The following is a 143,121-nucleotide window of genomic DNA, read 5'->3' on the forward strand; positions in this document are numbered from 1 at the left end:
CAATATCAGAATTTTTAAGATATCCATTTCCAAAGTAAGAACCATTTAAAACATTTTTGTTCCACTCTATTAAAATAATACAGAGGTGATCATTTCTAAAATTCATTTCACATACTCACAATATACTTACTATCTTTAATGTAATTTCCACCTTTTAATAGATATTTCTAGAAATTATAATCTTACGAAATGAAAAAATTCAGTTTTCTCCAAACAACAGTTCTGACTTACATTTGAAAAACCCTAACAACTGCTCCTGTCCGACATTTGAGAGCCACCTAAAAGATGTGAAGTGGCTATTCTTGAAAACAGGGAGAAACTGGATATTCCTTATACATATGTGAACCAAGATTTCCAAACATATCTATTCCGTGAAGCCCAATTTTCTAAGAATGTTTTTAAGAAATGAGCTTTTTCAAAACTCAAGTCAGGTTCAGGCACTGGTGTGCTTCCTATTGATAGGCTAAACTTCTTGCCTTTCTCTTCACAATCTTAATAGCTCTAAACACATTAATCTTATTTATTGCAAAGCAATGTCCCCACCATCTGCTCTTGCTAGTATTCCTCTCAAAGTGTATTTTATATATTCAGCCACCAGTAATTTGTGTTCTGAACATTTTATTAAAACACAAATACATGTATACTTTATAAGCCATGCAGTTATTTAGATGATAAAGTTTATCTGTATTAAACTTGATCAGCCATGCAGTTATTTAGATGATCAAGTTTAGTACAGATAAACTTGATCATCTAAATAACTATACATGGCTTATAAACAAAATAACTGCCTTATGAAAGGCAATTCTATACATATATTGAATTTCTGCTCTCACATTCACCTGGCAAAATTCCAACTGATATTTCAGTACTGAACATTTTTAACAAATAGTACTTTCAGACCATTCAAAGTATTTTTGTATTCTAGTTCCAGATGGAGTATTGGTTCAGGTGAGTATATGACTGAATATAATCGGGTGATCATTTCTTATTAAATTATAAGATGCATGTTAGTTTTGGTTTGGAAATCAGAAAAATAGTTTCCATCATTAAATGTCATGGGAAGTCCTGAAATTACTTCATAATTACATAACTATTTCTGTAAAATTTTGCTTGCATTAAGACTTTATTTACATATATAGATGAATTGAAAGTTTAAAAGCAAAAAATGATTTCCATGACAATTCTTTTCTGCTACTTAATATTTAGCTATGAATGAAAATGTTACCATTTACTTTGTATTACAAGTCAGCTTAGTGGTTTTTTTCCAAATTAAGATACTCACCCATACTGAATTACAGTACTTCAAAATTTCAAGTTTCAAGAGAGAAACTTTCAATGTTATCATAAAAAAGCTACTAAGCAAGACACTCCTTTTTCTCTCATCTTTTCCTAAATACTACCTCTTCTCCTTTCTATAGGACACGTACACTAGCATTATTAGGAAAAATATCATTATATCCTTTACATACCCTTGTCTCTCCTTCTCAAATATCAATTTGTTTTAGAGGTTTAATAAAATCAAAGTGAACAAAATGAAAAACTGTAATGTTCTATTCTTTCTATCAGGCCACTCTGGAAAATCTTCCCAAATCACATTTTAGTTTTGCCTTCATATACATTCCTATAACTCACCGGCAGTACCCCATAGGAACCCATTATCAGTTGGCCATTGGTACCAGTCTTCCAAATCTAATTCAAATGTTTAAGGTCTTTAAGTATATGGCCACGGTAAACATTCCCATTAATATTAATCTCCTTAGAACCTTTTTCACTTTGTCCTTACACAACAGTCATTCCTTCCCTTCCAAAGACAAATCTGTCACAAGTTTTAATATTTTGTTTTTTACGGCATGTTCAACAATCATAGGTTTTTTTTTATACTTTTTCAACTAAACCTAGACAATCTATGTTAAGTGTTGTCATAACCTAATTTTTTACTTACTAAAAACAAGAGGCAATTTTAAAAGTTAGTGTAATAGTTTCTAATTACCCTTGCAAACTTTCTAAACTAAACCTTTAAGAGATCAAATTACCAACATAAACACTCATAAAAAGAAATACACAGCAAACTACTCCAAATGTGACTGAGTATAGAAATGTGTATGATATCTTAGTGGACATCATAAAAAAGAAATTAAACATTTGGACCTTCTACAGCTGTCCCCCCAAATCCAAAGGAATAAAATTCCTCAGTAATTTACCTTACAAACAACATAATCCTTAACATATTATAGTAACACAATTTTAATTTGCTCATTGTAAGGCTACTTACAACAAAAGTGAAAGCAGTACAAGATCAAGTTTTAAAGTGATTTAATGCATTTATGCAGTGCTACGAAATCTTGCTCAGTTTTCTAATGTGCTTGACTGAATAAAATGTACATATTAGAAAAAAGAAAAAGAAAAAAAGAATAAATCTGCCATGGCCTGGGGTATAAAAATAATAATAAATTTTTAAAAAGAAAATTTACATATTGGGTCTATTAAATGCAAATATTTTCACAATTTTTATCCCTATACCTTACCCACTTGCAAGATGAAAACTTCAGGTCTCATTTCAGTCAGCTTTCTAACCTATACTAGGCACTTTTACTGTTTTGGACCACAAAGTAAAAAACTGCAAGTCTTAGAAAAGCTCTTTCCAGTTCCACCACTAAACTGATGAAGGTCATGGGTTGTCTATTCATGGAGACCCACAATGATACCCATTTACAGTTCTCATTATCCTCCAAAAAGAAGGAACTCTCTTTCAAATGTTTGCACTTGGCTTCCTCGTAGGAAGAGCTTAGTTTATGCACAAACATAAAATAGTTACACTGCTGATCTTGTCATTCAATTTTGCAATCCACTCTTTAGAAATTAATCTAAAAAATGTCACTTCGACTTTAAAAACTGTATTTATTCCAAAACTCAGTATTTAAAACTTTAGCTCCCATTTAAAACTTTAACTTTCCAATAGATAATGCTTATAAGATTCTTATCTAACGTAGAATAAAGAAATGAACTAGTCACAAGTTAAAATTGCAAACATTTTTCAAAGCAAAACAAAAAAATAATTAAGGGTTTCCAACTTTTTATAACCACTCACACTTTTCCTTTGTCGTAACACAACATGCCTTTGTACACTGTATTTGTACATTTATTTTTTGGTGGGTAAAGAATGTGGATTCAGAGCTTTGGTCTTAATTCCTAAATTCTGTTCATATCCATTTGATCACATATAACAATTTTGACTGCCAATTGTTTTAGTAAGAAAAAAGTTATTTAAAATTCTTAACAACCGATGGAAACTGTGTGATTTTATGAGTTACCAAAGAAAAGATTTAATACATAAACACAAAGATTAGCCATCTTTTTCCTAGACTGGACATGTAAACAGAAATTCACCACAGTTGTCTGTTAAGAGTTATTTATTAATTGCTCCACAATAGTTCTAAAGTTCATAACAAACCAAAGTACTGAAATAAGTCTGAACTGAAAGAACAACAAAATCAGAACAGTTTTCCAACTAAAGATCCTCTTTACCCTTTTAACAGTTAATATTGGAGTAAATTTTATATTCCCTATTTTCCAAATGTGACTGAGTACGGAATGTGTATGCTATTTTCCTTCAAAATCTATTCCTTTTCTTCTCCATTCTAAGATATCCCTTAATTCCCTTTACATTCAACCCCTGCCCATTATTCTTCTATTCTCTATAAACACGGGAAATACATTTTCCCCTCTGGAGTACAAGCTCCAAATCATTACATTTTTCTCCAGCTATCTATCTACACTTCCAAAGATACTAATTTCAACATATAACTTGCTTTACAAGGCTTATCATGCACAGTACATTTCAACCTAGCTAGTCACACACACAGGCTATAATGAAGTATAGTCTGTTATTAAGAACTCAATATTATTCCTCCTAGGTAAAAAGATGTAGGTTGGTTGTAGGTTTTTTCACTTTTGCCAAAAGCTACTCTGTGCAACTGAAGAACCACAGTAGTTGACTGTAATTGTTATAAACACAACTCTGTTAACAGAAAATACTGAACTACTGTCAAGTCTACTACCTATACGGTAGTTATTATCAGATGAGAAGTGCAAAGAATTATAAAATCTATTCAACTAATTACTTGACCAGCTTATCATAAACCTCTATGGCTTTTTGTAAACTGCCTTCCATAAATGCTAAGTAGTTAAACTGCAGATAAATCAATTCAGAAGCACCCCTAATATTTGATGATTTTCTTAGGTTTTAACTTCCTACTTATCTATACAATAAAATTTCAATATTTAGGATGTCTTCTAAATTCTTAACCTAGGGTCCATAACTAAGAATTTATTTGAAAGTTGGAGGAGGTCTTGTGAGCATGTAGACTGGCTTGCACATTTTCATTTGTTGATATATCTCTGCTAACGTACAGGGGGCGGGGGGCCATCAATTTATATCGGGTGCCCAGAGTCTGTGACCCAAAAAAAATGTTACGCTGGACTTGTATAAGTAAGCCAAAGATTCATAAAGAATTTAAATATAGTCTATTTAAATTAGTCACACTCAAATACAGTCAAGCATAAGATAACAGAATTCTAAGATGCTGTGTTCATCCTAATGTTCATTTTAAATGTTACCAAGGATATAAAAAAATAACGAGAATACAATATTTTCCCTCACTATCAGTAACTGTTTATCATTTCATGGAGGGTACAAGCAGATTGGTAAACCACCACAGATCCCTCTTCTTAAATACCAGGAGGGATCCCATAACAAAATATTCATGGAACATTACCATCATAACCTCACGCAACATGATGCATGGATCCTATCATAGCACTAACAAAGGAGTCTTGCATCACATTTTAAAAATGAAATCCTATCAGTATGTATCATAGAAAACACAAAGACCATAAAACTCAGAAAATGATAGTCTTCAGGTATGTTTTACCCTAAAAGTAGAAGTTCAGAAACTATTTTTGGTGAGGGAAGTTCTTCTGCTTAACAAGAGCCTATGAATTTGGAAGGTAAAAATTCCATGTGACCTCATGAAGCCATATTGCTCAAACTGTCACCCAGTTCAGGCTTAAATGCTACTAATGGCAAGTAATTACAAAATGCCAGATGACAGGAATGAATACAAACTTTTGCCTCTCTCATCTGATGAGCATAATACGGAAAACTAAAGTAGAAATATTTGTATCAGTTTGCAACTTTTTAAAAACATGCTAAAAATTATAGATGTTTTTCCACTGTTCCCATTTTTAAATTACCTCAAAAATACTGACCAGCAATTGCTAAATTATGGTAGTCCTTATTCTGAATTTCCAGTAGCACAACAGAAATCCAAAAGCATTGTTTCCTACTTCATACCTTAACTTCTTAAAAGTAAAAAAAAACCTTAATTTTAAAATGATCATATTCAGAGACAGACATTCCACAGAAGAAATAAAGGCAGGTGGATGGGTTAAAAAAAAAAATCAATCTGTTAGGGCTAATCTAGAATAGAGAATAAGTCACCTGTGCAAAGAAATCAAAAATTGGATTTCAATATAGAATCAGAGATTCTGCTTAGCACTCTTGTTCAAGAAAAAGACCAAATCTAGGAAATACACTTGGGCAAAACAAACAAAAACTGACATTTCCTAATCACAGACTCGCCAGTACAGATAATCTCTACAGAGAAATCCATGCTTATACTTAATATCTTTATGATTTCCTGTAATACTATCATATACTAAAAAGAAAACAAAGCCTCAAAGACCTATTCTACCCTTTAATATATTTATTCCCAATTCCTCAACACTGTAGCCACTAAATTTCAAAACACAAATGTCTTATGATCTACTTTTTCCCTTCATACTTATAAGTTTACTAATATATTACATATTTACTAATTTTCAGTTTCTGCATCTCCATTATTTATAGGTTTAGCTCTTTCCTTCTAATACTTATACTCTCAACATTTTAAAACATTGCTGATTTAATAATACCTTCATCCTAACTAAAATGCTCAAGACTGTTGTAATCTAAATCATACTGTCACTTTATTACAACTTTTTAAGTAAAAAGTTTTTTTTCCCAAAACTGGTGCCACAGGATATTACAACATTTTTGAGGCAAAAAAGGATGCACCTAAAACCAGAAGATATTGGAATCTGATTTAAAATAAAGCCTCAATAAATAATTTCTCTGGAGTAATATTAGGATGGCTAACCCAATTTCAAGAAAACATTGATTTATATAATATTAAATTTCTATTCTTCCATATTATGCACCTAAAACATATTCAACGTTCATAAAGTATTCAATGTTCATAAAATGTTGAATGTTTTCATAATGTCATAAAACTGAATATTTTATGAACATTGAATATGTTTTAGGTGCATAGCAATATGGAAGAACAAAAATTTAGTATTATATAAATTTGAATCCTTTTTTTTTTTTTTGAAACGGAGTCTTGCTCTGTCGCCCAGGCTGGAGTGCAGTGGCACAATCTTGGCTCACTGCAACCTCCCCACCTTCTGGGTTCAAGCAATTATCCTGCCTCAGCCTCCTGAGTAGCTGGGACTACAGGCACACGCCGCCCCACCCAGCTGATTTTTTGTATTTTAGTAGAGACGGGGTTTCACTGTGTTACCCAGACTGGTCTCGAGCTCCTGAGCTCAGGCAATCCACCCGCCTTGGCCTCCCGAAGTGCTAGGATTACAGGCGTGAGCCACCACTCCCGGCCTTGAGTCCATTTTCAACTAAAATAAACCTAGAAACACAAAATACCTAAGTTAAAAAAATACAATTAAAATACAAGCCTCTAAACTGCAGGTTATACCACGGATGTGAATATTTTAGAAAATGTTAATAGAAAATTCTGAAAAACGTTACTGGATATTAAGTAATATCTCCTTTCTTCAATCTTGTGATTAACAGGACTTTTATTGGTAGTAAACTAGAGCAAACAATCAGAATAATACATATGCAGTATTCAGTACACACAATAAAAGTTAAAGAAATTCAAAACCTGTATAAAACAAACTGGAGAAAAATCATACAGCTTAAGAGATACAGTGGTAAAGGTCCTCTCCATCCTTTGATTACAGCTTGTACTCTGTACTCAATAGAACTTACCGCACTTACTGAAATAAGAAATAAACACTTTTTAGTACTCAGCGTATTTAAGATTAAGTACATTTTCTAAGAATCTTGCAATGACAAGTTGGTGACCCTTTAGCTGCTAAAGCTAAAGGGAGGAAAGTGGGAAAAGGAAATTAACTAATACTTTGTAACCATTTTTAATATTTCTTATTTTCCAAACACTGCTTTTATAACAGAAGTGTTTTACACTTGCACAATATTAATTACTTTATTATACATGGAAGCCTGCGGTAGGCTGATTACACAATAAGACTGCAAACAACCAGTGGTACTTTTCTGACGTCAGAAGAGTACATAAGACTGAAACATCACCAAAAGTACATAAAAAACTCATCAGCATAAACATCAAAGTACATTAAAAAATATAATCAGGAAAAAAATACAATTGCTAAAAAGCAGTTTTAGAGTAGAGCCACTGCCAATCAGTAGCTTCAAATGGCAATTAGAGTTCATAGCAAGTTTTGATGACTTTACAAGACCCCTGTACAATACTAATGCACCCTTTCATTAAAATGTACATTAAAGGCCGCAATTTCACAAAGAGGTTCTGATGTTATTACTATAAGCAGACACATTCTTATCCCTCACAGGAGTTATGTCACCAGTTGGAATTACAACCTTATTAATATCTATCCAAGAACACGGGGTTTTATTACATATGGAAATCTGTATGGGTTTTTTTTTTTTTAAAGGTGGGTTTTGGGGATGTTTACCCTATTGTTTTTTATTTGGATGCCCTAAGGCATATAAAGCGCATAGTGAATTACCTACTGGAATGTAAATGGTTCTAAAATTAAAACTGTTAAAATAGAAAGAGGGAAAAGGAAGGCCCAAGAACTCTTAAAGAGAGGCTGAGAACAAGAACAAAAAAACCCAGAAGTGTAGGTAATACGTAACAGCGCAGACAGAACCGTTGTAGGCCATGTATAATAAATAATGCATGCCCCAAATTTCAGTTAATCATATAATTTCAACTTGAGTTCTAATACTGGAACCAGCCAACCACTTGGGCTTCAACACTGTACTAGATGTCAGTAGAATCGCTTGATGGAATTACAGCCTTGTTACAGTTGAGATCAAGAGAGGGTGCTTTTTTTTTTTCCTTCTTTTATTAAAGCTATCATTCCAGGCTTTGATCAAAGATCCAAGAATATTTGTTCTACCAGGCTGGAATGAATGTGGTTTGGAAGTTCAGAGTACATTTAAAAGCTGCAACAAAATATAGGTAGCCAACAATCTCAGAATTTTGGATCAGCCCAGATGGAGATAGCAATTTGAAATGTCTTCGATCCCTTACTTAAATGACGAAATGTCTATCAGCCCAGATAGAGCAATTTGAAATGTTTTCGATCCCTTACTTAAATGATGAAATGTATATCATACTATCTGTAAATTGGATATTCCATTACAGTGATAACGTACAGAATTCCCATGCGTTATTACACTTTCCTGAGAGTAAAGCAATTAGAATAACCTTAATCCTAGCAACAAAGTTTTTTTTGTAGGTTTTTTTTTTTTGGTTTTTTTTTGTCTTTTTTTTTGCGTTTAAAACATTTGGGCTATTCCCTGACGATCTATACATGTAAATTTGATTGCTAAACATTGTCACTTTGAATGTCAAACTATTTTTAATCTATTGATTTTGATTAAAAATCATAATACAAACAGAGCTAAAATCACGCTAACAAAATAAACTAAATATGAAAAGTTGCATTGAAAGGGCATCACATTATTCTTAATAGGATCGTGTAGAAACATTCCAATGGCAGTGTTCTCAAAATAAAACAAAATTACATTAGAAGACCTCCAGCCTGGCCACTTTTGGGACCTTACCTGTAACTCTGGCTGGTGGGTGTCTTTACTCTTGTACTACATGGCTCACTTACATCAGACATCATATTTGTATACCCTGAGAAATCTGACACTGAAGTCCTTACTCTATGGTCCACTTCTCCATTAGAGTTAGTGATAAAGGTCATTGGCACCCTGCTGCCCGACTTAAACTGAGAACCAAACGCTTGTGCAAAGTTCTCAATCTGATACGTTGTTCTAGGCTCTATGTCTTTCTGAGGATCTATCTGGCTAGCTAACTCCTGAGATGGAATCTGAAAGCCTGTTGAAGACTCTAAGTTTTTCTGTTCCTTCTGGCTAGTCAATTTCTGAGATGAGGACTGGAAGGCTGATGAAGTCTCTAAGTTCTTCTGAGAATCTATCAGATCATCCAGCTCCTGGGAAGGTGTCAACTGCTGATGTGTAGCATCCAAAGCAGACAAATAAAGACCTGGCTGAGATCCAAACAACATCCCAAAAGGAGGCTTTGGCAATGAAGATGGCAACACTGAGGTAACAGATTGGCCGAAACCACACTCCAAAGGAGACGTAGTGTATATTTGTTTTTCTGGAAACAAAGTGTGGTTGTGGAGAGGTGAAGACAAACTGACAAATTGGAAACCGTGTCCAAGAGTAAAACTTGCATTAGTGGATTTTTCAAAAGCCTGTTGGAGGTATTTGGAGTATTCTTGCAACATACTTGCTTTATCATTTGAAGGTGTTTGGGTGCCTGGGCTCAAATTTTCTTCTTGAACCAATTCTGAGTGTTCTCCTGAGGTGTGTAAATCCACTCGTGGTTCTGCAATATTGAAAGGATCCTCTTTCTGGCTTTCTGATTTGTTGGAGTATTGATCCAAAATACTTTGTAAAACCTCATCAGGAATTCCAGACTTGTCATGACAAGATTTAATTTCAGCATTTAGAGCTGAGGAGTCAATAAGTGACAATGGTGCCTCATTGTCCAAAACACTGACACCTGCAGACTGAATGACAGACTGTTGGGAGACCATGTGTCCTACGTTTATAGAAAAGGCACTGTTGCTGCTGGCAGTTGGTAAATATCTTCTTTTCTTTGAAAACTGCATGGCATCATCATAATTACTACTTATCTGACCTTGTTTGCCACTTGTACTTTGGAGAAGACCAATGGTCTCCACACTATTATTTGATACTATGCCAAGTGAGCCACTTGGTTTTCCAGACAAGGATTTCTGTCCTACTATGTCTGGTAATGGTGACACAAAGTTAAGGTAGTTTTTATCTGTATTCTTTCTGCTTCCTTTCTTAAAGATCAATTTTGGCACCCTCTTCTGCAGTTCATCTATTCCAGTGCCAATTATGCCTCCACTGGAAGACACGGTAGGCATTTCTACTGAGTAACTCTGCATGTTTATATTATTTGAAATTTGCGATTCATTTGTTTTACCGGTCTTCTGTTCCTTATTTTCAATAGCTATGCTTTTTGACTTTGTTTTTCTCCTTGAAGAACTTGTATTTCCCTGAGACAACACAGCCAGATTACCCATATTGGTATGGTTTGATGACCCAGGTTCTGCACTAGTGGCTCCTTTAACTATGACTTCACCACATGTGCGCCTGTGCTTCAACAATCTATCAGTCCTTGAAAAATACTGTTGGCAAGTGTCACACTTATATGGCTTTTCTCCACTATGTGTCCTCTTGTGTCTCTCCATATGGTACTTCTGAATAAACTTCATGCTGCACTGATCACATCCAAATGGCTTCTCTCTACTATGAATTTTCTCATGTCTCTGTAGTAGGTATTTCTGAATGAAACCCATACTACACTGGCTGCACTGGAAAGGTCTTTCTCCTGTATGAATGAGGACATGTCTCCGCAGGTGATAGGAGCTTCGGAAAGCAGCACTACAGTGATCACAGATATGAGGTTTCTGACTTGGGGAGAGGATGGCACCTTCTCCATCTCCAACCAAAGAAGGTTTGGAAGATGCACTTGGCTTCCTCTTGGCTTTGATTCCCTGAGATTCTGGCTTTGGCCTTTTTGCCTTTTTGACATTAGTGTCCTGCTTTGGCTCCTCAGTGCCATGGTGGTCATCAGTCCTGCTACTGCTGCTGAGTAATACGTCACGGTGGTGCTGGGCTGGTTGCTGCTGGACATGCTGGTGGAGAATACTGAGGTCCTGGATGACGCCGTGACTCCCCCCTTCACCGCCTCCTAGGCCTGGAGACCTCTCTTCAGCTCCAGCGAACAGCCCCCCATAGTGGTGGTGGTGATGGTGGTGGTGGGACTGCTGCTCCTCAGGATCCGCGGGTTTCTCCTGTTTGATGCTAACCAAAGACTGCAAGAACCCCCAGGAGGTCCTCTGCGAGGGGAAGGCCGCGGCTGACGCCGCCGGCTCCTTCTTGAAAGTCATGTCCGGGGCTGGCGGAGGGGGGGGCTCAGCGGCCGGGGCTGCGGAGGTAGAGGAGGATAACACGCATTGCGGGGGAGGGGCGGCCGACCCCGCCGGCCGGGTGAAGCTGGTGACCGGGGGAAGACGGTGGTTGAACATAACCATACCCTGGGGAAAGGTGGGTTCCATCTCTGCCCTCCTGCCGCTGCTGCCGCCGCCGCCGCCGCCGCCACTACCACCGCCGCCGGAGCCGCTACCACCGCTACTGCCGGTACCTCCGCCGCCACTCAGGAACCCACTGCCGATTTTCATACCCCGGAGGAGGCCTGGCTGAAGAAAGGAGGAGGAAGAGGGAAGAGGGAGGAAAGGAGGTGGAACCGGGCCCCGGGCCGGGACCACCGCAGCGCTAAGGACCCCGCCGCGCCGCCGCCCAGACCGCAACGCGCCCAGCACTAATTCCCAGCCCAGTCGCCTCCGGCACCGGCACGCATGGTCCTGCGACTCTTCCCCAGGCCTCGCCCTCTCCCTCCTGGACCCACCGGCAATACTTACGGGTCCCGCCGCCGCCGCAGCCGCCGTCGCCTCCAGTTAATAAAAATAACGCCGTCCTCTCCACAATGGAATTAAAAGCCTCCCGTGTACTGCGCAGCCGCGGCGCAGTGTCTGCTGGGAACTCCTCGACCCGGCCAGAGGGGAGGGCTAAGGAGCCAGGGCGCCTGCGCCGCAGCTTCCGCCCGGCCTGCCTGTCAATCACTGGGGCCGTTGGGCGGAGGCGGGGGAGCAAGGGCAGGGGAGGCGGGGATTTGGAGCCCTGCTAAAAAGGGGCTTTCGAGGCGAACAGGCGTGATTGGTGGGCTGCACTGAAGGAGATGAAAGTGGTTGAGGGTTTCTGGGGGAAAGACGCTCAGGAGGTGGAACCCAAGGGGCGGGAAGTTACGGGGGACTGTACTACAGCGTGGCGTGGGAGATGCAGAGAAAGGGGCTGGAAGAGAAGGTGAGGGAAACTGAGGATTCAATGTTAGGGCTTTCTTCACTCTAGGTTTTGCAATCCAGGTCTTGAAATAAAATTCAAACCTAGAAGTGGATCATTGAGGGCACTTTTGATTCTATCAAGAAGCATTCAACTCCAAATGCTCAACATTTATTAAAACAGGTGCTTATGTTATCCCTTTGAATTTGGAAGCACTAATAATGGGCGCATATCCTTTGCATTTATGGGAGGAGCCTGCTTTGAAACCGCAATTAGTGGTACCGTTGCAACAAAAAAAAAAAAAAGAAAAAGAAAAAAACTTGTCTTACTGCCAACCTTCCTGAAGGCTACTGGAAGAGGAAACCGAGCGTAATCCAGGTGCAGCAGTCCTGTAAAACACGCCCACACACATACTTCATTATCATTACATCTTATTTAAATGCCCCCGTACCTTAGCCTGGCTAATCAGTCTGTTTGCCACGTTATGAATGCCTGGCCCTTTATATTGTTTATGAAAAATTAACCACCAGGCCATTCTAAGAGCTCTGCTAGGATCAACTCTTTCCTCGCCAGTACAGAATACCGAGAAACTCATTGCAAATTTAGAAATTTTTCTTGTAAGGGAAAATTATGAAGTAAAATCTTAAAATCAAAGTTATATCAACAAAATCAAACAACAAATATTTATTCAGTGTCTAATGTACACAAGGCACTCGATTTCATGTTAAGCATGCAGAAATCTAAACCAGACACTTTCCTAGCAAAGGATATTTATAAATGAGAAATTTTAAATAAAAGAACTAGAACTATGACAACAGCTTATTTACATAGTATGTTTTCTTAATGAAGTTACATGTACATCACAATGTTTCTAGCTAAATAACTTCTCATAATTAAATAATAAATTCTCTGGGAAATTTCACAATCGAAACCATAGGGATTATTTACTAATACTTATGGACCTCTCTCAGCCTGCCCTAAAAATTTTACAGACAATATTTAATGAGAATTTTGAGATAAGAAGAAATTGCTTTTTTTCTAATCCCATGAAACAACATGTAAGTATTCCACCACTTAAACTGACACTTTAATACTGTCAAGTATAGTTGTGATATTGTGAAATATATATTTGGACTTTGAACCGTTTTGTGGCATACAACTGCTAAAAATCCTTGGAATCTGCAAAGTAATAAATGTCTTTTTGTATGCTAATGAAGCGACTGATGATGGCTGGCAACCCCTAGGTAGCTTCAGGATGGGGGCTGGTCACCGGAAAGACCAAGGCAGGATTAGAGTTTGGGACTTTCAGTCCCACCCCCCGACCTCCGGGGAGGAGAGAGGGATTGAAGGTTAAGTTGATCTTCAATGGCCAATGATTTAATCAATCATGCCTGTGTAATGAAGCCTTCATAAAAACCTAAAAAAGGACGGGGTTTGGAGAGCTTCCTGTAAGCGAACCCGTGAAGGTTCCAGGAGGATGGCGCACCCGGAAAGGGCGTGGAAGCTCCGCGCCCCTTCCCACAGACTTTCCCCCATCCATCTCTTCATCTGGTGTTCATCGATAGCCTTTGTAATGTCCTTAATAGTAAACCGGAAAACGTAAGTGTTTGCCTGGGTTCTATGAGCTGCTCTAGCAAATTAATCAAGCCCAAGGAAGGGGTCATGGGAACCCCGATTTACAGCTGGTCAGTCAGAAGCACAGGTAAAACTACCTGGGGCTTGTGATTGGCATCTGAAATGCGGCCGGCCAGTCTTGTAGGCCTGGGCTCTTAATCTGGGGGATCTGATGCTGTCTCCAGGTAGGTAGTGTCAGAATTGAATTGGAGGACACCCCAGTGGTGTCTGCTGCAGAATTGATTGCTTGCTCGGTGTGTGGGGAGAAACCCCTACACATTTGGTCGCAGAAATCTTCTGTGTTGATTGTTGAGTGAGAGTATAGGAGAGGCTGAGTTGTTTTTTTGTTTTTGTTTTTGTTTTTTTCTACAATAGCTAAGTGTTAAAGACTGAAAGTTCAAAAACTTAAGGCAGTCGTAAAATATTAGTCAACGCCTGTGAGAAATGAGGCTGTCCCTTTATTCAGGGTGTCAGTGTTTAATGGTAAGCTGGGATGCATATAAGCTAGTCCAAGCATGAAGGGCAGTAGGACACTCATATGAAAAGCCAACTTTGTTCCTCAGTTATCAAGATAAGAAACCTGTCATTTCTCTCATTCACTCTGTCAGCCTTGAGATACTCCAAGCAGACTTACCTCTGTGTTGTACACCCCATATATCAGGAAGATGAAGAGACCCTGTAAAATAAAATGGAGGGGAAAAGCTGTTAACGCTAATCATTTCAGCAGTAGAAATACCTGAAATAAACTTTCCTGGGAACAGACAAAAGAAGACACACTTCATCAAGGTCAATTTATTTTCCTATTTTTCAACATTAGAAGGTGTACCTTGAGCATTTATATGATAACATAGCAAGCACATCACTTATAATGGTTGTGCTATTCAATTCTTTAGAAGTACAAAATAAAAATACCATCCCAAGTACAAAGAATATTAATTAGAAAAATCAATATACCAGTTCTGAAAGATAGCTGGGTAATGAAAAAATTAAACTCAGGAAATGTTATTAAAGTAATCATAGAAATAACACTAAGCATCAGTATTTCCAAGCACTGTTTTAGACTGTAGCAACTAGAATATATTTGTTACAATCTTCAACAGGGTTAAAATTAAAAAAAAAAAATTATAAAGCAGCTAAAAGAATAAACTTAAGGTAATAAGTATGAATAGGTTTTGAAATAATACTTGAAATACCAGCTCGAGATAAAATTTCACATTACCATCTGTTGTGAACTGCATACATTTTTATTGTAATCTATATATGTAACAAATATTCCAAAGATGTTGATTAGTCTTTAGCTTTAGAAAATGCTTAATTAATTAGAAAATATAAATTCACTTTTAACTCTAAAATCTTAACTTTTAAAAGAAAATAAAACTATATGCTTTAAACTTAGAGAAAACAGACAGCAAAAAATTTTCACTTCAGTGAGGAAATAAAAATCTACATTGTAGTATTCTTGTTAGGTACTAACAAGCCAAATATTAAATAGGAGTCTGTACTAAATCTAGAAATGGTTCAAATAGTTAAGTAATATGATTCTTTCAAAAGTAAAATATTAAAGGAATATTTTAATATTTGTTTATCTCTGAATGCTTAGATTTTACAGATAATGGAAACAATCCCAGAACAAAGAGATTGTATAAAACTAGTGATTCTTGTTTTTATTTAGTTTCTTTTTAAATAGACTTTGTTTTTTACAGCAATTTTAGTTTTACAGAAAAATTGATAAGATAGTACTCAGGCTGGGCACGGTGGCTCTTGCCAGTATTCCCAGCACTTTTGGAGGCCGAGGCGGGCAGATCACCTGAGGTCAGGAGTTCAAGACCAGCCTGGCCAACATGGTGAAACCTCGTCGTTACTAAAAATAAAAAATTTGCCGGGCGTGGTAGCACATGCCTGTAATCCCAGCTACTAGGAAGGCTGAGGCAGGAGAATCACTTGAACCCGGGAGGCGGAGGTTGCAGTGAGCAGAGATTGCACCACCGCATACCAGTCTGGGCCACAAGAGTGAAACTCCGTCTCAAAAAAAAAACAACAAAGAAAGATAGTACTAACAGTTTGCATATATCCGATACATCCCCAGTTTCCTCTATTTTTAACATTTTACATTAGTATGGTATATTCATTATAACAAATCTAATTCAATACTACTACCTTTATAATTTCTGAAACTAAAACTGTTGCAATACATACATTTGTTTTAATAAGAATGATTAATGAAGAGTTATGAACAATAAACAATTTCCATTTTGATAATAAACTTTTAAAAATTCAACTATAGCTACACTTTTTTTTACTGTGTATACACGATGTCCCAAAGTTCAATACCAACACTCACTTTCCTCCTTCCAGTAGCCTTGGTCAAGATCCATTTAGTGCAGACTAAATTCAAGCCACTCAGTACTTGAGTTTAGTACTCATTTTATAGGCTACTTGTTTGCTCCAATTCTGGATAATTCTAAATAGTTAAGAAAAAAAAATCTTTTTTCTGATTTATGTAAAAACTCTAAGATAATTAAGAGTCCCTCTTCCCTCAATAATTGTTAATTTTTTATTCCTTATTTTGCTGCATAAATAAAAATTTAAGAGTAAGTCATTCAAATTTTAATTCTATTTATGAGATAGGAATATTTTGCTTTGTACAATAGATGAGTTCCTGAACAAATAAAATTTCCTGAACAAATAAAATTTCCTGAACATTGAACAACATGCATTATTATTTCCGTATAAGAAACCCAGCTGTTTATGTGAAATCTATATGATGCTTTGAAAATCAAAGAGCTAACCAGGTGCAGTTGTTCACACCTGTAATCCCAACTCTTTGGGAGGCTGAGGCAGGAGGACTGCTTGAGGCTGGGAGTTTGAGACAAGCCTTGGCAACATAGCAAGACCCTGTCTCTACCAAAAATTTAAAAGTTAGCCGGGCGTGGTGCTGCATGCTTGTAGTCTCAGCTACTCAGGAGGTGAGAGGATCACTTGAGCCCAGAAGTTGGAGGCTGCAGTGAGCTATGATCGCACCACTGCTCTCCAGTCCATCCTGGCAACAGAGTGAGATCCTATCTCTAAAAAATAAATAAATAAAAAGAAAATCAAAGAGCACTTTAATAATGGTATAATCACCCTTGTAATTTATCTGTCTTGTAAGTTTTATTTTTTCCCCACGTTTTGGTAAACTGAGAAAGTAGAGTATGCTTCATATTTTTATTTACTACACTACCACGTTACTTATTATACATTTTTAATTTTAATACATTTAACCTTAAATGTAAAATGATCACAACAAAAATATTCCTTTTGAAAATAGGATTTAGAATTTAAAAGGATTTTAGATACAGGCAGCTTCCATCTCAAAAGCTTTTTTCTCTTTTTGCCTGTCCTCAACAGATGTACACCTAACAGCATGGTAAGGAAGCCCCAGAAGGATGTTTCTAAAGACCATGAGGGAGTCTGAAACCTGAAATCATGCCAAGGACTCTCTGCTTCTCTTTCACTTGGGGTGTCTATCTGATGCTGCCACAACCAGTTGAAACGTATAACATTAACAATAAAAATTAGTTTTTTTGTAACTAATTTTATGCCCCATAATTGTATGCCCCACACATGATGTCTTTTTTCTCCATTAATTTTACCAGGTATTCACAGTCATGATCATTTAGATCTAATGCCACAGAACTTCATAAACCCTTTACTACTAGAAAAACATCCTATTTTCTCAAAGGGAAGAATCACAACAGAAACAGCTAAACATAAACATCTTAAGCCATACTATGAGCCACTTTTAAATTCCTGCAGAGAGGATACCTTTAAAAACAGCTGGAAGGAACCAACTGCCAAACTTCAACTGGCACTGTGATTTCTGGAACTCCTTATAGCAACATTCTGTCCTACTAAAGAGTCAATACTGAAAGTATGTCACATTTCTGAATTGAATGATCTCTCATGTCTGTTAGGTGGTTTCTACTATTCCATTTATAGAACAGTTCATCTGTAATGTATTAATATATGAAGTATTTTCTATAGAGGTACCTATTTCTCAATGCTTTAGTCACAGTAAAAATAACATTAATTGGGCAGGAAGCATCCAAAGTGTAGCTGGATTCCTGTAGCATGCGTGTACTTTATGGGCAGGGGCCAGGAGTTGGGAAAGAACACCAGGATATTACATCTGATACTGTACAGAAGTTAAAAATAGAAACTAAGGGAAAGAGAAAAAAACATTCTTGATGATTTCATTCTCATTTATCTATGAAACATTGAAAACTGAGGCGACTTTGTAAATATTTACACTGTTCTAGAAGTCTTGAGCATTATCTGCAAATAGATTCAGTGGTTGACATCAAGTCTGTTGTTATATTGATCTGTACTTTTACAGTACACTTCATGATTGTTACAGAATCAATCTTTTTTAAGTGGTAATATTTTCTTTCTTGGCAACAGAAAGAACAGGACAGGTGCCCCATACATAGCACATTGCCTCCTCAGGAATAAGAATAGTATTAACAGTGCTAATATCTGGATAGCTCTCTCAAGCACTTTCATTTACATAAACCCATTTGTTCTTCACTACAACATTGCAAAGGAGGCAGTGTGAGTATTATTAGCTTTATTCTTATATATGGGGATTTTGAGGCTTGCTCAAAGTGCCACAATGCTGACAAGTTGGCAGAGCCAAGGATTACTGTTTGACTCCTAATAAATGCTCTTTCACACACATTGTCTTAAATAGACACCTTCATAACTCTTTTTTTTTTTTGAGACGCAGTCTTGCTCTGCCGCCCAGGCTGGAGTGCAGTGGTGTGATCTTGGCTCACTGCAAGCTCCGCCTCCTGGGTTCATGCCATTCTCCTGACTCAGCCTCCCGAGTAGCTGGGACTACAGGCGCCCACCACCATGCCCGGCTAGTTTTTTGTATTTTTAGTAGAGACGGGGTTTCACAGTATTAGCCAGGGTGGTCTGCCCGCCTCGGCCTCCCAAAGTGCTGGGATTACAGGCGTGGGCCACCGCCCCCAGCCAACAACTTCATAACTCTTAAGTCACTAGCTTCAAGATAATGCAATTGGTGAGACTTTTCAAAGCTCAAGTTTATTAAAAGCATATTGCAGTTTGATTAGCTCATAGGGTTAGGGACTCAGTATTTAGTAATAGGGCTTCAAGTAACCCTGGTCCTCCACCTAGCAAGTACAACAAGAAATGCAGTTGGTAACAATGATTTTCAGTAGCTATGGGCCAGTTTCTGCCTCTTGTACTTTCCTTATAGATTCTCATTCAATGACGTATACTTTCTGGTTGCTGGGAAACTTACCTTTTGCCATCAAAAAAAGGCTGCTAGGTAACCGTATTGTCAAATATTCTTATTGTCATCATTTACTGAACTTTTTTGAATGTATGTTACTATGCTGTGTACTTTTATGTATTTACAAATCCTGTTCCAATCTTTCTTTTTTTGTTTGTTTGTTTTGTTTGTTTGATTTTGGTTTTGTTTTGAGACAGAGTCTCACTTGTCACCCAGGCTGGAGTACAGTGGCATGATCTCGGCTCACTGCAACCTCCGCCTCCCAGGTGCAAGCAATTCTCCTGCCTCAGCCTCCCGAGTAGCTGGGACTACAGGAGCCTGCCACCACACCCAGCTAATTTTTTGTATTTTTAATAGAGGGGGTTTCACTGTGTTAGCCAGGATGGTCTCAATCTCCTGACCTCGTGATCTGCCTGCCTCAGCCTCCCAAAGTGGTGGGATTACAGGCGTGAGCCAGTGCACATGGCCCCAATCTACTTTCTATAAACAATTCCCGCTTTGGGGATTACATCCTATAGAAACAAAAGCGTTAGTGTGAAGGATATGTATTTTTGAGGTTGCTTGTTGCTGCATTGTGCACAGTGGCAAAGAACTAGAAACAACTTGAATGCCCTTCAGCACGAGAACAACTGAATAAATTGTGGTATCTTTATCCCTTAGGATATTAGGCAACTAAAAGAATGAGTTGGAGCTATATTAGTCTGGAGGGATGTCCTTGCATAGTTAAACAAAAAAAGCAAGAGGAAAGATGCATTATGTTATATATTCTTACTTTTGTAAAACAAATAGCAAAACTCTCCCTTCTTCTGCCCAAATGTAACTATTAATAATTACACAGGAGAAAGATGTGCAAGGATGCACACCAAACTGTTGTCGTCGTCACTGGTTTCCTAATGGGAAGGATAAGAGGAAGAGGAGGTAAGTCAGAAACAAGTGAGACAGGCTGGGCGCGTTGGCTCATGTCTGTAATCTCAACACTTTGGGAGGCCAAGGCGGGTGGATCACCAGAGTTCAGGAGTTGGAGACCAGGCTGGCCAACATGGTGAAACCCCGTCTCTACTAAAAATACAAAAATTAGCCTGGCATGGTGGCGAGCACCTATAATTGCAGCTACTTGGGAGGCTGAGGCAGGAGAATCACTTGAACCTTGGAGGCGGAGGTTGCCATGAGCCAAGATCGCGCCACTGCACTCTAGCCTGGGCAACAAGAGCGAAACTCCATCTCAAAAAACAAAAAGAAAAGGAGAAACAAGTGAGACAGAGCAAACTAGAAAAACATGCTGATGTTGTCAAGAAAAGAGGTGGAATATAAAATTCTATGTATCATGTTACTGTAAATATAGAAAACAATCTGCACGCGAATAAGGATCGAAATGTAAGACAGACAAATGAAATATTGATTTGATTTGGAGGTAAGATTAGATTTTTTTCCTAGATTCTTATTTTAATATAAGGGCTATAATAAATTTGAACAAAAAAGTGGGTTTATTTAAAGTGTGTTTATTTTTTAAGTGGCCTCATTTTTATTTTTATTTATTTAGTTTTCAAGAGGCAGTGCCTCTCTATTTTGCCCAGACTAGAGTGGAGTAGCAATTCATAGGCAGGATCATAGCAACTGCAGCCTCGAATTCCTAGGCTCAAGTGATCTTCCTGCCTCAACCTCCCTAGTAGCTAGACTACAGGTGCCCAGCTAAAATGAATTTATTATATGTACTATAATGAAATTCCTGGTAGAATTATTTTCTCTTTTTCTGGGCTTCTGATTTTTTTCAAATTTTACTTCTAACTATCCTATCATATATATATAAAATGTATATATACATAAGTCATATATAAATATAAATATTTTATTTCTATTCTCATAGATAGATTTTCATATATATAATATATACAGATATATGTTTAGTACATACATATAACTATACCTATCTATGTATATCACTGGGTAGTTGAAAATAAAATCTGTTTTTGTTTAGTTTAGTTTAGTTTTGTTTTTGAGATGGAGTTTCGCTCTTGGTGCCCAGGCTGGAGTGCAATGGCCCAAGCTTGGCTCACTGCAACCTCTGCCTCCTGGGTTCAATTGATTCTCCTGCTTCAGCCTCCCAAGTAGCTGGGATTACAGGCATGCACCACTACACCCAGCTAATTTTTGTATTTTTAGTAGAGGGGTTTCACCTTGTTGGTCAGGCTGGTCTCGAACTCCTGACCTCAAGTGATCCACCCGCCTCAGCCTCCCAAAGTGCTGGGATTACAGGCATGAACCACTGCGCCTGGCCAAAATCTGGGTTTTTTTTTTTGTTTTTGTGTTTTGTTTTGAGACAGAGCCTCACTCTGTTGCCCAGGCTGGAGTGAAATGGCACGATCTCAGCTCACCTCAACCCCTGCCTCCTGAGTTCAAGCAAATCCCCTGCCTCAGCCTCCCCAGTAGCTGGAACTACAGGAATGTGCCACCACGCCCAGCTAATTTTTGTTTTTTTAGTAGAGACAGGGTTTCACCATGTTGGCCAGGACTGGCCTTGAACTTCTGGCTTCAAGTGATCCACTGGCCTGGGCCTCCCAAAGTGTTGGGATTATAGGCGTGAGCCACCATACCTGGCCAAAAATAAAATCTGAAAGAAGCCAGAAGCCCAGGAAAAGATAAAATAATTCCAACAGGAATTTCACTTCACTCCAGGTGGCCAACCCAAGAAAGAGAACGTGATGGGTTACTACATGGTTCCCACTGTCTGATAATAAGATCTATTTTTCACAAAAAATATTTCCTAAGAGCAATACTGAGTGACATAAAGGAGAATATCTTTCCTTTCTTTCTTTCTTTTCTTTTTTTTTTTTTTTTTGAGACAGGGTCTCGCTCTGTTGCCCAGACTGGAGTGCAGTGGTGCGATCATGGCTCACTGCAGCCTTGACCCGAGCTCAATCAGTCCTCCCACCTCAGCCTCCCTAGTAGCGGTACTACAGACATGCACCACCACGCCCAGCTAATTTTTGTATTTTTGTAGAGACGGGGTTTCACCGTGTTTCCCAGGCTGATCTGGAACTCCTAGACTCAAGTGATCCACCCACCTCAGACTCCCAGAGTGCTGGGTGTGAGCCACTGTGCCTGGCTAAGGAGAATATTTTAGATGACAGTTTTGCAGAAGAACCAAACAGGATCCAAAGGGGCAGTCGAGGGTAAAGGTTAAAAGCTAAGGATTTGGGGCCGGGCATGGTGACTCACGCCTGTAATCCCCGCACTTTGGGAGGCCGAGGCAGGTGGATCTCTTGAGGTCAGGAGTTCGAGACCATCCTGGGCAACATGGTGAAACCCCGTCTCTACTAAAAATATGAAAATTAGCCACGCTTGGTGGTGGACACCTGTAATCCCAGCTACTCAGGAGGCTGAGGCAGGAGAATCGCCTGAATCCAGGAGGTGGACGTTGCAGTGAGCCGAGATCAGGCCATTGCACTCCAGCCTGGTGACAGTGAGACTCCATCTCAAAAAAAAAAAAAAAAAAGGTTTGGAGTCAAACAAACTTGGATGTACTCCGGTACTCCGAGCTCTACCACACACTAACCCTGTGACTTTGGGCAGTTTTCTTAACTTCTCTGAGGCTAACTTTCCTTATTCAGTAATAATAGTAATTGTACAGGGTTGTCACGATAAAGTAGGTAACATTTAACATGATGCCTAGCACATAATGAAAATTCAATGTGTGCTAGAATTCAATGTGTGCTAGACAAAAGTCTATTTCTTCTATCTACATACAATGGAAACTGAGTAATTAGTAATAATTCTTACATTATCCATTTACATTTATTGAGTACTCACTAGGTATCAGGCACTGTGTGACTCCAAGTAGGGTTAAGATGTGGATCTTAACCATCAAGAAGTCTAGTAGAGAAGTTATTTTTAAAAATAGACCAAAAGAAGCTTATAAGTAGAAAACTCAGTTTCACCAAGGGAAGACAGTGAGTTTTCAAAGGGAAGCCAAAATTCATGAAGTGACTGCCTCTTTTTTGTGTGAAGCATTTTGATTTGATATTTTTCTAAAGATCTGATTTTGTTTTGTTGTGTTTGAGATGGAGTCTTGCTTCGCTCGGCTCACTGCAACCTCCGTCACCCGGGTTCAAGCAATTCTTCTGCCTCAGCCTCCTGAGTAGCTGAGATTACAGGCATCTGCCACCACGCCCTGCTAATTTTTGTATTTTTAATAGAGATGGGTTTTCACCATGTTGGCCAACCTGGTCTTGAACTCTTGACCTCAGGTGATCCACCCACCTCGGCCTCCCAAAGTGCTAGGATTACAGGCATGAGCCACCGTGTCTGGCCATAAAGATCTGATCCTTGAAGGAGTAGAAGGAATGATCAGGGAGACGGCTGGGAAAGGACATTTCTGAGATAATTTGAAAAAGAGAGTTTTGAGAGCACCAACCAGGCCAGAGTTACCTCCAAGGAGTTCAGAATTGCTGGAGCAACTAGTTTTCAAGTGAGACAGGCAAGGTGACGAAACTGGAAAGGAAGAAAGGACCAGATCATGAAAGGTTTTGCATATCATGTCAAGGAGTTCAGCTATTCTCTAGGAAGAGGGGATTATTAAAGAATTTTAATGGGAAAAGTGATGTAATGAGTTTTTTCTTTTTTTTTCTTTTTTTTATTTTATTATTATTATACTTTAAGTTTTAGGGTACATGTGCACAATGTGCAGGTTAGTTACATATGTACATATGTGCCATGCTGGTGTGCTGCACCCATTAACTCATCATTTAGCATTAGGTATATCTCCTAAAGCTATCCCTCCCCCCTCCTCCTACCCCACAACAGTCCCCAGAGTGTGATGTTCCCCTTCCTGTGTCCATGTGTTCTCATTGTTCAATTCCCACCTTTTTTTTTTTCTTTAAATAACTCTAGTAGCAATGAAGGAGGTGGATTAAAGTGGCACAGATCAGAAGTAGGGCAACCAGTTAGGAAGGTAGTCAGGGAAAGAGAAACAGAAATGGGGAAATGGTTGTGAGAATGCAGAGGTGTTTAGGGGACACAGTTGATTGGATGTGGATGCTGGACATGGAAAGAAAAGGAGAGAGCTGAGTTCCAGATAATTTCAGGTTTCTGGCTTCAGTGACGGTATGGGTGGTGGTATCATTTCCCAGTGTAGAGAATTAAATGGAATAAATGCGCATTTATTGGGGAAACTAAGAAATTTATTTTACATATGTTGAGTGTGGTCCGGTGAACAACTGGACACAGAGATTTGAGCCTTACAAAGGATAACTGGGATACAGCTGTGGATTTGGGATTCATCAGAGTACAGGTGGAAATTGAAGTCATCAACTAGCAAACATGTAAAGTATGTAAAGACAATGGCCTTGGACAGAGTTCTGGAAAATGTCAACGTTACAGAGATGAGCAGAAAGAGAGGAACCAGAGGAGTCAGAGATGTAAAGAGGATGTTTTCATGGAAGCCAGTAGAAGAGAGTTTCAGTTAGGGAGAAATGATTAGCAGCAAACATAGGTTACAGGCAAAGACTCTAAAACCAGACTGCCCAGGTTCTAACTCTAGCTCTACCATTTACTAGCTGTGTGAGCTTGGAAACATTACTCAACTCCTCTGTTCTTCAGTTCCATCATTTATAAAATGCATACAATAATTGTACCTGTCTCATAGAATTGTTATGGGAATTAAATGAGTTAATATGGCACAAAATAATTGCTGTATGACCATTGATCAATTGTCACGGTACAATCAAGTAAGAAAGGACCTGAATATGCAATTGGAATTAGTAATTCATTTCACTTGTATTTGAATACCTACTATATGTCAGGCACTCAGGATGCAGTCTTGAACAAACCATTGACCTTGCCCTTGATGGAGCTCACATTTTGGTGAACAGTGGTTGTTGAATGTGTACTATGTGCACTGCTTTAATCCCAACAAGCTTTACCTCACTCACGCCTCTCAGTTATCCTAGGTTGTAGGTAACCATCATTATCCCCATTTTACAGAAAAGAACAATGAGTAGCACAAAGGAGTTAAGCAAAGTCCCCAAACCAGGAAGTGGCAAAAGCAGGATTCAAACAGAGCTGAACTGGCTCTGAAGAGCACCTTCTTAACATCTAAACCAGTGTTTGCTGTTGACCTTAGCGACGGCAGTTTTAGAAGCATGGTGGAGCAATATCCAGGCTGCAGTAAACTGAGCATTGAATGGGAGCGAGTTAATTAAGATAGAAATTGAAAGCATTTCCTCAGAGAGCCAAACCAACAAAGTCCAAGCATGTGGATTTGTGGTGATCTTAGTTTGTTTGAGGGATAGCGTTAAGAAATAGTAAAGGATTCAATACTAAGCATGTTCTCGGGTCACGTCTTTCTCAAATATCTGTTTCCACTATTCTTTTGCAAGAGCTGGATGGCGCTGGTTCAATATTAAGATCTTTAGTAAATGCCTGAAGGTGTTTACTTGGTATTGTTTATTAAAATAAGGTAAGTATAATTTAAATGTAAGATGAATATGTGGCAGAATCTCATTTTCTTATAAAAATCAAAGAAAATAAATTGTATTCTCTTTTTTTTTTTTTTTTGAGACGGAGTCTCACTCTGTCACCCAGGTTGGAGTGCAGTGGCACCACCTCAGCTCACTGCAACCTCTGCCCCCAGGGTTCTAGCGATTCTCCTGCCTCAGCCTCCTGAGTTTCTGGGATTACAGGCGCCTGCCACTGCGCCCAGCCTTAAATTGTATTCTCAACCAAAGTTAAGATTATTAAAGGGTACAGATGACAGATCAGACTTCTTTTTTTTGGTGAATGGAAAAAATCTAAAGAGTACTCTTAACCTTTTCTTGGTCTGATACAGATTAGTAGGTGCCAGGTATCTGCATTTTTAACAAACATCCCCGTTGTTCTGATGCATACCAAAGTTTTTGGGCTTTGGTGTGTTTTTTTGAGACCAGGGCCCCCAATCATGGCTCATTGCAGCCTCAGCTTCCTGGGGTCATTCCTCCTGCCTCAGCCTCCTAGGTAGCCAGGACTATAGATGCACGCCACCATGCCCGGCTAATTTTTTGGTTTTGGGGTTTTTGGTTTTTGGTTTTTACAGACAGGGTCTTGCTATGTTGTCCAGGCTGCTCTTAAACTCCTGGCCTCAAGTAATCTTCCTACCTTGGCTTCCCAAAGTCCGGGGATTACAGGCATGAGCCATTGCACCTGGCCTCATACTAAAGTTTAAGAATTAATACTGGCTGGATGTGGTGGCTCACGCCTATAATCCCAGCACTTTGGGAGGCTGAGGTGGGCAGACCACCTGAGGTCAGGAGTTCGAGACCAACCTGGGCAACATGGTGACACCCCATCTCTGCCTGTAATCCCAGCACTTTGGGAGGCCAAGGTGGGCAGATCACAAGGTCAGGAGTTTGAGACCAGCCTGGCCAACATTGTGAAATTCCATCTCTACTAAAAATACAAAAATTAGCCGGGCGCAGTGGCGGGCACCTGTAATCTCAGCTACTCGGGAGGCTGAGGCAGGAGAATTGTTTGAAGCCAGGAGGCGGAGGTTACCGCGAACAAGATTGTGCCACTGCATTCCAGCTTGGGTGACAGAGCAAGACTCCGTCTCGAAAAAAAAAAAAAAAAATTAGCCAGGCATAATGGTGCACGTCTGTAATCTCAGCTACTCAGGAGGCATGAGAATCACTTGAACCTGGGAGGTAGAGGTTGCAGTGAGCTGAGATCACTTCACTGTACTCCAGACTAAGTGACAAAGTGAGACTCTGTCTCAAAAAAAAAAAAAAGAGGAATTAATTCTAAGCCAGGTGTGGTGGCACGTGCCTATAGGCCCAGCTACTTGGGAGGCCAAGGTTGGGGAATCCCTTGAGCCCGGGAATTGGAGGCCATTCTGAGCAACATAGCAAGACTTCATCTCTAAAAAAAAAAAGAATTAATTCCAGTTCCACTATGGCATTTGTTATGTAAAATAAATAAACCACTATTTTAAGGGCTACTCAACAAATAAAAACTGTAAATTTAGGGGGGTTGGAGTTTGCCTTGTTTGAGATGAAATATATTATAACCCTAATCAGTTTTCAGGTGTTGTAACTGAAGGGCTGTAGAGAGTAAATAAACTAGAAAAACTTTCAGAACAGAATTCTTTTTTTTTTTTTTAGCAGAGGTCTCTTTGTTGCCCAGGCTGAAGTGCAGTGGCTAGACTCAGGTGACATCATAGTGCCCTGCCGCCTGGAACTCACCCTGGGCACAAGCAGTCTTCCTGCCTCAGCCTCCCGAGTAGCTGGGACTACAGGTGCACGCAACTGCACCTGGCTCAGAACAGAATTTAAAGGGATTGGCAACAAAAAATTTCTTCTACAGCTTTTTTTTTTTTTAAGTTAAGGTGATTGACCAGATATGAAATAGGGCATACTAGATATAGAAGTACCATTTTACAGATCTATGCCACAAGGATTTCAAAATACTGCTTAAATATTATACGATTTAGGACCTTCTTGTTTGCAAATGACAGAAACTCAACTCAAACCAGATGAAGCATATAAAAGGAGAGGAGATTTATTGAAAGGATGGGTGGGGGGAGCTATCGGGATTGAAGAAATAATTTTTTTTTTTTTGAGATGGAGTTTCACTTTGTGGCCCAGGCTGGACTGCAGTGGCCCGATCTTGGCTCATTGCAACCTCCGCCCCCTAGATTCAAGCGATTCTCATGTCTCAGCCTCCCGAGTAGCTGGGATTATAGGCGCACGCAATCACGCCCGGCTACTTTTTCTATTTTTAATAGAGACGGGGTTTTGTTATATTGCCCAGGCTGGTTTTGAACTCCTGACCTCAAGTGATCCACCCACGTCGGCCTCCCAAAGTGCTGGGATTACAGGCGTGAGCCACGGCGCCTGACCAGAACTTAATAAATAATTGAAAAATTAAATCTTGAATGGCAAGAAGAGGACTGAATAAAGGATTCTCTATTTGTTTCTCTGCTCAGACCAATTTTCTCTGGTGGAGGATGTGCTGCTAGCAGTTTTGGGCTCTCAGTCTTACAGTTCCTCTACAGGAAAAGGAATACCTTTTCCGTCATAACTCCTGAATGAAATTCTGGCCCCATTTAGGTCACATGTCCATCAGTGGACCAATGACTGTGGTGTAGGGAGTGAGCTTTTGCAATTGGCTCAGACTGGTTTACAAGCCTACCCCTTAACCAATCAAGTGGCTAGAAAAGCAAGGTCCCTTAAGATGGCCACTTCCATTCAGATAGCTTAGCTAGAGCCAGAGGAAGACAAGGGGTAGGACAGGGAGAGTCACCTGAGGAATCATCAGCTACTCCAGTTAGTGTTTACTACAGACATGGTCGCTAGTCTTGGGACTTACAACTTAGCGGGAGAGCAAAACAAATAATTTGTGTATAAGAAAGGCATACTAATGTGGATTTATGGTATTCAGAAAATACAAAGTTAAATATTAGCCGGACATGGTGGCGCACGCCTGTAGTCCCAGCTACTTGGGAGGCCGGGGCAGGAGAATCACTTGAACCCGGGAGGTGGAGATTGCAGTGAGCCGAGATCACACCACTGCACTCCACTGCACTCCAGCCTGGGCGACAGAGCAAGACTACGTCTCAAAAAAAAAAAAAAAAAGAAAGAAAAAGCCCTGACTAAATAAAGTTAACCAAATTGTGGTATCTCAAAGTTATATCATGTTATGCAGACATTAAATAATTTTTATGAAAAGTTTCAATCGTGGAAAACTGATTAAGACACATGAGTGAAGAAAAACAGTATACAAAAAGGATTATCTCAGTTATGTAAAAAAATGCATTTAAAGAGAATGGAAGGAAATATACCTAAGTTTTAATGATAATTATTATTATTCAGTTGTAGGATTGTGGATAATTTTTTATTTTCTCTATACTACTATATATTTTTCAAATTTTCTATTGCTTTTTTTGTTTTTTTGTTTTTTTTTTTTTGAGATAGGGTCTTCCTCTATCGCTCAGGCTGGAGTGCAGCAGTATGATCATGGCTCACTGCAGCCTTGACTTCCTGGGCTCAGATGATTCTCCCACCTCATCCTCCTGAGTAGCTGGGACTATATGCATGTGCCACCACACCCAGCTAATTTTTTTGTATTTTTTGTAGAGACAGGGTTTTGCCATGCTGCCCAGGCTGGTTTATTGCTTTTATTATCAGAAAAGTATGTTATAAAAATAGATTTTAAAAATGTTTAATAATGCAGGGCAATAAATATTCTAATCTGTTAAATAACAAAAATCAGCATACAAATTTCTATCACAATGTATTCACAACTACATAAAACATAAAAAGATCTCCATAAACATAAAAACTGAATAAATGTGAAATATCCAGAGTAGCTGCTCTGCTTATTATTTATGAACTATTATACCTGTTAAAATCTAGACTCACTTTCATTTAAAAAGATATCACTACACAAAAAGTATCTTAACATTTTAGCAGAAACTCACAATCTGTTGAGCTTCCTAGAATTTCCCAGAAGATCACAGCTAACAAGTTGCACGCTTCCTGTTGTATCTAGAAGATAATTACGTAAAGTAGACTGTGGAAGGAAAATAGGTGTGTTATGCTGTTTTGTCATCTGGTGACACAACATAAAGAAGGCAAGTGGATAAGAATTAAAAAGAGGCTGTAGGTGGGTGTGGTGTCTCACAGACTGTAATCCCAGCACTTTGGGAGGCCAAGGCGTGGCAGCAGGGGGATCGCTTGAGCCAAGGAGTTCAAGACCAGCCTAGGCAACATAGCACAACATAGCGAGACATCATCTCTACAGAAAATTAAAAAATTAGCTGGGTATGGTAGCACATGCCTGTAGTCCCAGCTACTGTAGAGCCTGAGGCAGGAGAATCACTTGAGCCCAGGGAGGTCAAGGCTGCAGTGAGCTGTGATCATGCCACTGCACTCCCACCTGGAGGACAGAATAAGACCGTGTCTCAAAAAAAAATTAGGCAAACAAATTCACTAATAATTGCCATGTGATCAGTTGAAAAATCCAAAAAAAGAAAGCATGAGAATTTTGGCATGTTGAACCAAGTTCTCTTTTGCCACAGTCGACTATAATTCATGGAACACATACAACTTTGAATTTGGACTACAGTTTGATAGAGTTCTCATCTAAGCTGGCCTGACATCCCCTTCAGGTTGAACTTCATCAGGACCCACATTCATTGAACACATATTGTTGAGCCTTTACTATGAACACAAATTGTTGGGTACTTAAATGGCCAGGGTATCTGACTTTCAGCATTCTAGTCTCCTGATTCATCAAACCCAGGGTTTCAACTATTATACATATATTATACATATACTGATTGGTGTAAAATTTGGTGTACTGTACATTACACCAAAAAAACTCTTTGAAATAAGAAATATGTATGAAACTTAAAAATCAACAATAAGATGGCAGAAGGCCAAAACGTTTGGAAATCCCCCTTAAATCTAGTCCTAGTCATAGTATTTATATGAGCCAGTACCTCGAAGGCTAGCTCTGTGCAAGTTCCCTTTTCCAGTGTGTGACATTTAATTTGTTCATTCATAAACATTTACATGATATTTTACACATTATAAGTGGTTTCTATGGAACATGATTTCATTTTAGCCTTACTATAACTCCATTTTTAAAAGGAAGAAAATAAATGACTTTCCCAGGATTGTAAAATAAAATAACAGAGTGAAGATAGAACCTACATTTTTGTGGCTTCTAGTTTGGCATTTGTTCATGATAGCACGCTTCTGTTTAACAAACAAAATGGCTTATTCATGTTGGCTTCTTATTTATAGGTATCATCTCTGCTCACTTCATATGTTAGGCCAAAAATTAATTGATGAGTTTCTTACAGAAGATAGTATATAAACACAAATTCCTTAGATGGATTTAAAGTCTTATCTAACCTATTTTTTAAAGGTGAAACTGGGCCAGGCACGGTGGCTCATGCCTATAATCCCAGCATTTTGGGAGGCTGAGGGAGGAGGATTGCTTGAACCCAGGTGTTTGAAACCAGCATGGGCAACATAGGGAGAGCCTGTGTCTACAAAAGTAAAAAAAATTAGCTGTGTGTGGTAGTGCATTCCTGTGGTCTCAGCTACTTGGGAGGCTGAGGTGGGAGGCTTGCTTGGGCCCAGGAGGTCAAGGTTGCAGTGACCTATGATTATGTCATTGCACCATTGCACTCCAGCCTCAGTGACAAAGCAAAACCCTGTCTCAAAAAAAGAAAAAAAAAGTAAACTGATTAAATACACTATTTCTGCCAAATATCTTGAATTTTTTTACTCGAAAAAATTTTGTGCTTAACCTAAAACCTATGTGAAGATTAAGCAGCTTTCAAGAGAAATGAGTCCACTCTACCTCATATTCTGTTTTTTTTTCCACTGTGAGTGGTTGATAATGTAGATCTTTGCAACATAACCAGAACTGGCTCCCTTGACTCCATAAATAGTAACTAAATTGTCCCTAAGTCCCGGGCTATTAGTCATTCTTTTTCAAAAATCGTGGTATATTACTGCTAACATCAGAGGAAAGAACTTTCAATCCTAAAAAGTATAAAATAAGGCTTTGCTGTATGTGCCTCTTTATTTTAATTTATAGTTAAATTAAATAACAGTTACTCTATGAACTGAATAAGCATTGGCCTCTTAGCTTATCAACTACAGTGTTCCCTTTCACCTGAGTGCTCACTTCAAAAGCAGCTAATCCTATTGGCTATTAGAGTCAGAAGCTTCAAACATATTGACAGCAAGAATGTTGTATTCAGTAGAACTTCTCAATCAGTTAAATAGACATAGAACAACTGCCCAATCAGATGACATTCAGGTACTTCGGTATGCCTTTGTGGCTAATATACTGAGGCTGGGTTAGAATGCATTACTGAGGTTAGAGTCCCTCAGGCCAAAATGATGTCTACTGTGTTACTGCTGTGAGATTCTGGGATTCTAGAGAGTTGTAAAAATGTTCAAAAACATACTTGCATGTATCCTACCTCACACATCTACCATCCACGTACAAGTGCGCTAACCCACAGTCTAGAAGAGTGCCAGTGGAACCTAGTATGGCACAAGACAAGGATGGTGCTGTCTTATCTCTGTCTTCTAAGGTTTATTGGAAGCCCTTCCATCAATGACACAGAACACCAGCTCTCCCCAGGGGTTCAAGCAACACTGACTTGCCCAAAGGCTTATTTGAAACACCTGATATTAATGAGAGATGGTATCTAGGGTATATGTCAACTATTCCTAGATTCTCTGAGTGCTATTTCTGTATAAAGTTAGATCATCAGAAAGCAGTATATTTGGATCACATTAGCATGGGTTCGTTGTAGAAATGCCTTCAGTGAGTGACATTCTCTACATTAACTTTTTTTTTTTTTTTTTTGAGACACAGTCTTGCTCTGTCGCCAGGCTGGAGTACAGTGGGGCGATCTTGGTTCACTGCAACCTCTGCCTCCCGGGTTCAAGCAATTCTCTTGCCTCAGCCTCCCGAATAACTGGGACTACAGGCACGTGTCACCACGCCACAGTCTTTTGTATGTTTAGTAGAGACCAGGTTTCATCATGTTGGCCAGGCTGGTCTCGAACTCCTGACCTCAGGTGATCCACCCGCCTGAGCCTCCCACAGGACTGAGATTACAGGCATGAACCACCTCGCCCGGCCTACATTAACTTTTTAATTTAATTTTTATCCTTATCACAGTTACACATGTACATGGGGTTTCTTTCATTATTATTATTATTTTTTATTTTTTATTTTATTTTTTTTTTTTTTGAGGCAGTCTCCCTCTATTGCCCAGGCTGGAGTGCGGTGGCACAAACTTGGTTCACTGCAACCTCCACCTCCTGCATTCAAGTGATCCTCCCACCTCAGCCTCCTGAGAAGCTGGGACTACAAGCACATGCCACCATGCCCAGCTAATTTTTGTCTTTTTTGTAGAGACGGAGTTTCGCCATGTTGCCCAAGCCGATCTCCAACTCCTGAGTTCAAGTGATCCACCCACCTCGGCCTCCCAAAGTGCTCAGATTACAGACAATGAGCCACCGCTCCTGGCCTTGTACATGGGGTTTAGAGTCAAATAGTTCTGCAAGACCTATGATTAAAAAAAAAAAAATTGACCTCCACCTTCAATTTCTCATTCCCCAGATGCAAATTTTCCACTCTTTTTCCCCCCTTTTATTTGAGACAGTCTGTCGCCCAGGATGATGCAGTGGTGCAATCTGCGGTCACTGCAACCTCCACCTCCTGGGTCCAAGTGATTCTCCTGCCTCAGCCGCCCAAGTAGCTGGGATTACAGGCATGTGCCACCACACCCAGCTAATTTTTGTATTTTTAGTAGAGACAGGGTTTCACTATGTTGGCCAGACTGGTCTCGAACTCCTGGGCTCAGGTGATCCACCCACCTCGGCCTCCCAAAGTGCTGGGATTACAGGCATGAGCCACGGCACCTGGCCAAATTTTCCACTCTTTTTAGCTGATTGTTTTCATACTTACCTCCACATATCTAAATAATATATTTATATTGCTACATCTTGATTTTCAGTATCTTGTTCTATCAGTTTTCCACAATGGAAAATGTAAATTTTGCTGACTGTATGATCAACCTCACTGACTGCTTGCTTTCCGTCCTCTGAGTTTATTTCTTTTTGGTGGAGCATATCCTTCAGTAGTTTCCTGAGAGAGGTAAATGGAAGGCAAAGTTGCTACCATGTATCTAAAAATGTCTTCATGCTGGACGGCGACTCATGCCCTGCACTTTGGGAAGCTGAGACAGGAGGATTGCTTGGACCCAGGAGTTTGAGACCAGCCTGGGCAACAAAGTAAGACCATGTCTGTACAAAAAAAAATCAAAAAATTAGATGGGTATGGTGGTGCACACCTGTATCCCCAGCTATTCAGGAGGCTGAGGCAGGAGGATTGGTTGAACCCTGGAGGTTGAGGCTGCTGTGAGCCATGATCATGCCACTGCACTCTAGCCTGGGTGACAGAGTGAGCCCCTGTCTCAAAATTAAAAATTAAAAAAATAAAAATGGGCTGGGTGTGGTGGCTCACGCTTGTAATCCTAGCACTTTGGGAGGCTGAAGTAGGCAGATTGTTTGAGCCCAGAAGTTCGAGACCAGCCTGGGCAACATGACAAAACTCTGTTTCTACAAAAGATACAAAAAATAAGCCAGACGTGGTGGTGCATACAAGCAGTCCCAGCTACTCGGGAGGCTGAAGTGGGAGGATCACCTGAACCCAGGAGGTGGTGGTTGCAATGAGCTGTGATCACACCACTGTGCTCCAGCCTAGGTGACAGAGTGAGACCCTGTCTTAAAAAAGTTAAAAAAGAGCCTTTATTCTTTCTTCATACACAGTTGATAGTACTGAATTCTACTTTAGAAATTATTTTCCCTCAGAATTATAAAGGCATTTATCAGTTATCGTCTACCATCTAGAACTGCTGTTGAGGAGTTGGATGTCATTCTCATACTTAATCCTTTTTGTGAAACCTACTTTTCTTGTCTGGAAGCCTGTTTCTCAGTATTTACAGTGTTTGATGATGTCATTGGTGTGGGTTAGTTTTCATTCATCATGCTGGAAATTTGATGTCCCTTTCTGCTGCAAATGCCTATTTTTTCTGTCTAAAATAAACTTTCTTAAAATGTTACTTTGATTATTTCTTTTCCTTCCCCTAATTTCCCTGATTTGTCCCCCCTCTTTTTGGAACACTCTATTACTTGAATGGTGGATATCCTGGATAGTGTCTCTACTATTTTCTTACTTCCTATCTCTTTATCTTTTTATTGTGCTTTCTGGAGGACTTCCTCGATTTTTTCTTCTTATCGTCTATTTAGTTTTTTATTTGTCATGCCATACTATTTTAACTTTCAAAAACTGTTTCCTGAGTTTTCCTTTTTTTCTTTTTAACAGTATTTGCACTTTATGGATACTATTGATATGAATATTAGTACTAATAATAGGATCTGTGTCTCTTTTAAAAGTTTTCTTTTACATATACTTAAGACTGGGACATGAAAAAACAATTTGCCTGGAAGCTCTGTGTTTGGGGTCAAAGGCCTGTCAACTGTGAGCTTCACCAGATGGTTATCTGAAGTGAGGTATTTTATTGGCTTAAAATATTATATCATGAGCATTTTGCTAGGTCATTAAAAATTTCTTAAAATAGGCCAGACACAGTGGCTCACACCTGTAATCCCAGCACTTGGGAGGCCAAGGTAGGAGGATCACTTGAGCTCAGGAGTTCAAGACCAGCCTGGGCAACATAGCAAGACCTCATCTCTACTAAAAACTAAAAGAAATTAGCCAGGGGTGGTAGCAGGTGCCTGTAGTCCCAGCTACTCAGGTGGTTGAGGTGGGAGAATCACTTGATCCCAGGAGATGGAGCCTGCAGTGAGGTATGATTTTGCCACTGCACTCTAGCCTGGGCAACAGAGCAAGACCCTGTCTCAAAAAAAAAAAAAAGAAATAAATAAAAAAGGAAAGAAAGAAAGGAAAAAGAAAGAAAGGAGAAAGGGAAAGGAAAGGAGAAGAAAAGAAAAAGAGAGAACTTGAGTACTTAACAAAAATGATAATCCATAAACTTCACTATTTGAGTTCACAGGAGTGGAGAATATGATTTTGCCCGATACTTTGAATTGTGTTCTAAATGGCATTCATCAATACACTTGACAAAAGCTGAGTCAACATTGCAAAGTCACATGAGTGAAGTTGATTCTAGGTAAATTGACCACTATCAACCCAAAGAAACACAAAATGTACCAATCCTGGAGCCCGTGGTGGGATACTGGGATCCCAATCCAGATGTAACCCGGATTATTCTGTATGTGACCACAGTCTCTTGAATGAGGTATTCAGGAATTTGGAAGTCAGAACTTTAAACTTGTGTTTTGTTTTGTTTTTTAATCATGTTTTTGTCCAGTTTATATCATTTTAATGTCTCATCTGACACAGGGGAAGGTGAGGAAAATGCAAAAGGATCTAGAGTATATCAAGTGTCTATGGTGTCTACTGGACATGTTACACACTTCATTACATTTATTCCCAAAATAACCCTTTTATATATAAGAAAAGAGGCTCTGAGAAGCCAACTATCTTGCCCAAGGTCACAAGTTAATAAGTGGCAGAGCAAGAAATTAAAACTGAGATCCAAGTGCATTTTCTTTCTCCTGAGACTGCACAGCCCTGTCATTGAAGTATATGGAAGAATCATGGGGTACAATGCATCTGTTGACAACTGTGGGGCAATTTTTTAAGAGTAGAGAATATGGCCGGGCGTGGTGGCTCATGCCTGTAATCCCAACACTTTGAGAGGCCAAGGCGGGTTGATCACTTGAGGTCAATATTTCAAGGCCAGCCTGGCCAACATGGTGAAACCCTGTCTCTACTACAAAAAAAAAAATACAAAAATTAGCCAGGCATGGTGGCGGGTGCCTGTAATCCCAGCTACTCGAGAGGCTGAGGCAGGAGAATCACTTGGACTCGGGAGGCAGAGGTTGCAGTGAGCCGAAGTCGGGCCACTGCACCCCAGCCTGGGCAACAGAGCCTGAGCAAGACTCTGTCTCAAAAAAAAAAAAAGTAGAGAATGTACTTGACATTCAAGAAAATTATACTTGGGGAGGAGAGCGCAAGACCCAGTGGCACTATATCCCAGTTATTTGTGGCAGTACTGATTTCTGCCTTACCTCATGAGCAGGAGCTCTGATTTTTGCTTCATACAATCTTGTCTGCATCGGTATATATTCTCATAAATAACAGAGTTAATGGGAAATGGTTCCTTTTTATAGCTCAGGACATTAAATTAGGATCAAAGGAGAGAACTCCTGTGTGAAAACACAAGGATTCTCTTCTGTGGTGCTCTGGATGAAGGACAGACATGTCCAGAAGTGACCAAGCTGCAGTCAGCTGTTCCCACAAAGAAGAGCTGCCATGTGGAAACCAAAAATGAGAGCAGAAACTACGCTGAGATTTAAGAGAATGAAAATAACCGTCCTTTAGAGTAGAAAGGTTTCCTCTAAAGGTCTCTCCTGTTGCGACTGTGCAAGTTTAAGACCTTTGATATCTAGACAGTTTTAGGAAAGATATCATCTGAAAAGAAAAGTCCCCAACACTTGAAGATAGGTTGCTATGCCAACAGCAGGCCACTGAGCCTTCAGTGCAATTCAATTTTGGGGATGTTAACTGGGCACCAATTATGTGCGAGGCAGTGTGCCAGGTCCTGGGATATAGTCATGCCAAAATTCAGTTCCTCCTTTCAAGGAGTTAACTCTCTGGAAGAAGAGAGGGAAAGACGAACAATAAAATACAGAGGTTGTCCAGCACTGGGGTGAGTCAGGGGTTTACTGGAAAAGACACCGGATACTCTGTTAAAGACACTGGACACTATCCTAAGTATTTTTCATAAGTTTCAAAGGATGAATAGGAGTTCCCCAGAGAGCTACATTCTTAATAAAACCTCACTTCTTTAAGATTCGTCTCTGGGAAGAGATTTACCCAGTAGAGATCAGAGCCGGACATTTTATTGTTTTCCAAGTTTGACCTTTTCATTTCAGGAGCATCAAGCATGAAGAGCCAATCCAGTTTAAGTGTGGGCATCTTGAGAGTAACACTGTGTCTTGTTCCTTCTTGTGTTCCTGCTATTGACTGCAATGCTCAGTAAATGTTTCAGGCATCCACGAATGAATGATTGAACAAATCAACAATTAATCAATTAATAAATGAAAGCTATCATCATCAGGTGGAAATAATGCTTTTAAGTAAGACTAAGGGCTTTTATCACTACAGAGCATAATAGAAAGGAAACAAGCCAATTAATAAGAAATAATTTTGCTTAAAAAATAATTTTTCAGGCCTGGCTCGGTGGCCTCACATCTGTAATTCCAGCACTTTGGGAGGCCAAGGCAGGAGGATCACTTGAGCCCAGGAGTCTGAGACCACCCTGGGCAACATGGTGAAACCCTATCTCTACAAAAAATACAAAAAATTAGCCGGGTGTGGTGGTGCGTGCCTGTAGTCCCAGCTACTCAGGAGGCTGAGGTGAGAGGATCACTTGAGCCCGGGAGGTCGAGGCTGCAATGAGCCATAGTCGCCACCGCATTCCAGCCTGGGTGACAGAGTGAGACCTTGCCTCGAAAAAAAAAAAATTCCCCCAGGAATTTCTAGATTTATTCCATCCTAGCTGATTGCTTGCCTCCATATGATGGGCACTATTTTAGCATCCTCCTTCACATCCTCCTTCATTTGACATCTTGACTTCCAGATTTTTGCACCTAAGAAGGGAAACCCAGAGAGAGATGAGAAATTATTCTTCTACCTCCCCAAGGCCTTCTGAGTTTAGTATTCCAAGGATTCCAAGGATTGCTGAGAATGATAATGAGCTCAGGCTCTGTCATGGAGAAGGAATCAAAGTATTGGATCTGGGCATGGTGTCATGTGCCTATACTCCCAGCTACTCAGGAGGCTGAGGCAAGAGGATCACTTGAGCCCAGGAGTTTGAGATTGCAGTGAGCTATGATTGCACCACTGAACTCCAGCATGGACAACAAGACCTAAAGTCAAAGCTATTTTTTTTAATTTAAAAAAAAAGGAATAAAGGGATTAGTAAGGTTTTGTGATGGGGCAAGATTCAGAGACAAGTAAAAATTTTGGGTAAGGATTAGAAATACGGTTCAGGGATGGCATAAGGGGTTAGAATGTCTCTTGCACAGAATACTTGGTCCAGATGATTGTATTTTAAAAGGTATGTTAAAATAACTTTGTACTGTGGCAGACATCAGTGGGTCATTTGGCATCAGTGTTAAAGTACCCTTGCCAAGAGAAGATGGCACAGTCAAAGCAGACCTACCATGAATAATTTTAATGGCCTTTGCATCATCAGTGGAAAGTAATTGAATGATCATTGCCAATTTCAGGTAGCACTACATATCTTTTATTAACAAAATTTTTCTTTATTGAGACAAATCCTGTAAGTGAAAAGACCTGAGGTTGCCCAGCAGGATTCATTTCCAAGTTTCTTTGGCCTGAGTTCATATCAAGAAATACCTCCTGGGGGTGATGAAATAATCTGCACACCAAACCCCTGCAACATCCAATTTGCTTATATAACAAATCTGCACATATATCCCTGGACCTAAATTAAAATAATAAATAAATTCAAAAGTTTCAAAAAAAAAAAAAAAAGAAATACCACCCTAAAATGCTGGCTTTTGAGCCACAGGCTTCTCCAACTAAGGATTATGGGATTGTGATTTTAAATGACTGATAAAATGAAGATATAGTCCCAAATGAACAGAACGTGGGGCCAATGAGGATGAATATTTATGAAGGAAAAAATTAACCATTGAACCTTAAAAGTGGGAGGAATCTTGTATGTCATTTGGAACAATTTTCTAGTACCGTAACTTCCTCATCAAGTGATTGCCTGCCCTCTCTGACCACTGAGAACAGTGGGCAACTTACTACTCTTACGGCCATTGTAGGGAGCCAGGTCTGTGGTCTGTTTTGGGGCAGCTTTAATTTATATTGTGAGATTGAGCTGAACTCTGCTTCTCTGTTAATTCCATTCCTTTGCCTCAGTTTTGCTCTTTGGGACAACACAGAAGACTTCTATGCTATTTCCATTGACGGCTCACAAAATATTTGAAGATATCAGACACGTGCCCACTTGTATCTTTTTTCCAAACTAATTGTGGGTTTTCTCAACATTGATCTATGACAGAGTTTCTGACCTTTCTCCTCTGGCTGAGCATACTGTAGATTTTAATGTGTCTTTTTATGGCAGTGCAAAACTGAAACTAAATCTACATGTGGTTGGACAAGCTCACAGTGCTACGAGTGGCATGTTAAAATTCTGTTAATGTAGCCTAAGATTGCATTAGAATTTTAGTATCTAAATTATACTATGAGATTATGCACAATGAGCTTGCAATTAGATGAATTAAAACTCCAGATTTTGTTCAAATAAACTGTCAAATTACCCTTCTGCTATCATGTATGCTTTCTTTGGAGGATATGAAATGAGAGCTTCACATTTATCTCTTTTTCATCTTGTTTTGGTATGTAGACTAGCTTTGTAAGATTAAAAGAAGAGTAAGTTGCTTTTTTTTAAAAAAAAAAAACTGCTCATTGTAAAAAATTCAAATAATAAAAGTATTAAGAATATATATTTATATATATATACCCATTATATATACCCATAATTTTACTACCTAGGAGTGATTACATTAAAAAGTTAACATACTGAGTAATTTTTATAATAATATCAAAGTAAACAAACATCATTTATAATAGTAACTTTATAGTTGCATTTGATAATTTATGTTTTGCAATTCTTAGTATAGAAAGAAATCCGGGCTGGGCACGGTGACTCACGCCTGTAATCTCAGTACTTTGGGAGGCCGAGACGGGTGGATCACCTGAGGTCAGGAGTTTGAGGCCAGCCTGGCCAACATGATGAAACCCTGTCTCTACAGAAAATACAAAAATTAGCTGGGCATGGTGGTGGGTGCCTGTAATCCCAGCTACTCGGGAGGCTGATGCAGGAGAATCACTTGAACCCGGGAGGCGGAGGTTGTGGTGAGCCAAGATCACGCCACTGCACTCCAGCCTGGGTGACAGAGTGAGACTCCATCTCAAAAAAAAAAAGGAAAGAAAGAAAGAAAGAAAGAAATCCATGACATAATACATGAAAAATGCAAGTTGCCAAACTGTAGAATCCCACCCTTGTAAAAGACAAGAATAATCCATGCACACTGACATTATTATGTGGTACTCTATTGTACATGTGAAGTACAATTTAATGAGCAAGTAATTTGTTTCCAAATTACACTCTTACAAGTAGAACCATCATATATGGTCTTGTTGCACTTGCACAATGATCTCCTTTGTATAAATGTTTAGAAGTATTGCTACCACAACTTATAAAAACATTCTTGAGTGTGTCATCTGTTATAGCTCTCCAAGTTTTGCATTCTCTGTAAATGTGATAAGTACACCTCTTTTCCAAATCCAAGTAATTGATAAAAATGTCAAACACAAAACTCAAATCGAGTGTTAACCTTTTCTACAAAGCCTTTGGCAATGGCTTCCCTTCTCCCACCTAGAATTAATTGCTCTTTTCTTAGTGTCCCCAGTGAACCCCATTCAGATTTGTATAGCAAAACATCTATAATACTCTATCATTCTTGTTTTCTTTTAATGTGCTTTCCCATGGAATCTATTAGATGGCAAAGAACGGTACTTCCAAGTTTCACTTAGCTGCTGCCACCCCACACAGTTTCTCGCACATAGTAGGTCATAATTATGATTGAAGTGAATGAATGAATAAGTGAATGATTGCAGAGTTCTATACAGAATCAAGGACAAATTCCCACAGCATGCCATGAAATGTTCATTTTTAGGCTGATTTAAACCTGATCATCTCAGAACTTTGGTTGCAGTTAAGTCATTGGTTCATTCACTTTGTCATTTATCCACCTATTTATTCTATACAGGAGTCATTTCTTTATTTGTTTCTTTGTAAAATTTATTGAGTACTTAAAATGCTGCAAAGTCACTGAGGTAAAGGCTATGGGGAAAGACAAAGGCCACGATGGAGGTATAGAAAAAATGCTTTCAGGATTCAGAGAAGCAAAATCATTTCCATAGCTCAGAGAGGATGATGGTGGTGGGAGTTAACATGGATGAGTGAAGGGGGTAGTAGTGGGCAAACGTTTTCCTTCTTTAATTTTAATTGGATCAATTAAATAAATAAATTTGATTTGGGCCTTGAGGCAGAAATAGATGGATATGCAAAGATGGCGGAAGGACATTATAATTACATGTGCAAAAGTGATAAGAGGATAAAGAAAGCACAGAGCAATGGGATAAAAACATAAGAAAAATAAAACCACTAGCATTCCAATATGTATTCAACAGCAAGCTAACAATATAACAGGAGAAAAGCGATAGCAAAAAAATGAGACAACATTCTGAAGAATTTCACATAAAAGAAGATTCGAATACCTGTAAAGATATGTGTCATGTAAAGAAACTTGCCTTATACTTCGACAGGAAGATTCATTGTAAAGACATTTATTCTCCCTAAATTAATTATTAATTTTAAAATGTAATGCAATCTTGGCTGGATGCGGTGACTAACACTTGTAATCCCAGCACTTTGGGAGGCCAAGGCGGGCTGATCACTTGAGGCCAGGAGTTCGTGCCCAGCCTGGCCAACATGGTAAAACCCCGTCTCTATTAAAAATACAAAAATTAGCTGGGCGTGATGGCGCACGCCTGCAGTCCCAGCTACTCGGGAGGCTGAGGCAGGAGAATCGCTTGAACCGGGGAAGCGGAAGTTGCAGTGAGCTGAGATTGAGCCACTGCACTCCAGCCTGGGTGACAGAACAAGACTCCATCTAAAAACAACAAAAACAACAAAAAAAAAAAAAAGAAAGAAAGTAAGTAAGTAATGTAATCCAATCCCAATCAAAATAACAATAGGAATTTGAAGGGGTGCAGGGCTTGACAGAAACACACTGAAATTCATCCAAGAAAATAAATGTGTCAGACAGCAATTCCCAGACTTTGCTGCATGTTCTAATCAGTAGGGGAACTTCTGAAATCGCATTGATTTCACTGGGTCACATTGAGAAGCATCCCAGGTGACACTGAGAGTATGCAAAACATTTCCGAAAAAAGAAAGATAATAAGGGGATTAGCTCTACCACCTACCAAAATATACTCTAAAACTATAGCAATTGAAACAATTTGGCACTGACATGGGAGATACAATAGACAGTGAGGTGAAATAGAGCCCAGAAATAGATCAATATACATGGAAATGTAAGATAGAAGTTAAAGTGGTCAAAAAATCTGGTGCAACTGGCTAACCATTTCAGAGAAAATTGAATCTCTTCCTTATCAGTTCTGAATGACTCTCCTCTCCCTACCTCTCCTCCTGTCCTCTGTGATCCAGCTTCCGTGCAACAGCCAGAGTAATCTTAAAATCCATGATCAGATCCTGCCTCTTGTAAACTGTTCAATGGCTTCTACTCACTTAGAAGGAAATCCCAACCCTTGATGGTGACTTCCAAGCCCGGCTCTAATTGGTCTAGGCCCTCTCTTCAGCCTCCTTTCTGCTTCTCTCCCTTTGGCTTCTTCTGCACCGATACACTATTCTGTGAGTCCCAGAACACCCCACGCCCTTTCCACGGCAGGGCTTCTGCGTTCTCCTTGCCCCTCCTGATCCTTATAAAACTAGCTTCCTCTTGCATTCAGGTCTCAGATTCAACGTCACCTTCACCGAGCGGCCTTTCCTGACCTATTTAAGACATTCTCCATCCACTACTCATAATTCTCCATCACTGCATCCATCTGGACACCCCACTTACTTCTTTACTAGCTCTTACCATAATCGATGATTATGATGAATATCTGTTTTTTTTTTCTCCAACTCTCTTAAGCTACATAAGAGAGGACCTTGTTAATATTGTCACTCCTATAGTCTCAGGATCTAGCACATAGTAGGTGCTCAATAAATATTTGTTACACGAGAGCTTTGTGTGAGGTAGAAGCTGAGCCTGAGGTCTAAGAGAGAAATTGTTCTTGTTCCACCAGTGGAACCCCGCAACTGCTTTGCATGACTGTAGTGGTACTCTGGGAGAGAGTTTTAAATCTCAGTCAAGGTGGGTTCCTTCCCCTCTTTAGGAGCTGTATCCCTAGGGTTAGAGTCAGAGTCCTAAGCTAAACTGTTTGCTGAAGCTCTGATGCCCAAACTGGGCATCAAATCCTTCTTAATCACTTTGTGCAGTATAAAGGCCATTCTCCTTGATGGGGGAAACATGGAAACAAAATAATAATAGGTTAGCAGCACAATTCTGATTTTTCTCTGTGACGTGAATAGAATCAGTTAAGATTGTCATAAAATGTTAATGCTAGAAAAATGCCTTGAATGTCATCTCCCAATGATTATAAAACAGTGCAGCCCTTTCATTTGACAGATGAAGTAAATCAGGCCCAGGCAGGTTCAGTGGTCTGCTCAGGCACACGGTGAATAGTGGCAATGAAGTCTGTATCTTACCCACATCTTGATGTGCAGTTGAGCACCTATGCTATAACAATATTCTCTTTGTTACATCTAAGAAAAATCATTTAAAACCACAGCTCATTTTGAAAACTTCATTATTATTCAGTAACTTTATACATCTTCTGCAAGCAGTATACCTAACTCTTTCTTATTCACTTGATTTTAGAAGCTTTAAAAATAATTAATTAATTTGGGGAATGGGCCTAAAGACCCCAAATGAGGACTGTCTACAGAATACAGAGATGGGAAGATGGAGCCACAAGGTGACAGACTTGGGCCTGACTGGTCTTCTCTCTTGCTGTTGTGAAAGAATCTATCCTGGTGTTAGAAAACACCCAAAACAGGCCACCCTGTGAGGAAGCCTCTAAGGATCTGAGCTGATCAAGGGCCTCTTACCAATGTCAAGTCAGCAGTAACAGCAGAAAACCTGGGCTGTTTGAATGGGATAAAATGGTCTTGGCTCATCACCTAGACACTTCTCCCTCCTTGCACTCCTTCTAACCAAAAAGATAATCCAAGAAGAGTTATCTATTTGTTGTAGTATCCAGAGCAAGATGATCTTTGAACTTTACCCTCTTTATGTTGTGGTTATTTTTGATGGAGGGAATATAAGTGCATGCCAACTCCACAGGCATTGCACAACAAAATAATATGAGCCACTGGAAATGCCAATGAGCACCTGCTTGCCAAGGTCTTATGTCAGACTTTTTTTTTTTTTTTTTGAGATGGAATCTCACTCTGTCGCCCAGGCTGGAGTACAGTGGCACGGTCTCAGCTCACTGCAACCTCCGCCTCCAAAGTTCAAGCTATTCTTGTGCCTCAGCCTCCCAAGTAGCTGGGATTACAGTTGCGTGCCACCACACCTAGCTAATTTTTTTTTTTTTTTTTTGTATTTTTAGTAGAGGCGGGGGTTTCACCATGTTGGCCAGGCTGGTCTTGAACTCCTGACCTCAGGTGATCCGCCTGCCTCAGCCTCCCAAAGTGCTGGGATTACACGCATGAGCCACTGTGACCAGCCGTGTCGGACTTTTACGATTGAGTAACAGTCTTTAAAAAAAGTTTATTAAGATACTGTGGCCTTAAGAAAACCAGAGCAGATATCACTATTTAAAAAATAATAATGTTATCTCAGTTTACTGTGATACTTGGGATCACTGCTAGTTTAATTGTTTGTTTGTTTTTGAGACAGGGTAGCCCAGGTTGGAGTGCAGTGGCGCAACCGTGGCTCACTGTAGCCTCAACCTCCTGGGCTTAATCGATTCTTCTACCTCAGCCTCCCGAGTAGCTGGGACTGCAGGTGCATGTCACCATACCCGCCTAATTTTTAAAATATTTTTTGTAGAGGCAGGGTCTCACCATGTTGCCCAGGCTGGTCTCAAGCTTCTGGGCTCAAGCAAGCCTCCCTCCTTGGCCTCCCAAAGTGCTGGGATTACAGGCATGAACCACGGCGCCCGGCCTTAGTTTAATTGTTAAAGTCTACTCTACATTATGAGCAATTATTCTGACTTGGCTAGGATCAGTGTGGCCATCTTATCTCTGTCTTCAATACTAGGCAATGCTTTAATCAAAAGACCTCAAAGCACTTTGAATAGAATATAATTAAACCTTCGGTTCCTGTGGAAGAGTTCTGTTTTGAATTGCCAAAGTATGCAAATTCATCTTTAATCATCATATAATTACATTTTAGGATCTTGCCAGAAAATGTAACCTTGAACTTACTGTACCCTGTTCTTATCGAAGCCCAGTTATGAAAAATGATACCTATGGGATGATTTCCAGAAAGATATACAGCCTGCCCCTTCCTACTTTTTCTCAATTTTGTCTGGAACCAAGCCAGACCATTAGAGGATCATATACTAGATTGCAATGTTTTTAACTGTCTTAGGATTGTTTTTTTATAATGCCTTTATTGAGACATAAACATATCACTCATTTGAAGTGTGCAATTGAATGGTATTAAGAATATTCACAGAGTTGTGCAAATGTCACCACAATTTTAGAAAAATTTTATCATTTCTAAAAAAAAAAAATCTGTGCCCTTTAATTATTACCTTTTCCCTAGTCTTTCTACTCCTCCCCCTGCCCCCAATCCTAAACAACCACTCATCTACTTTCAGTCTCTATAGGTTTGCCTATTCTGGAAACTATATAAATGGGATCATATTATATGCCATCTTTTGTGACTGGCTTCTTTCACTTTTTCATTGTTTAACATAATATTTTCAAAGTTCATCTGTGTTGTGGCATGTATCAGTACTTCATTCCATCTTTTTTTTTTTTTTAATTTAAAAGACAGGTTCTTTCTACGTTGCCCAAGCTGGAGTGCAGTGGCCATTCAACAGGTGGGATCATAGCACACCGCAGCCTCAAATTCCTGGGCTCCAGCGATCCTCCCATCTCAGCCTCCCAAGTAGCTGGGGCTATAGGCATGTGCCACCACACCCAGCTATTCCTTCTTATAGCCAAATAATATTCCATTGTATGGATCATTTTTTTTCTTTTCTTTTCTTTTTTTTCTGAGATGGAGTCTCACTCTGTTGCCCAGACGAGTGCAGTGGCACAATCTTGGCTCACTGCAACCTTCACCTCCTGGTTCAAGCAATTCTCCTGCCTCAGCCTCCCAAGTAAGTAACTGGGATTACAGGCACACCACCACACTCGGCTAATTTTGTATTTTTAGTAGAGATGGGGTTTCACCATGTTGGTCAGGCTGTTCTCAAACTCCTGACCTCAGGTGATCCACCCGCCACAGCCTCCCAAAGTGTTGGAATTACAGGCGTGAGCCACCGTGCCAGGCCCATTATATGGATCTTGCACATATTGTTTATTCATTCATCAGTTGATGGGCATTTGGGTTGTCTCCACCTTTGGGACATTATGAATAATGTGGCTATGAACATTCATATGCAGGTTTTGGGGTGGACATATGTCTTCATTTCTCTTGAATGTATACCTAGGACTGGAATTGCTGAATCAAATGGTACTTTCATGTTTAAATTTTTAAGGGACTGTCAGACTGTTTTCCACAGTGGTGTGTGAGGGTTCTGATTTCTCCAATCCTCTTGAACATTTGTCATTATCTGACTTTATTACAGCCATCCTACTCAGAGTGATGTGGTGTCTTGTGGTTTCGGCTTGCATTTCCCTGATGACTAATGAAGTGGAGCATCTTTCCATGTACCTATAGGGTCATTTGTATATTTTCTTAGGAGAATTGTCTATTCAGATCATTTGCCCATATTAGTTAAATTGAATTATTTGTCTTTTTCTTATTTAAGAGTTTTTTTAATATATTTTAAAAGAAGTCCCTTATCAGATCTATGATTTGCAAATATATTCTCCCATTCTGTGGGTTGTGTTTTTACTGTCTTTCTTTCTTTCTTTTTTCTTTTTTTTTTTGAGACGGGGACTGGTTCTGTCACCCACGCTAGAGTGCAGTGATGTGATCTCGGCTCACTGCAACCTCCGCCTCTTGGGCTCAAGCGATCCTCCCACCCCAGCCTCCCAAGCAGCTGGGACTACAGGCTCATGCCACCACACCTGGCTAATTTTTGTATTTTTTGTAGAGGCAGATTTCACCATATTGCCCAGGCTGGTCTTAAACTCCCAAGTTCAAGTGATCTGCCTGCCTTGGCCTCTCAAAGTGTTAGGATTACAGGTGTGAGCCACCATACCTGGCCCTGTTGTTACTTTCTTGATAGTGTTCTTTAAAGCACAAAAGCTTTTAATGTTGTTGAAGTTAAATTTATTTTTTATTGTTGATGTTTGTGCTTTTGGTGTCATGTCTAAGGGTCCATTGCCAAATCCAAGATCACAAAGATTTACCCCTATATTTTCTTCTAAAAGTTTCCTAATTATTGCTTACATTTAATGTTATTGCTTACATTTAGGTCTAATCTATTTTGAGTTCATTTTTGTATATGGTGTGAGGTAAGGTTCCAACTTCATTCTTTTGCATGCAGTGATCCTAGGATTGTTTTTCTCAAAGGCCAGTTAGGCATTCCAATAAACATCTCCATAGAACACAACTTTGTATGTTTTGAAGAGATGTGGTTGACAATAGTGTTCACTACATCACAGTGTTCATTACATCTTTTATGAAGATCTGCATAAGAAATTTGCTTCCAGGAAACCAGATTTGCTCAACTATTCACTCACTCACTAAATCACTCATTCATTCCCTCACTCACTCACTCAATCAATTCATTATTTAGTACATATACTTAAAATGCTTTTTAGGGGATTCACCTGAGGGCAGGGGACTTTGTTTCCAAGAAACTTTATCCGATAAATAAAATGAACTTGACACAGATTGGATACTTTAGCAACTGAGAAGCTCAGACTCAAACATGCTGCCCATCTCTATGAATACCTTATGCCAGTGGTCCCCAACCTTTTTGACACCAGGGACTGGTTTCATGGAAGACAATTTTTCCATGGATGTGGAGGTGGCACGGATGGTTTCAGGATGAAACTGTTCACCTCAGATTATCAGGCATTAGATTCTCACAAGGAATGCACAACCTAGATCTCTCATAGGCACAGTTCACAAGAGGGTTTGTGCTCCTATGAGAATCTAATGCTGCTACTGACCTGACAGGAGGCAGAGCTCAGGCGGTGATGCTTACTCGCTTGCACTCACTCCTGTCGTGTGGCCTGGTTCCTAATAGGCCACAGACTAGCACTGGTCAGTGGCCTGGTGGTTGAGGACCCCTGCCTTATGCTTAAGGTGAACATTTTGTGTATACTACTGACTGATTTGACCTTATTTTCCTGCCGTTATATTCCTCGGATTTCCTCATGTTTTATTTTGATTCTGCTGTATCACATGCATCCCTGGAGCCACCCCAAATTGTATTTTGGAACAAAATGAGGTAGAAATAAGTAAACAAAAACTCCCAAAGTATGTTGGTATTTTTGGGCATTTCTCGAATTTCGCCTCATTCTGTGGTTCCTTATTAACATGTCCAAATTCCATACTAGAATTTATGGGCAAATAATAAGTCTCATTAACCTTTGTATTCTGTGCTGCCCCTCTCCAGCCCCTAGGTGAATTCCCTAAAAAGTACTTAAAATGTATCTACTTAATGACTGATTGAGTGAATGAGTGAGGGAACGAATGAGTGATTTTGTGAAGGAGCGAATAGTTGGAAGAATAAATTTGGCCTTACTGAAGGCAGGTGAAGCGCTTCCTCCCTGATTCCATTTTAGGAGCCACTGGGAGAAGACCAACATTCAACACAATAATTCATCCTGCCCACTGGGTAGTGTTTATAATTCCACCCATCTGAGCTTCTTCCCATTATAATAGAAAGCATTTCTCTGTGTGGTCCTCTACATCAGAATCAGCTCAGTTACTTATTAATAATGTAGATTCCTAGGCCTCACCCAGGGGAAATAGAGAAGGAATTACATTTTAACAAGGACCCCAGTAGACTCTTTTGGACCTTAAAGTTCGAGAAATATTGCCTTGAAATGATAAGATTTGGAAAGGGTATCATTTTAAGTGGTTATTGGTGCTTTATGACCTGGTGTGAATGATTTTTGCGTAGAGAAAAGGAAAAATGTGTTAGGACCCCAAAAACATCAATGCAAGAATACGCCAAAACACTGTCTTTAAAAAATGTACCTATGGTTAGTTTTGTGGGGAAATGAACACAATCTAGTTAAAATTCCATAAACATGAAGATTCAGGTGAGATGGCTTAAATTATAAATTTCATGAATTTTGTTGGCTTATGATAAGGGACACCTATACTGTAAGAAATATGACACTAAAACAATAACTTTCATAAGCAAGGTTACTTTTAGCGATCCCTGTATACATAGATTTCAGATGGCTGGTTGGCTTTGAAAAGAGAATGGAAGGGTTATTTTGGCAACTTTGTACTTTCGTACTGATCCTGAACCGTGTCTTCCTGGAGGCCATTTTGAAGTGTGAAATTGAAGAGAAATACCAGGCAGGTGGCCAAAATTTTAGAGATTGGATGGAAAGTAATTCTTTTTTCTTTTGACTGGGACAGTGAAACCTAAAGATCTCTTCTGCATTTGAAGATGTATTTTTGGCCTACTTTTACAGTACTCGTAAATAACACTTTTTAACTGGAAAACCCCCAAAACTCTCATATAGAAACCAAACCTTGTAATTTTATTCTTTCCTTATGTCAGCATGGGTCATTCATGTTTTGAAAGCAGCTTCAGCAAAATCCCCTGGTTTCAATTTTATTAAGATAACTGTTTCATTCATTCTTTTTGATAATATTCTTCTAAGCCAAACTCATTACCCCAGTTCCTCTTGTGTATCCAGAGAAATCCATTGCCTTGGGCCCCAGCTGGATAGACAACCATCTCAGAACGCAAAATACTAAAAAAAAAGTACCTGAAATAACATCTTTCAGAACCTCTGTGGTGAAACTTGCTTGAACTTTCTAAAACGCATAAGAAAAAGATTGATTAACTTAGTAAAGTTGAATTTTATTTATTTCTTTGAGACAGGAGTCTTGCTTTGTCACCCAGGCTAGAGTACAGCAGCACGATCTAGGCTCACTGCAACCTCTGCCTCCTGGGTTCAAGTGATTCTCCTGCCTCTGCCTCCCAAGTAGCTGTGATTACAGGTGTCCACCACCACCCCCAGCTAATTTTTGTATTTTTAGTACAGACGGGGTTTCACCATGTTGGCCAGGCTGGTCTCGAAATTCTGACCTCATGTGATCTGCCCGCCTCGGCCTCCAAAAATGCTGGGATTACAGGCATGAGCCACTGCACCCAGCTGAATTTTAAATAACAATAAAATAAAAACATATGTGATGTACTGAAGAAAAAAACAAAAACAACTTAAAAGTTCAATAATGAAAACGTGGTTAAATAAATTAAATTTTATCCAAATGATAAACGATTATGCAGCCATTAATTTTTCAAAGAATTTTTAGCAACTAGAAACATTGCTTATGGTAGATACAATTTTAGGAAAGAAGAGTACAGAGTGTGTGATGTCAGTTATATAAATGTATTGAGATTTGCATAATGAAAAAGATGGAAAGGAAATAGCCAAAATAGTAACGGGGATTTTCTCTAGTTGTATAATTTTCTGTGATTCTCATTATCTAAATTTCCTAATTTTTTAAACAAAATAATTGCATTAAATTATGTCATTTTATTTCTTTGGTTTTTTTTTGTTTATTATTTTTAGATTTGTGCTGGCAAAACAAGCATTGTAAGTAAATTTTAAAGTCCGAGCTAGGAACATTAAATTATAGTATCTTTCCATTGTGATTTCCTGTTATAGCACTGATTCCCAATCTCTTGGCTGTCACCCTAATTTAGAAATTTTCCCACCTTAGTGTACAGAAGCTCACCTGGTATGCCCTGCCTCCACCCCGGGTTCCAGATTTGCTAAAGAAAGTCTGAGCACAGGCCCAGGAACCTGCATTTTTAACAGGCATATCTGGTGATCTGATGCAGGTGGTAAGTGGCCCACTTAACAGGCACTACTCTAAAATCTCCTAACCTCATCCCCTCATTTTCGTTTTCTCTCTTCTTATTGTGCCAATCAAATTCTCCTGGAGTAGGGAATAACTTTATACCAGCCTCTTATATCCATCTGGTAGTGGTATTAGAAATTCCTGATGGGAATATGGATCATGGCAGCCATGTGAGGAAGTCATGTGTCAGGGGATCAATTTTCCTGTCTATCCTCTTTATCCAACCTATAAACCCTTTCCATCAGTCTCACTCCATTTATGAAAAAGGTTCCTCTTTGAAAATTGTGTTTAAGGATTCCTTTTTAATCATTGAGCCACTGGTTGAAAGGCTGTAAGTAAGTTATGTAGTCTTGCTAACCCTAAATTTCCTCACCTAAAAAAGGAGAATACTGTAATATCACCTTGTATAGAGGTAGTAAGGATTAGAAATAATATAAGTAAAATACTACCACAAAGCGAGACTCAATCAAAGACAATATTATCATTATTTACAGGGATACAGTTTATTGAGAAGCAAAACAAATCAACCCAATTTATAGTGTAATGTTATTTTCTTGAGCCCACCTGAAAAAAAAGAGTGTCTGAATGTGCAAATAAGAATTACTCTGAGTATTAGACTTCCCATATCAAAAAACTTATAATTGTCACTTTATTTTTCAAAAATAAATGAGCTCTGTTGAGCTAAATCAAAATATATTTAAGAAATAATGTTCATGGCGGTGGAGTATAAAACATAATGGACAGCTTTTGCGGGTGATTAAACATCCAAGTGATGCTGAGACACATTGGATAACCACAAATGTAATGACTGTGAGTACCTGCCAATGCCAAAATCATTATTATTAATACATGACAAGGAAGAGCCAACAAACCACAACAGGAGAGGGGGAAAATAGTGTTTTTTTATCTCTATTACTGTAAGATATGGTTATGGTCCTACAGTCGCGCACATACACACCCACACACAAACACACACTCAAGTTACCTGTTACTTCAGCTGGATTCTGAAGGACATCTAAGTGTTTCATTGTCATGTTGGGTCATCATTTTGCTAAGTAAATTTGATTAATCGTATCATTGATACGATGGGTCTTTACAACAGAAGACTACTTTACCTAATCTGTCCAATATGGTCAACAGAATATGAAAGGCCTAATACCAATGTATATTTGAAAAGACAGATGTGAAAGACCTGGTACCAAAAATATACTCGAAAAGGTAAGGGAAGAGAAATTGACCAATTTAGGGGGAGACAAAAGCAGAAGGTGAAAGAAAGAATCAAAAAAAGAAAATGAATGAAAACATACTACTAATTAAATACAAAATCAATACTAATTAGAACTATAGTATGCATTCATTCAACAAACATCTACAGAATCTCTACTGCATGCCTGGTGATGTAAGAGTCTGAGAGATGAGGCTGCTAGAGCCCCTGCCCTACATTGGTTGTTGAGTTGGGGAGATAGGGTATATGACACCTAGTAGATGAGTTACTGGGAAGCTTTCATTTGTTCAGTCAACAATCATTTAACACCTCTGATAAGCCGGGCTTTATGCTAAGCAGTGATGCATATACAAAATGATGATGAGAATACAACAATTATTTGAGTTCAGAAGAGATAGAGCACTTATGGGATTAGATGTTGGATAACAATATTAGGATAAATAGATATGAGTGAATATTATAATGATGTTATTCAATAGTGACTCAAGCAAATACTGTATCTCTTGTGCAAATGCATTAAGTTAGATGCTTAATAAGTGTTAACTGGGGGCAGATAAATTTTATTTATTTATTTTTTTACTTGATTTTTCTGCTTTTTTTTTTTAATATACTTTAAGTTCTAGGGTACATGTGCACAACGTGCAGGCTCATTACACAGATATACACGTGCCATGCTGGCTCGCTGCACCCATCAACCCGTCATTTACATTAGGTATTACTCCCAATGCTATCCCTCCCCCTGCCCCCCACCCCACGACAGGCCCAGTGTGTGATGTCCCCCACCTTGTGTCCAAGTGTTCTCATTATTCAATTCCCACCTATGAGTGAGAACATGTGGTGTTTGGTTTTCTGTCCTTGTGATAGTGTGCTCAGAATGATGGTTTCCAGCTGCATCCATGTCCCTGCAAAGGACATGAACTCAGGGGGCAGATAAATTTTATTAAAAAACAAAAAGGGAAACATACTTTCTACCTCTTGGTGGTCGTCTTTGTAGTTGCCAACAGGCTAGACTTTTATTTGTTTTGTATTACAAGTGTCCAAATGTGTAATTCTTTCTAATTTATTGATCTACCTTGAATACTATGATGTACCTTGAATACCATCAAATAAGGTCAGTTTAGTTGGCAGGGCATGTCTTCAGAGGAGGGCAAACAGTCTCAGCAGTCTATAAATGCAAATGTACCAATCTGGGGCTTTCTTAGAGAACTAACTGGAGCATTAAATCAGGGAAATAGACAACTAAACTTAAATTTCACATTCAGGCGAGACACACATTCTGAAGTCCTACTTGCTTAAAAGAAAAATTTATAAATGACAATGTTGTTTATAAATATATCAATATCCATACATTTTAAAATATATTCACTCACAGGGCTAAGAAAGTTCTGTATGTTTTATATGTTCTTCATAATCAATAGCCTGTAAGATTTGTATTCAGATTTTAACCCTCACTTACTAAGGACTTAAGAAATAGTAGGGCTTTTGGCTGGATGTGGTGGCTCATGCCTATAATCCCAGCACTTTTGGAGGCCCAGGCGGGCAGATCACCTGAGGTCAGGAGTTCAAGACCAGCCTGGTTTTTAGTGAAACCCTGTCTCTACTAAAAATACAAAAATGAGCCGGGTGTGGTGGTGGGTGCCTGTAGTCCTAGCTACTCAGGAGGCTGAGGCAGGAGAATCACTTGATCCCAGGAGGCAGAGGTTGCAGTGAACTGAGATAGTGCCACTGCACTCCAACCTGGGCGACAGAGGAGACTCTGTCTGAAAAAAAAAAAAATAGTAGGGCTTTTTATCAATACAGTTCAACACACCCTTATTGAGTGTTTTGGAGCAAAAATTACTAAGAGTCCTTAACCTCTAACAGTTCACGATCTAATGGGAAAAAGTCACCCCTTTTTTAGACTATTTCACTTCTCTCCTTTTCCAGGTTAAAGGACACAGTCCTTGTTTCAAGAGCATCTACAGAGATTTCCAAACTCCCTTGCTCCTCCCTGCCCTCCTGCTACTTAGGACGGCTGTCTCTCCTCCCCTCACCACAGGTCCCATTCTCCCCTTCTTTCTTAGGAATGTTTTGCTCTCTCCATGCTTATCCCTTTTCTCTCTGGGAATTTCAATTCACTCTCTCAAAAGAGATTGAAACGTGCTCAGGATTATCTCATCTAAATAAAAACAAACAGCAAAAACCTCCCTAAGACCCTATATCCTTCTTCACCCTTATCGCTCTCTTCCTTTTTACAGTCAAGTTTCTAAAGCATTATGTGTACTTCCTGTGTATTTCCTTACTTCCCACTGGCTCCTCAACTCACTTTAATACAGCTTCCACCCCTTCCCCCCAAGACAGCTCCTACTATCAATTATCTCCCAAATGCCATGGGTACATTTGAGGCCATATCTCTGTCCACCTCCTTGAAATGCTTGGTTTCAGTGATACCGAGATCTCATGTTCTTCCCACGTAGTGACTGCCATGCTGGAGCAGCCTGGCAATAGTGGTCCTTCAATGTCATCCTCGGAAGAAACGAGAGGTGGCTACCATCTCCCCACTCTTCCTCTGCAGATGCTCTTCTACCCTAAAGCCCAGAGTCCAGGCTGTCCTTGAAGCAGAGCCTCTCCCCAGATGAAATGACTGGGGTTTTTTGTTTTGTTTTGCTTTGTTTTTTTGAGATAGGGTTTCACTCTGTCGCCCAGGCTGGAGAGCAGTGGCGCAATCAGGGCTCACTGCACCCTGATTGTTTCTATTTACAGAATTTTTATAGAGGAAACATGGTCAGGCTCCAGAAGATGGGGAAATTAAAAAAAAAAAAGAAAAAAGAAAAAGATGGGAGCAGAGGGAAGAGAGGTTTTCGGGCTGGGAATTGGACCAGGAAATCTTCCTTGCCTTTCCTCCTCTCCATTCTTGCCCCTACATCTTAAGGTGGCTCCCATCTACCTATTTACATAAGAAAAGGAAAAGGTGCTGAACTTCACTGTGACTTGGAAATGGGGATTAAAAGGTACATTGGAAGGGTTTTGGACAGGATAGAACTGTGGTGTAAATGCTTTATAAATCAACACATCATTGATCAGTTAAAAAATTTTAGAGCGTGTAACCATCTAGATTTGCCTCAAGACATAAATGACCCGGATTTCAGAGTTTTAGGAACATGAGATAATGTTGGAAAGTTTTTCTCTGTAAAAAAACAGTGTGATATACTGGAATACCAGAATTCAGAAAGCTGGAGTTGAAGTCAGGTCTCTACCTTTTTGGCCCCTCCTCAGCCTCATTCTTCCTTCCCCAAACTTTAAAGGCTAGAATTTCCCATGACTAGTCCCAAACACTGTACTTCTCTCACACCCAACCTCTCCTGAGGCCGTCTGTCTTAGCTGTGACCATAGCCTGGTGACACTCACATTTTTTTCCTTTTCTTTTCTTTTCTTTTTTTTTTTTTTACAGAAACAGTCTCACTATATTGCCCAGGCTGGTCTCAAACTCCTAGGCTCAAGCGATCCTCCCACCTCGGCCTCCCAAAGTGTTGGAATTACAGGCCTTAATTTTATCTCCAGGCCTGATCACTCACTTGAGCACCAGACACAAATGTCCAGCTGCCAGCTCGGCATCTCCACTTGCTTATCTCAGGCCACACATGGTTTTTCAGGGTTCCCTCTGTCAGGAATGACAATGCCATCCACCCAGTTCTGTGAACCAGAACATTTCCCCCAGTCCTGATGACTTTTCCTCCTGAACATAAGCTGGGTTTGTAAGCTTCTCCGCATCTTCACCATCCCCCCAGCTCACACCTCCATGGTTGTGCCACCAGGCCGCTCCAGTAGCATCCCAACAAGCTTCCTGCATCCAGGCAGGCCCTTCTCCAGTGTATTCTTCTCAAGTAACAGTAATGATCTTTATAAAACTCAAGCCACATTATATTGTATCAGCTGTTACTTAACGCTCTCTAAGAGATTCCCACTGCTCTTAGGGCAAATACTCAAATCCTGAACATGGTCTACTAAACCCTATCCAGCCTGACGCCCGTGTACCTTCCAGTCTCATCTTGCACAGTCCTTGCTTTCAGCTCTGGCCTTATTAAATGTCTTTTAGTTTCTTCAGTACATGACACTTCCTTCAGCCACAGGGCCTCTGCGCATGGTGTTTCCTCTCCCCAGAATACCCAGTCCCCACTAATGAACACTTACACTTTTCACCTTTCCACCTAGATATCATTTTCCTAATGCCCTAGGGCCTGCCTGCACTAGGTACGGTTCCCCTGGGGCATTCTCTGTCTTTTTTTTTTTTTTGAGATGGGGTCTTGCTCTGTCGCCTAGGTTGGAGTGCAGTGGTGCAATCTCGGCTCACTGCAGCCTCTGCTTCCTGGGTTCCAGTGATTCTCCTGCCTCAGCCTCTGGGTAGCTGGGATTACAGGCATGCGCCACCACGCCCAGCTAATTTTTGTATTTTTAGTAGAGACGGGCCAGGCTGGTCTCAAACTCCTGACAGGTGATCCGCCCACCTCGGCCTCCCAAAGTGCTGGTATTACAGGTGTGAGCCACGGCACCCGGCCTCCCTGGTGCATTCTCTTATACTGCCATGCATATCTTTCCTTTATAGATGTATCCAATGTAAACCCAGTTGGATCTAGTTTTAATTGTATGCTTCTTATGACTTACTTTATTTTGTGATTTACTAGTCTACAAACTCCATGAAAACAGGAATAAGGTCCGGTGCTGTTCACCCTGGTATTCCCAGTACCTATAACATTACCTAGCACATTTTTAGGCACTCCATTGAAGATTAACCACCAAAGTACATTAATTTGAATAACCATAAGTTATCTCACGATGACTTTAAATTTTAAGTCATATAGTTCCCCTTTCCCCTTTCATTTTTTCTCAAATCTTTCTTAAGCCTCTCCTACATTTTCTCACTCCCTTAACCTCTTTTAAACCTTCTCACCTTTGCCTCCTGTCCTCTGTTATCAGAGACCTTATTTGATAACATTTATTTTTGTTTATTTATTTATTTATTTTTCTCATTCTGTTGCCCAGGCTGGAGTGCAGTGGCACGATCTCAGCTCACTGCACCTCTGCCTCCCGGGTTCAAGCGATTCTACTGCCTTAGCCTCCCAGGTAGCTGGGATTACAGGTACCCGCCACTATGCCCAGCTAATTTTTGTATTTTTAGTAGAGACGGGGTTTTGCCATGTTGGCCAGGCTGGTCTCAAACTCCTGACCTCAGGTAATCCACCCGCCTCGGCCTCCCAAAGTGCTGGGATTACAGGTGTGAGCCACCATGCCCAGCCGATAACATTTAACAATATAAAGTTGATATAAGTTGTTCCCTGAGTATTCTTGAGCCTGTGGAAAAATAAAAAATCAAAGTTTTTACTTTCTTCCTTGTGTTTTTCCCTCCAACCCTTTGGCACTGGCTATTAGATTACCCATGAACAGTAGCCAGGGATGACTATGGGCCTGTAGGACTGTCACAGTAGACAGTCTCCTTCTAGGTATTGTTAAATACCTTTTAGAAGTTGGGTCTGGAAGATGATGGTGTCTCAGTTGTGACCTTGTGTCCAAAATACCTCGTCAACCAGCTTTCCATCCAGGGGGTCTAGCATGTGCCCTCTTAGCCTCCTGTACAGCTCCTTGGAAGTACTCCCCAAATTATAATTACTCACTTTGCAATTACATAGTTGTTTAATATCTGTTTCTCCCAGAATTAATCCCCACAGCTGGTTGTTGGCTGTGTCCACACTGCCTGGCACAAAGTAGAAGCTCAATAAATAACATTGAATGAATAAATATAATTAACCAAAGTAAAGATTTGGCAGACTTTCCCACTTGGTTATGCTTTTCTCTGGACAGCTAAATACTCTCATTAAAGGCTATCATTGCTGTACATTAAATACTATCATAAATATCAGTTATACTAACACTAGTAATTACACTGAAATTAAAACTATATAATTTAGAGCAACATTTAGAGAAATGCAAAAATGAGGGTACAGTTACTTTTCACATAAATCCTTACTCATTTGATAGCTACTTATCTTTTTCATGTTTTTTCCCTCAGGCTGAAGTAGAAAGTGTCATATTTAAGGTCTTTTCCATGTCTAGAAACTCAAATGGTTTCAAGAGCTATCATAAGCATCTTCCTTGAGATTCAAATGCAACAGTGATTTGAGTATTTTCTACACACCAGGCGCAATGTTAAATATTTCCCCTGTACTATTTTATTTTCTCCTTATTATATCTCTCTAGAGTGGGGATTATCTTTTTAAACCCAACTCAACTTTTCCTTGGTATGATTTGTGTAGTGTCTTCTTAAAATTTCCAAGCAGCTTTTTTTTGAGATGGAATCTCACTCTGTTGCCCAGGCTGGAGTGCAGTGGCTTGATCTTGGCTCACTGCAACTTCCACCTCCTGGGTTCAAGAGATTCTCCTGCCTCAACCTCCCGAGTAGCTGGGATTACAGGTGTGCAACACCATGCCCAGCTAATGTTTCTATTTTTAGTAGAGATGGCGTTTCACCATGTTGGCCAGGCTGGCCTCAAACTCCTGACCTCAAGTGATCTGCCCTCCTCTGCCTCCCAAAGTGCTGGGATTACAGGCATGAGCCACCGCACCTGGCTAAGCAGCTCTTTAAAACTGCAAGTCTCCTTATTGTGTGTGTATGCAGACAATTGAGGTTTAAAAGTTTCTTTAAACACCATCTGAATTAAAAGTTAAATGTTAAAGTATAGAAAAATCAGATGTACTTATTACCTCTTTGGAAAAATGATAATTTCCTAAGCTTTGAAAAAAAAAAAAGAAATCACAAAAGAACAGATTCCAGTCAAAGACAATAAAAATATTGCTGAAATGAGGGTGTTATAAGAAAAAAAAAAACACAATAAGTATTTAAAACACAAAAACTACTAAATAAGAGGAAGTTGGGAAACATATCTCAAATATTATACAGAGAGACTCTACTTACTGCTAATAAAATCCCTCATAGATGAATCACTTGAACTTGGGAGGCGGAGGTTGCAGTGAGCCGAGACCGGGCCACTGCGCTCCAGCCTGGGAGACAGAGCAAGACTCCGTCTCAAACAAACAAACAAAAATCCCTCATAGATGCTATGTTATTCCATCATATGGGGTGAGCTATTTGACATTGGGGTGATCCGAATCCTCCACCAGGGTAGACTTCACATCTTAGTTATCTTTCTCTTCCTGACATCTTCCAAAACATCTGAACAATTGTAGACATGCACGCATGTACATACATACAGGCACACATGCACATACAGGTGCACGTGTGTGCAATGCACATAATACATCTAATAAATAACCTGGCAAAAAGTAGACTTTCAACAATTTTATTAAACTAAACTAAATTGTCTTAATCATTATTTGTTGAAATTTTATTTATTCTTTTTTTTTTGAGACAGAGTCTCACTATTGCCCCAGCTGGAGTGCAGTGATGTGATCACGGCTCACTGCAGCTTCGACTTCCCAGGCTCAATTGATTCTCCTACCTCAGCCTCTCAAGCAGCTGGGACCACAGGCACACACCACCACACCTGGCTAATTTTTGTATATTTTTGTAGAGGTGGGGTTTCGCCATGTTGCCCGAGATGCTCTCAAACTCCTGAGCTCACCTCAGTCTCCCAAAGTACTGGAATTACAGGCATGAACCCCTGTGACTGGCCTATCTTCGTTTTGAATTTTAAAGGTACAGTCAGACATTTCACATGAAATACATTAGGAATCAATGAAAACGTTATATTTTATTTGTATAGGTGTGAAAATACTCAGCTGGATCTAGGGGTATGCTTTGGTTCATCCATCCAGTCGGTATTAAAGCTGATGTAAAAAGGCTCACTGCTATCGTTTGAATGTGTCCTCCGAAGTTCGTATGTGGGAAACTTAATCCCCAATGCATCAGTGTTTGGAGGCGGAGTCTAACAACAGGTGGCTAGGTCATGAGGGCTCTGCCTCATGAATAAATTAACGCCGTTATCGCGGGAGTGGGTTTGTTATATCAGGAGTGGGCTCCTTATGAAAGCGTGAGTTTACTCCCCTCCCTTCCCTCGCCCTCTCTTTACTCTTCCACTCATCTGTCATGTGAGGAACAGTGTTCTTCCCCCGCGCCCCCGTAGGATGCAGCATTCAAGAAGCCATCTTAGAAGTGGAAGCCAGGCCCGCAGCACACACCAAACCTGCCAGCACCTTGACCCTGGACTTTCTAGCCTCCAGAACTATGAGCCAATAAATTTCTGCTCATTATTTTTAAATTACACAGAACTTCCCAAACGGTTGGGGTTTTTGTTTTTGTTTTTACTAAATTGTGATTGTTATCACTAACACAAATATTTAAGTTTACTTCTATATCTTATAGTAATAGGAATATAAATATATTAGAAAATGGTTAGAAAATAAACTCAGAAAGGATTTGGGCATATTTTATCAGTCCTATTTTGCTATAGTTCTGTACTCTCTTGCTTCTAATATAAAATGTTCAATATTCTAGAAAGGAGATAACATGCCTTCACCCACAGTGAGGCTGGAAATGTGGGACCAGGTGGGTTCTCCTTCTATTCTCATTGTCTGCCTATTTCTCAACCTTAAGCAAAATATTCGACACATATTAGTCACAGTCATGTCCTTAGTTTTTTTTCTTTAATATTTCATCAGATAGAAATCATGTGGTATCTACACCTAGCAAGGACCTTCACAATGTTTTGTCTCAACAGAGGGCTGACCCCTGAGACCTGTGCTAATTCTAAGACAGCTGAGGCCCCAGGAAGGTATTTCATCTTCTACTTCCCTTGAATCCCTTTCTGTACTCAGCACAGTACTGCAAACATAGGAGGACCGTTTGAGGCAGAACTGTTGGGGGTTTTTTGTTTGTTTGTTTGTTTGTTCATTTGTTTGAGACAGAGTCTCACTCTATGGCCCAGGCTGGAGTGCAGTCGTGCAATCTTGGCTCACTGCAACCTCGCCTCCCTGGTTCAAGCAATTCTCATGTCTCACTCTTCCAAGTGGCTGGGACTATAGGCACGAGCCACCGCGCCCAGCTAATTTTTTGTATTTTTAATAGAGAAGGGGTTTCGCTGTGTTGGCCAGGCTGGTCTCAAACTCCTGACCCCAAATGATCTGCCCGCCTTGGCCTCCCAAAGTGCTGGGATTACAGGCATGAGCCACCACGCCTGGCCAGAACTGATGTTTTTGGTTTTGGTTTTGGTTTTTTTGGAAATAGGGTCTCTCTCTGTTGCCCAGGCTGGAATGCAGTGCCATGAACATGGCTCACTGCAGCCTAGACCTAATGGGATCAAGCGATCCTCCTGCCTCAGCCTCCAAAGCAGCTGGGACTACAGGAGTATGCCACCACACCCAGCTAATTTTTTAACAAAAATTTGTAGAGACAGGGTCTCACCATTATGCCCAGGCAGGTCTTGAACTCCTGGGCTCAAGCAATCGTCCTGCCTTGACCTCTCAAAGTGCTGGGATTACAGGTGTGAGCCACTGTACCTTGCCTTACTGCTGCTTTTTACTAAAGAATGTGTGGTAAAATGTACAATATGAAGAGTAGATAGTACACTCAGAATTTACCAAAAAGGAGAAAAACAGAATAACAGTAGGCTGCATTTGAAGTATAAAATTTGGTGATCTTTAAAATTAATTTCTTTTCTTTTTTTTTTTTTTGAGATGGAGTCTTGCTCCATCATCCAGGCTGGAGTGCAGTGGCATGATCCCGGCTCACTGCAACTTCTGCCTCCCAGGTTCAAGTTATTCTCCTGCCTCAGCCTCCCGAGTAGGTGGGATTACAGGCGCCTGCCACCACACCCGGCTAATTTTTGTATTTTTAGCAGAGATAGGGTTCCACCATGTTGGTCAGACTGGTCTCAAACTCCTGACCTCAGGTAATCCACCCTCCTCGGCCTCCCAAAGTCGTGAGATTACAGGCATGAGCCACCGTGCCCGGCCTAAAATTAATTTCATAAAAGAAAAACAAACCCAATACACCACTATTTTATAGTGCCTAAAACAGCTAGCTTTAGCTCTTATTTTTAAAGTAACCAACACCAAGAAAGTCCTAATAGTTTTATACATACCTACGTCAGACAATTTTTAAAAAGTGGCGGTAATTAAATTCAATGACAATTTGGGTGGCTTCTTGTTTAAGACATGAAACTAAAAGCCAAAAGGAGCTCAAAGATGAAGTCCACTTGTCATTGCCTTGAAAAAATTAAAGTATAATAAATAATGACATGGAAATAACTAATATAGAGCAAAATTTTAGACTTATAAGTGAGAGATCAGGTGATGGAATAGAAGGGGCAGACAGGAAGATTTTATGGAGGAAATAACCTTTCAACTGGACCTTGAAGAAATAGCAAGACTTTGACAGACAAAGAGGAGGATATTCCACGCACAAGGAACTAAATAACATCCATGAAAAAAATCAATAAAGCCCATGCCTATGTTGACATTTCTGTTCTCAACTGAACAGTCACTTCAGTTACCTGAAGACTGTCTCTCTTTCTTTGAGTTGTTAATCTAAAGTTGTGCTTCTGAGCAGAGCTATTTTTATTTCCAGAAGTACCACCTACCAAACTAGAGATCAGCCACTGTCACTAAGTTATAGCCCAACTACTTCACGTGGGCCTAGCCCTAGGCAAGTTGAAGGCCTACGGAGAATTTAAGGGTGTGTAAATTCCCAATAATTAAAAAATTTAGACAATCCAATCACGCTGAAAGAGAGTGGCCTATAGTAGCAAGTGTAAAGGCTCTAGAAGAGATGATTGGGACTTGGTTATCTACTAACATTGAACCTAGTTTCAATTCATTGTCCTTTTGGAGACTTTCATCAACTATTCTTAGTGCAATAGGTTCTGTCAGTGCCTGGTACATAGTAGGTGCACAATACATATTAGGTAAGATATAGAACTTTTTTTTTACATGGCTTTCTACCCTCTTTGTAATAAAAACTATTCACATATTATATTAAAAGTAACTGCTTTGGGCCAGGTGCAGTGGCTCACACCTGTAATCTCAACACTTTGGGAGGCCGAGGTGGGTGGATCACCTGAGGTCAGGAGTTCAAGACCAGCCTTACCAACATGGTGAAACCCCGTCTCTATTAAAAATGCAAAAATTAGCCAGGCATGGTGGTACATGCCTGTAATCCCAGCTACTTGGGAGGCTGAGGCAGGAGAATCACTTGAACCTAGGAGGTGAAGGTTGCATTGAGCCAGGATCGTGCCATTGTACTCCAGCCTGGGCGACAGAGTGAGACTCTGGAAAAAAAAAAAAAGTACCTGCTTTGAACACTCAATTCTACATTTATTTATAGCCTTTTATGTCCAAAATATTGATGCTTTGTGTACCTCTTCAGTTTGCAGGATGTTTTCTCTACAATATCTTATTGGATTCTCACAACAGTCTAGTGGGATCAGTAGGACAAATACCAGTATTGCTGTTTTACAGATGGAACTACTGAGATTCATGGAGGTCAGGAGACTTGTCCAAGGTCAGAAAACCCAAACCTAGATTTAGGCTTAGACATGTCGTCAGTCCTACTTTTCACAGTGTCACAGTTTCCAGACATTAGCAGCATTCCTTATTAGTCTTGCTTAATATTTCTGGCATCAACCATATTAATGTGACATGGTTTATGTAACAACTAATTATATGTCTATCTATCTTTCTATCTATAATCTATCAAGAGAGCAATATATGTAAACAGAAATGACAAAAGCATTTGTATTTTATTTTCAAGTATAAAAACATACTTTTCATTTAAAAATCCTAATGACAAAGCATTGGTTTAAGCTTAACATTATGGTAATGTTCATGAATAGATTACAGAACAGTTAGAAAAAATTTTAGCTAAATACCTTAACATTTTTCAGAAAATGCTTCTAGATTTTGCTAGAATTGGATCAATGAGTTATTTCTGAGCATAAATGACATGCGGTGCTAATTGTATTCCTGACATAAAATGTCCTCAAGTTTTCTTTGGCCAATGGACTAAGAACAAGGAGCCTGCCTTACATTTCACAGATCTAAATAATAATTTGATGGTTAGCTCATTACAGGGAATGTGGTAGTGTAAAACAGCCATAGTACATCTATCCCGGAATTTTAGGGTTCCTATAGAATCCCTCCATGATTTGTTTATGATGTAGAGATGATTGACTCTGTCAGTTACTAATAAATGGTAAATAAAAAAGTAACCTGTGATATTAAAGTACTACATTAGCTACATTGTGATTAAATTACAGTAACACCACCAGCTATAAAGCTTTATAGAATCTTCTCAACCATGCAGTAATTCTCCTAACTATACTATTATGTAGAGCACAAATATTTCTTTGTAAGTCCAAAGCAATACATCAGGGAAGCGTTTACTGCTGAAGCTAGATTGAGAGTAAATGCATCTTGGGTTGCTATGAATAAAAGCTCTAGCTTCTCATTACTTTATGACAAGACACAGAAATTCACTTTACTTTTCATTTAAGGTTTTCGGCTTCCGTTTATAGATGTATGCCTTCACGCTTTTATTCCCTTCTTGCTTCAGCCGTACGTAATAAATGATTATAAATTTTCACATTTGACCACCTCTCTGCTAGTCTCATGCTTAATGCACAAAGTTAGGAAGCTGCAGGTAAAATTTCACAAACACTTTTATTTATGATGTTGTCCTTGGTAACGGAAATTTCAATGTACTGAAATGAAAAGTATGATTAAAGGGATACGACGTCCTGACAAGGATAGTAGAGGGCAGCCTTCTATTTCCTACTGAAAATATATAATACCTTTTTGACATCAATTTCATAGAGAATAGACATGGGTTAGTCATGGAAAAAAGACACAAACATGTTTCCAACTTCAGTTTTCTTGAATGTTTGCTCTTATAACTTATATTAGAAGTATCTCCTCTGGATTGATGAGCTTGTGAATTGAAAAAAAATTTTTTATCCCAATTAAAATGTAATATGAAGGACTGAACAGAAATTGAGGAAAAATATAATTTGGAACACATGAGTTCTTTTTCTGGAAAGCAAAAGAAGTGGAAAAGTACTAGTTTTTTCAAACCATTTTAATCATTGCAATAACTGATTTTATTATTTTAAATCTCTATGTAGTGAGAAAGAAAGAATCAAGAAAGATTGGAAAAGTTAAAAACGTTCATAAACATAGTTGTTTAGTTTCTTGTGTATTTCCCAAAAATTGCCATTAAGCAAACAAAATGCAACCCTCGTGTGCTTCCTGTTTATAAAGTTAAATATCTTTGAGTATTTGAGGCTATATGATTTCCCCTTTTCCTATCATTTAGGGTGAAAAAGAAATTAAACAATTGGTAGGACTTCCCCTAGTAAAGTCACTTCTCAAATAAAATTCTGCTGCTACAAAGTACAGTTTCTGTGCCTGGAAATTAGAATTGCTTGAGACATACTAGTTTCACCCACAAGTCTTATTCTAGTCTCCTACCAGTTAATAAAATGTGTTATCAGGAGACTTGAGTTCAAGGATCATTATAATTCCTTCAGCCTTGTACTGCCACAGCAGGGCGTGAGAGCTATTTCCTACTCAATGGAAGAAGATATAACATCTTGATTTCAAATCTCTGAAAACAAGATATTGTGGAAACTTTAAAATATATATCCTCTTGATTTCATAGCTATGGAAATAAGAAACTGGAAACTTAGTTTAAATAGCTACAGATTTAGCCAGGATGTGACCAATCTCTGGCATTGATACCTGGATTATCTTTAGGATATTCTGTGTTCCTAGCTTCAATGTCATGAATTCACTCACAATGTATCTACTGAATTTCCACGTTGTGCTGAGCACCATGCCAAGCCCAGGAAGGAGAGAAGACGCACAAAATGCATCAAGCATAGTGCATGTTGCTCAGGAGCATACAGTCTGGCAAAGGAGATAAGACTTGCACACGAATAACTAAAATTACAAATCAGCAAATAATCAGAGCCAGATGAGGAGAGAGAGAAATTCCACGAAATTATGCCGCATGGAAAAGGCCCTGCACAACTGCCATGTGCTGGTTGCTGGGAGTTTGGGTGATCTATTCGTCGGTCTCAGTTCATGGCTTGGGCAGAGGTCAGTAAAGTCAGTAGATTTGAGCGCCGCCAGTTAAGGACCAGGAGCTAAAGCCCCTGCAGTGTCCTTGGTGCCACAGAGTGATCCAGAGCACAGATAGAACAGAAAAGACAGGAAGAAAGAGGAAGAGGGACGGGTCTAGAGAACAGGAGGTAAGACAGCATCAAATGCTCAGTAATGTGCGTGTGATGACACAGGGTGAGTTGAAAAGATCCTTGAAAGACACCATGCCGGTTTTGCATCAGTGAAAATAAGAGGATTTCAAAAGCCTAGGCAGAGGGCTTGCTGTATGCCACACGTCCACAGTCAATTACATTTTTAGGAAAGTATTCTACTCATGCATAGGCTAAAAAAATGTAGTCTGTGTAGCGTTTCAACAACCTCGCAGCTTTCTTCCATAACTGTTCCTACAAATACTTTCTGACAGCTTCCATTTGTTGCTTGGCTATTGCAGAACCCTGAAAAATATATTATGTCTCATGTCAGTTATAAAAATAACACCACAAATTATAACCAAAACAAAATTACCCAGTAATTATCATTTAGATGTCCATTTTAATCCTTTTCAGAGTTACCTTTACTTTAGGAGCCAGACAATTTAACACAAGGCAAGCTGGAGGGGTTTATTTAAATCTTTCTCTTTACCATGTGCTGTGATAATATCTGAAATCTACCTTTCTGAGCACTCTGTGACTGCCTTAATCTCAAGAGCACTTCTAAATACATTGAATACTAACAGCCTTAAATTTGACGAAAATAGGCATAGTAAACATGTGGTGTCAATTATGGGAAAACCCGAACAAAGGTTAGAGGAATAAGAACAGAGCTCACATTTTCTTTTAACTTGTTAATGTCTCTGACCCTTTTGTACAAAAATCACTTTAATCAACATTATATACATTTCATTGTGGCCTTACCATTTAACAGCCTGTAAAAAATGTTTGGCTATCAATTATACACATCAAGTTGATATGCTCCAGGACTGGGGGCCATTTATGCTTGCAATTAGATCTGAGGGGACTTGAGGAGACCCACATGGTTAGCCAGCCCTCCTTTCTCCACCAGACTCAGCTTTTTTGAAGCTTGCAGAGATGAGGAAGCTTAATTAAACTTATCGGAGATCTCTTTTTCCATCCTAGAAATTGGAGAGCCATGATCATAGGTATAGAGATGTTGAAATCTAGGTCCTTCTTTCTTCTCCTCTTATACCATCCCCTCTCCCATGTACTCACATAGCCACAGTCACATACACATGCAGATTTTAGTCAAACAAATTTGTTAAAAATAGATTCTTAGACCAGCCACGGTGGCTCACACCTGTAACCTCAGTACTTTGCAGGCGGATGGTGGAGATTACTTGAGGCCAGGAGTTTGAGACCAGCCTGGGCAAATAGGTAGACCACATCTCAGAAATAAATAAAAAGCAAAAAATAAAAATAAGTAGATTCTTGACTTGCTTTGGGTCTCATCAGAAGCCAAAACAATCATCCAAGTCTAAGTATGGCCACTGATGTCTGCAGTGCTGGTGTGAGAGATTGGGTCAGTGCACACCAATTCTCCACCCATAATCACAAATCAGAGGCCACACCATGGCTTCCAGCCTCCTAATCCTGTATAAAAGTTGATGGGGTGTGCAATCTAAAATGATAAGAAAAGATTCTCAATTAAGCGGTCTTGAACTGGTGCAGTTTCAGACCCAACTCAACAACCCCAGATCTTCTTTAGCAATCCACAGAGAAGAAGGATTAATGTTCAGCTGTGCTAACAAATATTTTAAATGGTGTTCTACATACATCTGAGGGCTACGAAGGTTAGCACTCCAAAGCAGGTAAATATTTGGCTTCTTTTATTTTACTTCATGGATTCTTCCTTTCCTTTCCTTCCCTGCAACCTCATACTCTGAGATAAGAGGACCCAGCCACTGGATCTCAAAGCAAATGTTAAAATACCACTCCCTCCACATTCATTCAGCCACTCAAATATTTAATTAGTGTCTATCATATCTAAGGCATTATGCTAGGTACTGTTTTCAATTTAGTACGAGTACTTTTTATAATACAATATTCCACAGACAGTGTGTTAGAGTCAAATTCATCTTTACATGATGTAGTACCAAATTCCAAAAAAAGAACTTCCCTTTTAGATTGGGCAGTCTGAGGAATTAGGGAAAAAAAAAAAAACATCTCCAAATATCAGTTCGGAGGAGCCATCCACTCTTCAACCTTACAGGAGGCGGGGAAGGTGGGATTTTGATGTTCACAAGCCCATTAAGACAATTTTCAAATGCCATGGCTTGGCTGATACATAGAACATTAAGAATATTTTGAGGCAGTCTGCTGTGTGCAAGGAGCATCTATTTTAATTGGTGCATTTTGATGGTAACAATGTTGTAGTCTATGGTCTCTTCCTCCGTGTGTTCACGTGTTAAAATAAATAGTGGTGTACATAGCAAGGGAAGGCGAGAAAACATATTGCCATATCTTTATTAATATTCTACTATTGTATGATCTTAGCACTTTTTGGCTTTGCTCCTGAAAGCATGTTTTCTTCTTGTGCTTGTTCCTGAGGCAGTGTTCAACATACTAGACTAATGAATAAGTCATTATTTATTGGAAGTCTTTGTATATATGAATCGGAAATACTACTTCCCATCTAAAGATCTAATTGTGTATCTCTTGTGGAGGTAAATACCCATATAGATCAATTTTTTATTAAAAATGGGTATATTTTGTTTAAGGGAGCATTTTAAAAATATCATTTCTATTTGTAGACCCAACTGTTAACTATTTATTAAAATGTCAACGTCTAAAAGTCTCACATAGGTATAGTCTCCTACTCATACCCTCCTGGGCTTAAAATAGGTCTATGCATCCCCAAAACTACCTAAGAAAATGGGAGACACTCGTTGAAAAATATTAGCATGTCTGCTTTCTGGTTTAATACTGGTTAGTTTTTGAAGTTCAGTAAAATTTTGATGTTCAGTAAAAATGCAGTAATCACATATTTGTTGATTAGATTTTATTATAAACAATACTTCATGGTTTTATGAAGTGTTACAAATTGCCTATAAATGAACTTGGACTATTTTAATTGGTTTAAGAAGAGCCAAAAGGAAGAAAGTTTGGATTCATTTTTAAAATCTGAAAATATGTGGTGATAGAAACAAGGAAGAAAAGGAAGTTTCTTGGTTCTTTTCTCCACTCCAGGAGAGATGAAGCATATGCATGAGTTATTACAATGCATTGATCTGACTCCAACCTGAAGTTACCAAGGTTTTATAAGGCTGCAATAAAGCTTTCTTTGCATTAACCAGCCAAGCACATAAACATTTTAATGAACTGTTTTTACATGGTTCATTGGGCAGCTACCAGGCTACTATAATACAAATCACCACTCCGCCACATCCAGCTTTCTCATGATGGCTGTACTTTTTTCAGCTTACCAAATGCAAATTGAATATCACAGCTATGGAGCTTAATCAAATATTTGACTATTCGAGCATAGGAAATTCTCAAGCCCAGAATTTACTGTATTCTAGGATAGTCTATTCAAAGAACTGAATCTTAGAGAATTTTTACTCTCGAGCTTCTAAACCAAAAGTGAAGTTTATTGTGATAATCATTTGAGACCACTAAAAAATAAGATCCTCAAAGTCACCACTCTGTGTTAAAATGGTTTTAGGCAATGAATGACAGTGTGGCTATGAGAAGCAAGTAGCTGAATCATCATTAGTCACAGAAGAGATGGTATCCCCAAACTGATATTTCTCTTAGTGACCTGAAGGCTTGAATGAATTATTGAACTCAATACCAATGCAGATCAAATCTCCTTGGAATAATTAAGGATCATTACTGACAAACATTTGTGTACGTTCTAGTCAACACTTAAAGTAACACTAAATTATAAAATATCATGTATTCTGAGAGCTTCATGACATTGTATTTTTAAGATTAAAGATTAGCCCAACACATAATTTAATAATGAATGCAAATTATAAATGAATATTTAACAAACCATACCACATTTTATGTCTTAACATCTGTTCTGCCAGTGGTATGACTGAATGAAAAATGGCTCCATGATGTATTGTCCTGCTGCCTAATGCTCCAGTGGAAACAAGGTGTTTTCACCTTGATGCGGCCTTTAAAATAAATTAATTTGTTAACATTTAAAAATGCAGTGTAACCGATGACATAAAACATTCATAAGACAGTTTATGACCCAACCAACCATGTTCTAATCCAATAATATTTATTAAAACATTTTATTTGACTAATCATTTCATGGCCAAGATTTGGAAATGTTTGTTTTTCAGGTTGAGTCAAAGATTTAAATGGTTCTAATGGCACCATAAAGATGTTATATGGTGTTAATATAACTTGAGTATTAAAAATATAATGAATTTGCTATTTATGAACCATTAAGTTTTGCCTCACCCCCAGCATAAATTTTATATCATTACAGACCTATTAATACATCTTCCCTAGGATATACACATTCACAAGCCAAATTTATAGATACATAAAGATATGTCAGAATTTTTTTTTTATTCTGGAAAGTGTGTTTGCATTGAACAGAGGATATAAAATGGTGCTTTTTTCACTTTAAGTTTTCTTCATAGTTATCACCTTAGTGTTTCTAAGCTAGGAATCACTCCATATATTAATAAAACATGGGTCAGATAAGCAACTTCATTCTAGTAGAAGTTTTTAACTCCTCTGCTAACTTAAAACCAGGCGAGAAAGCTTTCTTTCTTATTTCTTATTGAAAATTAAAGAATGTTAGATTTTTCCAGCTAAGCACACCATTTAAACTTAGCAATTCTGGGACTATAACATAGTTATTCTAGCTTTTAAAACATTTGTATATACAAACATATTTGCCAGTAAGACATTGGAGATATTCTCAAAATCCAGCTATGGAGTAACTCTGGACCATCTGCTAGATAGAATATTATGTAAACATTAAAAATCTTGTTTTTGAAAGTGAAATAAGCTAGGAACAGAAAGTTAAGCACCATGTATTCTCACTCATATATGGAAGCTTAAAAAAAAAAGTTGATCTCACTGAAGTAAAAAGTAGAAAAGAGGCTACTAGAGGCTGGGAAGGGGCGGGAGAAGGGCAGTATAGAAAGAGATTTGTTAAAGGACACAAAATTACAGCTAGATAGGAGGAATAAGTTCTAGTGTTCTCTAGCACTGTAGAATGACTATAGTTAATAATAATATATAGAATTCAAATATCTAGAAGGAGGATATTAAGTGTTCCCAATACAAACAGATGATGAATGTTTGAGATGCTGGATATGCTAATTATCCTGATTTGATCACTATACATCATGTATAATCACCTCCCTATGTACTCCATAAATATGCATGATTATTATGTGTCAATTAAAAAAAAATTTTTTTTGAGACGGAGTTTCACTCTTGTTGCCCAGGCTGGAGTGTCGTGGCACGATCTTGGCTCACTGCAACCTCCATCTCCTGGGTTCAAGCAATTCTCCTGCCTCAGCCTCCCAAGTAGCTGGGATTACAGGCACCCGCCACCATGCCCAGCTAATTTTTTGTATTTTTAGTAGAGATGGGGTTTTCACCATGTTGGCCAGGCTGGTCTCAAACTCCTGACCTCAGGTAATTCACCCGCCTCAGCCTCTCAAAGTGTTGGGGTTACAGGCATGAGCCACCACGCTGACCTAAAAAAATTTTTTAATCTTGTCTTTGAATTATACTTAAGACCATAGCAAATGCATATTCTAAGCTAATCATATTAATTCAAATTCAAACAGATATAACACTAGGGCCGAGTGAGGTGGCTCATGCCTGTAATCCCAACACTTTGGGAGGCTGAGGAGGGTGTATTGCTTGAGCCCAGGAGTTCGGGCCAGGTTTGGCAACATGGCCATCTCTATAAAAAATACAAACATTAACCAGGTGTGGTGGCATGGGCCTGTAGTCCCAGATACTTGGGAAGCTGAGGTAGGAAGATCACTTGAGCCCAGGAGATGTAAGTTGCAGTAAGTTGTGATCACACCACTGCACTCCTGCCTGGGTGACAGAGCAAGAGCCTGTCGCCAAAAAAAAAAAAAAAAAAAAAAAAGATATAGCACTAAAGAGAAAGAAAAAGTAGGGCAGGACATTGAATCTGGTGCTTGAGGAGAACTACGTAAAAGTAAAACAAAGTTCTAAAATAAGATGACAATAAAAAGAAAGTTTGAGTAGTTGCTATTATTATCAATGAGATCATATATGAAGTTGGTTTTTTTTTGTTTGTTTGTTTTGTTTCTTTTTTTGTTTGAGATAGGCTCTCACTCTGTTACCCAGCCTGGAGTACAGTGGCACAATCATGGCTCACTGCAGCCTCAACCAACTGGGCTCTGATATCCCACCTCAGCCTCCCGGGCAGCTGAGGCTACAGTCAGTCATACACCACCATGCCCAGTTAATTTTTTGTATTTTTTGTAGAGATGGGTTTTCACCATGTTGCTCAGGCTAGTCTCAAACTCCTGGGCTCAAGTGATCCAAACATCTCAGCCTCCCAAAGTGCTGGGATTACAGGCATGAGCCACTGTACCTGTCCCCATATATGTAGTTTATAAAATAATTAAAAACAAAATATTTTTAAAGATAAAGAGTTTGAATTAATACTGCTAGCTTAGAATATGCATTTTCTTCACTCTTCTGCTTTCCCTGCAGTGTATGGAGATAGTCTGAATTTAGACATGATGTTTACATATTATTGTTCTTAGGGTAACTCTTTCACTGGTATTATGTAAAATTGCATCTGTCCCAAAATGAAAGTGGAAAGTCACTGTAATAAAGAGAATGATAGGGTGACATCATCAGGCATCATAAAAAGGATCATCTTAATTGTCGTGCACTTGTTCATTTCAAGACCACATTTATCGGCCATTTGTTTTTCCTTTCCTACAGTCTCTCTCTGCTGCTGTTCTCCCTCCTCCAGATATTTTCATTTCTTCTGCAAAGTGGAGGACTAAAACTGCAGTTTTAGGTGATTTTCAACTTACATAATCTTTCTTCAAGGTTTTTCTCAGGTTTACCCTATACTTGCCTATGATAAAAGATTCCCTCAGTTCATAAGAGGATGGATGAAGTGGGGGCTGATGGGAGGGAAGGATCCAGGTATTTTTCAGATTTTCTTTAAACAGGAGAAGTAGAAACTTGCTGTGCTGATGAACATTTTAGCTTGGTTCCTATAAAGGCAACAGAGATCTCGTGGGATTCTTGGGAGAACTGAGGGAAGTTAATGCAGGTAAAGCACATGGAACCAGGCAAGCTTCCTGGTAAGTGCTCAGTAAATACTACCCAGCATCTTCTGCATAATCACCAATATCAGCAGTTGCTGCTTTTTTTTTCCTTGCCTGCAAGATCAAAAAGGAAATCACAGTCTCGCCCCCAAAACGCTAGAATTTTTCCCTGATTCTCTGTCATAAATTTATTTTCTCTCTAAAGCTCAAACCACTCTAACAATGAAATTCTGTGCTTTAAAAATTCAAGCGAATGAGCAGATTTTAACAATTACAATTGCAAAAAGTTGGATGCTTTTCCAGAAGTGCTTATAAAACTGGTAAGCAAAGGAGATAGATAAAATCAAAACAAAAGATCTGTTCTCATCACGTTTAGTAAGAGCAATGCTGGCTTTACTGATGACTTCAGTAGTCAGAAACCTGGATGACATTCATCTCCCTCTCCACTACCCCCACTCCCAAAAAGAGGAACACCCACCTGTATCAGAATATCACTGCATCCTGATCTTATTCTCATGCTTCAGTGCCATACCTGATCACACCAGAGCTGTTACTGCTTGTGATTACTCATCCAATATCTATTTTTCACCTTGCAATAGATCCATACAAGGGACAAGGGCAGGGTTTGGCGAGAGAATTTCCTACAAATCCTTAACCTAGGGAAAGCAATACTTTTCAGGTTTAAAGCCAGGGTAGGGTTTGGCCAGGTGCCGGTGGCTCACGCCTTTAATCCCAGCACTTTGGGAGGCTGAGGCGGGCGGATCACAAGGTCAAGAGATCGAAACCATTCTGGCCAACATTGTGAAACTCCGTCTCTACTGAAAATACAAAAATTAGCTGGGCGTGGTGGCACACGCCTGTAGTCCCAGCTACTCAGGAGGCTGAGGCAGGAGAATTGCCTGAACCTGAGAGATGGAGATTGTAGTTAGCCAAGATTGCGCCACTGCACTCCAGCCTGGGCAACAGAGTGAGACTGTCTCCAAAAAAAAGAAAAAAAAAAAAGTCATGGCAGAGTTTGACAGATGGGGCCGCCAATTTCTATCAAAGCTTATCAGCTGTGGGAGTCACAACAGGATGGTGTCAACCCCAGGATATCAGGTCCCAGATGAAACCCAACTTTCTTTGCTGTTTCAGAAGCCACCTAGAAAGTAGAAATGGGAAGCAAATTCACTAATTCCCCCTTGTCAGTTAGCAAACTTTCTAAATGCTTTTTGTGTGCCCTTGAATTTGGACATCCCCTTTTCTACAGTCAGCCTGGAACATTTATAAAGTGGAAGCCACTGAACTGTCTAAAGGCCTTTAGAAAATTGTCTAAGCATCTTTGCAATTGCCTCTTTTCTTCCAACCCTACCCCCACCTGACCCCTTGGATGTGGACCACACATACGATGCTATGCCATAAGCATCAAACATTTCCCACTTGTGATTTTATGCCAAATCATAACCATGATTCAGAACACTAAAGTGCTCTGTTTCATTCTAACCTAGTTTCCTGTAAACTACATACAGTGATAGTTTCTTTTTTGTTTTTCAGAGTGGAGGAAGAAGAGAATCACCACATATCGTATTTAGAGGTCCTGCAGAAAGGGCAGAGCGAGTTTCATGTTTGAGTGCAGCGGATGCATGGGCAAAGCATTACACAGCCGCTCCATGGAAGTGACAATGAGCCTTGTCTTTCACACGTAACTCCAGGAACCAGGGGAAACAAAACCAATTCCACCCAGAGGTACAGACAAAGAAGAGCACCCTCCCAAAGGAGCCCGCATGATAAGTGGCCACGGCGAACATCACTGTGATCAGTCAGAAAGGCAGGCGAGTTATTAGCTTAGCCCTGAACCTCCTACTTAATGTAGAACCAGTGGTGATGGTTAACAGACCCTGGCTGCAGTGACAAGCCTGGGACCTGCTCGAGGAAATCCAATTGAAAAGCAGCCAAGAGGAACAACAAGCTAGAAACAGATGTTCCAGCTACCAGGATGTGCACGCATTTAACCTGAACATGTAGTTGGGGTGGGATGGTAGCATTCGTTTCTAAATATAGTGATTTCACTTCTTCCCCCATATAGATATTGTCAAGTTTAATTATAGCCATCCACATTAGTTTTGTCAAATTTTCAGCAATTTCTTTAAAATAAGAAGATGTCAGAATGATAACTGCTATTAAGGGAATTCAGGGTGTTTGGTTTATCTACCCAGTCTTACTAAAACATTTCAGTTAAATCATCCACTCTTAAACTCCAGTCTCATAGCAATTAAAAATTATCTTTTAAAAAATTGCCCAAATGAAATTCCAACAGTTCATGTAATTATTTGATTTAATATTACCATGTTAGTAAAATATCTTTAAGATAGTTATATTTTCATGAGTCACTTTCTTAGTCACTTCTAGTTCCTAAATAGGGGAGTTTGGGTTGACAGAGGTGTGATAACCATGCGAACAGGGGCTAGAATATAAGCTTAACAGAATCAGTTAATTAGATTTGGAAGAGAGTTGAGTCTTGTGAACCACAGTGATATGTCATGTACATTAGGAAACATTCTCCTTTACGTCAACACAATTCTGGTTTTCTCTAATGGGCTTTATACGAGGAGAGAGACCATCTCACTGTGTTGATTTTTCTCAAGAAAAAAATCAATACTCTCAATGGATTTTAAGTAGATCTAATGTAGTACTGCACTATGCTCATAAGAAGATAAGCATATGTAAAAGATTTTAAAATGTGAATTAATGCATGCCACACTGAAACCAGATCATACCCCACACTCATGTTGTTATTATGTGTACCTAAAGCAAAGAACAGCTGCAGAGTATTTTCTCTGGTAACACTTCATTTTTTATTGGTAGGTTTTAATCCGATACATTTTTGGGGTCACTGAATTCTTATTTGCTTTAGAATGCCCGATTATATCATTCTGCAAAGGATAAAAGGGCTTGAGCCATCATCCTGTGCTGAAATTTATTGAAGGTATTTATGAAGAGGGTGATCTTGAGGAATGCAAGCTTTTAAAATCTAAGAACAGCAGCAAAAATAAATTAATCAGGAATCCATCACTAATTTATACATGAGTCACTTACGAGGAAGGTAAAACGGTTCAGTAAATTATGGATTTACAAATAAACTTGATTCTAGGGCCTTGGAAAATACTTCGATTGGAATATAGATCCATTTTTCCTCAAAACAATTTTCACTTCAACTTCAGATGTAGGGGACATAAAACCAAATCCCCTCTCTGAAAATTCAAGGGGAACTCTTTTCTGGTAACGTGAGGCATGAGTGGTGATGGTTCACAGGGATTCATCTGCTCTCCACAAACTCAGGGGTGGGACCCATCTATCGTTTTTCTAACTCATTCCCATGAATTCTAAATTGTCAACACCTAAGGTTAATGATACCTGTCTTTTTGCTGTCATAAACAGTTAGGGTGGTTTAGCAAGAGATAAATCATCTTTACACAGAGGATTGTGCTATTGTTCTCAGCAAACAAAGGACAAAGCTTATTTCTGTATAATGTTAAACACTGTTCTAATGAAATAGGCTTTTTTTTCTTTTATGCATTAATGAAATTATTAGCCTACAACACATTTCTTTCTTGATTTGGAACATCTGTTCTTCAAAAGTGTGTAGAGTAATAATGGAGAGTTTCTACACATCATGGCTCACTCTCATCTCAAAATATACACTGATTTTTAAGGAATGTGTAGAAGGAAAAGCCAACCATCCTTTTGATTATTGGATTAACCACCAGAGCTGCCTTCATCTGAAACATACTCCACTCGATTGAGGATGATACTTTTAGCTACTAAATAAATACACAGAGGAGGTGTGGAATAACAACTTTACCAAGAATAGCCAACAAGTTCATCTTACAACTACTATGAGCAAAAAGCGTTCATAAAAAATATCTTTTTTTTTTTTTTCTTGAGATGGAGTTTCACTCTTTTTGCCCAGGCTGGAGTGCAGTGGCATGATCCCAGCTCACTGCAACCTCTGCCTCCTGGCTTCAAGAGATTCTCCTGCCTCAGCCTCCAAGTAGCTGGGATTACAGGCACCCACCACCACACCTGGCTAATTTTGTATTTTTAGTAGAGACGGGGTTTTGCCATACTGATCTCGAACTCCTGACCTCATGTGATCCACCCACCTCTGCCTTCCAAAGTGCTGGGATTACAGGCATGACCCACCACGCCTGGCCCAAAAAAATATCAGAAAAAAAAATTGTTTTCACCCCTTTAAATATTAAATAATTGATTTTTTTCTGAAAATATTTCTTATACAATTCAATAAGCACACTAATTTTAGAATGGAGGGTCATTAATGCTGTAACAAAATTGGAAATATTTGCTATTATATGTTTTTAATACACACTAGGTACATATTAAATACTATATCTGTGTAATAGTTAAACATATTAGGTAGTTCATTAGGTTCATTTAAAATTGGCCAAGCTCAGTAGCTCACGCCTGTAATCCCAGCATTTTTGGAGGCTGAGGCAGGCAAATCACTTGAGGTCAGGAGTTCAAGACCTGCCTGGCCAACATGGTGAAACCCCGTCTCTACAGAAAATACAAAAATTAGCTGCGCATGGTGGCATGTGCCTGTGGTCCTAGCTACTTGGGAGGCTGAGGCAGGAGAACTGCTTGAATCCAGGAGGCAGAGGTTGCAGTGAGACGAGACTGTGCACTGCACTCCAGCCTGGGTGACAGAGTTAGACTCCGTCTCAAAAAAATAAAATAATATAATGTAAGGCCAAGGGCTCAGCAACAACGTAATGTAAGGTGCTTAGGTATAATTTTACAATTTTAAGAGAGAATGTGCTTGAGCTAGGAACCATTGAGAGAGAGTAGATGGTGGCAATAGTCAGTCAATTGTGCTACAAATACATTGCAATGGAAAATATACACTACAAAATTTTACAAAAGTAGCAAACAAAAAACTTTTTTTTTTTAATTTTTTTTGACCAAGTCTTGCTCTATCACGCAGGCTGGAGTGCAGTGGCATGATCTCAGCTCACTGCAACCTCTGCCTCCCAGCTTCAAACGATTCTCATGCCTCAGCCTTCCAAGTAGCTGGGACTATAAGCGTGCACCACCACACCCAGCTAATTTTTATATTTTTAGTAGAGACAGGGTTTCTCCATATTGGCCAGGCTGGTCTTGAACTCCTGGACTTGAGTGATCCACCCTCCTCAGCCTTCCAAAGTGCTAGGATTACAGACGTGAGCCACCGCGCCCAGCCGGCAAACAAAAATTTACCTATGATTCAATAAATGGTTTTCCCCTACCAGCCTTCCCCCACCACACATATACACTTTTTCTGATTCTGTTTTACCATAATGATGACACAGGTGCTTAACCAGCTCCGTGAGCTATTGGGGTGGCTCCTTGCCTTGATTTAGTCTTGTGCCCACACACTGACCCATGCAGACTTAGCCATGCATCCAGCACAAATTACGCTATTTTACATGTTTGGTTTAATGTATTCGTACCTGCTAGACATTGTAGCCAAAAGATTGTTTGCTGCCTAATCCTAGCCAGCTCTTAGGGTGACTGCCTAAGCCTGTATTGCTGGCTTCACAAGTTTTTTTGTTTCAGGTAAATAAAAATCAAAGAGCGTTCGAGGCAGCCGCATTGACTCACCTTGCAGACAAGCAAGCAGAGCCGCAGAGCAGTGACCCGTGCCCAGCGCCTCGCAGCTAGAGCTGGATTGGAATCCAGGGCTTTGCAGGCTTCCTGCTTCACTCAATCCTCTTTCTGTTGCCTCTGGCCTCAAGGTGTTGGCCTGGGAGGAAGTAGCAGATTAAATTCCATGGGCACGAAGTCCGTAGCTGACGAATACTTAATATGTTGCAGTTTCACAGTGAAAGTTGGCAAGTCCAGGGTGGGAACATGCCCCAAGCAGCTGAGTCTTCTGGATTTTACTTCTGTTCTTTGCCTCTCAATTTTTGATTTTGTTATATAAAAAGCAAATCAGTAACTATTGCATTATATTCTGCAGTGACTCAACAGCGACACTTAATTCAGCCAACCAAGGTTTACTGAACTGCTCGTGGTGCCGGGAACCGTGCTGGGATAGGATACAGGGACCAACCAGTCCTGATCATTAGCTTAGCCAGAGAGGTAAACTGACTGACAATCAATCTGCCAGGGATCAATTACTATGGAAGCTCATAGTGTGGGCCCCTAACCCAGACTGTGGGTCTGAGGAGGTCTCCTGGAGGTAGTGCTATCCTAACAGAGACCTGAAGGGTACTTGGAATCCAGCCACAGAATACTATTTACCATCTCATTTTACTCTCATGAGAATTCTCCCCACTGTAGGCAGGATGGGTGTTGATTTAAAAGAAAAAAAAAAAAGTAGCCTGGCGGGGTGGCTCACGCCTGTAATCCCAGCACTTTGAGAGGCCAAGGCGGGCAGATCATCTGAGGTCAGGAGTTCGAGACCAGCCTGACCAACATGGAGAAACCCCATCTCTACTAAAAATACAAAATTAGCCGGACATGGTGGTGCATGCCTGTAGTCCCAGCTACTTGGGAGGCTGAGGCAGGAGAATCGCTTGAACCCGGGAGGCAGAGGTTGCGGTGAGCCAAGATCATGCCATTGTACTCCAGCCTGGGCAACAAGAGCGAAACTCCGTCTCAAAAAAAAAGTAAACAGAATAACAAACTTAAGGGTGGCCAGCATTAGAGCTGGAATGGAACCCTGATGTCCAATGAGCTCCCTGTAGAGTGGACTTTGTACAGGACCATGTTCTCCTAAAGTGACTAGAGAGCAGGAGCCACCTGTCACTCAATGCAGCAGCATTGGACCCTCCCAGCCAAACCCCACTCCCACCTCCCATCCTACTGGAGTCTCTTTCCCTTCGTCTTGGTCTACTTGAGTAGATAGGGTCCTCGTTGGTGCAAACAATCTGTGATTTATGACCCAGATAGTCCTGCCAGGTCACAGAGAAGTGTACTCTGCACCCAGCAGTCCTCAAGACAGACTTAGGCTCTCGGTTCCTGCAAGGCACCCCTAGAGGACAGCCTCTCAGCAGTACCCAGCACCCTGCACAGGGCCACTTTTGTAGCCTCCACCTGCCTGCTCACTCCCTTTTTCTCTCCTTGGCCTTCTCCACCCTGAATGCTTGTGCAAGCATGCTCACTCTCCTTCCCCAGCCCCTCTGCACACACTGACACACACTCAGCTCCCAGCTTTCATCCTCTCTCCCACCTCTTGTGGTGAGTTCTGAGCCTCTCCATGGCCATCCTCCCAGCCCAGGCCATCCTCCCAACCCAGCCTCTCCATGGCCATCCTCCCAGCCCAGACCATCCTCCCAGCCCAGCCTCTCCAGCCCATGGCCAGCCTCCCAGCCCAGCCTTTCCATGGCCATCCTCCCAGCCCAGGCCATCCTCCCAGCCTAGCCTCTCCAGCCCGTGACCAGCCTCCCAGCCCAGCCTCTCCAGCCCAGGCCATCTTCCCAGCCCAGCCTCTCTAGCCCATGGCCATCCTCCCAGTCCAGCCTCTCCATGGCCATCTTCCCAGCCCAGCCCCACCTCTCCAGCCCATGGCCATCCCTCCCAGCCCAGGTCAGGCTCTGAGCCCAGGCTCTCCAGCCCATGGCTATACTTCCAGCCCAGCCTCTCCATGGCCATCCTCCCAGCCCAGGCCATTCTCCCAGCCCAGGAGTATTTCTGGAAATGCTCCCAGCCCAGCATTTCCAGAAAAGGAAAATACAGCCAATGCTGAGAGTCTCAAAGGTCACTCAGTTCAGACCTGCAGAAATGTTTTTGTTTTATTTTTTTACTTGGGATCTTTCAACCAGTCAGCCTGATGCTCTTGTTTGATTTCCATGTTTGTTGTAGTGAAATACTGATAATCAAAAAGTTATTCTACATGATGAGCTGTTCCTCCTACTTCTTTACAGTTTCTCCATTTTCCAAAATTTCTACAATCAAGATGTATTGCTTTTATAATCATAAAAAGTTAAAATGTTAACATATTCTGACAGAAATATAGGAATTATTAAGACTTTTTTCTAGGTGGTGGAATTATGGGTAACTGTTTTTTCTTTGTTCTGTATATTTCCAAATCATCTAAAATCAACATATATTGCATTTAGGTTTGTGTGTGAGGGGTTTTTTCCCCCATTTTTAAATTTGTGTGTGGTTTTTTGTTTGTTTGTTTGTTTGTTTTTTTCTTTTTTTCAGATGGGGGATCTTGCTATGTTGTCCAGGCTGGTCTCGAACTCCTAGGCTCAAGCAACCCTCCCATCTCAGCCTCCCAAGCACCTGGTGAGGTTTTTCTCTAAAAAGGAAAAACATGTGGAAGACAATCAGAGATGATTTTTGAGTAATGCAGAACAACTCCAAAAGAATAAGCAGAATGAATGCTCATAAGGTGAAAGCATTTCAGAAAACCTATTACAAGCAACAATGGAAGAAAATTGATTGAAACTGTGCCTACCTTCCCTAACACTCTCCACCTTCATCTGAGGTTTGTGATCCACAGACTCAAGCCATCATGGACCACGTCTTCATAGTCCCACACTATTGTCTGCATGATTTATACAAATGCAAAGCCTACCATTACTTAAATGGTAAAAGAAATACAGGAAGCAGAGACTGTGCTATATCAAAATGTATCTTTCTCTACTACCACTGTTTTGCTTCGTGCTGTGCAGAACTGCCACTAAGCATTTTCATAGTCGAGAGAGCCAGAGACACAGAAAGAGAGAAATTATGGTCAAATTATGGCACCATACCATTAACGTACGAGAGATTGGTGCCGCTAGTGTATGATTACTGCTTTTAATATGATTTTCGCTTTCTATCTTGTAAAATACTGTGAATTTACTGCTGAGCCTGTGTACTGCTACTCTCCCAAAGAGAAAATTACTTCTTCCAGAGGATCTGCTTGCACAAGCGTAAAATCTTTGCAGCTCTCTGAGCAGCAAGAGAACCACATCAGACTTGATATGCTGATTTGGCTCTTTTGAGTTACCTGTTCCAGAGAATTTTGGGCAAGGATTTTTCCAAGATGTCATTTTCTTTATATGTTATTTTCTTTATATTTGTATCCATTCACATCATCAAGTGTCTTATTGAGTACCTCCTAATTGCAAATGATCTTAGTGGCTGCTGTGAGAGACACATGGATTCTAATACAGGGTGCTTGGTTTAGAGAGACTTGTAAGCACCAACTGATATCGAGGGGGAAAACAAGCAGAGGGAACAGGAAGTGCAAAGGCCCTCAGGAAGAAATGAGCAAGGCCAACAGGGCTGGGAAGATGAAGGTAGAGGAGATGAGAATAAAGAGGTGGGTAGGGGTGCGGTCTTGTAACATTTGAGGAGCTGAATTATATTCTAAATGTGATAAGAAGCCATTTGAAAGCTTTGAGCAAGAGAATAAGGGCATCTGATTTTTTTTTTTATCCCTCTAGCTATGAGAATAGGCTATAGGGGACTAAAAGCAGAAGCGAGTAGGCCAGTTAGTAGGACGCAACTGCAGACATTTAGGCTGGAGAAGACAGTGACTTGGACGAGGGTGGTGGTGTGAAGGTCACTGAGGTGTGTGGAGACTGGAAGGCACAGAGTCAGAGGACTTGTCTTCTAACTCCATGATACTGCTCCAGATGATGAACAGGCACTCAGAAGGAACCCAATAAACATGTCTTCCTGAATGTATGGCTGAATGAAGAGTACCGACCCCCTCACTTATAAGTAGGAGCTAAGTTATGAGTATAAAAAGGCGTAAGAATGAGATAATGGGCTTTGGGGATTCAGGGGGAAAGGGGTGAGGGAGGTGAGGAATAAAAAACAACACACTGGGTACAGCATATACTGCTCAGGTGACAGGTGCAGCAAAATCTCAGAAATCACCACTAAAGAACTGATCCATGGAACAAAAAAATCACCTGTTCCCCAAAAACTATTGAAAATTAAAAAAAAAAATTAAGCAACCGAATAGGAATGCTCCACTGATTGTAGATATTTTCTTTCTTTCTTTCTTTTTTTTTTTTTTTTTTGAGATGGAGTTTCACTCTTGTCGCCCAGATTGGAATGCAGGGGCACGATCTCAGCTCACCACAACCTTCGCCTCCCAGGTTCAAGCGATTCTCCTGCCTCAGCCTCCCGAGTAGCTGGGATTACAGGCATGTGCCACTACGTCTGGCTAATTTTGTATTAGTAGAGATGGGGTTTCTCCATGTTGGTCAGGCTGGTGTCGAACTCCCGACCTCAGGTGATCCGCCCACCTCGGCCTCCCAAAAGTGCTGGGATTACAGGCACGAGCCACCGCGCACGGCCTTTTTTTTTTTTTTTTTTTTTTTTTTTTTTTTTTTTTTTGAGTTGGAGTTTCGATCTTGTTGCCCAGGCTGAAGTGCAATGGCGCGATCTCAGCTAACGGCAGCCTCCGCCTCCTGGGTTCAAGCAATTATCCAGCCTCAGCTTCCCGAGCAGCTAGGATTACAGGCACCTGCCACCACACCCAGCTAAAAAAAATTTTTTTAAGAGACGTGGTCTCGCTATGTTGCCCAGGTTGGTCTCAAACTCCTAGGCTCAAGCGATCCGCCCACCTCAGCCTCCAAAGTGCTGGGATTACAGCCATGAGCCACCGCGCCCAGCCTCTGTTTGTAGATATTTTAATTAGAGAAAAATATAAAATTTCAAGCCCATCAACCAGTTCTGCTCTATAATAATCAAAAACTATCTTTGCAATAAAAAAAGTTATAAAAAAAAAAGTACTTACCCCTAGAATCACTCTCAAATGTAAGATCAGGGAACTCCCTCTAGACTCAAGGGTGCCTGAGAGGCCACGTGGTTTTTAGACTCTCCTGGTTCAGCTTCACCACCTGATGCTCTTCCCTTCCACCTAGAGCTTTTCGCAGCCCACAAAAGATGTGCTCCATGATTCCAAAACAGAAAGGCTTCTGGTTAGGAGAGAACACTAAGGCAGCAAAGTAAGCCCTCAATCAAAATCCCTCATTCACTAGCACTCTTTAGAAGTAGAAATCATTGGGACGCCCAAATGCTTCTGAAAAAGTTCTGTGGTGCATCCAAAGATCATCCCAGTAGTTTGTTTGCCTTAAAAGTATTTGTTAAAACATAAAAACTGTATGTCTACGTAAGTGATTTTCAATCCTAGCTGCATATTAAAAATCCCTGAAGAGCCTTTAGAATAGGCCAGCCTTCAGGCTCCACCCCATTCCAAGTCCATCAGAATCTCTGGCATGAGGTCCTGGCATCGGTAGTATTTAAAAGCTCCCAGGTGATTCTTATGTGCGTCAGGGTGGAGGGGCACTGCTGTATGTGAAGTGAGTCATTTTCCTATCTGCCCTTCACCGCAGGACATGAGTAATCCTGTGAACCAGCCACAGCTGATGACAGTGTTCAGCATTCTACATGGAGCTCAAATCCCCCAACCCCTCCTTTTAAGCGCTTGAAAGAATTGCTCAGAAAACTTATACTACAAATATATTTTAAAATTTAGGGCTTAGGAGTGGACTGCCCCCAGTAGCTCAACGTTTTATTACTCCTGCCTTAGTCACCCATTTCTTCTTTCTCTCTGCCTTGCTCTTTCTCTTCTCCTCCCCCTGCTGTCCCTCCCACTCTCTTCCATCAACCTGCCCTTAGCACTGTAGGCAGGCTGCCCACCTGGAGGCTCCAGGCTGCAGAGATCAGCCCTTAGGAGAAGGTCTGGATAAAAAGTGGAACTTGTGGAAAGGGCATATCATTTATAAAATTTCTTGCTTTACTGCAAAAATGTGTGCTTCACTGCTTTGGAAAACAGTCTGGCAGTTCTTCAAAAGGTAAAACATGGAGCCAGGCATGGTGGCTTACGCCTACGATCCCAGCACTTTGGAAGGCTGAGGCAAGGGATTGCTTGGGAGTTGGGAGTTGCAGTGAGCTATGAGTTTGGGTGCAGTGGGTACAACGTATGCCTGCTCGGGGAACAGGTGCACTAAAACATCAGAAATCATCGCTAAAGAACATACCCACACAACAAAAAAATCACCTGCTCCCCAAAAACAATTGAAAACATAAAATAAAAAATATAGCAACCCAATAGGTATACTCCACTGATTGTTTGTAGATATTTTGTTTTTGTTTTTGTTTTTGTTTTTTTGAGATGGAGTCTCCCTCTGTCATCCAGGCTGGAGTGCAGTGGCATGATCTCGGCTCACTGCAACCTCTGCCTCCCAGGTTCAAGCGATTCTCCTGCCTCAGACTCCAGAATAGTTGGGACTACAGGCACGTGCCAACACGCCCGGCTAATTTTGTATTTTTAATAGAGACAGGGTTTCACCGTATTGGCCAAGCTGGTCTCAAAGTCCTAACCTCAAGTGATCCATCCACCTCTGCCTCCCAGGGCACCCAGCCTCTTTTTTTTGTTTGTTTGTTTTTTTAGAAACGTGGTCTGTCTATGTTGCCCAGGGTAGGTCTCCAAGTCCTGGGCTGAAGCAATCTGCCCACCTCCACCTCCCAAAGTGCTGGAATTAGGGAGGGAGTTTGAGGTTGCAGTGAGCTATGATTACATACTGCACTCCAACCTGGGTGACAAAGCAAGGCTCTGTCTCAAACAAAAATAAAGAAAAGAAAAGGTGAAACATGGAGGTATCATATGGTCCAGCAACTCTACTCCTTGATATATACCCAAGCTAAATAAAAACATATATCCACACAGAAATGTATACACCAATGTGCATAGCAGCATTATTCATAATATTCAAAAAGTGAAAACAATTCAAATGCTCATCAACTGATAACTGGATAAACAAAATGTGGTATATCCACACACTGGAATATTATTCATTGATAAAAAGCAACGAAGTACTGATACATGCTACAACTTGGATGAAACTTATAAAAATTATGCTAAGTGGGCCAGGCACAGTGGCTCACGCCTGTAATCCCAGCACTTTGGGAGGCCAAAGCAGGTAGATCACCAGGTCAGGAATTCAAGACCAGACTGGCCAACATAGTGAAACCCTGTCTCTATTAAAAATACAAAAAATTAGCTGAATGTGGTGGTGGGAACCTGTAATCCCAGCTACTCGGGAGGCTGAGGCAGGAGAATCACTCGAACCCAGGAGTGGGAGGTTGCAGTGAGCTGAGATCGCACCACTGCACTCCAGCCCGGGCAACAGTGTGAGACTCCATCTAAAAAACAAAAAAAAATTATGCTAAGTGAAAGAAGTCAGTCATAAAAGTTGACATATTGCTGAGCGTATGGTGTGCACCTGCAGTCCCAGCAACTTGGGAGGTGGAGGTGAGAGGTTCACTTGAGCCCTGGAGTTCCAGGTTGCAGTGCACTATGATTGTACCACTGCACTCCAGTCGGGGTGGCCAAGAAAGACCTTGCCTCAAAAAAAAAAAAAAAAAAGAAGTTGACAAATTCTATAATTCTACTTCTATAAAATGTCCAGAATAGGTAAATCTATAGAGACAGAAAGGAAATTAGTGATGGCCAGAGGCTGAGGGTAGAGAAGAATGGGGAGTGATTACTAATGGGTACAGTTCATTTGGGGTGATAAAAATGTTCTAAAATTGATTGGAGTGATGGTTGTACAACTAAAATACACCAAATACCATCAAACTGTACATTTTTAAGTGGACAGATTATATGGTAAGTGCGTTATATCTTACTAAAGCTGTTAAAAATAAAATATGTATTTCAACAGCAGAAAACTGTGAATGCTGAAATGATCGTATTTTTAAAAAATCATCCAGTCTCTAAAAGAGTGTGTTGACTGGACGATTATAGTCATAGCAGTAGGCATTATAACACAAAGAGATATGATCAATCACCTCTAGAAATATTTTCCTTAATTATAGAAAGTACAACAACCTTCGCATGCATTGTTTGAGCATTTTATAAATTCTTTTTCATCTTCGCACTTTAATAATGACTCTTCCTTTTCAATAACAAAGAGTTTTCTTTACTTGTCTCACTAATTTTCACAGCCTCCACTTCCAGGCACTCATGGAACCTTAACCCTTCTTACAAAGGAGATCAAGGGGTTCAGTGTTTTAAAGACCCTGCTCTGAGGCACAGGGCCAACTCCAGTCCCAAGTGACATCCTTACCCCAAATCTACCCACGTCCATTCACTTAGCCCCACACTAGGGCTACAAGGGATTCTGTGGGTCCCCCACTCAGTTCCACATTAAACTCCCAGCTTTGCAGGATTTCTCCCTTTAAATGTCTCCCCACTAACTTCCCCCTACGCTCCGTGCCTCTTCCAGGCCAGCTCCCCAGAGTTTTCCCAAATTGTTCCAGAAGCTCCATGATCCACTTCAGTCACCTCTCCTCAGAATACTCCTGGAGCTGAGAGTTTTGGAATCGCCCTCAGTTTCTTCACAGATTTCTCCTTTGCTGGACCCTCCACCGGCCCTCCCCACAGCCCATCTGAGAGGTTTTGAGCAACCTGTTCCTCTTCTAAGCACCTCACATAGATGACCTCAGTGACACTTCCCCACAGCCCTTTGAGGCACTTTATCTCATCATCATCTCTGTTTTATGAAGTGAAAACTGAGGGCACCTGGAGATGAAGTCATTTCCCAAGGTCACACATCTAGGAAAGATGGAGTCAGGACTTAGCCCTGATCGGTTTGGCTCAGAGCACACATTTTAACCCCACACCTCCTGTCATGAAATGCCCTGTGTGTTGAGAGTCTACTGGGTACCGGGTACTGTTCCAAGTTCTTTACATGTATTTACTCACAACACTCCTCTCAGATGCTTCCATCAGAAAATAGCAAAGTTTAAACGATGGACATCCTCATAAAGCCAAGCCGATTGTGCTTGGTCAGGAAGACCTGGAAATACTCACTTATTCAAAAAATATTTAATAGGCACTATGTTCCAGGCATTGCTCTAGGAAATGGGAAAACATCAATCAGTAAGATGAACAAAAATCTTTGCCTTCATAGAACTTACCTCCGTATGAGGTGAGACAGACAATAAATATAGAAAATAAGTGGCCGGGCATGGCGGCTCACCCCTGTAATCCCAGCACTTTGGGAGGCCGAGGCAGGCGGATCACGAGGTCAGGAGATCGAGACCATCCTGGCTAACACAGTGAAACCCCATTTCTACTAAAAATACAAAAAATCAGCCGGGCCTGATGGTAGGCACCTGTAGTCCCAGCTACTCAGGAGCCTGAGGCAGGAGAATGGCATGAACCTGGGAGGTGGAGCTTGCAGTGAGCCGAGGTCACGCCACGGCACTCCAGCCTGGGCGACAGAGCGACACTCCCTCTCAAAAAAAAAAAAAAAAAAAGGAAAAAAAGAGAAAATAAGTAGCCCGGGCAACACGGCAAAACCCCATCTCTACTAAAAATAGGAAAAATTAGCCAGGTGTGGTGGCATGAGCCTATAGCCCCAGCTACTCAGAAGGCTGAGGTGGGAGGATCACTTGAGCTCAAGAGGCACAGGCTGCAATAAGCCGTGATTGTGCCACTGCACTCCAGCCTGGGTGACTATACCTTGTCTCAAGAAGAGACAGAGAGAGAGAGAGACGGGGGGGGGGGGGGGGGGGGGGGGGGGAGGGAGAGAGAGAGAGAGAGGGAGAGAGAGAGAGAGAGAGAACAAAAAACAAAACAAAACAAAAAACAAGTTATACAGCATGTTAGATACAAGGTCTTAAGTGCTGCCTAAAATGGGGTAGTAGGGCCAGGCGCGGTGGCTCAGGCCTGTAATCCCAGCACTTTGGGAGGCTGAGGCGGGCGGATCACCTAAGGTCGGGAGTTCGAGACCAGGTTGACCAACATGCAGAAACCCCGTCTCTACTAAAAATACAAAATTAGCTGGGCATGGGGGCGCATGCCTGTAATCCTAGCTACTCGGGAAGCTGAGTTAGGATAATCGCTTGAACCTGGGAGGCGGAAGTTGCAGTGAGCCGAAATCGCACCGTTGCACTCCAGCCTGGGCAACAAGAGCAAAACTCTGTCTCTATAATAATAATAATAATAATAATAATAATAATAATAATAATAATAATAATAATAGGGGTAGCGGTAACTCATGCTAATGCATGTTGAGGCCGGGGCTGCAATTTTTGGAAGCACAGTCACAGTGGGTCTCATGGAAAAGGCAACATCTGACAAAGACTCAAAGGAGGGAGACTTGGGAGAATATCTTGGAAGAGAGCCCAGGTAGAGGGAACGGCCGGTGCAAAGGCCTGAAGTGGGAGTGCAGACGGCGTCTGTGGGGCTAGAGTGGCCTGAGGGATGGGGCGAGGAGTAGGAAAAAAGTGAGGGAGGGAAGAGGGCAAAGCAGGTTAACAGCGTCTCAACTTCACTCTAGGAGCCGGGAAGCCGCTGGAGGGTTTAGGTTGAAAAAGGCTAGTCCACAGAGATTCCTCTGGCTCCTATATGGAGGATAAGTTGCACAGCTGAAGTTAACAGAGCGTCTGAAGAACCTCATTTTAATCAGTAATTTCAGCCCTTAGAAGGGAAGGGAGTTGCTGAGGAGTTGTAAAGCTGCCTCCACCACCTTTATCTGTTTTTCTATACCTCAACACCCCCTGGTGGAGATAAATGGCCATGCGGAAGAAGCAGAAAAGGAATTTTCATAATGCCCGGACTGGAAAAGCCAGACTAGGACACTACAGTGCGACTAATTCCTAAGCTTTTCTTCTGTTTCCTCTCCTGAATTCTCTTTTGAGTATCTTACTCATTTGTTTAATCCCCCATGGTGCTGTACAGTTATTTCATAAATGCGGATGAGCGAATGAATTTGTTAATGAATGAAAGGTGGATGAATGAATGAAAGAATGAAATGTTGAATGAATGAATAAGTGCATGGGGGCATCCGTTACACTAAGGGAGAGAAGGGCATTGGTTTATAACAGTCATTGAAAGGTAGAATGAGTAGCACGTTTTAAAAAAAACTTTTAGGTTCAGGGGTACATGTGCAGGTTGTTATACTTTTTTCTTTCTTTCCTTTTCTTTTTTTTGTGGGGGGGTGGGTAGGGGAGACAAGGTCTCACTCCCATCACTCAGGCTGGAGTGCAGTGGCACAATCAAGGCTTACTGCAGCCTTGAACTCCTAGGCTCAAGCAATCCTCCCACCTCAGCCCCTGAAGTAGTTGGGACTACAGGCATGCACTATGATGCCTGCTTAAGTTTTTTGTATTTTAGTAGAGATGGGGTCTCACTATGTTACCCAGGCTGGTGTTGAACTCCTGGACTCAAGGGTCCTCTGCCTCAGCCTCCCAGCGTGCTGGAATTACAGATAGGAGCCATCAAGCCTGGCCTCAGTTTTGTTATGTAGGTAAATTACATGTCATGGTGGTTTGGTGTACAGACTATTTCATCACCCAGGTAATAAGCATAGTACCTGATGGGTAGTTTTGCGATCCTCACCCTCCTCTCACGCTCCACCCTTGCACTTCTTAACTAACCTACAAAAGTTCAGGATACTTTCTTGAAATGTTCCCTCGTTGGTGGCAGACTCCTGACCCAGGTAAGCTCTGATCAAATCAAGAAAGTGATAACACCATGGTTGATGTACAATATATAGTAATGCAAAAAAGTAAATATGTTTTCAAATTTATACTTCTACTGAGGAATGGCGTTAAAATTCATGTGAATGTATACTTTTATTGCAGAAATTTAGGGAGGAGTGTTCTTTATTTTAAAATATCTGTTTAAATATTAGTACATAGATTAGCCATTTATTAAACATACTCTGTTGATATCATTATCTGGAGCTGTTGTATACTTTATTTATATTTAAAGTTACCACATGCAAACTAGGGGGAAATTATATATTCAGAAAATTACCAAAATATGTTTCTAATACAGCATATATACCTACCTACATATATACTCATCTTCAAGCACATGTGTGACTATAAGAAATTGAAATGCATTTTTCTTGCAAATTACTGGTATGTTCAAAGTTCAAAGTTGATTGACACATGCTTTCACTTAATGAAGGTAATTACAAAGAATAACAATTCCAAACAGATCTGTTCAGTGTAACAATCTTGTCCTGCCATGTTCAGTGTAACAATCATGTCCTGCCATCTCATGATTACATTGAGAGCTGTCAGATATGCAGTTTTACCACCAATCATGTGTAAGCACATTTGTAAGACAAGAAACAGATTAATAAGCATCAACACTTTCCTCTAAACACTTGTTTAAAAGAATAAAAGCTGCTGGCACTGAAGGAAATGATACAACGGTGGAAGCTTTTTCTATCTAGCCTCCAAAAAATAACCCTGCAAGATTCACAGGAAGGACAAAAGTGCATGCTGGAGCCCTTGCAACAGCTCCTCTCTTGGAGGAAGGTAAAATCACACAGAGCTGCCTTTGCTGGTCTTACTTTGTCTAATAGATTGGGCATATATAACTCCTTTTACTGATAATCTCTGCTGAACGCTTTGGGGTAATAGACCAAAGTAATAGACCAAAGAGAAGGTTGGCTTCTCCTCCAGACAGTTAGCACTTGTTGAGTAACTAGTATTTGGTAAAGACTAGTCTAGCTAAAAATCAAGTGGTATTGGGGTGATTGATCATATATTTAGAGACAGATGGTTACCTAGACCTCATTTAGGAAACCCAAATACATATGGAAAATGTCTGTGATTACAATTACATTGCAAGGTAGGTTTAGTCCTAACTTCAAACACCGGGATTATAAAAGAAGTTTCCACTATATTTAGTTTTATCCGGCTAAGTATGTTGGGTAAATGAACATTGTACCTAAAATACCGAAGAGTGGATTTCCACTTTACTTTTTACTAACATGTATAATAGCAGGTAAAATGAAAATGGATGGGCAAAGAACATTGAAACAATCAAACTGTATATAACATTAGCTTTGTTACTATATCATAATTGTGGGGCCTTTTATTGCAAAGCTGGTAGGATTTAGGGTCATGTTTTTTTATAGCAAGGGGGCATAGAATTATAGCCAGTCAGTTATATGATCCCAGCCTAGTCATTAATGTAATGTGACTGTGTTTGCTTTTGTGTGACACGAGGCATTATGAAACACTGCTGACATATCAGATAATGGCAAAAAAAATAAATAGTAGAACTTTAAGACAAAAGCTCTTCGGTCAAGCTGCATTCAGGAATATGCATTTTACATTTAAAAATAAAGGGAAACATGTTTATTCCATGTTTGGAAATAGAGAAAAATGTATATTTAAAAATTAACTTTCTCCCATGGAAAATACATTTCTGTAATCTTGTTTTCAGAAGAGACTAGGCTTATGGGTCTCCCAACACCACTCAGAAAAATTACCTGCAGTGCTGTGTAGAACAGTGAATGAAGAAAGAGTAAGCTAGCCAACTTGCAAAGCCAAGTGCATCTTTAGTAGGGGAATGTTGGACATTATTTGGAGTGGTATGGTTGTTTGAGATATCTTTAGTCATGTCCCATTTTAGTAGTGTGAAATTCACCAAACAAGAGTTTCTTCAAAAATGTTTTAATGTATTAGTTGTGCTCATATCTCCGACACTGCTATAAAAGGGATCATAAGCTTTAAACTTAAGTGCTTATTGCATTATTCTCATTATTTACTTGGATACTACTTATTAAATCATATTTCAATGCAATGAAAACAAATAATGTAAAATAATCTCATTCCTTTTCTGACTTTAAAGCTACTACTCACCTTCTCAGAATGAACAAAGTCTACATTTGAGGATACAGCCTTTGAAACAATGCCAACCACCGCAGTCACCCAGGCCTGAAAAGCCAGGTTTTGTATTTCAGAATCATAGACTTACAGAGCACAAGAGCTGGAAGAGACTTTGTAGATTATGAAGTGTTGTCCTCTGTTTTTTAAAAAAGAAAAATGGGCTGCACGTGGTGGCTCACACCTGTAATCCCAGCACTTTGGGAGGCTGAGGCAGAAGGATCACTTGAGCCCAGGAGTTTGAGACCAGCCTGAGCAACATGGTGAGACCCCATCTCTACAAAAATAAAAGTACAAAATTATCCGGGCATGGTGATGTACACCTGTAGTCCCAGCTACTTGTGAGGCTGAGGCAGGGGGATCGCTTGAGCCTGAAAGGTTGAGGCTGCGATGAGCCTTGATTGTACCACTGCACTCCAGCCTGGGCAACAGAGTGAGACACTGTCTCAAAAAAAAAAAGTATTAATATGATGCCGTGTTATAGGGAGAAAACAGCATGAGGACTCAAAAGATCTGGGTCTTATTTCTAGCCTCAGTTTCTTCATGTGTAATATGGGAATAGCAACACCTGTTCAGCTAACATGATAAACACCTCATGTATTGCTGATATCTTTAGTGACCTTGAAACCTCACCCACGCATTGCACCTTGAGGTGAATTTGGAGGTCTGCTTATGTGGCTTACCTTTGGCTTCTCCCTCAGCCAGGCTAAAACCTTATTGAAGAGAGAATGGGGTGAGCCTTCTGAGACTGCTGAGCAAGCGTGTGTTGAAGGTGATCTGAGTGTCTGTTGCTATGTGATGGGCCACCTTAGTATAGGCGGGGATGAGAATGCATTGCTGCAATGGACGCGTTAACTCGGAAACCAAGTCTCACTTGACCATTCTATACGTGGGAGCCTCCAAAAGCACATGTGAGGCTCACCTGTCAGTCACCTCTGTAAAATATTTATTTTATTTTATTTTATTTTTATTTTTATTTTATTTTATTTTATTTGTTTTGAGACAGTCTCTCTATGTCACCCAGGCTGGAGTGCAGTGCCGCGATCTTGGCTCACGGCAACCTCCACCTCCCGGGTTCAAGCAATTCTTGTGTCTCAGCCTCCCACATAGCTGGGATCACAGGCATGCACCACCACACCCTGCTAATTTTTGTATTTTTAATAGAGACAGGATTTCACCATCTTGGCCAGGCCATGTAAAACATTTTAGAAAAAGAAATGTAAGGAAACAAAATATTTCTTTATAATGTTATACATTGTTTCTTTTAGAAAAAGAAACAATGTATAACATTCCACTACTAAGGATGCACTTGGCTTTGCAACTTGGCTAGCCTGCTCCCTCTCTCTCCAAAGTTAGCATGCATTTGTTCCCCCTCACTCCTGGGGAAGGCAGGAATGGGGAATTGCTAAGGTAATGTCCTAAACCGCAACAAATACGTGCATCTGACCAGATTCTCAGAGCCAGCTGCTTCTATGGCATCTTGGCGTCTGAGCAAATAATTTACAGAAATTCCACAGGAAAGGAGGTGCTTTAAAGCCTGCAAGAGAGAATAGGCACAGCTGTGACAGCTGGGAGCAGGAGCTGCCACTGATCTGTTTCCCTGCTTATCACAACACCATTAATCAATCCCAATCCCAGCAGGGCCCAACAAACCTTACTCCACTTCTCAGAGCCTGACGGTTCAACTGGAATCTCCTTGAAACCATGTCCTGAGAAGGACATCTCATTGATGCATTACACAATTTGCTTCATTAAAAATATTTAAACTGTGGGTGGGGAAATTTAAGGAAAGAAGAATACAACGTTAGCAGACCTTCCCTAAATTTCCATTACACATAATTTCTCTACTGTTTTATAAGGCATTTAAATGAGGTATTTGTTTGCACTTGAAACCTACTGTTGCTCAGTGAGGCCTGTTATGTGCTGCTCCTTATTTCTGGCAAGCTGAACTTGACCACAGAGGTCACCAGAAATATATTAAATAATCTGTAGCTAATGAAGCTCATCGTCTACAACATCAGATCACACTTACCTTATGCAGCTGGGGAGGAGAATGTACTGTCTCTGCTGCCATTGCAGACATAACAGCTTCTAATTGTACAGAGATTTGCTAAACAATAACTCAAGAAGCAACAGTGGTAATAGCCACCATTAATTAAGTGTGTACTGTGTGCCAGACACTTTAAAAAATTAGCTCACTTGACCCATATAATCACCCTGTGAAGTATTATTATTACTGTTTCTATGTATAGGTAACATTTTGTAGTGTATTTTTATTTCTGTCTCAAAAATTTTTTTGGATACAGGGTCTTGCTCTGTCGCCCAAGCTGGAATGCAGTGGCATTATTATGGCTCATTGCAGCCTCAACATCCCAGGCTCAAACAATCCTCCCAAGTAGCTGAGACTACAGGCACATGCCATCATGCCCAACTAATTTTTTGATTTTTTGTAGAAACGGGGTCTCTCTGTCTTGCTCAGGCTGGTATCAAACTCCTGGCCTCAAGTGATCCTCTTGCCTGAGCCTCCCAAAGTGCTGGGATTACAGGCGTGAGCCACCTTGCCCAGCTTGTAGTGTACTTTAAAATATAAGTCCAAGTTCCTGAAATTTCCCAATTTGACTAAAGTCTTGGGCTCAAGACTGCAAATGCAACAGCCATTGGAGGAGTAGGGGCATAAATAATTTTATAATTTTATCTGAAATTTATGTATGAATCAGTTCATCAGACTCTTTACCTAATAGGAAAATAGAAAAGGGAGGTAGGGCTGACTCTTAAAAAAAAAAAAAGAAAAGCAAAAAAAGCAGGAAATAAGTGGGGTCCAGAAATGGATACAGCTTGGAAACAATGAAGCAAGAGGAAGCTCCACGCATTTCATCCCACAGCCCCCAGGCCACCCAGCACTTCCTTCAATGCTCAGGGACTGAGGCAAGAATGGTGGCAGCAGCTCATGCTTCATGAACTCACCTCCTAGTGGAAAGGACACCCTAAAAGTTTAGAATATCGCAAACCATCTACTATTTTAGAGGAATTTTCAGAAAACTTGGGAGATAACTTTGACTATAAAGTAATTGCCATAAATAAGTGGCAACAACATTGTCTAAAGAAAACTCTTTTACATATTTTGACAATATCTGTATCTTCTAAAAGGTCATAAAGAGTGTGACTTATTTACATTTTGTATATAATGTAACCTCTGGCAGGTAGTAGGTGAAAAATCAAGTGATCACACAGACCTGCCTTGTTTTGAGCAGTTATGGGAGGAAAGGGAAAATTCTGGAAAGGATCTTAGTCTTTGCTGTCCATCAATTATATATTGAGGGACAATGAGAACCACCTTCTTTTAAAGCATGGAATCAAAAATCCCCATGATAGATTCAAAAAGCCTCTGATCTCATCTTGACCCTTGGGGTAGCTTATGCTGTCATATTAATGGTCCCAAAGAGAGATTATTAGCTAGAAATTTATAATTAAAACCTGACAAATATCATATTTCAACAAATTTAAGATGCCATGGTAAGACGTCTCATAATTTTGTGTGCCACCCAGAAAAAACAAAACCTGCAATTAAACTGGGTTGTATCATCAATTGCTTGATGCATTCTGATTCCAGATATGTTAAAATGTTGACACATGGATCTGAGAACAAAATATGGTATCTCTAAACCTGTAACACAAAAAAAAGATTAGTCTTCTGTCTTACTTTGGCGTTTGGAATTACTGTATGTGTATATCTTACTTGCCCAACTGTTTTTCATCAAACTCTGGCATCCTTGCCTCTTGAATGTATTTGTCTTCTGCCTTTTTAGTCTCTCAGTCACAAGCCCCCATGACTTCCCAGCTGTCTATGAAAACAGATTTCTAATTGTCTCTGTGCCCCCCAAATTTTAGTCCCTGTGCACATAACCCAGTCATCTGAGTACATCATACTGACCTTTCTAGAGGGTCTCCCTCCGCTAGCCCAACCCTTATCAGAATCCTTCTCATTGCCTACAACCATCCTCAAACTAGGGTAAGAGGGCTTCCAGGAATGTGTGGTGAAGCCCTCAAAACCACTGAATGAACAGAGCAAATTTTCCTGAAGCATTAATTTTATGCAATGGTAAGCAATTTAAGACATTAATTTTTTTTTAATGGAGTCTCACTCTGTCACCCAGGCTGGAGTGCAATGGCACAGTCTTGGCTCACTACAGCCTCTGCCTCCTGGGTTCAAGCCATTCTCCTGCCCCAGTCTCCCAAATAGTGGGATTACAGGTGCCCACCACCATACCCAGCTAATTTTTTTGTATTTCTTAGTAAAGTATTTTGTATTTTTAGTAAACACTTTTAGTAACATATTTTTGTATTTTTAGTAAAATTCTTTTTGTATTTTTAGATTTCACCATGTTGGCCAGGCTGATTTCCAACTTCTGACCTTAAGTGATTTGCCCGCCTTGGCGTCCCAAAGTGCTGGGATTACAGGCATGAGCCACTGTGCGTGGCTGACATTAATTGTTTATGCTAAAACAAACATTATGGAATAAAACGATAAATTGAGTTAACTTTTATGATAAAACAGTTTATAGAAATAGTATCATTTCAAGTTATCATTCCCCTCTGCTGTTGAAGTGGAGCATTTCCAGATGCTCTGGCCTACAGGATTAGCCTATTCTCCAGAATATCCCACCATCTTTTCAGTCTTATCACTCTCTGTCTATTCCCCAATGCAAATTATTTTCCTGCCAAATTATCTTCTTGACATTTCTCCCAATTACTCAGCTTTGCTTTGTTGCTCTTGATGGTCATCTGACTTCAACACCTGCTTTTCCTCCTCTCTGCTTTCCAAACCTGATCATGCCTTCAAGACCAGGACAACTCCACCTCCTACCACAATGCTGCCTGCCTAACCACAGGAGCCCAGATATCTTCTTGTTGTTTTTTCTATTTTTTAGAGATGGGGTCTCACTATGTTGTCCAGGCTGGTCTCAAACTCCTTGGCTCAAGCAGTCCTCCCACCTTGGCCTCTCAAGGTCCTGGGATTACAGATATGAGCCACTGAGCCCAGCCCAATTTATTCTTCTTATCCGAAAACACTTATTGAAATACCATGGACAGGGGTTGGCAAACCATAGCCTGGAGTCAAATGCTGCCTGCTGCCTGCTGGTGACTGACAGAGTTACAACAGAGACCATAGGGCCTGCAAAGTCTGACAGATTTACTATCTGGCCTTTTACAGAAAAAGTTTGCCAATACCTAGTCTAGGTCCTTATTATCTTTTCTAGCACTAAAATTCCATTATCTTTTAATATATTACCTTGTTGGCCGGGCATGGTGGCTCACACCTGTAATCTCAGCACTTTGGGAGGCCAAGGCGGGTCGATCATGAGGTCAGGAGTTCGAGACCAGAATGGCCAATATGGTGAAACCTGGTCTCTACTAAAACTACAAAAATTAGCTGGGCATGGTAGTACACGCCTGTAGTCCCAGCTACCCAGGAGGCTGAGACAAGAGAATCGCTTGAACCCAGGAGGTGGAAGTTGCAGTCAGCCAAAATCGTGCCATTGCACTCCAGCCTGGGCAACAGAGCAAGACTCCATCTCAAAACAAACAAACAAACAAAAAACAAAATTCTCTCTCTCTATATATATATATATATTATATATATATAAAACCTTAATTCACTTTTTATAGATGGCATTTTGCAAATGAGACCACAAGCTCTTTACAATCTTATTCATTCAGCTTCTATCCTAGGACCTAGGAAAGTTCTATCCTTGATGAACGTGCTCCGTGGCTTCCTCTGGTACATTACTAAATAACATATTATCATGGTGCAACTTTAAATATGAAATAAACCTGCTGCTTTCCTTTTTTTTTTTTTTTTTTTTTTTTTGCTTTTTTTTGAGATAGAATCTCACTCCATTTCCCAGGCTGGGGTGCAGTGGTGCAATCTCAGCTCAGTGCAACCTCTGCCTTCTGGGTTCAAGTGATTCTAGTGCCTCAGCCTCCTGAGTAGCTGGGATTACAGGCGTGTGCCACCACACCTGGCTAATTTTGGTATTTTTTTTTTTTTTTTTTTTTTTTTGTATAGACAGGGTTTCGCCATATTGGCCCATCTGGTCTCAAACTCCTGGCCTCAAGTGATCCACCTGCCTCGGCCTCCCAAAGTGTTTGGATTACAGGCATGAGCCACTGCGCCTGGCCTAAACCTGCTTTTCTAATGATGATGTAACTGACCGGTATATGGTATGTTTGTCAATCAACCAATCTTCAAATGCTTATTTAGTATTTTTGCTGTGCTAGGTTCCAAGCAGTGAGAGATGAGTCACATAAGAAAAACATAAGCTCTTCTTGCCCTCTCAGATTTGACCACCTCATTGAGACCAGACTAACACCTTTGAGTTGAACCAGTTGAGGTGAACCAGTTGTATGATGCCTCATGTTCCAGAGGAAGGAGAAATTGGTGCGGGCTGAAGGCTAAGAGGGGGCACTTAACCCCTATTCAATGAACATATCTTGTGGACACTAAGCAATAAAGTTTGGTAGATGGCATGCAAGAATTATAGGGCTAGGTGCAGTGGCTCACACCTATAATCCTAGTACTTGGGGAGTCTAAGGTGTGAGGATCACTTGAGGCCAGGAGCTCAAAATCAGCCTGGCCAACATAGGGAGATTCCATCTCTACTAAATAATTTTAAAGTTAGCAGGGCATGGTGGGGCATGTCTGTAGTCCCAGCTACTTGGGAGGCTGAAGTGGGAGGATAGTTTGAACACAGGAGTTGGAGTCTGTAGTGAGCTATAATCACACCATTACACTCCAGCCTGGGCAACAGAAGAAGACACTGTCTCAAAAGAGAATTATATAAAGCAGGTTCTACATTGCCAGAGACCTTTTAATTGCGGTTCTTGGTGCAATAAGCTAAATTCTTCTATGTGTACTCTACAGGTGATAGGAGGAAAATACTCCCTAGCTCACAACTATGTTCAATATTTGTACTGATTTGAATATTTGTAACTCATAACTATGTTTGATATTTGTACTGATTTGAATATTTGTAACTTACCTTTCTTGTTGAACCAAAAAAAATTTTGAAACAGCCTAAAACAAATTTATTCATTAATCATCCAACAAATATTTATCAAGTACCCATGGTGTCAATGTCTGTGTTTCCCCCAAATTTATACGTTGAAATCTTCAACTCCAAGGTGATGATATTAGGAGGTGGGGCCTTTGGGAGGTGATTAGATCCTGAGGGCCGAGCTCCCATGAATGGGATTAGTACCCTTATAAAACAGGTACCTTGCGGTGGCTCATACCTCTAATCCCAGCCTGGTGGCCAAGGTGGGCAGATCACAAGGTCAGGAGTTTGAGACCAGCCTGGCCAACGTGGCAAAACCCCATCTCTACTAAAAATACAAAAATTAACCAGGTGTGGTGGCAGGCGCCTTTAATCCCAGCTACTCGGGAGGCTGAGGCAGAAGAATTGCTTGAATCCAGGAGGCGGGAGGCTGAGGCAGAAGAATCACTTGAACCTGGGAGGAGGAGGTTGCAGTGAGCCGAGATTGCGCCACTGCACTCCAGCCTGGGCGACAGAGTGAGGCTCCATCTCCAAAAAAAAAAAAAAAAAAACCGATCACAGAGAGCTAGCTGGCTCCTTCCACCATGTGACAACACACTGAGAAGGCATCATCTATAAACCAGGAAACAGGCCCTCCCCAAACACCAAATCCACCAGTGCTTTGATCTTGGACTTCCCAGCCTCTAGAGCTGTGAGAAATAAATGTTTGTTGTTTAAGCCAACTGGTCTGTGGTATTCTGTTGTAGCAGCCCAAATGGACTAAGACAGCCTACTACCTGCCTCTTCTAAGCTCTAGGAATATAGAGATGAATAAGACTGACCAGGTCCTGAACTCCTTCAATGATGAGAGACAATCAGTAAGTAAATATGATCAATACAGACAGCAATAAGTGCTCTGAAGGAAATGAACATGGTGACCCAGGGCAAAGTAACTGGTGCTCAGTGGGAAGAGGTCAAGGAAAGTCTCTCTAAGGTCTTCCCCTGAGACCTGGTGAGAGAGAAGCAGCCAAGAAATGGGCTGAAACAGAAGTCCAGAAGCAGGCAGAATGACCACAAAAGCTGGAAGCAGTTCTAAGCTTGGTGTGTGTTTGTAGAAAGCCAGTCGTGGATGGAGTGAATGACAGGACAAGAGGCTGGGAAGCTGGTCAGGAGCTAAGCCATGGAGAGCCCTGCAGGGCATTGTTAGGACTTCAGCTTTGATTCTATGGGCAAAAGACATGGTAGAATAATAGAAACAAAATTAGAAAATCCAGGAAGAAAATATCCAGAGTCAAAAGATCTGCTACATCTAAGGACTCACAGCTGTAATAATTGAGCTTCAGATTTGCTCTTGGGTTTTCTACAACCAGAGCCAAAAAGGGCAATATAGATTACTGGCTCTAGTTATCTGAATGAGAAAGTGTAGCAGTTTCTTGGATGACCAATTTTGTCCTGGCACTCGGTTCTACAAGAAATGCTTCCTTTGAATCTTTCTTAGACACAGGACTTTGAGGAATATAATGGTCAATTTCCTAGAAAACAGTTTTCCAGCAAATCCGAACTGGTTTTCTCATGGCTGTCTCCAGTTCCTGTGGCTCAGTGGCTGAAACACAACTCAGTGAGGTTTGAACTCATCCATGGGCACCTGTCTCTGGCCTTAATGGTGTTCAAATATGAATCAAAAATTTCTAGAGTAGTATCTTAATTTTAGTTGCACAAAGATTGGTCCTGGGCAAAATGCGAGAAAGGTAAAGTTTATCCCTTACGTCTCTGCCTTCAATACTGCTCCTGCGTGACTGAGAGGGCCTTGATATGACCTCAGGTCCTTATTTCTGCCTGGTGGTCAGTGTTTTCAGGACCCTGAACTCCTCCATGGCTACTGGTCAGCAACAAGACAGCTTGTGTTCTTTGACACCAGACAAGTCTTACAGCGTGCAGCTGGTGACTTGTGGCAAGTTGCTTAACTTCTGAAAGCTTCCATTTCCCCATCTAGCAAGAGGACATGAAATAACACATGTAAAGTACCTGGCATTGAGTGGATGCCTCCCACCTTCAGTTAGTTATAGTGGATAGCAAATGAGTGTCAGTGAGGAATGTGGTAGCTTTTGCCCAGCTAAAATGTTTATATTTCTAAGAGACATTTTTAAAAATACAAATCTTATTAATTTTTAAAACGTACCTAAGTCGTATATGATAATTGAAAACATTTCTACCAATACCGAAATGTAGAAAATGAAAATGTGAAAATGTTCCCTCAATACCTCCTTGATCTCCCATTCTGCAGCATATAAAGAAACTGTAATTAAATACTCTTTGCTGTTGTTAACACACTCGATTTCTGTGGTCTGACTGGTAGCTTTCCAGACCTTTTTATAGCATAGTATGTCTGAGTGTATTTTATGCCTTATATATTAATATTGTTCCCCATGGGCTTCTGCATTTGCTAATACAGCCATCCTCTTCTGTTTGTGCACACACATTACCTAATTTATAATTGCCTTATAATATTCCATTTATCTGGCTGGGTGCGGTGGCTCATGCCTGTAGTCTCAGCACTTTGGGAGGCCAAGGCAGGTGGATCATCTGAGGTCAGGAGTTCAAGACCAGCCTGGCCAACATGGTGAAACCCCATCTCTACTAAAAATACAAAAAATTAGCAGGGAGTGATGGTGGGCGCCTGTAATCCCAGCTACTCAGGAGGCTGAGGCAGGAGAATCGCTTGAACCCAGGAGGTGGAGTGAGCCAAGATTGCGCCATTGCACTCCAGCTTAGGCAACAAGAGCAAAACTCCACCTCGAAAAAAAAATCATTTATCTATGCATTCATTTATTCATTTAACAAACATTTATCAAGTGCCTGAGATACACAGTTAGATTATCTATACTTTGTTACCTTTTTTTTTTTTTGAGACAGAGTTTTACTCCGTCACCCAGGCTGGAGTGCAGGCTGGAGTTATAGCTCACTGCAGCCTTGGACTCCTGGGCTCAAGTGATCCTCTCACCTCAGACTCCCAAGTAGCTAGGACCTCAGGTGCATGCCACCATGCCTGACTAATTTTTTGTATATTTTGTAGAGATGGGGTTTTGCCATGTTGCCTAGGCTGGTCTTGAACCCCTGGACTCAAGCGATTCACCCACCTCAGCCTGCCAAAGTGCTGGGATTACAGGCATGAGCCACCTTTTTTACTATAATAATAATAAATAAATATCTTTATACACATATTCTTGTATACTTGTGTGTGAATATTTCTAGAAAACCATTTCCTTTTTAAAAACGGAATTTCTGGGTCTACATATGCATGCACTTTAAATTTTGATAGGTGCTGACAAATTGCCCTCCAAAAAGGAGGTATCACTTCAGACTCCCATTAGCAGTTGATGCCAATGCCAGTTTCCCAATCCAATAAGTTAAAAACATTATCTTGTTCTAATTTGCCTTTCTTTGGTCACCGGGAGAAGTGAGCTTTTCTATATGTTTTTTAGCCACTTCCATTAATCCTACCAGTTTTCATGTCTTTGACCCATTTTCTACAAGGAATTTTGAGGGGCCCCTAACATTATCAGTTACAAGTTGTTTCAGAGGCATGTCAGGTAGTTTATCATTTCTCATTAATATCGTAATGATAACTCACAGTCATTGGGTCTCCTTAGTGAGTTTTCTCTGACCATACCATTTGAAAAATCACCCTCAGCACCCCACCCCCAACACTCCTGCTTCCTCCCCTGCTTTATTTTTCTCTACAGCACTTACCACCATGGGTATCTGTTCATATTTTACCAGTTTCCTTGCTTATTTCTGTCTCTCCCACTACAGTGAAAATGTATCTAATCAGTGAATAGAACTCTTAGTAATAGAACAGCTGCTTCTGCTTCCTCTTCCTCTTCGTCTTCTTCTTCTTCTTCTTTTGTTTGTTTGTTTTTTTGAGACAGGGTCTTGCTCTGTTGCCCAGTCTGGAGTGCAGTGGTGCAATCTCAGCTCACTGCAACCCCTGCAAGCCCTACCTCCCAGGCTCAAGCAATCCCTTCACCTCAGCCTCCCAAGTAGCTAGGACCACAGATGTGCACCACCACACCCAGCTAATTTTTGTATTTTTTGTAGAGATGAGGTTTTGCCATGTTGCCCAGGCTGCTCTTGAACTCCTGAGCTCAAGCAATACTCCCACCTCAGCCTCCCAAAGTGCTGGGATTACAGGCGTGAGCCACCGTGCCTGGCCACAAAAGAGCTTCTATGGGTATTACTCCATCTAATCTTTCCAACAACCTTGTGATGTAGGTACTGTATTATAATTACCTCATTTTACAGAAGTAGAAAATGAATCTAAAAGAAATGAAGGGATATGCTCAGGGTTGGTTAGCTGGCAAGTGGGAGGGTCTAAGAGCTTTATGCTGTGATGATGCTGCTTCTAATGATAAAATTGAAGGTTCCCGCAACCCCTTTTGGCATTCATATATCTACATACCTAATTCTGCATATTTAATGAGCACCCAGAAATGATGACTTAGATAGTGGTCTAGATGGGGAAAGGGGGCCGCTCAATCCATTGCCAATGATATGCCTTGCTAAATTACTGAGAGTGAAGAGATGTTTCAGTCCTTTTTGAGAGAGAGGTTCCAGAACAATTAGCTTTTTGTGGGCATTCGGCAAATATTTGAATTTCCAGTGGAATTGGCTACAGCAATTAAAACATTAATTTCTAAATAGAAAGTTTTCCCTTTGTACAGCTGAACTTTCACAGCAGTCAACCTTGATTGCACATTTCCTTGGAATCACCTAGGGTACTTTAAGAAATATTGATGTTGGCCGGGCGTGGTGGCTCACGTCTGTAATCCCAGCACTTTGGAAGGCTGACGCAGGTAAATCACCTGAGGTCAGGAGTTCGAGACCAGCCTGGCCAACAAGGCAAACCCCCATTTCTACTAAAAATACAAAAAAATTAGCCAGGCATGGTGGTGAGTGCCTCTAATCCCAGCTACTCAGGAGGCTGAGGCAAGAGAATCACTTGTACTCAGGAGGCAGAGGTTTCAGTGAGCTGAGCTCACACCACTGCACTCCAGCCTGGGACACAGAGGGGCACTCCTTCTCAAAAAAAAAAGAAAAGAAAAAGAAAGAAAGAAAAAGAAAAGAAAAAAAAGAAATACAAATGTCTGGGCCCCACACTCAGAGATTCAAATTGCCTGGGTCTGGGGTACAACCTGCCTATTGGGATTTTTAAAAGCTCCTTTGGTGATTCTAAAGAACCATCAGGGATGAGAAACACTGATTTATAGTTTCTTCAAATAAAGAGTTGTGTCCCTGTTGCAAAGTACCACTTATTACTATTGTGAAAAGTAACACTTATTACTATAGTGAAACTAATACTTATTTCCTATTGAAAAGTAACACTAGGAAATAATACTTGCCAAGCAGCATTCTTCAAGGAGGCAACCATCTACTCTGAAGAACCCCTTGGAGTAAAATTAGGTAGGACCTAGCTCAGAAGGGATCACTGTGAAATGGCACTCCCTGAAGATTAAAAAAAATTGCCTTTTGGAGACTCACATTTTGATAATTTAGTTGTGAACAAAGAAGCATCATTTTGTTTTTCTAGAATAGCACTCTACAAACTTTTTCTGTAAAGGGCCAGATGGTAAATATTTCAAGCTTTGCAAGCCAGACGCTCTCTGTGACAACTACTCAATTCTGCTGTGGAAGCACAGAAGTCATAGACAAGACAAAAGCGAACAAGTATGCCTGTATTCCCATCAAACTTTATTTTGGGACATTAAAATTTAAATTTCACATAATTTTCACATTAAAAAATATTATTATTTTGCTTGTTTTCAACCATTTAAAAATGTAAAAGCCACTCTTAGCCTTTGGGCAATGCAAAAACAGGTGGTGGGTCAGATTTGGCTCATAGGCCATTGTTTGCTGACCCTTGCTCTAGAAGGACTTTTTAAGAAACAATTAGGTCTTGATGGGTACCTGTAGTCCCAGCTACTTGGGAGGCTGTGATGGGAAGATCACTTGAGGCTGGGAGGTCAAGGCTGCAGTGATCCATGATTGCACCACTGCATTCCAACCCAGGTGACAGAGTGAGACCTTGTAAGAGAGAAAGAAAAAAGAAAGGAAGGAAAGAAAGAAAGGAAGGAAAGAAAGAAAGAAAGAAAGAAAGAAAGAAAGAAAGAAAGAAAGAAAGAAAGGAAAGAAAGAAGGAAAGAAAGAAGGAAAGAAAGAAAGAGAAGGAAGGAAAGAAAGAAAGAAAGAAAGAAAGAGAAGGAAGGAAGGAAAGAAAGAAAGAAAAAGAAAAAAGAAAGAAAGAAAGGAGGGAAGGAAGGAAGGAGGAAGAAAGCAAGAAGAAAAAGAAAGAAAGAACGAGAGAAAGAAGAAAGAAAGAAAGAAAGAAAGAGAAAGAGAGAAAGAGAAAGAAGAGAGAAAGGAAGGGAAGGGAGAGAGGAAGGAAGGAAGGAAGGAAGGAAGGAAGGAAAGAAAAAAGGAAGGAAGAAAAGAAAGAGAAGAGAGAGAAAGGAAGGAAAGTAAGGGAGGGAGGGAGGAAGGAAGGAAAAAAGGAAGGAAGAGAGTGAGAAAGAAAAGAAAGAAAGAAAGAAAAAGAAAGAAGAAATTAGAACTCTTAATAAATATATTGATATAGCAAAAGACATATTAGGGTATAATTTATTTCCTTCATCCCACACTTAATACATCTCATTCTTGCCATCATAAGAAACTCAGACTGGAATTATTTCTTGAACTGCAAGTGTACTTGAGATTCCAGGGTGTTTCAGATGGAGCTTGCTTGTCTTTTAGTTCTTTTCCTACTAGAGAAATTACAGGCTACAGGAGATGTGCAGTATGTCAGGACTGGGATGGATCTAACAAGAACTTAATAACTCAATCACAAAACGTGTGGTTGCCCTATGTGGAGGCTGCTTTTACTGTCCTTTGAGTCATAAAAAATACCAGCTCCCCATTCTCAAGTGAACGGTTTATAGGCATTGATTTACACAAACACTGGTCTATTAAATATGAGCCCAGAAGATTTGGGGAATTCAGAGACATGCAAACTGGAGATGGGAGGGGAAGCGAGTCTTACACCAAGAGGCAAGCGGGCAATTTCTCTACAAGCAATGCAAGTCGAGTCTCTGGCAAGTGAAGGGCACTTTGCTAAAAATCAGGAATGTGGAAGAGAGGAGAGATGCTCTTGTAAATGGAAATGTTTCCTTGCTTCATAAGCAAATCTTTTCTAGTTATCTATCAGTGCAAATGGCCATGCTTAGACATTACACACACTACTCAATCATGGAGACATTGAAATGCAAAATAAATTCTCCTGGTGAATTTTCCAGAATAAATTATTGAAGATCATGGATAAGAGAATTTGGCTTTGGTGGACAAAAGAGAGTGAGAGAGAAGACATTTGGCGATGGTTTCTTTTTGTCTTTGGTGAAGAAAAGATAAACAAGGCAGAAGGAGGTGAGGAGAGATGTGGAAGGAGAAAGACCTGCAGATTGGTATTTGGACACAAGGAGCTCGTTTTAGCGACACCAATATCCTTTTGGGAGTTTGCAATGGCGGCTCTCAGGCACAGCACAAAACTGCTCCTGTTGCCTGGATGCCGCCAGCCGCCACCCAGCTCTGCCACGGGAGGTGTCGTAAATGTGTTTTATGTGTTGTGTTGCTCGCTGCAGCCTCATCGTCCCCAGGCTGTTGTCATCTCCTAATTGTACAGAACAAAGACCAATGTCTGACCAGAGCGACGAGTGAAATTACCCACCTGACCCTCACCTCTCTGATGGGCTTCACTTTCAGAAGCTTGCCCAATCCCATAGGTTGGATCCGGAGACCATTTTTGTAGCGACATTGATGCCTTTTTCCAGTCTCACAGGGGAATTTTCCAATTACACACACAAAAATAAAACCCCCAAACCTGACAGCGGTAGGAGGAGGCTCCAGAACTATTGCTGAGACACCAAAAGCTGCTTCTCATTAAAGGTGAGATTTAGTGCACAAGTTTAAACTGGGAACTTGCAAGAGAAGGTAGGTGCTGCAAGCTCTGTCATACTTATTTCTACTTGAGACAAAGCAGCAGATGGGGCATTGGGGGTGGAAGGAGCATGAGTGACCCAACACCCTTCTTGCTGACTTAGTAAACTGTACCCATTCTAGGCCACCTATAGCAACCTGCCCTCCTGCACCACTCTGAGGCTTTCCTTCACACACTCCCTCCTCAAAACCCACTCTCTCTCTCTTTTTTATTTTATTTTATTTTTTTTAGAGACAGGATCTTACTCTGTCAGGCTGGAGTGGAAGGAAGAAAGGAAGGAAGTCATATTGCATATGACTATGCAGTAGTATAGTCATAGCTCACTGCAGTCTTGAACTCCTGGGCTCAAGTGATCCTCCCACCTCCGTCTCCAGAGTAGCTGGGACTGCAGGGATGCATCACCATGCCCAAAGGTCCACTCTCCTCTCTGAACTCTCAGAGCAGGGTTTTGGTTTCACCTACCAGATCCTCACCCCAGGCTGCCCTTTTTTTTTTTTTTTTTTTTTTTTTTTTTTTCTGAGACAGAGTTTCACTCCTGTTGGAGTGCAACAGCGTAATCTTGGCTCACCACAACATCCGCCTCCCAGGTTCAAGCAATTCTCCTGCCTCAGCCTCCCGAGTAGCTGGGATTACAGGCATGCGCCACCATGCCTGGCTAATTTTGTATTTTTAGTAGAGACAGGGTTTCTCCATGTTGGTCAGGCTGGTCTCGAACTCCCGACCTCAGGTGATCTGCCCAACTCGGCCTCCCAAAGTGCTGGGATTACAGGCGTGAGCTACAGTGCCTGGCCCAGGCTGTCCATCTTCATGCTGCTGTGTGCTGACTTCTCAGTCTACTGCAGCTCTTTTCGGGCAGCAATCCTGTCTTCCCAACATTGCTGATTTCAGCAATTTAAATTGTCTTGATTATGTTGATTTCTTAAGGGTTATTTTTAAATGCGATGAAATATTTTATCTTTACATGACTTTTTTATTTTATTTTATTTTATTTTATTTTATTTTCATAGAGACAGGGTCTTGCTATGTTGCCCAGGCTGCTCTCAAACTCCTGGGCTCAAGTGATCTGCCTGCCTTGGCCTCCCAAAGTGCTGGGACTACAGGCGTGAGCCACCACACTCAAACTTTTACAGGACTTCATATAAGTAAATGAACAAATCAATAAAAACCATCTTCTAGAAACACATGACTATTTTTATCCTGAAAACATGATCACTATACATTTCTTCCTTTGACAAATCATTCTTGATACCTGCTGGGTATCTGACACATCTGGAAATGATGAACAAAATAGATACATCATCACTGCCCTGGTGGAGTTCACAGTCTAGGCAGGGAGACAATCCAATAAGAAAACAAACATGACAGCTGCCCGCAGTGGCTCATGCCTGTAATCCCAGCACTTTGGGAGGCCGAGGCGGGCAGATCACGAGGTCAGGAGATCGAGACCATCCTGGCCAACATGGTGAAACCCCGTCTCTAATATAACACAAAAAATTAGCCAGGCGTGGTGGCGGGCGCCCGTAGTCCCAGCTACTTGGGAGACTGAGGCAGAGAAATCGCTTGAACCCGGGAGGTGGAGGTTGCAATGAGCCGAGATTGCACCACTACACTCCAGCCTGGCAAGAGAGAGAGACTCCGTCTCAAAAAAAGAAAAGAAAAGAAATATGACATATTAAAAAAGAAAAACAAGGGCTTCGGTTTTTAAAATTGGCTTTGGAGCCAGATAAACCCATGCTCAAATTTTGAATCTACTGTTTACTAGCCCTGTGACCTTGAACACGTTGCTTAACCTCTCTCTCTCTCGGTTTCCTTGCTTGTAAAGTAACAATAACAATAGTATTTTTCATACCTGGCTGGAGTGAGGATTAGATGACATAATATATGCAAAGCCTTTAGAACAGTGCCTGACATATAGTGATATCTCAGTAAACAATAACTTCTGTGATTATTATTATTAATAAAGCTCTCTTTTAAGGCATCATCTCCAACCACGTCTAATGAATTGCCACTCAGTATTTGGTTCTCTGAAAAAGAAAACACATAGCTATGAATTAAAACTAAGCAACAAACAAAACATTACCTAACTTCCATTCTAGGCTGGACAGTCTTATGAGCACTTCAAGGATAAACACTGCTAGAAATTCTCCCATTAGCTTTCAGTATCTCTGGATGTCTCTGAGTGAATGAGTGAATGTCTCATTCTTTTTTTTTTTTTTTTTTTTGAGACGGAGTCTCGCTCTGTCGCTCAGGCTGGAGTGCAGTGGCACGATCTCAGCTCACTGCAACCTCTGCCCTCTGGGTTCAAGCAATTCTGCCTCAGGCTCCCAAGTAGCTGGGACTACAGGCGCCCGCCATGACGCCCGGCTAATTTTTGCATTTTTAGTAGAGACAGGTTTTCACCATGTTGGCCTGGTTTGTCTCGAAGTCCTGGCCTCAAGCCATCCGCCCACTATGGCCTCCTAAATTGCTGGGATTACAGGCGTGAGCCACCATGCCTGGCGTTTTTGTGTTTCGTTTTCTTTTGTTTGTTTGTTTTAGACAGTCTTACACTGTCGCCCAGGCTGGTGTGCAGTGGCGCGATCTCGGCTCATTGCAACCTCTGCGTCCCGGGTTCAAGTGATTCTCCTGCCTCAGCCTTCCAAGTAGCTAGGATTGCAGGCACCCGCCACCACGCCCACCTATTTTTTTTTTTTTTTTTTTTTTTTTGTATTTTTAATAGAGACGGGGTTTCACTATGTTGGCCAGGCTGGTCTCAAAGTCCTCACCTCGTGAGCCGCCTGCCTCAGCCTCCCAAAGTGCTGGGATTACAGGCGTGAGCCACCGCGCCCAGCCTTTTTTTTTTTTTAACCAGGAAAAAAATGAGAATTTTATCAGCAGCTTCAATCAAGACCAGCTCCCAAATGTGCATGGAAAACCAAGAATAGAAATCAAGCTCAAAGGGCACTCAGAAACTGACTCAGAAAACTCCAAGAGCCTCGTGCACACACAGTCAGTGTTCATAAACTTTAATAACTGCATTATTTCTATTGGCCTCAAGGTATAAAAATGGATATAAAATGTCACAAGAGAACATTTTGAGAGTGTTTAGAGATATTTCTTTTCACAAGTTTAAGAACAAAAAAATTAATATTTTTATGCTGCTTCTTTCATCTCTCTTTAGTTTGTTTTGAAGTTAAGACTTGAAGTCCAAGAGCAAATACCCATTAGTGCCCCAGAGTGGGTCATCATATTCCTGTGAGACACTGCCATCTAGTGGCCAATGTGAACACAACAGTGGATGGCTAGACCTCTTTGTCCCTCAAACTCGAGGTTTTATTGTGCAAACCTATGCGATTCCTTTCGCTGGTACTCCCACTGATTATACTGCCAATAGCTTCTAGGCTTTCAAATGAATGTTTTTCTTTTCTCAATATGAAGGGCACAAATGGGCTATAATAAAAACCATAAACTACTTGGGTTGAAGAATTAAGTATTTTTTGTATTTGGAAAAATGGTGTTTGGATAGAAGGAAAACCCGGCTAATTTGTAAACAGTGAAAGTGATAGCACAAATCTACTATTTTGAGATTTGAGGGGAAAGCAAGCATTGTGTGAATTCTGTGTCTTAACAGTAATAGCAAATAATATTGAAAACATATGATCAATGCAGAATAGGTCATTTACATGTATGTAAACATGATAGGGGCTTCATATATATTATTTCATGCAGCCCTCACAATGGCACTGCAAGCTCCATTCATCCCTACCTAGCAGCTCAAACAGATGAAACTTACACAGCTAGTAGGTGAGGATTCAAGACCAAGACTGTATTTTCCTGAAGGCAGATACTCTGAAGTCCTATCTTCTTAGCTAGTATCTGGCACATAATGACTGTTCAGTAAGTATTTATGAATGAATGAGTGCATGAAGAAATGAATGAGTCCTGCCCAGGCACGGTGGCTCACGCCTGTAATCCCAGCACTTTGGGAGGCTGAGGCGGGAGAATGACTTGAGGTCAGGATTTCAAGACTAGCCTGGCCAACATGGTAAAACACTGTCTCTACTGAAAATACAAAAATTAGCCAGGTGTGGTGGCAGGTGCCTGTAATCCCAGCTACTCAGGAGGCTAAGGCAGGAGAATCACTTGAACTCGAGAAGTGGAGGTTGCAGTGCGCCAAGACCGTGCCATTGCACTCCAGCCTGGGTGACAAGAGTGAAACTCCATCTCAAAAAAAAAAAAAGAAAAAGAAAAAGAAAGAAAGAAATGAGTCCTATGGCAGAAACCACTAGTAATCACCAACATCTGTGCTCCTCACTTCTTCCTGGGCACACTGCTAGACTGCATTTTCCAGTCTCCTTTGAGGTTAGGTGTGGACAAGGGACTAAATTCTACCCATTGGAAACATTACGTCCAGACCTGGCCTATTAAAACATTCTACATGGGATGCTCCTTTTCTTTTCCCATCTGCTGGCTGGAAGGAGAAGATCCAAGAACCTAAAGGAGGGTGGAGCCACAAGGTAGAGTTGGATCCCTGCATGACTGCATGGAGTAGAGTGCCCCATTGACCCACATTAAAATGTGACATGAGTGAGAAATAAAGTTTTATTGTGTTAAGCTGCTCAGTGTAAGGGTTGTTTGTTAGAGCAATCAGCTTGCCCAGACTACTAAAACTCCCAGATAGTCCTTTTGAAATTGTGAATATTGGCCGGGCGCAGTGGCTCACGCCTATAATCCCAGCACTTTGGGAGGCCAAGGTGGGCGGATCACAAGGTCAGGAGATCGAGACCGTCCTGGCTAACATGGTGAAACCCCATCTCTATTAAAAATACAAAAAATTATCTGGGCGTGGGGGTGGGCGCCTGTAGTCCCAGCTACTCGGGAGGCTGAGGCAGGAGAATGGCGAGAATCCGGGAGGCAGAGCTTGCAGTGAGCCGAAATCGTGCCACTGCACTACAGCCTGGGCAAGAGTGCGAGACTCTGTCTCAAAAAAAAAAAAAAAGAAAAGAAAAGAAAAAAGAAATTGTGAATATTGCCTTCTCTATACCAGAAAGATATCCAACATTGTTACTACTTTAACTTAAACCCTGTGCAAGTGAATAAAGATCTTTAGATTTACTTTTATAAGTAGCTCACACAATCACTGGACAGTCTTTATAAAATCAGGGAACTTCTCTCCCTCTTTCTTTTTCTTAGATTTCCACTGAAGCTGAGTTAGACCAAAGGAGAAAGAATTTTTGCTCAGTCGGCTTAAAATGCTAAAGTTTCCGTCAGGGTTTAGTATGCAGCCTGTGAGACTCCATGTTTCATGAAATAAAGCTAAGTCTGCTCTCCAACACATCTATTTTTAAGATCCCTAGCATCTGATCCTGACTCAGCTAAGCGAATCATGCTTAACTCTGTTGGTCACACATCAACCCACAGAATGAAGGGGTGTAGGGCACAAAACACAGTGCAGCTGGGTTTATACTGACACAAGCTCTTTACTACCTGCACAGAGAGCATTCCAAATTATGAAGGAAACACAGTTGTGGCCATTCTCTTGAATGTGTACAATCTATTTACAATTAAAGCCATTTTGACTTTTTTTACATACATGTGCATATAATTCTACTTCTGCAATTGCCCACTTAACTTTCTAGTAGGTTTTAAGGCATCTACTAATTTTTTTTCCTTGCTAATTGTTCTGACAAGGAAATACATAATGTTCAATACTAGTCACCCAAGAGAGCTATTATCTGCCTCTAATTTTCCTTTCTGTCGTCTGCCGGGGACTTTTAAGAGGCTTTCTCCTGTTGGATTAGAATTAGCAAGACACCTGAGAAAAGAGGCAGGCACATTCATGGGAGAACGCTTTATTTCAATTGGTGCATAGGCTTATAAAATTCAAAATTTTTTAAATTTGACAAAATCATTTTAGCATATATCTGAAATAATAGACAGTTGAGAATAGTTAGAAAATTCTGACAGAGAAGAACGGTAAGGAAGGATCTGCCTTACCGGATATTAAAGCAAATTGAAAGGCACATTCACTGAAACAATGTGGTAGTGACACGAGAATAAGTCAATAGATCAATGAAGTACAAAAGATGGTTCTAAAACGGACCCTAAAATATTTAAGCTATTAGGATATGGTATGGTATGGTATTTTTAAAATCACAAATCAACGAGGAAAGGATAGAGTGTGAAATAAATACAGTTTTTACAAATGGTTAATTACTTGGGGAAAAATCCTTTTTAGAACTCATCACGCAGCAAAACAAGCCCCAAATACATTAAAGAATTTAATGTGGGATGAGCCCGGTGGCTCATGCCTGTGATCTCAGCATTTTAGGAGGCTGAGGTGGGAGGATCACCTGAGCCCAGGAGTTCATAAAAGAAAAAATATAAGTGGTTGCTGGACGAGGTGGCTCATGCCTGTAATCCCAGCACTTTGGGAGGCTGAGGCAGGCAGATCACCTGAGGTCATGAGTTAGAGACCAGCCTGACCAACATGAAGAAACCCCGTCTCTACTAAAAATATAAAATTAGCCAGGCGTGGTTGAGCATGCCTGTAATCCCAGCTACTCGGGAGGCTGAGGCAGGAGAATCGCTTGAACCCAGGAGGCAGAGGTTGCAGTGAGCCAAGATCATGTCATTGCACTCCATCATGGGCGACAGAGAGAGACTTCATCTCAAAAAATAAAAAAGAAAAAGAAAAAATATAAGTGGTCAATTAACACATGGAAAAAATGTGTAACTTCATTGATAACTGAAGCATGAAAGTGAACCAAAAGTAAGATGTAATTTTTCACCTATCAAACAGCTTAAAATTTTTAAAAATGATAATACTTATTGTTGATAAGGCTATGTTGAGACTGATGTTTTCATATAATGGTGATGGAAGGATAAATGTATTAATGTATATTAAACTCCTTTGCAAATTTCCTATCTAGCCAGGCACAGTGGCTCAAACCTGTAATCCCAGCACTTTAGGAGGCTCAAGCAAGAAGACTGCTTGAGGCCAGCAGTTCGAGACCAGCCTGGGCAACATGGCAAGACCCCATCTCTACAAAAAAAATGTAAAATTTAGCTGGCATAGTGGTGCTTGCCTGTAATTGGGAAAGCTACCCAGGAAGCTGAAGTGGGAGGATTGCTTGAGCCCGGGAGGTTGAGGCTGCAGTGAGCCATGATTGTGCCACTGCACTCCAGCCTGAATGACATAGCAAGACCCTGTTTCAAGACAAAACAACAACAACAACAAATTCCATACCCTTGGATATTATAATCCCACTTCTATGGATATATCCTCAGGAAATAATCAGAGATGTAAGTATTTATGTACCAAAATGCTTGCTGAAGCATTATCTGTAGTAGTGACGAATTGGAAACAACACAAATCTCCCAAGCTAGAAGAATGGTTAAATAAATGATGGTGTATTCACAGAAATGGATTTATGCCATCAGTAAAAATCATGCTTTAAAGGAATATTGAATGCTATGAGAGAATGCTGATAATAAGTAAAGAAAAGCAGGGTACACATTACATATATATGTACATGTATTTGCACATATATATTACATTCGAGACCTAAACAGATATAAAAAGATTCCTAAATGTTAACATAATTTCCCTGGGAAGTAAAATTGTGGATGATTATTCTGTTCTTTTTGCTTTTCTGCCTTTCTAAATTTTCCTACAGCAGGACTTAATTATTTTTAAAAAATTTACATTTTTAAAAAACAATTGGTGTGGCTATTGTTCCTTCAACATTAGATTGAAATGATCTTTAATATATTTGGGAAGTGGAGGACACATTTCTTGGGATTCTTTTTCAGATGATTCTTACTCAAAAAATATCCAAATGACATTTTCAGAAAAATTATTCCCATTGTTTATGATGTGGTATCTGGAGTCCACATGGGAATTTTTTTTTTTTAAGAGACAGGGTCTCGCTCTGTCACCCAGGCACTGGAGTACAGTGGTGGGGTCACAGCTTGCTGTAACCTCAAACTCCTGAGCTCAAGTGATCCTCTTGCCTCAGCCTCTGGAGTATCTAGGACCATAGGCGTGTGCCACCTCCCCTGGCTAATTTTTTTATTTTTTGTAGAGATGGGGTCTCCCTATGTTGCCCAGGCTTGTCTTGAACTCCTGGCCTCAAATATTCCTCCAGCCTTGGCCCCTCAGAGTGCTGGAATTATAAGTTTGAGTCACTGAGCACTGCCCCACATGGGAATTTTTTTTTTTTTAGACCAAGTCTTGTTCTGTCGCCCAGGCTGCAATAGCAGTCAATCTAGAGTATAGGCAGGACATCATTCCAGCTCTGACCTCTTCCCCTGCAACTGCTCACACAACCTCTGGTCCCAGTATCTCGAAGACCTGTAATCTGACCCCAAACCACCCTTCCCAATCTTGCCTGCTCCTCTCTCCAGCATTGCTGTGATATTCTCTGTGTCTGGGGAGCACACCTCCCCCTTGCCCTCATTTGTTCTGTTCCATCCACCCACAGGGAACAATGCCTGGGATCCCCCAACCGCAATTCTGCCCATGAGGTCTTCTCCAAGCCCACCTCCCTCCAGGAAGTGTCCTCCAAACTACACAACCATAATGGCAGCCCTCTCTTCTTCTCCGATTAGTAGCAAGATCCTTTAGAGCAGGGATTTTGGCACAGAGCTTGCATAGGACAGGCACTCAGTAAAGGCGGGTTACTTGGTGGTATGGAAGGAAAAAAGGAAGAGAGGGAAGGAAGCAGGGAAGGGGAAAGAAGGGAGGAAGGAAAAGGGAGGGAATAGAGCTCACTGACAGCTGGAGGCTCAGGTTCCTTTTGAAGCTAAAGGCAGAGGACTGGTAGCACTCCAGTGTTTAGAGTGTTTGATACCTATTCTTGATTCTTTAAAAATACAAGAAAATGGGATTGAATAAAGAGAAAGGATAAAATAAAAAGTCTTGGAGAATGCAAGTACCTCAGATTGACTGCTTTGTATCTCTCTAAGTTGATCAGATAGCAAAGAGCTAAGCACTGAAATTCAGTAATGCCTATGCTATGCTATGCTATTTACCCTATTAGACACTCACCTGGGCAGGCTAATTTTGTTTTGTTTTGTTAAAAAAGAGCTGAACACTGCCTTCCTCCTCATTTCAACATGAAATGACATTTGCCTCAATTCATCCCATGCCTTTCAAACTTCCAGATCCATGTAGTGAGAGGCCAAAGCATATATTATTCCCTCATACATATAAAACAATGAATTATACTGTTATTCATTGAAGCATTTTAATGATAAAAGATGGAAAAATCTAAATGTCAATTAATGAGGGGTGAGGCCAGGTTTGGTGGCTTATGCCTGTAATCCTGGCACTTTGGGAGGCCAAGGCTAGAGGATCACTTGAAGCCAGGAGTTTGAGACAAGCCTGGGCAACATGGCAAAACCCTGTCTCTACAAAAAATACAAAAATTAGCCAGGCATGGTGGTGTGTGCCTGTGTTCCCAGCTACTCCAGAGGTTGAGGCAGAAGTATTGCTTGAGCCCAGGAAGTCGAGGTTGCAGTGAGCTATGATCCTGCCACTGCACTCCAACCTGGGCAACAGAGTGAGAATCTGTCTCAAAATAATAATAATAATAGAATAATAAGGGATGGATTGACTACATTATGGCCTAGACAATTGAATACTAGGCAGCTGTGAAATAGAATGGGAAGCTCTTTATGAACTGCTTTTGAGATGATTTCTAAGACATTGCTATGGGAACCAAGCAAGGTAGAGAACAGTATGCACAGAACACACTATTTGATTTAAAAGGTGAAAATTATATATATTTGCTTATAAATGCATAAATATCTATGGAACAACACATAAAAAACTGGTAAAACTAGATGGCTGGGGAGGGAAGAAGGCTTTTTTTTGCCACCCTTTTGTGCCTTTTGGATTTATTTTTATTTTTATTTTTTGGGATGGAGTTTTGCTCTGTCGCCCAGGCTGGGGTACAATGGCACAATCTCGGCTCACTGCAACCTCCGCTTCCCCAGTTCAAGCGATTCTCCTGCCTCATCCTCCCAAGTAGCTGGGATTACAGGTGTGCGTCACTACCCCCAGCTAATTTATGTATTTTTACTAGTGACAGGGTTTCACCATGTTGGCCAGGCTGGTCTCGAACTCCTGACCTCAGGTGATCCGCCCACCTTGGCCTCCCAAAGTGCTGGGATTACAGGCGTGAGCCACTGCACCTGGCTGCCTTTTGGATTTTTGAACCAGATGAATGCATTAACTCTTAAGGAAATGAATAAATAAAGCCTCTTATCAGGGACATTTGTGGATGGGTTTTGGCTGGGTACTGTACACAGTGATTTACACAGATATGGCCTCTGCCTGCCAGGAGCTTGGGACAGAATCAAACCTTAGGGAGAGGAGAGGCCCAAACAAGAGCCCCACTAAGAGAAGCCAGTGATGGGCAGCCGGAGGGCTGGAAGTGCCCTCCCACCCAGAACCGAGCTCTGCCCTGCTGTGCTTCCCACTCCGGGCTCTCAGACGTTCGTGTGTTGTGAATCATTTTAGGTTTGTTTTCTTTGCGTTACAACTTGACCTGTTCTAATTTGTTCTTCTAAAAGAAATGCAGTATACGGGTTTGTACTTACGGATCCGATGAGTCTCACAGAAATAAGAACAGAACTGTCAGAGGAGATGCCTCAGAGCAGACCTGTGGTACAAAACTTCATGTCTGATGTCCCTGGAGTGTAGCAGCACAAATCAGGGAACCCAAGCTGGAAGATTCTGTGAATTTATCATGACCGCCAACAAAGCATTATCATGGTCTTTACTTTATTTATTTATTTTATTTTATTTATTTATTTTGTTTTTGAGATGAAGTCTCTCTCTGTCACCCAGGCTGGAGTGCAGTGGCGCGATCTTGGCTCACTGCAACTTCCGCCTCCTGGCTTAAAGCAATTCTCCCACCTCAGCTAGCTGAGTAGCTGGGACTACAGGTGCGCACCACCATGCCCAGCTAATTTTTGTATTTTTAGTAGAGACAGGGTTTCACCACATTGGCCAGGCTGGTCTTGAACTCCTGATCTCAGGTGATCCACCTGCCTCAGCCTCCCAAAGTGCTGGGATTACAGGCATGAGACCCTCGCCTGGCCTATTTATTTATTTTAGAGAAAGAGTCTCACTCTATTGCCCAAGCTGGAATGTAGTGGTGCGATCATAGCTCACTACAGCCTCGAACTCCTGGGCCCAAGTGATCCTCCTGTCCCAGCCTCCCAAGTAGCTGGGACTACAGGCATGCGCCACCACACCTGGCTGATTTTTAAATTTTTTGTTGCGACAAGGTCTCACTATGTTGCCCAGGCCAGTCTCAAACTCCTGGGCTCAAGTGATCCTCCCACCTCAGCCTCCCAAAGTGCTAGGATTACAGGCATGAGCCACTGCACCTGGCTTATGGTGGGCTTTATTAATGTAATTGCTGGCTTCTTGCCCAGTGTACTCTCAATTTTACTATCTTCAAGCCTCAGGAAAAATCTAAATTGACTAGGATTTTTATTTTCTTCTGGTAATGGGGAGAAACTCATTATTATGAGAAATATTTTATTAAGTGGTATATTAAAATACACTTAAGTTTTAGTGTGAGTTCTGCTGACACTTCATTTTCAGCCAGGTCACCTAGCCCTGTGACATCATCAGTGGAAATTAATGTTCTGGAATAATGACAGTGCACACAGCCTAAGTTACCAAGGAAAGATCTGCTTGTGCATGCCCATATAAGGACATTTAAATCATATTCTGAGAAATATTTGATGACACAGGAAAGTGTGCATGAAATATAAAATGTTAAATGAGAAAGGCAAGATGCAGCATGCCAAACATCTTTTGTGTGTGCGTGAGAAAGACTGGAAGGAAATTAAAATTTTAAAGCTGTTATTATTTCTGTGCAGTAAAAACTATTGGTGATATTTATTTTCTTCTTTTTCTTATCTACATTTTTACAAATGAGCTAATGAGCTTTTTTTTTTTTTTCTTTTTTTTTTTTTTGGAGACAGAGTCTTGCTCTGTTGCCCAGGCTGGAGTGCAGTGTTGCAATCTCAGCTCACTGCAACCTCCGCCTCCAGGGTTCAAAGCAATTCTCCTGCCTCAGCCTCCTGAGTAGCTGGGATTACAGGTGCGCACTACCACATCCGGCTAATTTTTGTGTTTTTAGTAGAGATGGGATTTCACCATGTTGGCCAGGCTGGTCTCGAACTCCTGACCTCAGGTGATCTGCCTGCCTCTGCCTCCCAAAGTGCTAGGATTACAGGCATGAGCCACCACGCCCGACCTAATATTTTCATAATTAGACACAAAGTCTAATTTTTAGAAAGATTTCAGCCTGGGCAACATAACAAAACCCCATCTCAAACAAAATACAAAAATTTGCTAGGCGTGGTGGCATAGGCGTGGTGGCATACACCTATAGTCCCAGCTACTTGGGTGGCTGATGTGGAAGGATCACCTGACCCCAGGAGATTGAGGCTGCAGTGAGCTGTGATCATGCCACTGTACCCCAGCCTGGGTGACAGAGTGAGACCCTGTCTCAAAAAAAAAGAAAAAAGAAAAAGAAAGAAAAATTTATTTGTATTTAGTGTACTCTACTAGCTAGGAGCAATAAATTTGAGCAAGATATCCAGCAACTCTGAAGTGCTGAAACAAAAATACTCAATTTGCTAAACCATTGCTCTCCCCTACTCACCGATGAATTGAGGGTTCCTGTGCTTTGAACAACATTTCTGTGATGAACAGAGTTTGCTGCAGGGATCATAAGCACCTGGGGTCAGCTGCTCACCTGAACACATCCTATCCTGTGGAAATGTGTGGGTGGTGGCCAAGCCTCTCACCAACAAAGGAGGTTGTGTGGCATTTCTTGCAACCTGATGCGTCTCGATTGATTCAGACCTGTTAGTGGGGACCATTAGGAGGATAAAGTTAATAAATAATAAATAGCATATTTACACAACCCTCGCGATCCCCAAAGACCTTAAAGTGCTTTATAAAAGAATAGATAAATTATATATTGGGGACACATTCTCTGCTACTGAAACGCAGCCTCTTCTGGGGGGAAAAGTGGCAGTTGTTAAATGGTGCACAGTCCAGATGGACAGGAAGCCCAGAGGTTCTTTTTTTTTTTTTGAGAAGAGGTTTGCTCTGTAGTCCGGGCTGGAGTACAGTGGCATGATCTCAGCTCACTGCAACCTCCACCTCCAGAGTTCAAGAGATTCTCCTGCCTCAGCCTCTCTAGCTGGGATTACAGGCGTGTGCAACCATGCCTAACTAATTTTTTGTATTTTTAGTAGAGACAGAGTTTCACGATGTTGGTCAGGCTGGTCTCGATCTCCTGACCTCAAATGATCCACCCACCTCGGCCTCCCAAAGCGCTGGAATTACAGGCATGAGCCACCGCGCCCAGCCTCAGAGCTTCTTTTAAAGTTAATTTTACCATTAGCCGGGCGTGGTGGTGCTCACCTGTAGTCCCAGCTACTCGAGAGGCTGAGGCATGAGAATCGCTGTAACCCAGAAGGCAGAGGTTGTAGTGAGCTGATATGGGACCACTGCACTCCAGCCTGGGTGACAGAGTGAGACCCTGTTTCAAAAAAAGAAAAACAGAGGTTAATTTTACCAGAGGAATGCAGATTTAAAAAAACAACCAGTCACTGGACAATCAAGGAAAAAGGTAGAGGCACCCAGCCCTTAGCAAATGGAAGGAGTAGAAAGAATGAACCCACATCTGTCCAGAAGAACCAGAATCCCACCTCGGCCTGCTCTATCATCTCTTCAGAGGCTGCGGCCAACGAATGCATCTTCCTGGTCAATTGACAAGCATTAGCTGTTGCTGGGGAAATCACCTGAATTGCACAAGCCTCGGTTTCCTCATCTGTAAAATGAGGATGTTAATAATACAACTGAGGCTACAGCCATGCTGCAAGGATTAAATCAGATAAAACAGGAACAGTGCCTGTCTGAGAGAGGTGGTAAAGGGACAAAGTTTCTTTCCTTTTTTTTTCTTTTTTTTTTTTGAGACAGAATCTTGCTCTGTCGCCAGGTTGGAGTGCAGTGGCGCTATCTCAGCTCACCGCAACCTCCGCCTCCCAGGTTCAAGCGATTCCCCTGCCTCAGCCTCCCGAGTAGCTGGGACCACAGGCACGCACCACCATGCCCAGCTAATTTTTTGTATTTTAGTAGAGACAGGGTTTCACCATGTTGGCCAAGACAGTCTCGATCTCCTGACCTCGTGATCCACCCGCCTCGGCCTCCCAAAGTGCTGGGATTACAGGCATGAGCCACAGCGCCGGGCCTTTTTTTTTTTTTTTTTTTTTTTTGAGACAGAGTTTCGCTCTTGTTGCCCAGGCTGGAGTGCAATGGCACCATCTCGGCTCACTGCAACCTCCACCTCCCGGGTTCAAGCGATTCTCCTGCCTCAGCCTCACAAGTAGCTGGGATTACAGGCATGGGCCACCACGCCTGGCTAATTTTGTATTTTTAAAAGAGATGGGGTTTCTCCATGTTGGCCAGGCTGGTCTCGAACTCCTGACCTCAGATGATCCACCCACCTCAGCCTCCCAAAGTGCTGGGATTACAGGCGTGAGCCACTGTGTCCAGCCAACAAAGTTCCTTTCTACTTTACCCATGACAACATTTTTGCATGCCTGTCAGGTTCAATGTAAATATGGAATTTTACTTTTAAAAATGATAATTGTGTGGGATCTGGATTTTAACTTTTAAAAAATGATTAAAGGTGAGTTAGGAAAATACCTCATACCTCAGACTTTGTTGAGGCCCTTGAGGTTACTGGGTTCTGCACGTATTCATTATTCTGTGTCAGACTAGAAGAAGCCACATCTTCCCGAGCAATGTTGACTGGACTACGGAAGATTGAACACAAAATTAACACTGAGTCCTGTCTCAACAGATCTCCAAGTAGGTACCTTGTCTAACCTGGAAAACTGTCACATCTCCTCTGAAGGTGGCATAAGATTTATTCCAAGCTCAGGCCTCACAGAAATCTAGATTTGATACATCTTAACCCATTCAAAGACAGAGATAATGGCAAGGGATAAAGAAAAAACCCTTCCTTCTAGAAATATAATCATGAAAGTTCTCACTCTCAAGGGGTTGTCCAAGGGGTGTTCAGGAAAAAGGGCTCGTGCTATAAATTTTCCTCAGCACTGCAATTTTTTTTTTTTTTTTCAGACAGGGTCTCACTGTGTCACACAGGCTGGAGTGCAGTGGTGCCATCAGAGCTCACTGCAGCCTCAATCTCTCTGGGCTCAGGTGATCCTCCCACCTCAGCTTCCCAAGTTGCTGGGACTACAGGTACACACCACCACACCCGGCTAATTTTGAATTTTTTTGTAGAGACAGAGTTTCACCATGTTGCCCAGGATGGTCTTGAACTCCTGGGCTCAAGCAATCCACGTGCCTGGACCTCCCAAAGTGCTAGGATTACAGGCATGAGCCACTGTGCCCAGCCAGGACTACAAAATATTCTATCACCCAGATTAGTGGTGGAGGTGGGAGGTTAATCCTAAAGCAATTCTCTAGATCAAAATAAGAGCAAAGCTATTCTGGATATTACTGGTAATGATAGCCACCACCTCTGGAACACTTACAATGTGTCTAGCCTGTGATAAACCTTTGAGATAATCCTGGCGGCTCACAGTGTGATACATAGACCAGCGGCATTGCCATCACCTGGGAGCTTGTTAGAAAGGCGGACTCAGGCCTTGTCCCAGACCCACTGAGTCAGATCTGAGTTTAACAAGACCCCCAGGTGATTCGTGAGCACACTATGGAGTGAGAAGCACCAAACTGCAGATCTCATAGGCAGCCTTTCAGAACACTTTGCAACTTCATCCCATGTGGTCCTTGCAACTCTGCAATGTGGAGTTTCGAGTAACCACAAGGAAATGTTATTTGCCCAAGATGGCACAGAAAGATACAGAGCTGGGCCAGGAGCAGTGGCTCACACCTGTAATCCCAGCACTTTGGGAGGCCAAGGCGGGTGGATCACCTGAGGTCAGGAGTTCAAGACCAACCTGGCCAATATGGTGAAACCCCGTCTCTACTAAAAATACAAAAATTAGCCGGGCGTGGTGGTAGATGCCTATAACCCCATATACTTGGGAGGCTGAGGCAGAAGAATTGCTTGAACCTGGGAGGTGGAGATTTCAGTGAGCTAAGATCGTGCCACTGCACCCCAGCCTAGGCAACAGAACAAGACTCCATATCAAAAAAAAAAAAAAAAAAAAAGAGGCCCGGCACGGTGGGTCACTCCTGTAATCCCAGCACTTTGGGAGGCCAAGGCGGGTGGATTACCTGAGGTCAGGAGTTCAAGACCAGTCTGGCCAACATGGTGAAACCCCCATCTCTACTAAAAATACAAAAAAAATTAGCCAGGCATGGTGGCATGTGCCTATAATCCCAGCTACTCAGGAGGCTGAGGCAGGGGAATTGCTTGAACTGGGGAAGTGGAGTTTGCAGTGAGTCAAGATCGCGCCACTGCACTCTAGCCTGAGTGACAGAGCAAAACTCTTTCTCAAAAAAAAAAAAAAAAAGATACAGAGCTGGAACCTAAGCTCAGGTCACTGATTCTCTTTCTTATGCTGTTTTTAGATTAAAGTTGTCCTAACCTTGTTTTCCTTTTTTTTTTTTCCTTTTTGAGACAGGATCTCACTCTGTCACCCAGGATAGAGTGCAGTAGCGTGATCACCACTCACTGCAGCCGCAACCTCCTGGGCCCCAGTGATCCTCCCACCTCAGCCTCCTGAGTAGCTGGGACTACAGGTGTGCACCACCATGCCTGAATGGGTTTTTTTTTGTTTGTTTGTTTTGTTTTGTTTTGTTTTTTGTTTGTTTGTTTGTAGAGATGGAGGTCTTACTATGTTGCCCAGGCTGGTCTTGGGTTCCTGGGCTCAAAGGATCCTCCCACCTCAATCTCCCAAAGTGCTGGGATTACAGGAATGAGCCACCACTCCAATGGCTATAACATGGAGGGTAGAATGGGGTACGATGGCGACTCAGGTGACCCTGGCACCCAGTGTCCCCTTGCTGGGCATGTCTGAAAGGTCAAGCCACTGCTTCCCTTCCTGACGTGAGTAAGTTTAGCCAGACTTTTCTTCCTTGAAACTGCAGTTTCTACTCAGCACCATGTCACTGCCTATCCAGATTGGAGTACTGCAGCTGAGTGAGTAAACAACTGCTAATTCACAAATGCCTCCCAGTGCCTCCTCTACTCCTAACTGCTCCCTGATATTCTGTAGCAGCAGGTGGGCTCCAGGTCTCTGGAGGAAGGAAAACAGGTGAAGAGCTCAGAGGAGATTTTCAGAGCTTGCTGGCTGTGAGGGAGGCCCTATACTAGGTGCCGTGGGGTGGTTGGGAAGTGGTTACCTCTAAAAAGCAAGAATTTGAGAAAGGGAGATAAGGAAAGAACAGGAAAAAAAATGAAAACAGCTTTGACTTTTCTCCAGACTTTGAAATCTACCGATTTAGCCTTTAATTTTGTACCGAGTTCCACAATTTAGAAAGATACTTGGGCCAGGCATGATCGCTCATGCCTATAATTCCAGCACTTTGGGAGGCTGAGGCGGGCGGATCACTTGGGGTCAAGAGTTCAAGACCAGCCTGGCCAACATGGTAAAACCCTGTCTCTACTAAAAATACAAAAATTAGCCGGGTGTGGTGGCTTATGCCTGTAGTCCCAGCTACTCAGAAGGCTGAGGCTGGAGAATTGCTTGGACCTGGGAGGTGGAGGTTGCAGTGAGCCAAGATTGTGCATTGCGCCACCACACTCTAGTCTGGGCAACAGAGTGAGACTCTGTCTCAAAAAATAAAAATTAAAAAATTAGAAAAAAGATCTTTGATCCTCAAAAACTAAAATAAATGAAAATAAAAGTAAAATAAAACCCCATCCTGGATGCAGGAATCTTTTCACTTCCACACCCCACCTGCCACAACCTCTAGTAGGGACCTAAATTCTGACACAAAGTCATGACTAATGGTGGAAATCCTAGCACCGGAGAAGGCCACTTAGATATTTGGGGGGCAGAGCGAGAGATCTTTCCAATCCCCTAGCGATCACATCACATGGAAAACAGTCTCTCTTTGTAAGCCAGCATCCAGCTGCAGAAGGCTGCATCAGCCAAGAGCCTGTCATGTTTGAACTTGGGAACCTGGAGGTGAGGATTTTTGAAGAACACCTTCAGGAGCAGTGAAGTGACTCCAGGAGAGACAAGAGGATTTGACGGAGAAGAGGCTAAGTGAGCATTCCAGGCCTCACCAAGAACAGCATTGGTTGCCTATAAATCATGCCTCATTAACTAGTGCCCTGCCTTTTCTCTTCACAAATCTATTCTGAAGTTAGCTGAATAGACAAAAAAGAAAAGAAAAACCTTTGGAGTTCTCTGGTTCCCATCGTGTGCTCTTTTAAGTAAAGGGCTTCTCTACATTGCCAAAAATCCCTGCAAAGATGACTTCCCCAGACTTCTTCCCCAAATGCCTTTTTAATACTGTGTGATTATTGCTCAAGGGACATCCAGGAGCCAAGTCTCTCTGCATAAATCACTAGGAACTTTAAAGGAGACCCATTCTTACTCTGAGGATTTAGAAAATACGTAGTGAGTAAAAAATCTATTACATCACAATGTGTGCATTTTCCAACAATGATTACCAGGGTTATATTCTGCGGCTGGTAGATTAAAACGTGTCACCGCCAATACTTCTATTTCTTCTAAAGAATAAGGCAGGGAAACCAGCCACTGAGAAGACAGCATTGTAACTGCTGAGTCAACTTCATTAATGTTGTTGGGGTTATTCTAATTCTTAAAAAAAGAAAAAAAGAAAAAAGAAGAACTACGGAAACATGAACTGTTACTGTTCTAGAAACCACTGAACTTTCTGACAATTGCATGTCTACTTCAGAGGCAATGAGGGTAAACTGGAAAATTCTAAGCACAGATAAAATAGGGCAGGAGCCTCTGGGAAGCACTCGTGTATTTGTTACTAACCCAGTTGACTAATCCCAGGACCAACAAGGTCCAAATTGATCTAGGTTTCACCAGAAACATGATAGCTTCACTTACAGTGTTTCCTGAATTTTTTTTTTTTTTTTTTTTTGAGATGGAGTCTCTCTGTCGCCAGGCTGGAGTGCAGTGGTGCAATCTCGGCTCACTGCAACCTCCACCTCCTGGGTTCAAGCAATTCTCCTGCCTCATTCTCCAGAGTAGCTGGGACTGCAGGCGTGTGCCACCACGCCTGGCTAATTTTTGTAGTTTTAGTAGAGATGGTGTTTCCCCAAGTTGGTCAGGATGGTCTCGATCTCTTGACCTCGTGATCTGCCTGCCACAGTCTCCCGAAGTGCTGGGATTACAGGCTGTGGGCCCCTCCCTGAGCCACCATGCCGATCCTAGTGGAAATATTGATATAACCTTCAATCAAATTTGACATTTTGCAAGTGTTTCCCAACAGTGTTTTCTGAGTATTGGGCCATGGGTATCAAATATATGAAATTTCAACCATTCTTCAATGCCAAAGTAGCAATGCACTTACAAGAGTCATCTGATCCAGGTTTTAGACCTTCATGGAAGGGTTATCCTATAAATATCAGAACATCCTTACAATGATGTAAAGTGAATAAGTGAAAAAGCATTCCTTTTGACAGTAGGTTACAGAATACCCAGCCCCACTGTAGGACAATGATAAAGTGCTAAGAAGCACATTTACACCTGCAGCAGATGCCAAGGGTAACAGTTGAAGGTGTGTTTTGCAACAGAAAGGGCAATCACTAGAAACACTCCTCAGGGCCACACAAAGCTTGACAAATTGGGCTGTGCTTGTTCCAACAGCTGGCTAACTACCCATCTGCCGGTCCCCCATGGGGAGCTGAGAACTGGTGCACCTGTGAAATCAACCTGGGAGCCTGGGGAAGCATTGCACCCCTGCAGCTCTGACACCCGCACCTCCACTCCACTCTGAAAGCCAAGCTCCGAGAAGTCAAGGCCTGTATGTCTTCCTGGGTTCCCCCAAGGGACCAGAGGTCAGAAGAAGCCTCATCTTTCCTTAGACAAGCTGCCAGTAGAGTTGTACTGCTTTCTGTCTCCATACCAGCCACCATGCTGTTTCCTGGAAAAGCTGAAGATACTTGCTCCAGCCCATAGCTCTGTCTTTCCTGGGATAAAAAAGGCTTTTCAGGCAATAGGTGACCAGGTCCAGAGAGGGGCCCACCGCCTGCCAGGCCCCCATGCTGGGGGCTTCTGGGCCTGACTGTGGGCAGAAATGGGCTGTCTGGACTCTTTCCTGTCATGGAACTGCTTGCCTCTTTGCCCGGTCTGATGACCACACCTACCAGTTGAGCCCCTTCAGCAACCTTTCCCCAACCCCCAGATGTTAGCACTGTTTTGGTTATTAGTCATGGAAACTTAATTGCCTCATGTAACCCAAAAGTCCAGAAGAGCAAATCCTCTCTTCAGACACAGCTGGATCCAGGAAGTCAATTGACATCCTTAGGCCTCTGTTTCTTTTTCCCTCTCCTTGGTCAGGCCTAGGCCACATGACCATGGCCAAGGATGGAACACTGCAATTGGAATCAGGTTCACATGATTTAGAATAAGGAAAAAGCAGTTCACCAAATGCATGAGGGATGCTAGACAGAAAAAAAAAAATCACTGTTCAGTACAAGACACTCGGGAGCTTCTCAGACTGGGGATTCTACTCTCAGCTACCGTGGCCATCCATCCTCAATCTCTAAGGAAAAATGTGCCCCACCATACTCCAGATGACAGAGACACTCAGAGCCCTTTCATTAGGCACGCCACAGATATTTGGCTGGCTGTCAATCATGTCTTATTAAGCCCATCCTCCTGAGGCTCAGCTGTTTTACACGATGCCTTTCTACTGCCCCTCCTGAAGGCATTTTTGTGATTTCTTATGCTACTTCCTAGAGACACAACATTTATAGCCAATCACACAAGAATTCTACTGTGCCTGCTGGACTGCCAACTGGCCATGTGACTTTGGGTACTTTAAAATAAAGAAGTGGCCGAGTGCAGTGGCTCATGCCAGTAATCCCAGCACTTTTGGAGGCTGAGGCAGGAGGATCGCTTGAGCTCAGGAGTTTGAGACCAGCCTGGACAACATAGTGAGACCTCATCTCTACTAAAATTCAAAAAAAATTTAGCCGGGCGTGGTGGTACACACCTGTAGTCCCAGTTACTCAGTGGCAGGCGTATGTGGGTGGGGGGTTGAGGTGGGAGGATTGTTTGAGCTGGGGAGGTTGAAGCTTCAGTGAGCCCTGATTGTGCCACTGCACTCTAGCCTGGAGAGCAGAGCAAGACCCTATCTCAAAAAATAATAATAATAAAATAAAATAGGCCAGGCACATTGGCTCACACCTGTAATCTCACCACTTTGGGAGGCCGAGGTAGGGGGATCACCTGAGGTCAGGAGTTCGAGACCAGTCTGGCCAACATGGTGAAACCCTGTCTCTACTAAAAATACAAAAATCCCAGCTACTTGGGAGGCTGAGGCAGGAGAATTGCCTGAACCCGGGAGGCGGAGGTTGCAGTGAGCCGAGATTGCACCACTGCACTCCAGCCTGGGCGACAGAGCAAAAATCCGTCTCAATAAATAAATAAATAAATACATAAATAAATAAAGATAAAATAAAATAAAATAAAATAAACAAAGAGGTGTAGCGCATGACTTTCGTGTTCTTTGTATCTCCGCTGTTCTGTGATTCATTGGTCCTAGACGTCATGTGGTCTTTGCTAAGGGAACTAGGATGATGCTATCATTGAATTCTGTTTAGTAACTCTCTGTTCAAACTGCACTTATGCTTTAAAGAGTTGGGAAGTTAACTCTATCATTATTTTAGTGTGGGATCAGTTACCTTATTCTGGGATTGTCTCCACAAAAGCTGGCTGGTTGCCCTCCAGGTATCCTTATCGAAGCCGGGTCTACTCAAATGAAAATCACCGCCACTGGGCCATGCCCAGCTTGGACTGAGCACATGAATCATGTGGCTGTGAGTGATTGTCCCAGCCCAGGACAGTCCCCTGCTTTGTCCTTGCCCATGGGAACTAAGGAGCATCATTCAAAGAATAAAGACCAAGCCCAGAGCTGACAACTAGCTGCCTGGTTTTTCCATCCATGGCTCAAACTCAAAAGAAGAGAAGTGTAAAGCCACTTTAAGAAATAGTAAGTGTCAGCAGAAAATCAGGTTTAAAAAAAAAAACAAAAAACTGCATAACTGAAAACACCACGAGTGACTCTGTGAAGCTCTCCCATTAACATAAGGTCTCAAAGAGGCTGCAAGAGGGGAACAGGACCCCTCAGTTGTAATTAGAGCCACTAACATAAAGCAAGCCAGATTTACTGGAGTTTTTGTTTGTTCTGAAAGCTCAGAAAGGTGAGGTGGCCTGATTTCCTGGGTATTATACAGCTGGGGGGAAACCTAACAGTTATAAAACTGGTTCAAAGCTGCCTGCATGATTTCATATTTTAAAAGTGAAGTGTGAAAAATCTTTTTAAATTTTACTTGCATTAGATCACCTTCTAAGGTTACTAAAGCTCCTAATTAGAGGGCAGGATTCATTTAGAATGAAAAGTGGTTACCATTTTAACCAGTGATAAAAGCTGGCAGACCCCTAAATGACTAACAAGAATGGAAGGTAATCAGGAAGCACTTCTGTTTTACTAAACTGTAGCACCTTTTGCAAATATTGCTAAGTGGTCACCTCCAGCAGCGAGGTAGGATGTTTGAAGGTGAGACCTCTCACCAGAGTGCACTAGGTTCAAATCTCAGCCCTGGCCCTTGTTAGCTGTGTGAATTTTAACCTCTTCTCCGTGTATAAAATGGTGAGCTTAAGGGGCTCCTGTAAAGATTAATGAACAATGTCAGGCAGTATGTGAGTGTGTGGGCATCTCTTTAAATGTGCTTATCCACCAGGTATGGTGGTTCACACCTGTAATCCCAACACTTTGGGAAGCTGAGGCAGGCAGATCACTTGAAGTCAGGAGTTCGAGACCAGCCTGGCCAATATGGTAAAACCCCGTCTCTACTAAAAATACAAAAATTAGCTGGGCGTGGTGGTGCACACCTGTAATCCCAGCTACTCAGGAGGCTGAGGCAGGAGAATCACTTGAAGCCGGGGGGCAGAGGTTGCAGCGAGCCAAGATCGTGCCACTGCACTCCAGCCGGGGCAACAAAGTGAGACTCTGTCTCAAAAAATAAATAAATAAAATAAATGTGTTTATCATATTTCCGGAATGGTTAAGCATATACACTCTCATTTTTGTGGATTGCATTGGTTGGCTCTGTGCTCTATGTCATTTTTCTGCCTCTCCTAGAGGCTTTGGTGTTTGCAACAGGAATTTCAGTCTTCTTGACTTGATAGGGAAAAAAAATGTGGGGGCTAAAGGGCCACCCTGTAAACCCGACCCCATTAGGTGACTGCAAACCTTACAGAAATAAATGAACATGTCAGTGCTGGTTTATGTGTGAAGTGAGGTGTGTTCCCTAACCTGTCAGCAAGCCATATTTTATTTGGATAAAGACCCTAAAATCAAGCACATTTACAGGCTGTTGCAGCCACTCCCATTCTGCTCAGCTAAGCAGCTGCACCCCCCACTTCCCCACAGTGCAGCTGTGATCCTTCCTCGGGGCCCTGGGCTCCTGCATTCAAGCTAGTTCAAAGCATCGAGGCCACACCACCACATCCTCTGCACTCCATAGAGGTGCAGTGGAACTGAGCCCACATTAAGCCAAAACCTCCAAAGAAGCAAAATTTTGCATTTTGTAATGGCTGGTGAGATCGGCATCTATGCTGCCTTACCATGCCCTATCCCGGGGAGATCTCAGAGAGGACACTACTAAAGTCTCCCACACCTCGCCCATGTCACTTACCTGAGTATGATGTCAGGTGAGAGTATGGTCCTATAGCAGAAGACAGGTATTTGTAGTAGAATCTGCTTGTGCCTGCATGTGTGTGTGTGTGTGTGAGAGAGAGAGAGAGAGGAGAGAGAAGAAAGAAAGCCACAGTTAACACTTATTTGGCACTAACTTTGCACCTGGGCACAGTGCTAAGTCACTTTCACACAGTCTCCCTCCTCCTGCAACAGACAAAAGGGCCTTTTCCCTTTATGCCCTCTCTTTCTGAAGACCTGTCTCCTTCCGCTCTCTGCAGACTTTCTTTCCCCCAGAAGTGAACAGGTTTCACGGGTATTGCATGTTTTCACAGCCTCTGGTGGGAGGGTGGGCCCCAGCCTCCCTCTCTGTTTCGCTGCTGGGTAGAGGAGATGGAGCAGCTTCTAGTCCCAAGAGGGAGGGGAAAGGGGCAGGGAAGAAATGATGTGGGGTGATTCCTTTTCTCCTTGTTGCAGTTTGGTAGATTCCCTCCCCTCCATTTGTTTTTCTTTGATTATCACTTAGGAAAAGGGAAAGTCAATCCTATTAATAAGCCTCATCAAGTCTTCATTCAAGATCAACTCCTCTATTAACATGACTTTGACTTTATTACGTGAATGAAACATTTGTCCCCTATCCCACCTAGCGTTCCTTACAAAGTCCTATTCCATTAATTTCACACTGGAAGGCAGGCACTATGCCCAATCTCTCTATCCTAATTCTTTTTTTTCTTTTTTCTTTTTTTTTTTTTTTTTTGAGATGGAGATTTTACTCTTGTTGCTCAGGCTGGAGTGCAGTGGCACGATCTCAGCTCACTGCAACCTCCGCCTCCCAGGTTCAAGCAATTCTCCTGCCTCAGCCTCCCAAATAGCTGGGATTACAGGCATCCGCCACCACGCCTGGCTAATTTTTATATTTTTAATAGAGACAGGGTTTCACCATGTTGGCCAGGCTAATCTCAAACTCCTGACCTCAAGTGATCTGCCCGCCTCAGCCTCCCAAAGTGCTGGGATTACAGGCGTGAGCCACCATGCCTGGCCTCTCTATCCTAATTCTTGAATTCCCCCTCCAATGGGGGAAGAGACTGGGAAGGGCATTTCCTCCACACTCCCAATAGGACCTTGAAATTGCTTGCTTTTCTGGGTCTAAACTAAATCCTCTTCCACTTGGCTGTATGCTGGGGAGGCTGAACCATATGGCCCATTCCAGGGGGTTCCCTTGCCTTGTCTGGCTTCTTGTTGGATTTGGCCCCAGGGGGAGTCTGGAGGGAGGCAGGAGAGTGAGGACTAGGCAGTCATTTCCCCTGCTCCCTCCCTCACTATGGGATCACATCAGGCCAGTTAGGTCCCTGACCAAATGGACTCTCAGGTAGCACACTCCACAAAGCCCACTCGACTTTGTTGTTCTTGTCATCTAATTAACAACAGTTAATCAATTCTTCCTGTGTGGGTTTATCATACTGAAGACACTTTTTTTTTTGAGACAGAGTTTCACTCTGTCACCCAGGCTGGAGTGCAGTGGTGCAATATCAGCTCACTGCAACCTCCACCTTTCAGGTTCAAGGGATTCTCCTGCCTCAGCCTCCCAAGTAGCTGGGATTACAGGTGCCCACCACCACGCCCGGCTAATTTTTGTATTTTTAGTAGAGATGGGGTTTCACCATGTTGGCCAGGCAGGTCTCAAACTCCTGGTCTCAAGGATCCACCCGCCTCGGCCTCCCACAGTGCTGGGATTACAGGCGTGAGCCACCATACTCAAGACTTTTAATCCATGGTCACGTTGACACCAATATGGATAACTTGTTCCTGCTTTACAAAACACAGCCAATTGTCCCAAACTTTGTGGATCCCACACTGCTCCCTAGTTGGATCTTGGTACTGGTTTCTAATATTTCGTGGTTGTTTAATAAGCTTAGACTTCAACAGAGCCTCAAGGGAAGACTTCCTGACCCCCAGATATGTATGTGAACTATTTCAAGTGCTGGGATAACATCCTTGCCAAAGGTTCATTTTTATGAACTCTGTAAGTTTGGTCCTGTGTGACTGGAGAATAGTCTATTGGAGTTTGTGGGAGGACAACACTTGATGACCACCACTGTCTCCTCTTGTATATCTACTGACTTCTGGTCTTAGCCCCAACAGTCTATTCCCCATACAGCAGAAAGAGTGAATCTTCTGAAAAAAAAAAAAAAAAAAAAAAAATGGCAGATCTGTCATTCCTCTACTTACAACCCTCCAGTGGTTCTCTACTCGGAGTCAAATCCAAAGTCCTGGCCAGGCATAGTGGCTCATGCCTATAATCCTAGCACTTTGGGAGGCTGAGGCAGGCAGTTCCCTTGAGCCCAGGAGTTCGAAACCAGCCTGGGCAAAATCAGCAAGGCCCTGTCTCTACAAAACAAACAACAACAGAAAAACCAAAGTCCTTACAAATGTCTATGAGGCCCCTCTGTGCTCTGTCCTCTCCCCTTACTAATCGAACTCTCATCTGCTGCCACTCCTGCATGTACTCAGCTTGAGCGCCTAGGACCCCATGCTGTCTCAAGCCTTGGGATTTGCTGTTTCCTCTGCCTCCAATGCTCTTCCCTGGTATCCACATGACTAGCTTCATCATTTCTTGCAGGTCTCTGCTCTTACATCTTATCAGTGAGGTCTTCCTTGACCACCCTAAATAAAATAGCAACCCCTACTCATATGACCCTAGCACACTTTCTTCCTTTTTTTTTTTTTTTTTTTTGAGACGGAGTCTCACTGTGTCACCCAGGCTGGAGTGCAATGGTGAGGTCTCGGCTCACTGCAACCTCCACCTCCCGGGTTCAAGCGATTCTCCTGCCTCAGCCTCCCAAGTAGCTGGGATTACAGGGGCCTGCCACCACGCCCTGCTAATTTTTGTATTTTTAGTAGAGACAGGGTTTCATCATGTGGGCCAAGCTGGTCTTGAACTCTTGACCTCAGGTGATCCACCCGCCTTGGCCTCCCAAAGTGCTGGGATTACAGGTGTGAGCCACCGCACAAGGCTACCCTAGCACTTTCTATCCCTTGCAGTCTTTTTTTTCTCCATAGCACTTATCACTATCGGATATAGTGTAACTATTATATATAATGCATATCAGAACAGTTATGAAATTAAGATTTTTGTGGGCATCTTAGATTTTTTCAATTATTTGTATATTTGATACACGGTCTCATTCAGTAGCCCAGGCTACAGTACAGTGTTATGATCATGGCTCACTAGAGCTTTACCCTCCCGTGCTCAGTTGATCCTCCCACCTCAGCCTCCCAAGTAGCTGGCACTACAGGCACATGCCACCATGCCTGGCTAATTTTTTTGTATTTCTTGTAGAGATGAAGTGTTGCTATGTTGCTCAGGCTGGTCTTGAACTCCTGGGCTCAAGTGATGTGCCCACCTCAGCTTCTCAAAGTGCTGGGATTACAGGTGTCATCAATTATATTTTAAAAGGTTATCTGTTTCAGTTCCCAAAATTATATATGCATATTTTATAGCCTCATTCAGCATTTAGATGTTAATAGGGTTTAAAGCTTTGGGCTAAAATCAAATGTTGCACAGAAAGATCTACACTCTGTATTAGCATCGAAAAGCTTAATGGTCAGTTTCAGGTAATTTCACCTGGTTATATTGCATAAGAAACATTAATATACTGTTCAAAGAATTTGTAATATTAAGATGTTAATTTGTATCTGCATTCTGTCCTCATTACATAGAAAACCCTTGAAGAATGACCATGTTTCCTGATTTTTGTTGCAAATGCCAAATGGATGTGTGAATGAGTTGGGTTTGTGCCATTTTCCATTTGGCCTGCAGTGTAGATTGGAGTTGTCAGGCAGTGAGAACTAGAACGAGGCAGCATTGAGATTCCCCACACAGGGGCTAGGCACGGTGGCTCACGCCTGTAATCCCAGCACTTTGGGAGGCCGAGGCGGGCGGATCACGAGGTCAGGAGATAGAGACCATCCTGGCTAACATGGTGAAACCCCATCTCTACTAAAAATTTAAAAAATCAGCTGGGTGTGGTGGCACGCACCTGTAGTCCCAGCTACTCGGGAGGGCAAGACAGGAGAATCGCTTGAACCTGGGAGGCGGAGGTTGTAGTGAGCCGAGATCGCGCCACTGCACTCCAGCTTGGGAAACAGCGCGAGACTCGGTCTCAAAAAAAAAAAAAAAAAAAAAAAAAAGATTCCCCACACAGGGGCGAGTGGGCACACCCACGGGAAGGGAGCCCCTATAAAAATGGCACGTGGTTCTGTCTCAGCTGCCTGAAATGACAGAACACAAGCTCTATCACGACTGATATGAACTATGTAAGGCATCTCCACTGGAACAAAATACTCATTGCCTTTGAGATAAGCAGAAATTTCTAAAATCTTTCCAAAAATTGGTGTTAAATTTAAAAGTACTTTTACTTTTAAAGTCTTTCTACTTTTTTTTTTTTTTTTTTTTTTGAGGTGGAGTCTCACTCTGTTGCCCAGGCTGAGTGCAGTTGTGCAATCTTGACTCACGGCAACCTCTGCCTCCAGGGTTTTTTTTTCTTTTAAGCAGTTCTCCTGCCTCAGCCTCCCAACTAGCTGGGATTACAGGCGCCCACCACCATGCCCAGCTAATTTTTGTATTTTTAGTAGAGACAGGGTTTCACCATGTTGGCCAGGCTGGTCTCGAACTCCTGACATCAAATGATCCTCCTGCCTTGTCCTCTCAAGGTGCTGGAATTACAGGGCATAAGCCACCATGCCCAGCCCACTTTCTACTTTTAAAAGGGGCCCATGACTTATATTAGGCCCTGTGAGGCAGCTGGCATCTGATGTCTAAGCTAGGCAACGCATAGTAATCTGCAGTTGTTTACTTTGCCTCTGGGTGTTGCCATTGAGCCAATGAGTGACTCACTACCCAGGTGGCACTGCCTCGCACTTGCTGATTGGAAAGTGACTTCTGCCCTTTTCAGGTGTATTTGCATTAAAATATTATAATAAAAATAAGTACCATTTATTGACAGATATCGAGTTATTTCTCATTTTGCCTGCACAATAGAAAATAAGCTGCAAAAACCTATGTATAGGTCATTCCTACCCCAGACCAATTATAAATCAAAATCTCTGAGAGTCAGGGTTGTTTTTTTTTTTTTTGAGACGGAGTCTCACTCTGTCCCCAGGCTGGAGTGCAGTGGCGCGATCTCAGCTCACTGCAACCTCCATCTCCCAAGTTCAAGTGATTCTCATGCCTCAGCCTCCCTAGTAGCTGGGGTTACAGGCACCAGCCATCACACCCAGCTAATTTTTTGTACTTTTAGTATAGATGGGGTTTCACCATGTTGGCCAGGCTGGTCTCGAACTCCTGACCTCAAGTGATCCTCCCACCTCAGCCTCCCAAAGCGCTGGGATTATAGGCGTGAGCCACTGCACCTAGTCAGGTGTTAGTATTTTTAAAAAGCTACCCAGTGCTGGAAGCAGTGTCTCATGCCTGTAATCCCAACACTTTAGGAGGCTGAAGCTGGAGGATTGCTTGAGCTGGGAAGTGGAGGTTGCTGTGAGCCAAGATTGCGACTACTGCATTCCAGCCTGGGAGACAAAGCAAGACTCTGTCTCAGAAAAAAAAAAAAAAAAAAAAGCTACCCAGGTGATACTGATGTGCAGCTAGGTTTGGGGCTCTGCTCTTGGTGGCTAACAGCAGAAAGTCTGGATCCAGATTACCTGGCTTCATCCCATCTTCATCATTTACCTGTAGCAGCTGTGTGACATAGGGCAAGTCCCTCAACTCTTCTGTGCTTCACTCTTCTGAACTTTCAGAGACAGCTAATAGGTCCTAACTCATAAGGCTGTTGTGAGCATTAAGTGAATCAATGGATAATTATTTAGTAAGTGTTTGCTACCATTGTTTTTATAGCTAATGAAGTTGTGGGTAACTCTTGAGAGTCTCCAGAAAATTCTTTCCATGTCTCATCAGAAGCTGTCAGTTATGCATATGGTTGTTATGCCTATGGTACAGAACAGAGCTGCTTCTGTCCTGAGCAACAAATGTAGCTATGTGCCCCTGATGTGGGGCCTAATTTATTTGAACCACCCATTGGGGTCTGGTCATTGTACTTTCTGTATTCCCTTGTTCCTCTGCCTAAACGCTACAATTCTTCTGATCTCTGGAGTCTTGCAGAAACTGATAACAATTTATGCATTGTAACTGCTGTGCTGCTTTGTTACATAAACATTAGGTCAAGAGCAAGACCCTGAGAATGCAGCTTTGACCAACTGAAACAGATGGTAACTGAGCCTTCCAAAGGCCACACTCCCCTCATATTTATTTACCTGGCAGGCAGCAGAATGAGCCCGTTTTGCTTTATGTGCAAAACTTTCCTCCCAGGCCAATTTTCTGGTGCCCCCCGTGACATATCGCAAAATGAAATAAAAGTATCAAGAACAGTAATTTATTCCTGAAACACATCTTCCAAGAGTTACAGATATCTACCATGTCGACCTCTCTTAGCCCGAACCTGAGCTGTCACCCACGTTAAATTACTTTCTAAATCAGAGGTAAACTTTATATCATAAAATACCATTCATAGCCACATCAATCCAACCTGAAATCTGCATTACTCTCTTGACCCGAACTCCTAGATATCTACAATTCACAGATCGACCAGCTTTGCTCTATCAGTATGCCTTACCCTAGTGGTGTATTACACTAATAGATTCCTGGAGCCGCAGCTCACTTTGTTGATGTATAAGAGCAATACGTTAAGAGAGCCCCAGCTCACTTGGATGATGTATAGTTGAAGTGGTCATCTGGGGGAAGCATGCTGGTGATGTATGGCCCTGACAAGGGCACCAACTGGGAGAGAACAAGTTCAAAGTGGGTTTGGTTTAGCTTGTAGAGGCAAAGAGAAACAACTTAGATCCCACCAGGCCATGTTCCCACTGGCCTCCCAAGGCCTTCTATTTGCAGGAAAGTAAGCAGCTGCACACACCGTTAAAGAGTGAGGTCTTAACCACTTTTGCCATAGAAATTATTGTTTGCAATTACTGTAAATCTCTCCAGAGGCTTAGATGAAAACAAAGACACATAGATGTTACTTTTACTTTTTGGATATATATTTCATAATAAAATTAATAAAGGAAATTGCATAAGGACATGTTATTAATTTTTACATTCTTGAGCAATGGGGAAAACTGTAGATGTGTGCACCAAAAGATATGTACCAGAATGTTCATATCAACATTACTGTAATTACCAAAAACAGAGAATGACACCAAGGTCCATCAACTGTAGAATGGAGTGTCAATTAACTATGGCCACACAAATCCCCATGGCATACAGCAATGGCATATTTTTTAGCTCATGCTTCTATGGCTGGCTCATCTAGGCTGGGTTCTGGAGGGTTCAGGGGAGGCACTGCTTTACACATCTCTCATCCTGCTCCTAGGACCAGCTTGCACCTCTTTGTCTCATGGCAACAGCAGAGAGACAAGAGCTAGCAAAACAAATCTTCAGAGCATTTTTTTCAAGATGGCATAACTTCTGCTAATATCCTTGTAACCAAAGCAAATCACATGGTCAAACCCATGCAGGGAATTGCACCGTGCCCACAGTGGGAAGGCATTGAAGAGTTACATGACAAAGGGTATGGATATAGGAAGGATGGTCAATGATGCAGTTTATCGGCCAGGCATGGTGGCTTATGCCTGTAATTCCAGCACCTTGGGAGGCTAAGGCAGGTGCATCACCTGAGGTAAGGAGTTTGAGACCAGCCTGGCCAACATTGTGAAACCCCATCTCTACTAAAATTACAAAAATTAGCCAGGCATGGTGGTGTGCGCCTGTAGTCCCAGATACTTGGGAGGCCAAAGCAGGAGAATTGCTTGAACCTGGGAGGTGGAGGTTGCAGTGAGCCGAGATCACGCCACTGCACTCCAGCCTGGGCAACAGAGTGAGATCCAAAAAAAAAAAAGCAAGCAATTTATCACCATTTATTATTAATGCAATAATAAGTCTAATTTATTATTAGATGAATAAACTGTGACAGTCATACAATGGAATACTATACAGCAAGGAAAATGAACTACCACTATACATAACAACCTAAATCTCACAGAGATAATATTAAGCAAAAGAGGTTAAACACAGGAGTTCATAGGTATGATTCTACTTATAGAAACCTCAAAAACAGGCACAAGTAATGATGGTGTTAAAAGTCAGGGTGGGGGTTACCTTTGGGATCAATGACTAGGAGCAGGCATCAGAAGGGCTTCCAGTGTTTGTGATACTCTGTTTCTTTATCTAAGTAGCAACTACACTGATGCATTCACAGAGTGGAAATTCTTGTAGGACACATATAGTTTCTGTATTTTATATATTTGGTATGCTTCAATTAAAAAGTTTATTTGAAGAAAACTGAGCATGCAAAGCAGCATGACAAGCCTGGGGCAGATTAAAAAATGAGATATTTAAAACAGGAATGCTTTAAAGCTCTTGAAAAGCACATTCATGGCTTCATGACGGTATAGAGAGTGACAGCAGGACAGATAATCAGAGGGGCAAAGAAAGGAAGGGGCTTCCCTCTGGGAGTTGGTTTAGTCTTACCCACCTACAGTTAAAAACAAACAGGCCAGGCACAGTGGATCATGCCTGTAATCCCTGCACTTTGAGAGGCCGAGGTGGGAGGATAGCTTGAGCCCAGGAATTCAAAACCAGCCTGGCCAACATGGAGAAACCCCGTCTCTACAAAAAGTACAAAAAATTAGCTGGGCGTGGTGGCAGGCACCTGTAGTCCCAGCTACCCAGGAGGCTGAGGTGGGAGGATCACCTGAATTTGGGAGGTTGAGGCTGCAGTGAGCTGTGATCAGCCACTGCACTCCAATCTGGGCAACAGAGTGAGACCCTGTCTCAAAACAAACAAACAAACATAAAAAAATGCTTGCTAACTAATTACATGCTCAAACGAAACCAGAGAGGATTTGAGTCTGGGAGTGGTATCTATACTTTCAGAATACTGCATTAATTAGCAGAGAGGATCAAAATTCTCCAACAAACCTGAGTTGTAATCTGGGCCCTACCAACTTCCTCACCCTGTAACCTAGAAGAATTACTGCTCCAAGTCTCAGTTTCTCTAACTAGGCTGGTAAAGTTAACAATAGTACCTCCTTCATAGAGTTGTTTGTTGATTATATGAGCAGTTGCACATACACTGCTTAGCTTAGTAGTAGTAAGTGTTGCCTAATAGTAAGTGTTCAACAAATGCAAGCTCTTGTTATTATCTATCTATCCATCCACACATCCTCCACCCACCCACCCATCCATCCACCCATTCACCCATTTATCTATTCACCCTCCCATCCATCCACCCATCTAGCCATCAGTTCACTCATCCATCCATCCATTCATCCACCCATTCATCCATGTACCCACCCATCCATTCATCTACCCACCCATCTACCCATCCACCCGTTCACCCAACCATCTACCCATCCACTCATCCACCTGTCCATTCATCCACCCATCTATCCATCCACCCATCCACCCATCCATCTACCCACCCATCCATCCATTCACCCATCCACCCATCTACTCATCCATCCATCCAACCATCCATCCATCCATCCATCCACCCATCCACCCATTCATCCATCCATCCACCCAACCAACCATCCACCTTTTCATCTATCCACCCACTTGTCCACCCACCCATTCCTCCATTCATCATTCAACCCTCTCTTCCTACCATCACTGTTTCATCCATGAAGATTTATAAAGAAGTGTAACATTTGGAGTTTATAAACCAGTATTTGAGACCTAATTCTAATTCTTTCCGCCTGTGCAATCTTGGACAAATAGTTAAAATTATCTACATTTTTTGTTTATTCTTTGGTAAAATGGGAGAGAGTGCTTATCTTTACATTATGAAACTACTATGAGAAGTAGATGATTCAGCTGGTTGGGTGTGGTGGCTCATGCCTGTAATCCCAGCAATTTGGGAGGCCAAGGCGGGCTGATCACCTGAGGCCAGGAGTTCAAGACCAGCCTGGCAAACATAGTGAAACACCGTCTCTACTAAAAAAAAATACAAAAATTAGCTAGGCATGGTGGCAGACACCTGTAATCCCGGCTACTTGGGAGGCTGAGGCAGGGAGAACTGCTTGAACCTGGGAAGTGGAGGTTGCAGTGAGCCGAGATCGAGCCACGGCACTCCAACCTGGGCAATAGAGCAAGACTCTGTCTCAAAAAAAAAAAAAAAAAA

At 41.3% G+C, this 143,121-nt stretch overlaps 1 protein-coding gene and 3 long non-coding RNA genes across 7 annotated transcripts, besides 16 other annotated features; 1 reads left to right on the plus strand and 3 right to left on the minus strand.

Moving 5' to 3' along the window:
- Window positions 1–6,894: 6,894 nt before the first annotated feature.
- Window positions 6,895–11,980, minus strand: ZNF281 (zinc finger protein 281). Of its 3 annotated transcripts, NM_001281294.2 has the most exons (3): window positions 11,890–11,980; window positions 11,505–11,667; window positions 6,895–11,396 (listed from the first exon to the last, which is right to left on the minus strand). In NM_001281294.2, the coding sequence occupies exons 2-3, from the start codon at window positions 11,647–11,649 to the stop codon at window positions 8,962–8,964; spliced, it is 2,580 nt and encodes an 859-aa protein (NP_001268223.1). In that variant the 5' UTR covers window positions 11,650–11,667; window positions 11,890–11,980; the 3' UTR covers window positions 6,895–8,961. The 3 variants fall into 3 exon arrangements, with proteins under 3 accessions (NP_001268223.1, NP_036614.1, NP_001268222.1); NM_012482.5 differs by having other exon boundaries at window positions 6,895–11,663; NM_001281293.2 differs by having other exon boundaries at window positions 6,895–11,667.
- Window positions 11,229–11,806: an enhancer, noted in NCBI's record as "H3K27ac-H3K4me1 hESC enhancer chr1:200378413-200378990 (GRCh37/hg19 assembly coordinates)". NCBI's record gives its function as "activates a minimal SCP1, AML or CMV promoter by ChIP-STARR-seq in primed H9 embryonic stem cells {active_cell/tissue: H9 hESC(primed)}" and the evidence as "EXISTENCE:reporter gene assay evidence [ECO:0000049][PMID:30033119]".
- Window positions 11,807–12,384: an enhancer, noted in NCBI's record as "NANOG-H3K27ac hESC enhancer chr1:200378991-200379568 (GRCh37/hg19 assembly coordinates)". NCBI's record gives its function as "activates a minimal SCP1, AML or CMV promoter by ChIP-STARR-seq in naive and primed H9 embryonic stem cells {active_cell/tissue: H9 hESC(naive and primed)}" and the evidence as "EXISTENCE:reporter gene assay evidence [ECO:0000049][PMID:30033119]".
- Window positions 11,989–12,168: a silencer, noted in NCBI's record as "silent region_1670". NCBI's record gives its function as "represses an Ori minimal core promoter by ATAC-STARR-seq in GM12878 lymphoblastoid cells {active_cell/tissue: GM12878}" and the evidence as "EXISTENCE:reporter gene assay evidence [ECO:0000049][PMID:35858748]".
- Window positions 12,385–12,962: an enhancer, noted in NCBI's record as "NANOG hESC enhancer chr1:200379569-200380146 (GRCh37/hg19 assembly coordinates)". NCBI's record gives its function as "activates a minimal SCP1, AML or CMV promoter by ChIP-STARR-seq in primed H9 embryonic stem cells {active_cell/tissue: H9 hESC(primed)}" and the evidence as "EXISTENCE:reporter gene assay evidence [ECO:0000049][PMID:30033119]".
- Window positions 12,509–12,558: an enhancer, noted in NCBI's record as "active region_2298". NCBI's record gives its function as "activates an Ori minimal core promoter by ATAC-STARR-seq in GM12878 lymphoblastoid cells {active_cell/tissue: GM12878}" and the evidence as "EXISTENCE:reporter gene assay evidence [ECO:0000049][PMID:35858748]".
- Window positions 13,234–13,840: an enhancer, noted in NCBI's record as "OCT4-NANOG-H3K27ac hESC enhancer chr1:200380418-200381024 (GRCh37/hg19 assembly coordinates)". NCBI's record gives its function as "activates a minimal SCP1, AML or CMV promoter by ChIP-STARR-seq in naive and primed H9 embryonic stem cells {active_cell/tissue: H9 hESC(naive and primed)}" and the evidence as "EXISTENCE:reporter gene assay evidence [ECO:0000049][PMID:30033119]".
- Window positions 18,321–18,822: an enhancer, noted in NCBI's record as "H3K4me1 hESC enhancer chr1:200385505-200386006 (GRCh37/hg19 assembly coordinates)". NCBI's record gives its function as "activates a minimal SCP1, AML or CMV promoter by ChIP-STARR-seq in primed H9 embryonic stem cells {active_cell/tissue: H9 hESC(primed)}" and the evidence as "EXISTENCE:reporter gene assay evidence [ECO:0000049][PMID:30033119]".
- Window positions 18,823–19,322: an enhancer, noted in NCBI's record as "H3K4me1 hESC enhancer chr1:200386007-200386506 (GRCh37/hg19 assembly coordinates)". NCBI's record gives its function as "activates a minimal SCP1, AML or CMV promoter by ChIP-STARR-seq in primed H9 embryonic stem cells {active_cell/tissue: H9 hESC(primed)}" and the evidence as "EXISTENCE:reporter gene assay evidence [ECO:0000049][PMID:30033119]".
- Window positions 21,022–21,522: an enhancer, noted in NCBI's record as "H3K27ac hESC enhancer chr1:200388206-200388706 (GRCh37/hg19 assembly coordinates)". NCBI's record gives its function as "activates a minimal SCP1, AML or CMV promoter by ChIP-STARR-seq in naive H9 embryonic stem cells {active_cell/tissue: H9 hESC(naive)}" and the evidence as "EXISTENCE:reporter gene assay evidence [ECO:0000049][PMID:30033119]".
- Window positions 21,523–22,023: an enhancer, noted in NCBI's record as "H3K27ac hESC enhancer chr1:200388707-200389207 (GRCh37/hg19 assembly coordinates)". NCBI's record gives its function as "activates a minimal SCP1, AML or CMV promoter by ChIP-STARR-seq in naive H9 embryonic stem cells {active_cell/tissue: H9 hESC(naive)}" and the evidence as "EXISTENCE:reporter gene assay evidence [ECO:0000049][PMID:30033119]".
- Window positions 29,462–29,962: an enhancer, noted in NCBI's record as "H3K4me1 hESC enhancer chr1:200396646-200397146 (GRCh37/hg19 assembly coordinates)". NCBI's record gives its function as "activates a minimal SCP1, AML or CMV promoter by ChIP-STARR-seq in primed H9 embryonic stem cells {active_cell/tissue: H9 hESC(primed)}" and the evidence as "EXISTENCE:reporter gene assay evidence [ECO:0000049][PMID:30033119]".
- Window positions 29,963–30,463: an enhancer, noted in NCBI's record as "H3K4me1 hESC enhancer chr1:200397147-200397647 (GRCh37/hg19 assembly coordinates)". NCBI's record gives its function as "activates a minimal SCP1, AML or CMV promoter by ChIP-STARR-seq in primed H9 embryonic stem cells {active_cell/tissue: H9 hESC(primed)}" and the evidence as "EXISTENCE:reporter gene assay evidence [ECO:0000049][PMID:30033119]".
- Window positions 50,346–50,425: an enhancer, noted in NCBI's record as "active region_2299". NCBI's record gives its function as "activates an Ori minimal core promoter by ATAC-STARR-seq in GM12878 lymphoblastoid cells {active_cell/tissue: GM12878}" and the evidence as "EXISTENCE:reporter gene assay evidence [ECO:0000049][PMID:35858748]".
- Window positions 50,496–50,585: an enhancer, noted in NCBI's record as "active region_2300". NCBI's record gives its function as "activates an Ori minimal core promoter by ATAC-STARR-seq in GM12878 lymphoblastoid cells {active_cell/tissue: GM12878}" and the evidence as "EXISTENCE:reporter gene assay evidence [ECO:0000049][PMID:35858748]".
- On the minus strand, window positions 65,597–85,450 carry LOC124900414 (uncharacterized). Its single transcript, XR_007066784.1, has 3 exons — window positions 85,046–85,450; window positions 79,957–80,098; window positions 65,597–67,510 (listed from the first exon to the last, which is right to left on the minus strand). It is a non-coding gene; the product is annotated as an uncharacterized LOC124900414 (long non-coding RNA).
- On the plus strand, window positions 75,934–83,990 carry LOC124904480 (uncharacterized). Its single transcript, XR_007066783.1, has 2 exons — window positions 75,934–76,044; window positions 79,912–83,990. It is a non-coding gene; the product is annotated as an uncharacterized LOC124904480 (long non-coding RNA).
- Window positions 112,295–112,344: a silencer, noted in NCBI's record as "silent region_1671". NCBI's record gives its function as "represses an Ori minimal core promoter by ATAC-STARR-seq in GM12878 lymphoblastoid cells {active_cell/tissue: GM12878}" and the evidence as "EXISTENCE:reporter gene assay evidence [ECO:0000049][PMID:35858748]".
- Window positions 121,522–132,983, minus strand: LOC107985459 (uncharacterized). 2 transcript variants are annotated; one of them, XR_001737816.3, is made up of 3 exons: window positions 132,888–132,983; window positions 123,750–123,852; window positions 121,522–121,888 (listed from the first exon to the last, which is right to left on the minus strand). It is a non-coding gene; the product is annotated as an uncharacterized LOC107985459 (long non-coding RNA). The 2 variants fall into 2 exon arrangements; XR_001737817.2 differs by lacking the exon at window positions 121,522–121,888 and adding an exon at window positions 122,778–122,864.
- Window positions 137,670–137,739: a silencer, noted in NCBI's record as "silent region_1672". NCBI's record gives its function as "represses an Ori minimal core promoter by ATAC-STARR-seq in GM12878 lymphoblastoid cells {active_cell/tissue: GM12878}" and the evidence as "EXISTENCE:reporter gene assay evidence [ECO:0000049][PMID:35858748]".

The sequence above is a fragment of the Homo sapiens genome, chromosome 1 (genome assembly GCF_000001405.40).
Source record: "Homo sapiens chromosome 1, GRCh38.p14 Primary Assembly".
Classification (NCBI taxonomy): Eukaryota; Metazoa; Chordata; class Mammalia; order Primates; family Hominidae; genus Homo; species Homo sapiens.

Coding starts and splice junctions, on each gene's coding strand:
- ZNF281 (NM_012482.5), bottom strand. CDS start 11,649: ATGAAAATCGGCAGTGGGTTCCTGAGTGGCGGCGGAGGTACCGGCAGT.